Below are 117,340 nucleotides of genomic sequence, written 5' to 3' on the forward strand. Positions count from 1 at the left end.
TTTTTGATTTTGGGTTCTTTTTTCCCTCTCTTTAATAGCGGGAAAGTTGTTTCATTAAATCGATAATCTGCAAATCGAGCAGTGAATAAGTCTCCCCAGTTAACGGTTCAAGGTATCGAATTATGGAAGGTGAGTCAAACCCAACATATATGCCCAACCTTTGTTGAGGGCCCATCTTTATACTTTGTGGTGGAGCTACAAGCACGCATACCACACAACCAAAAATTCTTAGATGGGCTATATTTGGCTCATGACCAAATACTAATTATGACGGAGAGTATTTATTATAATGTGTCGGTCTGATACGTACAAGTGTTGCTGCATGTAAGATAGCATGACCCCAAACATTAATTGACAATTTTATTTTCATTAGTAGAGGTCTTGCTATCAATTGTAGGCGCTTTATAAATGACTTTGCTAGGCCATTTTGAGTATGAACATGAGCAACATGATATTCAATTTTTATCCCAATTGATAAGCAATAATTATTAAAAGCTCGGAATGTAAATTCTCAAACATTATCAAGGCGAATGGCCTTAATTGGATAATCTGAAATTTGCGCTCTCAATCTTATTATTTGTGCTAACAACTTCGCAAAATGCCAGGTTCCGGAATGATAAGAGGCACACATGAAACTATATAGATGATGCATCTATTAGGACTATAAAATATCTAAACAATCCACTAGGTGGATGAATAGGTCCACATATATCTCCATGTATACGCTCTAAAAAACAAGGAGATTCGATCCAAACCTTCAGGTTCGATAGTCTGACAATTAATTTGCCTTGATTGATAACAAGCAGCACATGAAAATTCATCATTCGTAAGAATCTTCTGGTTCTTTAACGGATGTCCAGTTGAATTTTCAAGAATTTGTCTCATCATTATTGATTCAGGATGACCTATTCGATCATGTCATATCACAAATGTATTTAGATTAGTAAACTTCTGGTTTACGATCATACGTGCTTCAATTGCACTACTTTTTGTATAATATAGACCAGACGACATAGTTGATAATTTTTCCAAAACATATTTATGGCTTGAGACACTCTTGGTTATATCAAGATATTCAGTATTCATTTCATTTAGTGTCTCAACATGATATCCATTTCTGCGGATATCTTTAAAACTTAATAAGTTTCTTGGGAATTTAGAAGAGAATATTGCATCTTCAATAACAATTTTTGTCCCCTTAGGCAGAATTATAATAGCTCTTCCGGAGCCTTCAATTATTTTTGAATTACCAGAAATTATAATAATATTTGCTTTCCTTCTAAGTAAGTTGGAAAAATATTTAGTCTTTAAAAATAACATGAGTTGTTCCACCATCAATTACACAAATATCCTCGTGATTGATCATTGATTCAAATAAAATTTGAGGCATATTCATATTTTTCTTCAAAAAAAATAAAGTAAATATTATAATTAATACATGATTTATTACACAAATTTTATTTACTTACATGGACTAGGAAAATACAAACATAATATTTAGTACAGATAAAATAAAAATAAAAAGAAAGTGATTTAAATATTATTAGTCTTATCAATATTCATATTTTCTTCTGAAAAATTAAAGAAATCAGCTACATTCAGATGCATAGTTTCAATATTATCCTCAGAGATAAAATTTGTTTCTAGATTATTTTCTGCTCTTTTCAAGGACGTCTGATATAACTGAACCAACCGTTTTGATGACCGACAAGTCCGCGATCAGTGCCCCATACCTCCACATCTATGACATACACTTTATGAATTTTTCTTCGGTAAAGCTTCTGGTCTTTTACTCTGCCTTTTATATTGTTGATCATTTCTCGGTGTCAGCCGAAAATCATGATTATAATTTCTTCTTCGATCATGACCACGACCACGACTGGGGCCATGGCCTCTTTCGCGTTGGTTATAATTTGTCTGATTCACTTCAGAGAGTGGTAAAGAACCAACGGGCCGACTATCATGATTTTTCATTAATAGTTCATTGTGACGTTCAACAATAAAAAAGTGAGATAGTAATTTAGAATATTTTTTAAAATTCTTTTTGCGATATTGTTATTGTAGGAGCATATTCGTGAGTGGAAATATAAAGTATATTTTTTCGAGTTTATCTTGCTCAGTTATTTCGTCTCCGCATAAATTTAACTGAGCTATAAATCTAAACAAGACAGAATTATATTCAGCTATATTTTTGAAATCCATTAATTGCAAGTTTAACCAATCATGACGTGCTTGTGGAAGCATGACCAACTTCAGGTGGTCATATCTTTCTTTTAAATTTTTTCACAATTTAAGTGGGTCTTTTAATGTGAGATATTATAATTTTAGCCCTCGTCAAAATGGTGGCGGAGAAATATCATGACTTTTGCACGGTCTTGACTAGATGTCGTATTTTCATCTTTGATGGTGTCTGCCAGACCCATCGATTCTAAATGAATCTATGCATCAAGTGCCCATGATGAGTAGTTTTTTCCAGAAATATCAAGAGCAACAAATTCAGGTTTTGAAATATTAGACATTTTAAAAAAATAAAATTCTTACCCCTTTTGTTACCTGCTAAAAATATAGCTCAAAGCGATAGAGGCTCGTGCTGATAACGTGTTAAGAAATATATTAGTTTAACAATTAAAAGGAGAAACAATAACAAAATGATTAATAAATAGAGAGAGAGAGAATTTAGAGGAAAACGGAAGAGGAAGCAGTGTATGTATTTTTCTATCTTTCCGTGTTCTTCCATTGCCCATATATATAGGCACAAAAATATGATTACATACCAAATGGGCAAGTTGCCCACTTACAATTCCCATACCTAACAACTTTAGCTTTGTAAAATGAAAAATTATATAATATAATTTTTGTCCAAATGCTAAGTTTGTTTACTTTTATGGGACGCATGAGTCAGTCGAAGATAAAGTGAGATTAAAAGGGAGACAATGGTAGACATGTGAACAATTTTATTAACAAAAGAGGCAATTATATCTCACTTCATCTTTTATCATCAAATGTAAGATTTATTACAAAAAATATTTAAAATTGTTCTAATGACTGAACTAATATTTTTAGTTCCTTAGATTCTTAGGTTAGATTTTTGTCTATTTGGTTTTTCTGTTGTAATTATCTGATGAAATGGAATCCATCATGTGTAATGCATTATCGACCATTAATTAAGTACCAATAAACTATACAAGGAATTGTCATCAGTTTTAAATAGTGTTTTGGTTGCATTCTTGTTTTGCCTTTATCATTTTCATCCAAAAATGAAAACATATCCCTCCGTTTCAATTTGTTTGTCTGATGTTTTTTTGATAAGAAATTTTAGAAAGTAAATAAGATTTTTGAACTTAAACAAAATATATGTAAAATGTACTAAAATATCCTTTAATCTCGTGGATTTATAAAATATGTCATGTGCAAAGTCAAAATTAAAGAATTGTCAAAAAAAAGAGAGAGTTAAATGGACAAAAAAGGAAAGTAAAACAAACAAATTGAAAGAGCGAGTACTAATAACAATATGATTCAAAAATTGGAGCTTTCATTAGTTTATTAAGCGTTTGATGCAGATTTTACACTTCTAAGTATATTTTCATCTATTTCTGAGCCTGTGTGGACGTAAGTCTAACTCAAGATCAAAAGCTAACTCAATAGGAAAGGATTTTCAAAAACCAAATATCTTTGACCCGCCAATATGAAACTCAACACCCCGCACACTTTCAGAACTAGACATTTGAAGTGTGAACAATATGAATTGGGGCCCAACAACCGATAAATAATCAATTGGGATATGCCTGACTCTTCATTATGATAAGAGATATGACATCGAGCAAAAAAACTAACTCAAAAGATAAAGATTTTACCTAAAATCATATAAGAGACCAAATTCCCTTAACCTGGAACTCAACAAGTCCAAAGGAATAACAATTTCCTTCTTTAACATTTAGATGCAAAACAGTTCCGCTTTTGATTTGATTTTGGTTTTGTTTTATCTTGTGAAGAAAAGGTTAGGAATAGGAAACACAACCTTTCTGAAAATAAAAACATATATTGTTTTGTTTTCTTGAAACTGCATTTAATTTTGTCTAGGTTTATGCTTAAGAAGTTAAGAAAAAAGACTAGCTACGAGAAGAAGTATATGGTAAAAGCTGTTACCGCCACCATATGAGAAAAATAGTAGTGGTAGTACTCAGAGCTTAAAATTGATTGACACCCTGTATTAGAGACTCCACAATCTAAAACAGACAATTCCTCATAACAAAATGGTGACTTTTCCAAAAAACAATACTTGAGACATCATTTAAAGTCGGTGTCCCAATATGTACCTACCTAAAGATGCATTCATGTACTACTGGGGTACTCTTCTGGTGCAATCTTGACAATATAGTCACATTTTATGCCATTACGAGAAGACATTTGAGCAATTCGAAATTGAAAACTCACACACATGAACAGAAACCGAGGACAAATTCAGTACCACCGTACAAAGAAGAGTAGACAATTTTCATTGGCTAGCTTTAAATGAGGAGACAATCAACATCAATGCTGCACTTAACAACACTCAGGTATTAGAAGCCACAGAAAAGTTTGATTAAATTAGCAAAGACAAAGCATATGTTAATGGACCCTTTAACCAGTTTGTTAAAGAAATGTTCAAAGTATTGTTATAGCCATCTGACATGCATTAATATAATGGTCCATACATTTTTGTTTATGGCTCAGACTGTTCAAGCTTCAATATACAAACGTTACTAGTCTCTGTCTGAGTGTGCATGTTCCTTAAAAAGTGGAAAAGACGAACAAATTGAACCACAGAATCACTGGTCTAAGCTGTCTACACCTGTTCAATTTACATCTCTTTTCCTCACCTCATTTGTAGCTTACAAGACACCTATCAAGTTTTGCACCACACAATTTGAATCACACCAGCCTACCCAATAACTTTTGTCAACCTGCCTAATCAAACTTCCTCTTATGTTCCCACCGTCTGTTATGTATTTTACTTATACTTATGTTTCCTTTCTTCTTATAATCATCTAATAAAACAGGGAGTTCAGGGAAATCAACCTCAAAACATTCTACCAACTATTTGGCACCTCACTCTGGCAATAGATACCGAATAACTATCACCAAAAGCTTATAGCAGATGAATAGAAATCACTTGGCGTGTTTTGTATCTACTAAAATTTAAGCCACATACTTGACGTATTATGTCTCTATTGTAATTTAAGGCCTGATCTGTCATGAGTTCCATTCTACGTCATTAACTATTAGCTCACACTTTCGAATGCTCTAATATGATTCTTTCATTAGTTTAGTATCGGGAACATGCCTAGATCATATGTGAATAATGACACAGCAAGTATATCATATAATAAATTGAAAATTTTAGAATAACCTCCTTAGAAATGTATTAGACTAGTATTAAAATTCACATATGCTTACAGTTCAAAGTATATTCAAAATTACCAAGACTAGTTATTTAGAAGAAAAAGAACATTTCAACACAGTAGTTCATGGTACTTCTGCAATGTGAATTTTGGGGAATAACTTGTTTGTCTGTTCAATTACAACTTTGTTGCTAATTATTGTTTTAGTACTCTAAACCCCTTTCGAGAAGTACAGGTGCACCTAGGTTATTCACTTATACTCCTAGTTAGCACGCTGCGCTACTAGCATACATGACCAAATAACAAAGTATAATATGTTGAGCCTCCCTGTAATTTTAAATGAACAGTACAAACTCTTGATCCCAGAACTCGCGATGCAGACATAATGATCGACAATTCAAACAAATATATGTTTTTGATCCTAACAAAGAATCTGATTTGTATGCATCACTCAATACCTCACACCTCAGAAAAGAAACAAGAAAAAAAAGGGCACTTTCAACACTCTTCAGTTCCAAGCACATGTTAGCTTAACGATACAAACGTAGGCTTCTGAAGTGCAACAGATAGTATACGGATCCTACGGCGAGTAACAAAAAAAACCGGAAGAAAACTTGCCTTTCCAAACAAACAGAGTATTTCTTTTGTGAGCTCAAAAGGCCCACATCAAGCATTAAAAAGACAGGTCCAATGATATACTAGAGGCACACAGGTGACAGTGAAGAACTGGACCAATCCATATTTCTTAACACAGGCGAAGTACAAGCACAAGAGGCAATTTGGAAAGCATTCATATTCCAGGCTTCTCAAGTTGTATGTGAAAAGGTAAGTTACAAAGTAGACGAATGTGACTCAGACTATTGGACCAAGGACCAACCATAGGAACCTACTCCAACATTCTTACACTAATTTTTACGATTGCTAAACCAGATGAAATAAAATCCCGCATCAAGCAATCATCTTCTTACAGGTGGCACAGTACCTCGACCAGGTGGTGCTCCACGACCAGCAGCCTGAGCCTGCAAGCAAGCAAGGTGTTTATAATCAGGTGTGTTTCTCCAATAGAAAAGTTGTAAGACTTGGCTAACATATTTACGATTAATTCCTTATATATCACCTCAGCCTCCCCCAAATAACCCCCAAACCCTTCCTCCCAAAACACAAAAAGAGCCAAATAAAAGCGCTGGGAAGAAATCTAGGCAATATAGTTATGTTGAATGAGGGAAGTCTAGGAAGTGTAAAAGTCACAGGGTTAACACTTCTTAAAATTGGATGCAGGAAGGAGACATAAATTTAACATCCCCTATAACTAGCAAAAAAGATTTTTCAAAGAAAAAAGAGAAGGAAAGGTAAGGCAATCAGATAGCGTAAAGCTCCCTCTCCTTTCCTCTTCTCTAAACCAAAAATAGAGTTGGCATCACAATCTCGAATTATAATTGCAACGAGCCTGAGGTCTACGAGTACCAGATGAGGTAAGCTTAGAAGTTGACTTCAAATATAAAAGTGCAACTAAAAGCAGTAAAAATTGAAGAAGCACTCACTTTAGCTCGCATAGCAATAGCACGCCCCCGACCAACACCAAGTGATGTGCCTTTTCCCTTCAAAAATGAAAATAAACATAAGCAAAGCACTTGACAGAATAGTGACAATTAAGAAAATGTGAGGAAAGAACCTTGATTCTTGCTTCTAGCCGCTTGAACATGGGAGCATTCTTAAGCATATCAGGAATTATCATGAACCTGGTGGAAATTAACGTTCAGGTATGATCTTACCAGCAATAGCACGGTATACAAAAAAGTCAACCATGTACCTGACTTTGCTGCCTCGAATGAAAACATGCTCTAGTTGTGACACTCTCCCATCCTGCAGTGATCAAAATTAGCAATGTAAAAGAGACTTTGAATTCTAGTTAGTCCAGCTTACTTCTTTCATCGACTCATCAAAATATGCCTAGAAGTGTCATTTTCAGTATTACCTAAAAATTCAGCATTTGCTAAAAATTAAGATAGTTTTATGTGCTTTATTTCATTTTTATATACAAATTTGTATCGTGACGCATTTTCTTTTCAGACATCATTTGTTTCTTTTCTCTTTTACTAAAGAAAAACATTGATATAAAAATCAAGGATAGGCACAGCAGTTGGTCCAACTCACTTTTTCCTACTTTTTATAATTTAAAGGCAATACTGCATACACCTACCCAAGCAAAGGAAAAAACAGTGAGCAACCAAAAGAAGGCATACAGTTAAAAAAATATAAATGTGGAGCTCATTATCATATATATATATATATATATATATATATATGGAGCAAATTAAAAATATAAGGAAGGCAAAATGCCACAAACTCTAAATCTCTACTGTTTCTTCAGCTCCCAGCATCTTTGATATGACATCAGTAAGCCCAAAATTAGGAAGAACAAAAACTTGGAAGATAAAGGTTCCCTAAATTGGAAAGATTTCCTTTCTCCATTCTTTAGAAAGTTGAGGTCCTCCTTAAAATCTCTAGTTTTTTATCTTCTCGTTGCTTCCTTTTTTTTTTTTTTGATAAGGTAATGAATTACATAGAAGGCATCAAGGAGATGCAAAATTTACAGAGCAATACCAAAAGAAAAAGTAATGTTAGCTCTATTACAAAAGGTCTAATCTAAAGTTAAGGAGCTAACAAAATCTAAAAACATATCAGGGGAAGTTACAGGGGAAAGGTTGCTCCAGCTACATAGACATGTTAAGACTCTGGCTTTAAGTTTGAAGCTTGGAGTGAGTGCCTTCAAAGCATCTTCTCGTTACTTCCTTTTTTGGAAGAATTTAGCTCAACACTAGAAATTACAAGACATTGCTACAATGACTGGAACTAGCTCCTCCATTAATATGAAGCAGATTTATCAAGAACATGATAGAATCAAAATAACCCACGAAAGTGATTGGGAGCGACCTTCCTTATAAAAAATGCAAATGAAAAGCACCTAATTTGCTTGGATTTTTCTTAAGCAATGACGAATTGTTGAAGGCCCGGTAAAGATGGTGAGACTTGCTCCAATCTCATCTTTTTTTTATGATAAGGTAAATGTTAGTGGTGTTCGGCCATGTATTTTTTCACTTTTTTACAGAGTTGAACTCCAGAAATCACGTTTGCCCATAAAATTTCGGAATTCAACTTCAAGTTGAATTCTAGAATTTTTAAGAGTTTGGAAAACACCAAAAAAATATTTTCACTTTTTTCAACACCAAAAAGATATTTTCACTTTTTTCACTCCAAATTACTCATAAAGACAAGAAAAAATCCAAATTGTATTCAATGCCATACACAATTTCAATTTTCAAATATTATTTCACTTTGAAAACAAAAACTACTTTCAAATTTCACAATATAACATGGATAAATGCCCACTAACTCTCATCTTATCAGTCGAGAAAAACAAAAGATCATTCATTTTCAGTTGAAAGAAATTTCATGAACTCTTCACTTTCCATTGAAAGGTAAAAGACACAGGGAAACTCAGATTCTTCCATTATCAATGTTTGATATGCCTAGTTGTACCAATTTCTCTAGTTGACAATATATATTTTATGCCTGTAAGCAACTTGGATGTAGTTATGGATGTCCTCGGGACCTTCTCATATTGATGGGAGATAGAGGGAGGTAGAGAAACAAGCAAGATAGAAGATGTGTTATTCTGGCTGTCTCATTAATGAACAGTATAGCCTCTGTTCTCATAATTAGGAGAATCAAGGAAAACCACCCTTGACTTTTATGGTCTTTGTCCTGAGGAATCACAATTTATTTCCCTCCCTTCAAGAATTTTCAGCAAACTGGCAAAGTGCACCCGTTTTGTATGGTTGAATGAGGCTTTCTACAGTTCCCCCTTATTCCTGCTGCAGGAAAGGAAAGAGAGCAAACTCTTGGTAACTTGAACTTCAAAAAGTTTCTTTTTTCTCTAGGTTCTCAAATGCTTTATGCTATCTTAACAACATTGGAAAAGACATACTCTAAATCTTTGTTTTCGGGCAACACATCTATGACAGTCAACACCACATTTGCTTTTCAAGGTTGAGATGTCATAAAAGTAACTCAAAATCAGCCAAAAACACAAAAAAGAAAATGGCAAGGTCCACACTCCTTGAAGCGAAAAGGCACGATAAAGTGAAGCACACAATTTAAGAAAGATTAAGAAATACCATGTAAGCAAATTTTCAACTAAACTAACTAATATCAGCATCGAATTAACAATAATGTTAATATTAAGCCAAATCCTCAAAGTTGAGATTAAGAGAGTAAACCAATTCTCATTGGAATCACTTTGTGCATCCTTGTGTAGAACACACACTTCTCTTAAATGTATGGCTTTACCAATGAAGCAATAATCCCTTGTTTTGCATCGCCTCATCGCTTCTAAGCGACGAAGCAACAGACTTTAAATAATGCTGCTCAAAAGGTAAAATTCTCAAGTTAACATAAGTGTTTTTATGTGATAAAAAAAAATAGGCTTTGTTACTATACGGGAAAAAACAGGATATTTACAGGTTTAGGAAACGATTTGATATAATAAAGACCATAATTTGAAATTAAAAGTCAATATATGATATATTTCAGAGCAATCCCAGTCTAGAACTGCCTAACCAAGATAGTAAGAATCCAGAAGCAAACTCAAAGAAATCAAGTTGAGAGGTGATCAAGAACTTCCTACTTCGAGCAATGTGAATAAGCATATCTTCACAGGGGCAGGTGACACTCTACTGGTAAATGGATAAAACTTAGGAAAAATGAACATGTCCATTCTGTGTACTACTACTCCACTTTGGAAGTTAAACAAGAGTAAGATACAATATCATAAGCAGACAAGAGAATGGAAGAAAATAACTAGGGTTTAGGGTTTTAAAAACAGCAAAAGAAAGCAGAGATAATAACGCCTGAAACAAAATCATCGGGAAAATCACATAAGAAACCATAAAGATTAGTAAGCGTACTTTAGCTGTGTAAGTGATGCTCTCGAGTTGGCAATTCCAGTTATCCTCGCACTCCACCATACTTCCTCTGTAAAGTTCTCCACTCTTCATCTCTACCGTCACTATATGCCCTGTCGCTTCATGTAGAAGCTTCACCGGTATGCCTAAGCTACGACTCATGGCTGATTTCTCCCGCTTTTCTTACTTCTCCAAAAACCTAACGTTGCTGGCTAGTGTGCAGCTTCTTCCACCGTGAAGAAAATGTAAACAAAGGTTTAACCAATATGATCAAACGGTTCTTAGGGCAAATTCTTGCCGGTTGTTGACCAGTGGATCAATTCTGATCCAACGGTTCTTGTTTACCCATGTTACATGATGTAGGTAGGCTTTTCTTTTCCTTTTTAAATTTGGGAGGTTCCATCTGAAATTTGACTTTACTACCAAAATTTGACAAGACTTAGCAATTGAGTCACTCAAATTTATCATGTTTTCCTATAACATCCTCAGGAGTCAGGGATATTAGAATTTATTTTATTATAATATAGTAAAAAATTGTGAAATTAAACTGAGTTGGTTATTATTATAGAATATAGCATAATGTGAAGATTTGACTCCAAAGTGGGCATAAAAAGTTCAACGGAATGCTTCACAATTTTAAGAAGGTAGTATTATGTTTGGTAAATTTTAATCTTAATTTATTGTACTTGTGGAGAATTATTTTTGTCAAATCTCATTAATCACAATATCAAAAATTATACACATCAAATAAATTGAATTTCAAAAGGTTACATCAAACTTCGGAGATAGATTAAATAACAAAAATTGTAAAAGCTAAAAATTTCATCTTCAAATGTAAGTTCAAGTTAAATTGTTTTTCTTTTCACAATATTTATTAAACTAATAACTAGTGTTTGTGTGAAATATTTTAAGAAAAATAAAAGGTCACACTGACAAATTTAAAGAATTAAAATTATATACTCCCTCTGTTTTTTTTACTTATCAAAAATTTTCTAATTTGATCAAAAAAGTATAATCTTTTTTTAATCTATTATACTATCAATTTATTGAAATAGTTAATATCTTAAAATCTTAAATGATCAATCCATCTATAGACTTAGAGTATCAAAATGTTTTGAAATTTGAATTACGACTTTAGTGATTAATAAGGATAAAATGATAAATTTACTATATTATTTTTTAATAAATATGTTAAGTTAAAATTCTTTTGAAAAAAAAAAAACGGAAAGATTGTATATTTAAGAGATTATTTTGAACGTACCTAAATATATGGGACCATTTTCACACATCACGTCTCATAAAAACAAGTTGGAATTGAGAAATCACCGAAAAGCAGACCGGAAAAGCGAGCTGGCAGTTCCAGCCAGAACGAGTGAAACAACTCCGCCTCGAAAAGTTTCGCCGGAAAGTGGGCGTAACCGTCCGGCTTTCCCTGCATGTGTACAGATGAAAGTCGCTAAGAGCAACTATTTTTTTTCTCCATATTTTTGTCATTTTACGATCATTCTGCTGGCATTGAATCCAGTTCTGAGCATCCGATTCCCAGATCGGATCCCGGAGGTTCCACATGATGCATCTAATCAGCCATTACAAACGGCAGTTTTCTCTCTCGGAAGCTTCTGGAGGTCGGAAGCGTCATTTGGCTGCCTAAACGGCATCGTAAGAACCACCGTCGGTTATGCTGGTGGTTCAAAAGCCAATCCTGAGTACAGAAATTTGGGCGACCACGCTGAATCTGTACAGGTATTTGTTTAATTTGTTTCCTTAGGTAGACTAAGAACTGAAATTGCTTGCCACATCATATTTATGCCTTAATCGCCTATAATTGAAATTACTCCAATGTAATGTGTTCGCCAGCTTTTCTTTTAAAAGCCTTTGATGCGATCTGTTGGAACATTTTCAGGTATGTTGACTACATTGTAAAAAGAAAAATGGACAGTTACAATTAGGTTCCGGGTAGACCAAACCAGCGCCTTGTATGTTCGTTATGTACATAAATATTAATATTCGTAGTTAATTTTCGTTAGAAAAAAGTTTGTGGAAGCATTTCTGGTTGTAAAGTGGAGTATTGAAGTGATTGTGTATGATTACCAATGACTATCTGTGAAGAAACGACTAGGTTGTAGGGAGTATACACTTTTTGTGGTTATCCAATAAACTATGCCGTAGCCAGGAGCAAGTTTGATCAAAATTCAGTCGCAAAGGCGTATATGAAGGACAAAAATTGCTAACTTTTTGAATTACACTTTCTACGGGACGATAGGAGTGACATTATCTGAGGTGGGAGATGAGAAACAGTATTCCATTCAGGGGTTATCCAATGCAAACAATATGATAGGAAGAGTCAGCTAATACATATCTTACATATTTTATTGTCTGGCTGAGTTAACACCACCACCACCCAACAACAACATACCCAGTGGGCTGAGTTAACACCAGCTTTACTTAATTAATATCTGGATGACTGGTTAGTCCCATTCTAATTTGTGGTTGCAGACCTTTTGTCACTGTCTTAAATAAATGCAACGTGAATGGAAGGGTTACAGTAACATGATAGAGACGCATGCCACTTACTGAACAGAATGAATACGAAGGCATAGCCTGAAATGTTTTTCAAGTGCTTTATTTGAAACTCCCCTGTTTCATTCCATGTTACTGCATGTAGTAGATATGATACCTTTTTGTGGTTTTTTGGATTTGATATATATGTTGTCTGATTTTTCTAAAGCTTTTATTTGCTGCTATGCATACCTTTTGTAATCTGATTCTTTGGATATTGTGGATAGTGTTTGATGTGATCTTGTTTCGGTTTCCATTTTGTTGACATGGTAGTCTTGCCTGAAAAAATGTTTTAGGTTCTGAATGAGCTTTGTCTAGCCTAACTGAACATGTTCCATTGTTTGTTCCCAATTTGCTTCAAATAATTGGCTGTAGGTTGAGTGGCATTTAAAATTTTCTTATCTGGACATTTATGTGTAAATTTTTTGAATGTTTCATTTGTCTCCTATTCAACATATTCAATGTACTAAATTTAGTTTCTTGTAGGTCGAATATGATCCCCGAGTAATTGGTTTCAGACAATTATTGGAGGTCTTCTGGGCTAGCCATGATTCTAGGCAAGTCTTTGGGCAAGGTCCTGACGTGGGTGACCAGTACAGGTAGGATCCTTGACTTTAACATGTGTTCCGTTTTTTACTTGAGACTGAAGACAAACATATGAAGAGCAATCTTATAAACTTTCCTAGTGCAGGTCTATTATTTTCACAAGCGGCACTGAGGAGTCCAGATTGGCTGCTGTTAGCAAAGAAAGAGAACAATCAAAGTCAAAGAGCAGCATTGTAACCACTCAAATTCAACAGCTTGAAGCCTTTTATCCTGCAGAGCCTGAACATCAGGTCTAGTATCCACAACTACATTATGCTGATACTATTTATCATAATTTCTGAGGGGTTTAGTACTGAGGATTTGTTGCACTTGCTTTCTTTATAATAAAAAAGGGGGGTTTAGTTGTGAAGTTTCCTGCCATAGTTGATTCTTACCCCTAAAAATTCATAGAGTTGTTAATGATGGGGATTCAGGAGATGCTATTGACGCAATGCCTCACTTAGCAGTCAGATGCAAGGGGGAAGAAATAGAATGGGTTTTATCTGGAGGGATGTGTACACACAGATTTGTTTAACCGAGAAATCCTCAGAGTTAGCTGGCACATGGTTCGGAACTCGGTGGAAAATGGGCCCATCTCTCTATCTCTTTCCACTTAAATATAAAACCTTTGTGCGCAACAGGGTTCGAACTCGTGACAGCCCCCTAATCCACACATAACGAGTTGACTCTTACCACTAGACCAAAACCCTGGGAGCGTCATATTTGGAGTATATAAGGATTGCAAAAAAGAATGTATAGTGTCTTTAGGAAGAATTATACACGATAAGCAGGAAATAGAAACGTCTGCACGGGACCTTAATGCTACCAGATTTGCAGAAAAGAGTTGAGTCCAAAACATTGAAAAATGTATTGAATGACTTTACAGAATTCATGTCCAGCAAAATGTTATTGGTTTGCCCTGATCACGGGTGAGATTTATGTGGAGGAATAGAAGGATACATCTCAAATATATAAGATATTATATCCACTGATTAAAGGGCTATTCTCAACTTAAAGAACCTTAGCAAGTGCTTTTTTGGGGCCTTTTACCCCCTGAAAGTGGGATTGGAAGGGATTACCTTTGATAAAGAAAACTTTCTTGTATTCCTAAATATTGTATATCTGGTCAGCTAGCAGAGTGTCACAATGCCAATCTGAAATAGGGATTGGGGCATCTGGAGACTAGCTATTTTCAATCGGATGAATTATTGAGCTCTCTGGGATAAATCTTCATAGTAATTTGCATGCTAGGACTAAGGAGAATGCTTTGTTGAATCAATACTGGTAGTTTCCAGATGACGTCAAAACACCATCAGTAGAGTGTGTAAAAGAGATTATGTAGATAAACTGTATCATGATTCATAGGGTTCTTAATCAAAAATTAAAGTAAAGAATCATGTATTGTTCTGACTGGAGTCTCATTTGACGACTCTTCCTTTAAACGTGGAATTTCCCACCTTTTATCCATTTCCAATGTGAACAAAGGTCATGATTGCTATCCCTTTGGAACATCCAATAAAAAAGGTGATGTTTTTCTTCTGAAGTAAAGAAGGTTTCATTAGGCTTCAAGAAGATGCAATACGTACAAAAGAGTTAGCTCTATAACTGGGTGAACTATGCTACGACCATGGAGTCGAAAGAAATTATCAATAATATTTACAGGGAGGGTGCTCTGGCCTCTGGCTAGAAAGGCTAACTGAAACATCTACCTTTCAGGGAGTGTGTAGGATTCCAAAGATCTGTTATTCCTGTGTCTAAATACACCAAATAATAGTTGATGAGATCATTTTCAGATCCTTTTGATGGCCTTCTCAACTCTCGAAAAAACCAGCATTCATTAGCTTCTTTTATTGACTGTGGCATGACCCAACTTAGTCCAAAAATAAAATTGAAAAGCTCCCGAGATTTGCTGCAGCTGTGCCATGCAGAAAGAGGTGATAAAAAGGTGATAGGTTGCAGAGGTTGTTAAAGGGGAAGGAGAACAATTCTGAACTTGTCTTTTAGAAGACACGTGCAGGATTAGGAAATTGACAAAGTGGATAGCATCCTATAGAAGTTTACAACTATAGGCAACTTGGGAAGGATGTTAAGGTACAAGTTCATCTTGAAAGAGCTTTTTGTTTTGTCAAACTTCAAAAATCTAGTTGATAGTCGCCATTCAAGTTACTTTCAGAATTCATCATGGACAATGAAGGCACTAAAGAAAGCAGTCTTCACTTTACATGGTGCACTATATATATGAGGGCAATCTTAACTGCCAATAATATAAGAAAGAGAAGATGCATCATTGTCAGTTTTGCTGTATGTGCTAAAGGCATGCAGGGGATGTGGATCACATGCAGTTTTGCTTCTCAAGTATTGACCATGATTTTCTCCATTGCTTCCTGAAACAGTTGTTGAGACATTAGAAAGCTGATGAATGAAAAAGATAAATGCTGAAAATAACTTCTCAAAAAAAGAAAAAGATTGGGAGACTGTACACCCTTATATATATTTTATGGTTAATATGGCTAGAAAGAAAGCAAGAATCTGGTAAGACAGAGAAATCAATTAAGATGTTAAAAGTTCTCTCCAATTTCAATTTATTTAAAAATTAGAAAGTTTTTCTTAGCGCACTATTTTTTCTGTATACCTGTTAGCATAGATAATTGACTAGACTATAGGGGAATGAAGGAATATTTATAATAGAATACTTTTGTGTTTGACACTATCTTGGCGTATCTTAATAAAGTATTTGATTTATAACAAATATTTGGTTCAAGGAAAATTTAGAGGGACGTACACCATATTGGCTTCTTTCACGGTTCTCGTGTTTTATCCTAAATTGATTCACAAATAATGTGGACTCTTTTTTTTTCTTTTTTTCTTATGTTTATAATAGTGTTCTTCTTGTTTATGTGATTGCCATTGCTTCAATGATCATTTGAAGCACATGATTGACTAATCACTACTGTCTATTTTTCAGAAATTTGAGCTTAAGCGGAACCCCTTCCTACTTCAATTGATGGGAAACTTGCCTGAGGAGGAGCTTGAGAGGTCAACACTGGCTACAAAACTAAATGGCTATGCAGCAGAACTTTGTCCATCAAGAATCCAAAAGCGGATTGATGCAAAGATCAATGATATTATCAAGAAAGGTTGGCCCATTCTCAAAGAATTTTAGGTATACATCTCAAGGGTATATGAGAACCTGCAGATCTTTGTTAAGGTGTAGAAACTGAAAGTTTCCTTTGCTGAAGTAATATCTTGCAGATGACAGAATACCTTCATGCAAATTCATCCTACATTATAGAATCTGAATAGCGAGCAGAGACCTTTTTACAGAGATTAATCAAATTTGTTTGTACAATCGGAATGTTCACAATAGGTTTGATTGGACTAGACTGAGCTGATACCTTTTTTGCAGAGATTAGTCAAATATATTTGTACAATCTGAATGTTCTGTATAGGTAATAGGTTTGATTGCACCAACACTCAGCATCGTTGTGAAAGGGCTGTGGAACCTTAAAATCATGTTGTTGTAGCACTTTTTTTTTATTCTAATTCTATGTATGCTTCGCAACTACGTTATCATGATGTAGTAGTTGCAATTTGCAAATACATAAACTATTTATCTACAATCAGGCAACACATTTAGCTGATTGGATTATTTTTTTTATAAATTTGACCAGTTTTTGGAGGGTTAAAGAATTTAACAGATGTTAAATGTTCTTTTTACCTGTCTTAAACTGCTGGCAAGCGAAATGTTGTTGTAGTTTGGATTTGATTGTCCATAGATGAACAGAACCAGCAGCGGAGAGACGATAAGATATGCTTGAGGATGTAATAATTTTTGGATCTCAAGTGGAATTGATTATTCTAGTAGAAAAGTTGAATCCAATTCTGTCAAACTGATTTACCAATTCGTTTGCTTATTGACCTTTCTGTTTACTTCTACACTTTGATGTGACAACTGGAAAGGAATACGAGGGAATTTACAAGTGATCCTATTTATCGTGTAAAAAAGATGTATGTGCCTTTCACTATTAATTTTATTATTCTCACCTTTAGTGTAGAATTCCTTTCAGATTTATTTCGTCCAGTTATTGGTCAATCGTTCAGATTTGAAAACTCGGTCATCTTTGACATGATTTTCAGGTTTTATAAAGTAGCAATTATTTAATACCTGTCCCAAACCCATAAGTTTAGAATCTGTCAAATCTCATCGTCCCAATGTGTGGATGTTAGTCGTACGTTTTCTTGAAACTTTGTTTTTTGTTGATTCAAAATTTTTGATTCAAAATTTAAAATTTATGAGTAAAAAAATAATAATTTATGTGTCCCAGGAAAATCAAACCTCTATATAAAAATGCAAGCTAAGTTTATGTGAGTTCGTTCACTACCACTGGGTCGATTGGCTGGTTTGTTAGTAAATTCTTAATAAATATTTTTTATATATATTTAATAAATTTTTCAATATAAATATAAAGTTCACACAAATATTATTCCTGAAAACCCTAACCCGACACGCCAGATCCGCAGCTGCCATGAAGTATTCATGGCCAAGCTACTTTGTAGATCTGAATCAACTGCAGTTCTTGCATATTGCGGTAAGCTAATTACTGGTTTAGTCGGTGACCTTATCGGTGATCTGACTTCTTTATTTCTCCAGAAAAGGGACATCAAATAGCCATATAGAAGCATATCATCAGCATGCCCTAAACCGATGGCATTCTCATGTGCAAGCTGCTCCTTCATATCTTTCAAGATGTCAAAATCTGAAGGGATCTGAGCAAACCCAAGTTTCTCTTATACCACCTGTTAGTTACAAGTTACAATTCTGTTCGACATTATCATGGGCCTAAGTATCGAACAATATGTGAGAACCAGAATATTCCCAGTCAAGTCTCAAGTTTCTGGAATACAGAATTTGTAGGAAATTGTGGCAAGCCATTATTAGTTTATTAGTAATTTCTTCTTTCCTGTTGAAGTAGTGGTGGGGCCACGCAACAATTCTCTCTCCAACCAACAAACTTATACAGGTACTCTATCTATTCATCCTCATATAAAAAAAAGTTCTTCAATGTCAATCATTAGCCCATGATTATTGTTATTCGATTTAGTACAATTTTCACCAACTTTAAAGAGTTTAACAAACTTTGGTCTATCAAATGCTGCATTACATTAATAACTCCCACTAAATTATAGTAATATAAATCAAATTAACATCTTAAATTCATTATTGATATCAAAAGTACGTCACTTTTATGTTTTTCATTTTTAAAGAGGGGGGAGAGGCACTACACTGGATTGCGATTGCAACAAGGAGAGCAAAAAACGATTTCAGCAAAACCTGTCTGAAGAGAAATATTGTCGAGGCAAAAAACGCTTCATCCAAGTTCAGAGTTTCAAAGGAAAACTCCTTCAAGTTTTTCAGTTAAAAGCCAAGACTGATTCTAAACTTTTAATCCGAGTTTTAAAGGTCTGCTCTACAAAATTTCCCTCATGGAAGAGGCAAAACGGAGAGCATTTATTTAAACAGCTGTGCAACTGCCTTTGTCACTAGTTTCCTGTATAAAAGAAAATGATACCTCTTGAGTCATGTCCTATTAGTAAGTTCCCCACTTTACTTCTTTCTCTTTGAATCCCGAGCTTCCGACATCCCCCCAGACCTCTTTTGTCCGGATATATCATGCAGGAAGGGACAAGAGGAACCATTACGGCATCCCCTAGGTTTATTAAAGAAAATACAACGCGTCAGGCTGCGCTGAATTGATTTTTGGTTCTTTAACAAACCTGCCCCCCGTTTATTATCACGAGGATTGGTATTTTGTAAGGATTCATCAACTACAGACTCACAATTGTCTCCATGTTCCTTGATCAGGGACTTGCAGTAATTGATATCCTTGCGAAGAGGGGTAGGACTAGTCATCGAGGATAAAGGAGATGTATGACCAACATTTGGTGAAAGTGACAGCTTAGGCTGCAAGGTGGTGCGATGGTCTGCACTTGACAAAACCACATCATATTTGGAACAAGATGAAGGAACCAACTCAGAATTAACCAAGGGCTTTCCTCCTGCATTGTCAAGTACTCCATATTTGTTACTCAGTTTCTTAATCTTTTCCAGATTTAGGTCTGAAGCGGGGTGAACTATTGACTTACTCTCTCTAATGTTTGCAGTTCCTAGATGAGGAGGGGCCCCTTGTTCATTTACCAAACTACTTTTCACGGATGTTTCAGGCTTAGTCATCGTCAAGGGCGCAAATTTTGCCATTGGCTTTGGGCCAAAACTTGGTCCAGATCCTGCATAGGGAGCTTGGCGTTCATTAATGGGTTTGTTAATTACCTTATCGGTTTTTGTCCTAGGCAAGGGAATCAATTGATCCACCGGCCTAGACATGATACCTATAAAAGAATCAGCTGTTGCAGCACCAGTTGCAGCATTGTTAGCGCTTCCATGTTCATTCATTAGCTTTGGTATTTCTTCTGGATTGAGGAGAAGTCTAACCAATAAGTTGGCATCGATCAGACTACCCTGCTCTTGATTTTTTGCAAGAGCAGTTATAGCTGTTGCTACAGCAACTGTCAAATCACATGTGGATGGAGATTTGGTGACAGGGTTGTGCTTAGCAGGTGGCATTTCAGAAACTTGAGACTCGAGCTGGCGAATAGTCTGGTTTTCACATATTGTTCGATACTTGGGCCCATGGTTTTGATTAGCTATTTGGTCTGGAAAAATTTCAGTCTGGTCTGGAGTGCTGATATATTGGGGGACAGAGTTGTAACTAATAGGTGGTTTAGGAGAAACTTTGGTTTGCTCAGATCCCTTCAGATGAGAAGTAGATTCCACATTAGAAGGCCATCTTACAGAAAAAGGAGATTTGGTCAGAGGTTTCCTGGGATTTTGGAAGGTTGACAAAGACTGGGGAAGCGATTTTCCATTAGCAGGTAGCTTTTGAGAAGTAACTATACTGACAGATGATGATGGACTATAAGTTAGACAAGCATCTGGCAATTTGCTGCTGATGGTTTGGGATGGCGTTAAATGGAATGAAACTCCTACATCTGTTTCTTCTTCGATGGGAATGATTCGAATTACTGGAGTTTGATTATCATCATAAGTTTGGTCCAGATCCGACGAGGTGTAAGGACTGTATGGCAATAGGAAAAACAAAAGATTACAACCAAGTAATTTGAGACAAAGAAGCTATAAACCTAAGAGATAGTCCAAAAATTACATACTTAGGAGGAATTGCATGCCGAGAAGGACAAACCACCTCAATCACTCTCTTTTCCCTATGCTCCTGATCCCCTGCTTCTTTACTATCTTCACCAGAAACCACTTGCCACTTATTGTTCAAATTAAACTACCAAGAACAACATGAAATTAGTTATTACGTCAATGTGTGCAGAAACTATGCAAATAAAGGCACCTCCTATCATCTAAAACTTAGATTACCTTGGGAGGGCATTTCCATTTAGCCAAAGATCTGTAAGAAAATCTCTCTTTTGACTTCATCAGGCAATGCATCTGCTTTAAATGAGGATGATGTTGAGATCTCTTACCTACTTTTGATGGGCAATCCTCTTTTCGATAATGTTTTACCTGTTGAATGTTAAAATATACAAACTTGTTAAGGAAAAAACTAAAGCATATCAATGTTCTTGATAAGTAAAACTGAAAGCATGTCAATTTGACATGTCCTTTATACTACACACTTAGAATATCTCCTTTGGAAAAAGAAAATATACAGTGACAGCACAAAAATCACTTCTTCATGTCCGCTCTACCTTCAAAAAGTGGAAAACAATTGTCAATTAACAACTCGAGCATTTAGTTGCCTCTGTGATGTACTGTTATGGTCCTCAAAAGCTCAATTAGCAAATCAGATGCAATCCACGACCACTAACCCTTGAACTTTGAAGAAGGGATGAAGTCTTACTAAGCAGGGTCTCTTTCAAAAAATAGTAACACGACATTGACCGATTAGAATAGGGATAAAAAAAAAAAAGAAGAAGACTATTTAATGAACTATGATATGCATCACATCACAATCAAGCATTTTTGGTTCAGCAACATCCGATCTTGAATAAGTGAATACGTGATTTGAAAAGATAAGCATCACTCAAACTTTTTTGCTGCTTTGAATCAGCGATTGAACCGCTAGTAGAATCTCGACAGTTTTTTTTGTACAGTTGATTCTCCTAAGTGTTATTTGCTTTAAATAATTTACATTCACGAGCATTTATGCCTCTAAGAGCGAAATGATTTGAAATAGCACTTGTTGAACATTTTGAGTCTTTAAATCTTTATTTGACAAATGCTTTGGTAACTTGAGGAAAAGATTTTACATTTGATTCTATTTAAATGAGTTGGATTGGTTATGAACGTCATGATTTAATATAAGTAGATCTTTTAAGGCTACTAGGCCAGAAATTTATTTTTGATTGTTGCCATAAAACTACACGTGTCAGACTATGAGTAGACTATACCTAATGGTAAAGGGCTATGGCAGAATGCCCTTGTGAGAGAGTACTAGTATTGTGCTATAACAACATGGTTGAGTCGATTTGTGCAGCACTACGATGATATAAAATGAAAAAGTAGGTTCTATGATACTCGTCGCAATGTAGATCACCCAATTTGACCTTGGATTGTGTCGGTGTAAGTTTAGTACTCCCCAGTGAAGGGTATAAAAGATTTGGATACCTTTAGGCCTAAGGATCCGAAAGTGATTCTTATGATTCAATTCAATTGAAATGGAATTTAATGATTATATATAAATTATTTGTGAATGGAATTGAAAGTTTATTAGGTTGAGCTGAAATAACTTTATACTTGATCCTTCATCTCAAATGTAAAACGAATTGTAATTTGATATTAATGCATTTTGTATTATGTCAACTAATACTTGCATTGATTTTCTAATATAAAGTCTTTGACTCTTTTTTGAGGTTTCCATTCTCGTTCAGCTCTTGAAATCACATCCCTCGCTCTCCTGGTGAGTCGAGCCTTCTTTTCAATCGGTCTTGGTTAGTTCCACCTCTTTGCAGGTTGATGACATCAGTAATTGTCCCAAGTTTTAATTTAAGAGAGTCAATTATACTTGTTGAGTATTGTGACGGTGTACTCAACCCTCTTTAGGAAATAGGACCCCTCTATTTTCCATATTTGAGGATGAGGTGCAGCAAGTGATGAGTTGACATGGCTAAAGTTACTCTCTTCCTGAGGTATATGTTGAGGCACCATTTTTATTTTGTGTTAACTAGTATGTTTTTCTTCTTTTTCTTTAGTTAGAAATTATCTCAGGAGTTTAATTAGATTTTGTTGTATAGAGGCTTCATAGATAGTTGTGTTGGATCGTAATAATGGGAGTATACATGACATACATGGAAACTAGTTAGCATCTTCTTTTCCCCAATCCTTAATTTCCCCTTCCAGATTTTTCTAGATTCGAGCCTCATTCATAACAGAGCATCAAAACTAGTTAGCATCTTCTTTTCCCCAATCCAAACTAACAAAAAAAATAATCATAGAATTCATAACTGAACCAGTAAATCATTAAGAAAATAAAAGGCAATGCAGTAGAATTTTGCAAGCAAATTCATATGTGTGCTTCTCTGCAACAGACACACATCTATATCTATGTGTACAAGAAACAGAGACCAACCTGAAATTGATCCATAGTCATATATAAGAAATGAAAATAAACATCAAAATTTGTGCACCAACCAGAGTAAACAGAGACTCGATGGAGAAATGTTGTTTATACCTGACAAAGATTAGGTCCAGAAGCCCATGAAACCTTCTTAGATTTCTTCAAACCCATGATGAATTCGCTTAATCAGATTCTCAAATTAATTTAACGGCACTCAAAATTCGCCTTCAGATGATAGGTTTGTCAATGCAAGTCTGAATCAGTATGTTGTTTCCCTAAAACAAAAGTAGAGAGATTTGAGTTATCAACAGAACAGAACAGAGAAACCCTAGAATCTTCGTTTTTGTGAGTGGAAAAAATGAAAGTTGAATAGGCTGCGGCGCTGCGGGAGTGAGTGATATAGTCTATATATTTGTATTTTGGCTGCCGCTTGAAAGATCGTTACACGCCTTTTCGTATTTAACCGCCTAACACCTCATTACGCCATCGTCTTTTTATTTTTCATTTAGGGTTGATTAGACTAAAATACCCCTATACTATTACTAAGTTACAGATAGATCCTTGCAAAGTTTTTTCTTAGCTCACTATTTTTTCTGTATACCTGGTGGCTGGTAGCATAGATAATTGATTAGACTGAGGACATATTTATAGTAGAATACTTTTATATTTGACGCTATCTTGGTGTATCTTAATAAATTATTTGATTTATAACAAATAATTGATTCAAGGAAAATTTAGAGCGACTTACACCCTATTGGCTCTTGAACAAAGATTCATTACTGACAGAAAAAGTGTTTCTGAACTTCTACTTTACTGGACCATTTGGTTTTGCAGTTTGTTACAATATTCAGATTTTGAGTAACTTGAAAAAGAAAGACTTTTTTGTTGCCAGATTATTTTTTCTTTAATTATTGTTTAGGAATGACATCAAGAAACGAAGAAATAGAGTGCACCTTGATTTCTGATGTATCATTTATTAATTCACAAATAATGTGGACACTTTTTTTTCTTCATGTTTATAATAGTGAGCTTCTTGTTTATCTGATTGTCATTGCTCCAATGATCATTTGAAGCACATGATTGACAATTCACTACTGTCCATTTTTCCGAAATTTGAGCTTAAGCGGAACCACTTCCTATTTCAATTTATGAATTTCCAAAATAATTTCAAATTGAAAAGGAAAACTTCTTTATATGTGTCCAAGGCGAATCGAACCCCCATACAAAAAGGCAAGCGAAGTTTAAGTGTGTTCCTTCACTATCATTGAACCAAGTGAATGCTTTGTTAGTAAGTTTTCAATAGATATTTCTTATATATTTAATAGATTTCTGCGTATAAATATAAGATTTGCATAAAAGTTATTCCCAAAAACCCTAATTTGATACCCTAGATTGCCGCTGCTATTATAAGTATGCAAGGCCAAGCTATTTTGCAGCTCTGAATCAAATGTAGTTCATTGCATATTCCGGTTTAACCTGTTTTTATATTTGTCAGGTAAGCTAATTACTAGTTTCATTGGTGACCTCATTGATGATCTGATTTCTTTATTTGTCAAGAACAAATATGCATGTTTTTACTTCATTCCAAATGAATCTATGCAAGCTATGTTTGAAAGCGATGCTAGATCTATCTCTTTCTCATTTGAATTGTCAATCCAAGTTCTAATCAGTAATGAATCCCTATTTTTTCCGATCCAGTTCCTCCACTAAGGCTGATCTATCTCTTTCTCGTTTGATTTGTCGACCCAAAGCCTAATGAATCCCTCTTTTGTCCGATCCAGTTCCTCCACCAATGCGAACCCTAGTTAGACTCAGGCATATCCTGTCCTGACTCAGGTTCAACCAATTGGATTTTCAGATTAAATTCAATTCAGATATGTCCTGACTCAGGTTCAGCCAATTGGAAAATATTTTGCACTTGACAACAGAAGATAATGAGGAAAACTTTGTCCAGGCATGTGTGATCTTTGCTGAACTTCTTTTTTCTAATTGATGTAAGTTGCAGTGTATTTTTAACTGCTAGATGTGTTGTATGGAAAGTACATTTGATTAACTGAGGAGTTCTTCTGCTTATGCGCAAATTCATTCTCTGATACTTGCCAATTCAAGTGTGCAGTTGTGGACAGGAGCAAACTGGTTCTTTTCTAGATGTTGCAGCACCAAACGGTTTGTCTTGCGGACCTATCCATTACAAAGCTTTAGTTTTTTTTCTTATTTCTCCTTAACAAGTTTGCATATTTTACCATTCAATAGGTTAAACATAATCGAGAAGAGGATTGCCCATCAAAAGTCCGTAGAGGATCTCAACATCATCTTCAGTTAAAGCGGACGCATCCAAGTATTATTAGATCATCATCTCGAAGGAAGACTTTGTCTGAAGCAGTCAAAAGAGACGCTTTCCTACAAATCTTTGGCTAAATGGAAATGCCTTCCCTAGGTAATCTAAGTTTTAGATGATAGGAGGTGCCTTTATATGCATAGTTTCTGCACACATTGTTATAATATCCCATTTAATGTTGTTATTGATAGTTTAATTTGAACGAGATTTGGCGTGTGGTTGATGGTGAAGAAAGTAAAGAAGCAGGGAATCAGGAGCATAGAGAAAAAGAGAGTGCTTGAGGCGATATATCCTCCTAAGTATGGTATTTTTGGACTATCTTAGGTTTATAGCTCCTTTATCTCAATTTACTTGGTTGTAATTTCTTGTTTCTCCTAGTGTCATAAAGTCCTTACACCTCGTCGAATCTATACAAAAATTATGATGATAACCATACTCCACTGATTCGAATCATTCTCATTAATTAACACCATCCCAAACCATCAGCAGCAAATCTGCTTCTTCAGCATATATTGTTTGTAACATCTGCTTCTTCTTCAATGGGAATAATTCGGATCACTGGAGTTTGTTATCATCATAATTTTGGTCCAGATACAACGAGGTGTAAGGACTGTACGGCAATAGGAAAAACAATAGATTTCAACAAGTAAATTGTGACAGAAGTTATAAGACCGACAAGGATAAACCACCTCAAGCACTCTCTTTTCCCTATGCTCTAGATCCCCTGCTTCCTTACTTTCTTCATCAGCAACCACACACCATTTCTCGTTCAAATTAAACTACCAATAGCAACATTAAATGGGCTATTACAATAATACGTGCAGAAAAAGATACCTCCTATCATTTAAATTTTAAATTACTTTGGAGGGCATTTTCATTTAGCCACAGATATGTAAGAAAGCCTCTCGTTTGACTGCTCCAGACAATGTCTTCCTTCGATGATGATCTAATAATATTTGGATGCCTCCACTTTAACTGAAGATGATGTTGAGATCTCATACCGACTTTTGATGGGCACTCCTCTTCTCGATAATGTTTTACCTGTTGAATGGTAAAATGTGCAAACTTGTTAAGAATTGGGACAAGTAAAAGTCATCATCAGATGAAGGTGAAAGAAAAGAAAGATTCTATATACCAGAAACAAGGCAAAGGAAAACCGTTGGTAACCTTCCTGATGAAATGGGTATAACTACCTTACAGTGCATGCTTGTACGAAAATCGTAGGTTCTTCTGCATTGAGAATGTTGTAAGTATTATCTGGTGGTCAAAGTACGGTCATATATTGGACTTGGGAACGTGTGACATTTGAGTTGAATTCAAGTGTTGGCCGACAATGACAAACTACGGTCATCTATTGGACTTAGTGGATCAAACTTATTGTCCCAAAGAGTTTAATTCTATTCCGTTGTATAGAGGCCTCATAGATAGCTATGTTTGGATCGTAATAATGAGAATATATACATGATAACACTTTTATTATTTTTATTATTATTATGAAATGATTCATATATGGTTTAAAGTTGAAAACGCTTCATGAATGATTTGACAGTAATTTGAAATTTCTCTTCGAATTGTTATTTGCTTTAAAAATTTACATTCATTAGTATTTATGTTTTTAAGAGACAAATGATTTGACATAGCATTTGTTGAATATTTTGATTCTGAAATCTTTCTTTGACAAAAGCTTTGATAGAGAAATTATTTTTACATTTGATTATATTTAAATGAGTTGAATTGGTCATGAACACCATGATTTGATATAAGTAGACTTTTTAAGGCTACTAGGCCATTAATTTATTTGTGACATAATATGTAATATTTTAGGAGTTACGTGTGTTTATAGAGATTGGCTTCAAATACATTTCGATTGTTGCCATGAAACTACACGTGTCGATATATGGATAGACTCTACCTAATGGTACATGGCTATGGCGGAATGCCCTCACGAGAGAGTACTAATATTGTGTTATAATAACATGATCGAGTCTATTAATTGGTTGGCACTACCATGAGATGACTTGGCCAGGTAGATTATATGATACTTGTCACTGTTGATCACCTACTTGACTTTGAATCTTGTGTCAATGTTGGTATAATAATCTCAGTGAAAGTATAATAATTGAAATGGGATTTAATGATTTTATTTAGATTAATTTGTGAATGGAATTGAAAGTTTATAAGGTTGAGTTGAAATAAATTAACACTTAATTCTTCATCTCAAATGTAAAATTAATCGTGATTTGATATTAATGCATTTTTTTTATGTCAAATAATACTTGCATTGATTTCCTAATAAAATCTTCGACTCTTATATTTGGTATTTATTTTCGCTTTTGGAATCACATCCACTGCTCTCCCTGTGGATTGAGCCTCATTTTGAGTTGATCTTGATTGGTTCCACCACTTTGCAAGGGTGATGACACCAGTAGCTAAGTCTTACGAGGACGCTTTGTTGAATCAATATTGGCGGTTTCCAGATGACGTCAAAACACCTTCAGTAATGTAGATAAGCAGTATCGTGATTCAAGGGTTCTTAATCAAAAGTTGGAGAAAAGAATAATGTATTGTTCTTTACAACATGAAAATTTCCCACCGTTTATCCATTTCCAATATGAACAAAGGTCATGATTGCTGTCCCTTTGGAAAATCTCTCGTAGACAAGCAATTTACCAAATGTAGAGAATCATCTACATCAAAGTATGATTCTTTACAGATGATACCCATCTTTTTCTCATTAAAGGCTCTCCTATCTCTTCACTCCCTGGCTCTTCAGCGGAGATTCATTACTGGCAGCAAAAGTGTCTCTGAACTTGTAGTTTACTGGACCATTTGGTTTCACAGTTTATTATAACATTTAGATTTTGAAAAAGAACAGTGTAGATGTATTTCACATCCCACAGCTTCGACACAACAAACTCATAGATTAGAATCTGTCAAATCTTTAACGTCCCAATATGTGGCTGTTAGGTCATACGTTTTGTTGAAAGTTTGCTTTAAGTCTAATAATAAGGTGGATTCAAAATTTGAAATTTATGAACTTCCAATAATGTCAAATGAAAAAGAAAAATTTTCTTTATAGGTGTCCAAGCGGAATCGAATCCCATACAAAAAGGTAAACTAAGTGTGCAGTTGGACTAAGTGACTGCTTTGTTGGTAAGTTTTCAATAAATTTTTCCAATATATTAAATAAATTTTTCGATATAAATTTAAGCTTTGCGCAAAAATTGTTCCCAAAAACCCTAGATCCACCCCTGCCATTTCATTGCATATAGCGGGATCTGACTTCTTAATTCCAAATGAATCTGTCGTTCGAAAGCTATGCTGGATCTATCTCTTTCTCGTTTGAATTGTCAAGCCAAGTCCTAATCAGTGATGAATCCCTTTGTTTTCCCGATCAAGTTCCTCCACCAAGGCTGATCTATCTCTTTCTCGTTTGATTTGTCAACTCAAAGCCTAATGAATCCCTCTTTTTCCCGATCCAATTCCTCCACCAACACAAAACCCCATTGAATTCAGGCATGTTCTGTCCTGACTCAAGTTCAGCCAATTGGATTAGCAGATCAAATACCGGACTGAGCTTGTCTTCTCTACAACTGACTCGGTGAAATGTATTCTACTATATTCCTTACTGCACACTTTGAAGTTCCTGGTGGAATGTTTTCGCTAGCAATGGAAGCGAAGAAAAGGGGGGAATCATTGTAGCCATAGAAGCATATCCTCAGCTTGTCCTAAACCGGCAAGGATTGAATTGTCATGAAGAAATTGCCTTTAGACCAAGTCTCCAGTTAATTCAGAATTTATAGGAAATTGTACCCAACCATTGTTAGTTTATTTATTTCTTCTCTCCTGTTGAAGTAGTTGTGGGGCCAAGCAACATGTCTCTCCAACCAAACTCGTACAGGTACTCTTAACTATTCATCATCTAATAAAAAGTTCTTTAATGTCAATCATTATCCCATTATTATTGTTATTCGATTTAGTACTGCCTTTAAAGAATTTAATAAACTTTGGTCTATCAAATGCTTCATTACCTTAATAACTCCCACTAAATTATAGTATAAATCAAATTTACATCTTAAATTCATTATTGATATCAACAGTACGTCACTTTTATGTTTTTTCATTTTTAAAGTGGGGGCAGGGCCACTGTAGTGGATTGCGATTGCAATTGGCAGAGCAAAAAAAAAACTCAAGCATAACCTGCCGGAATAGAAATATTGATCCAAGTTCAAAGTTTCAAAGGGAAACTCCTTCCAATTTTTTCAGATAAAAGCCAAGTCTAATTCGTAAGTTTTAATCCAAGTTTTAAAAGTCTGCGTTTCAAAATTTCCCTCAGGAAAAAGGCAAAACAGAGTGCTTTTTGTTTAAACATTCGTGCAACTGCCTTTGTCACTAGTTTCCTGTACAAAAGAAAAGGGTACCTCTTGAGTCCTATTAGTAAGTTCCCAACATTACTTCATTCTCTTTAAATCCAGAGCTTCCAACATCCCCCCTGACCTCTTTTGTCCGGATATATCATGCAGGAATGGACAAGAGGAACCATTACGGCACCCCATAGGTTTATTAAAGAATACACAATGCGCCAGGCTGCGCTGAATTGGTTTTTGGTTCTTTAACAAACCTGGGCCCCATGTATTACCACGAGGATTGGTATTTTGTAAGCGTTCATCAACCACAGATTCACAATTTTCTCCATGTTGCTTGATCAGGGACTTGCAGTAATCGATATCCTTGTGAAGAGGAGCAGGACTAGTCAACGAGGAGAAAGGGGATGTATGGCCAACATTTGGTGAAAGAGATAACTTAGGCTGCAAAGTGGTAGGATGGTCTGCACTTGACAAAACCACATCATATTTGGAACAAGATGAAGGAACCAACTCAGAATTAACCAAGGGCTTTCCTCCTACATTGTCGGATACTCCATATTTGTTAATCAGTTTCTTAATCTTTTCTAGATTTAGGTCAGACGTTGGGTGGGCTAGTGACTTACTCTCTCTAATGTTTGCAGTTCTTATATGAGGAGGGGGCCCTTGTTCATTAAGCAAATTACTTTTCACGGATGTTTCAGGCCTAGTCATCGTCAAGGGCACAGATTTTGTCATTGGCTTTGGCCCAAAAATTGGTCCAGATCCTGCATGGGGAGCTTGGTATTCATTAACAGGCTTGACAATTACCTTATCGAGTTTTGCCCTAGGCAATGGAACCAGTAGATCCACTGGCCTAGACATGGCAGCAATGAGAGAATCAGCTGTTGTAGCACCAGTTTTGGCATTGGTAGCCATTCCACGTTCATTCATCAGCTTCAGTATTTCGTCTGGGTTGTGCAGAAGCCTAACCAATAAGTTGGTATCGATCAGACTACCCTGCTCTTGACTTTTTGCAAGAGCAGCTACAGCTGTGGCTATAGCAACTGTCAAATCACCCTCAAAACCAGGAATGTTCTGGGTGACAGGGTTGTGCATAGCAGGTGGCATTCCAGAAACTTGAGACTTGAGCTGGGGAATATTCTGGTTTTCACATATTGTTCGATACTTGGGCCCATGGTTTTGAATAGCTGGTTGGTCTGGAAAAAATTCAGTCTGGTCTGGACTGCTGATATTTTCAAATGTCGGTCCATACTGGGGAACAGAGTTGTAACTACCAGGTGGTTTAGGAGATACTTGGGTTTGCTCCGATCCCTTCAAATTTTGACATCTTGAAAAATTTGGAGTAGATTGCACATTAGGAGGACATCTTACAGAAAAAGGAGAGTTGCTCTGGGGTTTCCTGGGATTTTGGAAGGTTGACAAAGACTGGGGAAGCGACTTTCCATTAGCAGGTAGCTTTTGAGAAGTAACTATCCTGACAGGTGATGATGGACTGTTAGGTAGACATGCATCTGGCGATTTGCTGCAGATGGTTTGGGATGGTGTTAAATGGAATGAAACTTCCACATCTGCTTCTTCTTCAATGGGAATGATTCGGATCACCGGAGTTTGGTTATCATCATAACTTTGGTCCAGATCCGAAGAGGTGTAAGGACTGTATGGAAATAGGAAAAACAAGGGATTAAAACCAAGTAAATTGAAACAAAGAAAGCTACAAACCTAAGAGATGGTCCAAAAATACCATACTTAGGAGGAATTGCAGACCAACAAGGATAAACCGCCTCAAGCACTCTCTTTTCTCTATGCTCCTGATTCCCTGCTTCTTTACTTTCTTCACCAGCAACCACTAACCATTTCTCGTTCAAATTAAACTACCAATAACAACATTAAATGGGTTATTACGACAATGTGTGCAGAAACTATGCATGTAAAGGCACATCCTATCATCTAAAACTTAGATTACCTTGGGAGGGCATTTCCATATAACCAAAGATTTGTAAGAAAGCATCCCTTGTAACTGAAGATGATGTTGCGATCCCCTACCAACTTTTGATGGGCAATCCTCTTCTCGAAAATGTTTAACCTGCTGAATGGTAAAATATGCAAACTTGCTAAGGAGAAATTGGAAAAAACTAGAGCATATCAATGTTCTTGATAAGTAAAACTGAAAGCAAGGTCAATCGGAGATATCCTTTATACTACACACTTAGAATATCTCCTTGGAAAAAAAATATACAGTAACAAGACAAAATCACTTCTTCATATCCACTCTACCTTCAAAAAGTGGGGAACAATTGTCAATTAACAACTCAAACATTTGGGTGCCTCTTGCGAAGAAGCACCAGATCAGGGGGCTCATCTTCTCTCCAAAGGGAGAAAGTTAATTAAATCTTCATCCCGATTTGTTTTCTTTTTTGACTTGGGAGTAAGAAGAGTTTAAAAGTGCAATTAAAAGTTAGAAGCATGAATGGACATTTGGTCAACAAATAGAAACATTTCTCAGCAATCCTTTAGGTGTGATGAATAGGCAGATAAAAAGTTTAAGCACAAAACAATGGAAAACCAGCAAGGAGGTTGGGCAATCTACTTGAAATTGCCAAATTTTTGGAGCTTAAATGGAGAAGACAGTATCCAAGTTGAGGGATAGGCTTTGGAAATCGTAGTAAGTATAAACTCAGCATTTTCCTTCATGTTCACTATGTTTACAGATCTTGCAATTGTAATTTATATGTCAAGCATGTTAAGAACAAGCACCTTTGAAAGAAGATACACATTTAAGCAGGGAACTTGTTAGCGACAATAACATTTATCAAGTCATTTACTCACCTAGCTTTACCATTTATTAGGTATGCTATTGATATCTCTAAAAAATATAAGACCAAGAACAAAATTGATGAAAGTTCTTGTCAAAAGACTACATGGTGGGTTGGGAATTGATATGAATCTAAGTGGGGCCTTTTTAATGAATATTGTATATGATCTGCATCAAGCTGCATCTTTCTTTTAATCTATTACATCCCACTCTGAAGAATCTCTTGGACGAAACATCACAAACACATCACTTAAATAAACCTGCTCCTCTCCCAGTGTTGATCTCATTTCTTATTGTACACCCACACATGTACCTTGTTATCAGAATAAAAAGCCATGCAAGTGTGATGACAAAGATAGAAAATCAAGGATGGGTGAAGGAAAATGGTAATTGTAAAGTGATATTTCTTAGTTCGGAAATAAAATAACTTGTTATAACAGGTTGCGGAAATGCGAATGCTGCGGTGGATGTGTGGGCACACTAGGATGGATAGAATTAGGAATGAAGATATCCGAGACAAGGTGGGAGTGGCATCGGTGGAGGACAAGATGCGGGAAGCGAGACTGAGATGGTTTGGGCATGTGAAGAGGAGAGACACAGATGCTCCAGTGCGGAGGTACGAGAGGTTGGCTATGAACGGTTTCAGGAGGGGCAAAGGGAGTCCGGAGAAGTATTGGAAAGAGGTGATTAGACATGATATGGCACAGTTGCAGCTCACCGAGGACATGACCTTAGATAGGAGGCTGTGGAGGACTCAGACTAAGATAGTGGGCTAGGTGGCTTATCTTTTCTCCATAGTAGTCATAGTTTTGCTCATTTGTTTATTAACATTTGATTTCTGCATTTGATTACTGCTTATATTTGTTGGTCCGGTTTACTTTGGGTATCCTATTTATCTATAGTAGTTAATGCTCCTTTCTTTCAGGTCTTTCCTACCCTGACTTTCTCGCTCTCATTTCTCATATTTTTATATTGTTTTCGATATGCTTGGCTCTACTGACCTATGTCTTGTTTTCCTTGTTTCTCCTCTCTTGTTCTTCTCTCTTAAGCCGAGGGTCTTTCGGAAACAGCCGCCCTACCTTTCAAGGTGGGGGTTAGGTCTGCATACACTCTACCCTCCCTAGACCCCACATGGTGGGACTATACTGGGCTTGTTGTTGTTGTTGTTGTTGTTGTTATAACAGGTTGAACATGTGAATGGTCAAGAAGTACCTTAGAGATAATGACTTAGCGGAGTCTCTAGTTACACAGTACGAGTTTGAATTGGACTTACTACTAAGTGGGGGAGAATTGGGACATGTAAAAGTCACCTTAAGATGGTGGTGAAAAAAAGACAGATTCTAGAAACCAAAAACAAGACAAAGGAAGATCGTTGGTAACCTTCATAATGAAATGGGTATAATTACCATAAAGTGCTTGTAGGAAAAAACGCAGGCTCATTATGAGTTATAGCTATGATATTCTGCATCGAGGATGTTGAAATTATTCTACAGTAGTCAAAGATTTAATAGTCAACTCAGATAGACCTTGACAACTTGGGAACATATGTGCTTTGAGCTAAATTCAAGTGTTGGCAGAAAATGAGAAAGTACGGAGTCTACGGACATACATTAGACTTAGTAGATCAAACTAAAGTAGACATGAGTATGTAATACGTGTGTTCCTTCCTTTCTTGATACGGAAATTATCCCAAGAGTTTAATTCTATTCCATTGTTTAAAAACTCCATAAATAGTGGGTCATAATAGTGGGAGTGCATACTTCCACACATTTATTTTATTTTTGATATTATTATTCTTATTAAATGACTCATGTATGGTTTTAAAGTTGAAAATGCTTCATGATTGATTTGAGAGTGATTTGAAAATTTTCATCCAAGTGTTATTTGCTTTAAATAGTTTACATTCATTAGTATTTATGCTTCAAAGAGTCAAATGATTTGAAATAGCACTTGTTGAATATTTTGAGTCTTAAATCTTTATTTGACAAATGCTTTGATAGCGTGAGCAAAAGATTTTACATTTGATTCTATTTAAATGAGTTGGATTGGTTATGAACGTCGTTATAGTAAAGGGCTATGGCAGAGTGCCTCATGAGAGAGTACTAGCATGGTTGAATCGATTCATGAGGCACAACGATGAGATGACATGAGCAAGTAGTTTATATGATACTTGCCTCTATGTTGATCACTTATTTGACCTTGGATCTTGAGTCGGTGTTAGTATAGTACTCCAAGTTATAAAGATTTGAATATGTTTAGGCCTAAGGAGCCGAAAGTGATTCTTATGATTCAATTCAATTGAAATGGACTTTAATGATTTTATTTAAATTATTTTGTGAATGTTCAGGTTTTACTCTTGATCCTTCATCTCAAATGTAAAATAAATTGTGATTTGATATTTAATGCATTTTGTTCCATGTCAAATAATACTTGGATTGATTTCCTAATAAAGCCTTTGACTCTTCCTTGTGGTATCCATTCTCGTTCAGCTCTTGGAATCACATCCATCGCTCTTCCTGTGGGTCGAGCCTCATTTTGAGTCGGTCTTGGTTGGTTTCACCTCTTTGCAAGGTGATGATACCAGTAGTTGTCCCAACTATTAGTGAAAAAAAGTCTGATAATTATTGAGTATTGTGGCGTGTACTCGAACCTCTTTTGGGCCCCTCTATTTTATATATTGAAGGATGAGGCATGGCACGTGATGAGTGTAGGGCTAAGGTTACTCTCTTCCTGAGGTATATTTTGAGGCACCACTTTTATTTTGTGTTAGCTAGTATGTTCTTCTTTTTCTTTAGTCAGAAATTGTCCCAAGAGTTTAACTACATTCCGTTGTATAGATGCACCATAGATAGTTGTGTTGGGTCATAATAATGGGAGTGTACATGATATACATGGAAAAATACATTTATTTTTGTTATGAAATGATTCATGTATTTAAATTTGAGAACATTTCATGATTGATTTGAGAATGTATAAAATTTTCAAATGGCTTCTGCGGTTGGTTCAAATGCGGGCCAGGGTGAATCATACGGGTTTGGTTCGCTCGTGTAAGTTAAGAGTTTTGGGTGCCAGTCATGTGGATTTAGAGTGTGATCGGTACCTTTCAACCAAAAGGTAAGCCTTACAAACCCTAACAATATTCAAATCACTTCTTGGTCACCCAAAGTTTCTTTTGTCCACATCCAATTCAAGGAACAGATGAGGACTCAAACAGTATCTCTCAAGGCCATTAACTCTTTCCCGCTAGGTTTCGGAATTTTATCTAATCCTTTTCTTTACTTTTTTTTTGCTAATCTTTTGGTAGTATCAAAATCCATAATTTCCCTTTCCAGATTTTCCTACATTCCAGCCACTCATTCATAACAGAACATCAAGCAGACAAAAATAAGAAAATACTACAGGTAAGGCAAAGCAACAAAACTAGTTAGCATCTTCTTTTCCCCAATCTAATCTAATGAAAAATCATAGAATTCATAACTGAACCAGTAAACCATTTAAAAAAAGAAGGCAATGCAGTAGGATTCTGCAAGAAAATTCATCTGTGTGCTTTTCTGCAACAGACACACATCTATATCTATGTATACAGGAAACAGAAACCAACCTTAAATTGATTCATAGTCGTATATAAGAAATTAAAAATAAACATCAAAATTCGTGCATTAAACTGAGTAAACTGACTCGATTGAGTAATGTTGTGTATACCTGATAAAGATTAGGTCCAGAAGCCCACCAAATCTTTTTTGATTTCTTCAAACCCATGAAGAAATCGATATACTCAATTTATTTATCAACACTCAAATTCGCCTTCAGATTATCGGTTTGTTAATGCAAGTCAGAATCAGAATGTTGTTTCCCTAAAAAAAAAGTTGAGAATGGAAGTCGAGAGGAGCAGAGATTGGAGTGAAACCCTAGAATCCTCGTTTTGTGAGTGAAAAAAAAAATCAGAAAGTTGAAGAGGTTGCGCCGTTGCGGGAGGGAGTGACGTACTCTATATATTTGTATTTTGGCTGCTGCTGGAAAGATCGTTACACGCCTTGTCGTATTTGCCCCGCCTAACACCTCATTACGTCCTCCTTTTTATTTTTTATTTAGGGTTAATTACACTAAAATACCCCTATACTATTACTTCGTTACGGATAGACCCCTTATATTTTAAATTTAAATACTACACTTCCTAGAAAAAGAAGAATTATATCCCGAAATTGCAAACTAAAAAAATAAATAAAAAAAACATAGAATTCATAACAGAACCAGTAAACCGTTAAAAAAAAGAAGGCTATGCAGTAGGATTCTGCAAGAAAATCCATCTGTGTGCTTTTCTGCAACAGACACACATCTATATCTATGTATACAAGAAACAGAGACCAACTTGAAATTGATTCATAGTCGTATACAAGAAATTAAAAATAAATATCAAAATTCGTGAACTAAACAGAGTAAACAGACTCGATGGAGTAATATTGTGTATACCTGACAAATATTAGGTCCAGAAGCCCACGAAATCTCTTTTGATTTCTTCAAACCCATGAAGAAATCGCTATACTCAATTTATTTAACAACACTCAAATTCGCCGGTTTGTTAATGCAAGTCAGAATCAGAATGTTGTTTTCCTAAAAAAAAATTGAGAATAGAAGTTGGGAGGAGCAGAGATTGGAGTGAAAACCCTAGAACCTTCGTTTTGTGAGTGAAAAAAAAAAGAAAGTTGAAGAGGTTGCGCCGCTGCGGGAGAGAGTGATGTACACTATATATTTGTATTTTGGCTGCTGCTGGAAATATCGTTACACGCCTTTTCGTATTTGCCGCCTCACACCTCAATACGTCCTCGTCCTTTTAATTTTCATTTAGGGTTAATTACACTAAAATACCCTTATACTATTACTTAGTTACGGATAGACCCCTTATATTTTAAAAATTAAATACTACACTTCCAATACTTCGTAAAAGACTCCATATGAATTATATCCTGGAATTCTAGTGTTATTTTTATGAGAAAATTTCGAAAATAATTAAGATTAAAAATATAATTCTTATTTATAGTTTGTTTAATTATGATTTGTAGTTACATGTTAGAAGGAGGAGAGATGCGAGGGAGAGAAGCGAATTGTATCTATATATTTGTTGGATAATTATATATATGTAACTAGTATATATATATATCAATAAATACAGTTGTATTAATGAATATAATTTGTATCAATGAATACAAGCATATCAATAAATATAATTGCATAAATATTGTATCAAGTTCAAGTGTATTAATAAAATACTATTTATATCAATGAATGCAATTGTATCAATGTTGTATTTAGTAACAAATTATATTTGTATTCATGTGTATTTGTATGCATATATTGCTACGTGTGTTTGTATTTTGCATCACTAATAAGAAGCATTCATCTGTTGTATTTGTTGCCTTGTGTGTATTTATATTTATCAGTTGCCATGTGTATTTATATTTTGTATCGCTAAAAAGAATTTGTATAGTTGATAGTTATTATTTGTATTTGTATCGACTGTTAACATTTGAATTTGTATTATTTGATTGTTACTATTTGTAATTATTATTTTGTATTGAGAGAGAAAGGAGAAGGCGAGAGAGGGGGGCACAGAAAGGCGAGCGGGAGAGAGGTGAGCGAGAGTGCACAGATAGATAGGAGAGAGGAAGAGAGGAGAACAAAAATTGTTATATATTCCAAACTTTCAAAATATAGTGGTTTATAGTAAATACATATCATATGTTTGTCTTACTATGTAAATTTTTCTATTTTTTTCCCACACTAAGGGTGGAATAACTTATTCCCCAACAAAATGAGTCATAAGTGATAAAATATCTTTTGGTTGAATATTTATTTCTAGTATAAAGGGCAAATAAAAATAGACAGAACTGTTATAATATTTTTGCTTCTATTAAAATTTAAATTGAGGCCTCGTAATTCTCAACTCAACTCGATAATCACTGGACCAAGCAATTGGATGTAATTTTATTTTTTCCTTGCACTGAAGATTGATGGGGAAAAGAAGAAAAAGAAACGGAAGCTAGAACAAAGAATGTGAGGAAGAAGGTCATTTTTTATTCATAAAAGGAAAAGAAATAACTTCTCATTTTCTTTTACAACATTGATTCCATCTCTAATTTTTTCTAGTCTTCATTCAACCACCTGTCTAAAAGAAAAGTAAATTCTCAAAATATATTTAAAACTTTCCTCATTTTTCTTTCTCCCGCAACGTGTATTTGGTCACAACATCGAAGCCGCAGAACTGTTATATATAGTGCGATATTTTGGAATTCTATTTGCCTCTCATTACAATCAAACAAATCCCCCCATACACTCAATTCACCTGGTCGCAATTGGCAACAAAAATGGCAGCTGAAAATGGCAGCACCGGCTACTCTAGATCCAAAATTGCACTGATCACTGGCATCACAGGCCAAGATGGTTCCTATCTCACTGAATTCCTTATTAGCAAAAACTATGAAGTCCATGGCCTTATTCGTAGATCCTCTAGTTTCAATACCCAACGCATCAATCACATATATATCGATCCTCATAACACCTACAGAGCCCGAATGAAGCTCCATTACGCTGATCTCTCTGACGCTAGTTCTCTCCGCCGATGGCTCGACATTATCCTCCCCGACGAGATTTACAACCTGGCTGCTCAATCTCATGTTGCCGTCTCTTTTGAGATCCCTGATTACACCGCTGACGTGGTGGCTACCGGCGCCCTTCGCCTCCTAGAGGCGATTCGTTCTCACATCTCCGCTACCGGAAGGTCTCACGTCAAGTATTACCAAGCCGGATCATCGGAGATGTTCGGATCTACGCCGCCGCCGCAATCGGAATCTACTCCGTTTCACCCGAGATCTCCTTACGCCGTTTCCAAATGCTCGGCGCATTGGTACACAGTGAATTACCGCGAAGCGTACGGGATATTCGCTTGCAACGGGATTCTCTTCAACCACGAGTCTCCTCGTCGGGGTGAGAATTTCGTGACGAGGAAGATAACGCGGGCAGTAGGGAGGATAAAAATCGGGTTACAGAGCAAGGTGTTTTTGGGGAATTTACAGGCGTCGAGAGACTGGGGCTTTGCCGGAGACTATGTAGAAGCAATGTGGATGATGCTGCAGCAAGAGAAACCAGACGACTACGTTGTGGCAACGGAGGATTCACATACTGTGGAGGAATTTTTAGAAGTAGCATTTGGATACGTTGGATTGAACTGGAAGGAACATGTGGAGATTGACAAGAGGTATTTCAGGCCAACGGAAGTTGATAATCTGAAGGGAGATGCAAGCAAAGCGAAGAAAGTGTTGGGATGGAAACCAAAAGTGGGATTTGAGAAACTGGTGAAGATGATGGTGGATGAAGATGTAGAGTTGGCTAAAAGAGAGAAAGTTCTTGTTGATGCTGGATATATTGATGCCCAACAGCAGCCTTGATCACATGTTATGCTTTTTATCAAAATCTTCCACAGAAGAGGACATTTTGGTTTTGTGTGTTGTAGTGCTAACTATATTTATTTTGATTCTTTAATTTTATCTTATTGTATTTTTAAAAAAATCTATTGTCAGGCAATATGAAAAGTCTAATTTATGTGTCGCCAAAAAAAATATTGTGATAGAATTGTTTTTTTTTTGTTTTTTTTTTGCATTTTTTCTTATAAAAATTCAAAGAATCAGAGACGAATTCAGAAATGTTTCGTCGCTTTAAATGTAAATGTGTTACTACTATATTTAGTTGATTCAATCAACTTAGACCTTCAATATGAGTTATATGTCTTTTCGATTTATACAAAACAAATCAGTCAAACAAAAAAGGAAGAAAAAAAGTATTTGAACTTGTATCCTTTGATAAAAAAATATGACCCTTCACCATCGCCACCATGCATTCACTAATTACTTTGAGTGGCGTGACACCCCATTCTTTTCCATAAATTTGTCCTTTTCAGAAAAGGATCTATGATGTAAATTTGGATTTATAGAATTGAATTTTTATTTTTTTTTATCGAGGATCAATAGTGTTTTCATTTACTCTTCATGTAACTCATACTTTTTAAATTATTCGTTAATAATGAAGTTGCTTAATAAATTGTTTCTTCTAAAATTCAAAACTTACCAATTACTTATTCAGATATATATTTCATGACGTTAATTTTTTAAGCACCAATATTTTATATATCATCTTTTTCTTGTTCCATTATTCTAACCTCCAAAAACACGTGAATTAATTCTACTAGAAGTATATCCCTATAATATATTTTTCACCCGTGAGTTTTGGACCATCTTCATTCATCCATCACTTAGTCCTTTGTAATTAATTATTTGAATCTTATTAGCACAACAATATTATATTCTAAACGGAACGTATCAATGAGTTTACATATATATATATATATATATATTATCAATTTTTTTGTGTTACTTTGTTATGTGATTAACGGGTGCAACTCACGCACTAGATAGGTTGAAAACAAGGTGTTTATGGGGTCAATTTAAATCAAATTAACGTGTCTAAATGATCAAAGTGAAAGTTAGGATATTCAACTTCAAATTGATGCCAAAGTAGATATATTCTACCTATAGTTTACAACTAAGTTCTACTCGTTAAAGTCAATCTCAATTGTTTAATGCTATCGAACTTAATTATTGAGGGATAGTTGAGGTTTTATGCACCTCTATAAAAAAAGATAAATCTTTCTATAGACAAAAGTTTCACGTTATTATTTACTGTAATTAGGATAACGCTTTATAAATTTATTTTAAATTTTTTATATATACAAGAGATATGAAAATAACATATAAGAATGCTAGGCAGAGTTAATTTCTTCCATTCAAATTATAAAGGATTATGTTTTCACAGATTTCCTCCTTTTAACCTCGTCTTTTTTAGATTGAAGGGATATAACATTTTTAAGTGTAGTAACTTGTGTAGCAGACCAGCAGTTCAGTCACCTTCGATAGTGATGTTTCAATCACGGAGGAAATGTTTTTCAATTTTTTAATGTTCGATTGATCAAATAATTTGATAAATATTTTTTTCTGAAAAAGTAAACTTCTTGAAAATGAAAAAGGTGAGCTCCCGAATGAGAGTAGGGAAAACAAGCTTTACTAACAACATTCCACAATCCATGTTGATTGTATCATCCCCATCCTCTAATACAACTCATCTTCACCCCACTCTCCATAGCCCTCAGCCCTACGTCCCCACCCCCACCTCATATAGTATTTATCTAATTATATACAAATGTTTTTAGGATAATATTTTTTTCTTATTACCTACCGAACACAAGAAAACAAGTAGGAAACCACTTATTTTCTATGAAAAACTTGAAACTTAATTATCTTCCTATTAGATTCCAAATACCCACAATTTCTTCACGAATATACATATACATCAGCGATTTCTCATAATCAAGTTGAAAACAACAGCTCAAAACTAGATTCAGCATACTACTCTATTTAAACTTCTTTCGCCGTCCAATTAAATTCTCAAATCCACAAACAACTCCTGAATATCCATAGGAAGAACATCTCTCATAATTTAGAGGGGGGAAAACATAGCATCACCACAGTGAATCTTAACATTTCAAGTTTAAATAAATGAACAGCCAATACTAGCTGAGAAGTCGATCCACGTGCTTCCTATGCAACTAATTTCCCGACTATGTTTCCTGTGCAATCAATTTCCAAGTGTGCTTGAAGCCTTGAACTACCAATCAGTTGGACATAGATACAAGTATGGGTCATGATGCTCAAAAAAGTAATGTACACCAGGGGTAGAGAGATACTTCATAAGCTCCAATCCAGCCTCGGCACTATTGCTTCTCATCTGCTTTAGCTTGCAGTGTATGCATGTTGCTGCAACTGCTTCCTGTGTCAGAGGAAGCTGCTGTAAATGGTTTGATAGATGATCGCAGAGATTCCGGTCCCTCTGCAGCAATCCTCTTGCACAATGCATCACAATTACTGATTACCTCTGTCAACCTACCTTTTAAAACCCCAAGTTCAACCTGCAAACCATTTACTGCGTGCAATTCAAACATTGAGTAAAAAAAAGGCATTCGCTTGTTAGATTTTTTTATAATGGGAATCAGATATCACATGGACAAATATTTAACTTTTATTTTAAAGCTCCACACTACAGTAGCCCTAGAGATTCCGTCGGACATTTCTTTTCTCTTCAGCTTTCCGGGATTGGATATTATACCTTCTGATAGATGCTGTGAGGTTGTTTTCATTGCGGAAACAGAGTAATTGAAGCGTTGAAGAAGCTTAACAGCCAATGCATCTGCAACTTCTATTTTGTTTTCTATTTCTTCCTGCAGCAATTATCCAAGGAATCTACTTAAAAAAGATATCTGAGCTCTTCTTTTCATATGAAGAAGAACCACAACAATCAACAAAAGCTTGTAAACATGATGAAGAGCTTCAACATGCTAGCATAGGTATGCTAACAACTTGAACATAAGATTTAATGTAATGAAGAGAGCCTCAAAATCCAGTGTCCAAAAAACCACCACCAAATTGACTATTAACTTTAACTTCTCGTCACAAGGAAGCACTTTATAAATGGTATACAACTATCTGTATAATACAAGCCATACTACGGGAGGTGGCAAGACAATTCTCGACCAAGGTACGATGGGAGAAATAATGATGTAGCTACAATCAAACACAAAAATAAACCTTGCAATATCTTTTCCCACCTTGTCAAAGCTCAGTGTGATGATGATTGATGTACAATTGTTGATTCAAAAGGATATTGTCTACCACTGACCTAGAGAGGGCATTTAATTTTAGCAACCAACTTTGGGAAATATATATGCCTGAAAAGTTGGGGAATATCTAGTAATCAGATAGAATTTTTTTTGAGGCAGCTGCTCCTTTACACATATTAAAGTTGGAATCAAGTTTTAGAGAACCCAAATCAATATAGTCAGCCACTTCTACATAGTAAACATAATAAGGATCAAATAACTTAACAACTTTGAGCATGCACACAGCTTCCTTGGTGAACACGATGACTATGTTTTACTTCCTTTGGGAGGGACTGGGGTGATAATCCATCTCATTGCTGGCCTCACAATGGCTAACAGTAGTTATCTGAACTATTTGACCTTAATTTACAAGAATTCCATACAAATTCAGACCACAGCTTTGACTCAAAAGGATACTCATAATTTCCTCCTCCCGCCCTCTGTGTGTGAGTGTGTGTGTGTGTTAATAAGAAATGACTCACAAGCGACCGTATTTTGAGACTGGTAAATGCATTAAGAATAGAATGTGTTGTGTAATTACATACAGTCTAACTCAAACTTATTCAAACGTACATTTCAACCTGTTCTAGATCCACACTTTTTATGGATGGAACCACTGCCACACTGGAAAATAGCTACTGAAGCATTAAGTGACCAAAAGAACATGACAATAATTGAGCAAACCTGTCTTTTACAGATCTTCTGAGCCTTCTCCTCTTGCCACTGGCGATATACAGAGAAGAGCTCAAGTAGAACTTTTGGATCTACGCAGCCTACAACAACAAAAGAAAGGAGTATCAATATCTCCAGGATAAGAGAAAAAATCATACTTATTCCTGATGACAATTGTATCAAATGCTACATATATCCCAATAGCGATCGGAGAAAGTGCTGGTTAAATGCTACCACTGCTGCGATGAATTTTTTTGAACTATTTAATTTTATTTTATCAAAAACCTTTTTGGTATCTTTTTTTCTTGTGATAAGTTAAACGTATTCACCCTTGTGGGTGTGATTACAATGATTAGTTGTGTGGCTTTACATACTACAAACAAGTTGAGTCATTCAGAATTGTATAAAGGTGGAGTAGACTCATTGAAAAGGAGCTAGTTCAATCAGAACATACGAATATCTAATTGCATTCACGATCTCCAAAAATTTACTGTGTTTTATTCTTGGAGCTAATTCGATCAAAACATACGCATATCTAATCTCATTCACAATCTCCAAAGTTTCGCCCTAGACCAGATCTAAACAACACTCCATTTTTGGCAATTACGATTCAAGGAAGCTTCCGTTGTAAGAGATTGGTTATATTTGACACTAAGGAAGAAGCATAGATTCTCCACTTACCATCATTGAAGCTCCTATCCATGTGCCCTTCAAGTACTTCCACTACCAGATTCAGGTGCACCATCTGATGTTGGTGGGCTACAGGTTGTATGATTAGGTTACTTAGCCAGCCAGTGCCGGCTCAAGGCCAAAGCCACTAATGCAAAGGCTTTAGGCCCCCCAAATTTTTGGGCCCCCTTTTTTTTTCTTTATTGATAGTTCCATGGCTATTTTTTAAAATTAAAAAAAAAAACTATTTACTTCCCGTGATTTTATTTATGTGGCTTTATTCGGAGTACGAGGATCAAACTAATTAGTGTTCGGTATAAATTTGGATATAGAATCTTCAATTTTTCAAATAAAATTTACATATCTAGAAAATAAATAAAATTATTGTAAGTGAGATTTCCAGCATCTCGTAGAAAAAAAGTGTAATGTAGGATTTGAAGAAGAGTATTTCACTTTCATTTATTTTGATTTTTTTTTGTTTAAATTAGAGTAGTGCGACTATGCTACTATTGACAGATTTCACTGCCATAAGACGTATCAAAAGTTTTCTATTCTAAATAGGAAGAAACTCAAGTTGGATAACTCTCAAACAGTTCAAAGGAAAATCCTTCGGCAATTTCATTTAGAGTGGTTTTTCCTCCTTTTTTGTTTGTTTCGTTGAAAATCGGATTCTTCAATTCAGTTATTAAGACAATTTTCCTTGTTCTAGGATCCTTTATCTCTGTTTTATTTTAAATCATTGGGTATTCTAGGGCAGGAGAGAGGGCAAAGGAAGGAAAGGTGCTTGCCCGAAGAGGAAGGAAGAGGGGATTGCGTTGCTTGAAAGGAATCGACACTCTGAGATGTAAATAGAGAGATCCCCACTACTACCTCCCGTAGGAGTTAGGGCCGTATCTCAGTCCCAGTGTGGCTGATCATCCTCTCGGAACAGCTATTGATCATCGTCTTGGTAAGCTATTGCCTAACTAACTAGCTAATCAGACGCGAGCCCCACCTGGGCAAATTCCTCCTTTTGCTTCTCAGCCTACGGGGTATTAGCAGTTGTTTCCGACTGTTGTTCCCTTTCTTATGCGTTACTCATTTGTCCGCCACCGGAAAAACTTTAGTCATGTGATTGATTAGCGATATCATCAGTTGAACTTTTTTTAGAATAAATTGTTTTGGAAAAAATGTTAACAACTTTGCATCAATATTTTTTAGAAAAATAGATTTAGAAAATAAATATATGAACGACATTGAAAAAACCGTAAGGCCTTCTAATAAAATCTTGCTTTAGTCCATCAACTTTGTTAAGCCACCCCTGTAGCCAGCCAATTTGAGAAGTAATACAGGTTTCTCATAAGAAAAGATTTGGAAGCAGCAGCCAAGTTAGCTCTAAGCTGCTTAGCATTTTCATCACTTAAATCAGATCATTGATGTCTTCAGTTCCTTTTCAATTCCTAGTTAAACCACAACCCATTTTCTGGTTTGGTTTTCTTCCGTTCAATTAAGACAACCAACTATCGTGGGAAATGGAGGCTAGTTCAATATTCAGGCACTTAAGTTCAATTAAGACAAATCACAGTTCATTTGTGTAGGTTTGAAACCCAAGAGAAATGGTTATCATTAGGATTCATCACAACTCTACCTATGCTCACAGAGCATAATCGATCCAATATTGTAGAAAGGAGAACATTGCAAATAGTTGATGGCCATTGAAAACATAGTTAAATTTATAATGAATCCTCATATTAATTTGATTGGTCATGGTCTTCTAGGAACATGCTACATCGACGCAGGGGTGTAACTTTAATTTGACCAAGAAGTTCCACCACGTTATCTCCAGGGGATGAGAGAGCATAACCAAGGGTTCTCACATCATGGATGATGTGACTAAGGCATTCACCCCATGCATTGGCACCCAGATGTGGTGGTAGATAGGAAAGAGCTGCAACATCTTCCTAGACGGATGAGAGTAAAGAAGATAGTACACCAATCTTGAAGAGAATTGGCGACATGATTATTATCTCATTAGGATAGTGTGGGAAAAGAGAAAATTAACATTATTTAGTGCCTATGCTCCGAAAATAGAAACAAACAAGGACAATGACACTAAATTCTAGGAAGATACTGAACATACACTGTGGACCTGGATATGAAAGGAAACTATAGAAGCATAAGACTTAGAAGCTGAAGCACATAAATTAGGTATTCTGAAGTAAAGGATGCCATGAAGAATATAAGGAATAGAGAAGCATGTGGTCCAAATAGTATCCCAACACAAGTTTGTAAAGCCTTGAAGAAGTTGGAGTGATATGGCTAACCAAGTTACTTAATGTTACATTAAATAAAGAGTAATTTAATTTGATATATGCCAATAGAGGATATATTCAAGGATGTGGATTATTGTGATATTGAACTTAGTAGTCATACCGTGAAACTTTGGAGAGAGCGATAAGGCATAAACTTAAAGACGTTACAAGTCTAACAGAATCATCAGTTTAGATCTATGCTGTAATTAGTAGGATGAAATGTTACTGACTCTCTCTCTACTTCCTTTTTCCTTTTTTTAAATAGCTTGATATATTCTCTTGATTCACTGTCCATTAGAGGAACTCTAAAGTACTTTCTATGTCCTAGTAACAACACCACAGTCCGTTTGCATCACAATGTTTCTATTTACAGGCACACATATTCTCAAAACTTGCAAGTGACACCATCTCTTTAAGCTTTTCTCACATCCCTTACAAACCTGTCCAGAAGGCAGGGGCAGACGCACCTTAAAACAAGGGTGTCATCCTACACCCCTTCGTCAAATTTTTTAGTTATAATATATATGTATAGAATCTGAAAAATCAAAATACTTATAGACATTTTATAAGTGACACTACTTAGCGCAAATAGCTCCACGGCTTGTTGGTTCAGCCCCTCTCTGATGCAGCATTTTCCCCAAGTTCGAATCCTTGCCACAAATCTATTCTAATTTTTATAATTGTTTTATATGAGCCTATTGCTATGGAAATAGCAAGGTCTGAACTAGACTCGAAGCCCGCAACACCTTTCCTACTAAGGGGCAAAACAAACCAGTCAACCTAAATTGATATTTACGTAAGCTCTAGACATTGACACCCCTTATGAAAAATTCAGCATACACCACTGCCAGGAGGTATTGAAAACTGTTTATAGTATATAAATTACCTTTATCCGAAGTGGAGGATGTTTTCCTCACCAGAATGTCCGTCAAGCTACTCTCAGCTGGCGGCGATTTCAGTATTGGAGCAGCCTATTCATATAAATTGCATACAATAAGTGATGATCGCTTAATAGCTATTCAAAACCAATATTCTGAAGTTAGCGAAAAGTAAACTTACAATTTTGAGAGATTTTAGCCTCTCCAAAATAGGATCAACTCCTTCTACACGCTCAGAAACTGTGGTGATCTCATCGATTGGCCCCTTCATTCATGTGAAAATTCAAAATTATAGAAGAAAATAAGGCGAACAATTTAAACTGAGATTCATAGAAAATGTTGAAGAAGAAGCAATACTTGTGAGCTGGAGAGAACTGATTCGGATGCACCCATTGAAAGGGTACAGAAGCGATTTGCGTGCCAAAGCCCGGTGAATAGACAGGGAGTGGACTTCTAGTAGTTGGAGTGAAATCTTTTCGCCGGACGAAAAACAGAAAATCAGAATTTTGTAACGGTTAAAGCTTCTCCGGTATCCTGTATTTTTCTCGGAAGCAGCTGTATGCTGAGAGGCCGTTCGTAAATGGGCCTGAGATGGGTCAAAATGCTCGATGCCACATAGCCCAAAGGTGAAAACTCCACTGTTATCTCTTTCTTCTTTTTCCTAAAAAATTGCAATTTTTATTTATTTTTCGTATATATATAAATTGTTTAGACCAATTTTTTGCTCATTTAAATTTGAAGAAATTACTTACTCTCAATATTAATAAACTATTAATAAGAGGCATGCCAAATGGATATTTTTTAAATTTTCCGAGTCAAACTCAAACAGTAATAAGTTATTACATCTTTTTTATTGATTGCTCCTCCTTTCCTACCACGTTGATTTTTTTTTCTGTAGATAAAGCAATAACTGAAGTTTGTTATGGTAATGTGAGGAAACAAATGATATACACAAATTGCTATATTCGCTGTCTAGGCGAAGCTATTTGACACCCAAATCATCATATTCATTAAACATATATTGACGAAAGCAAAAGTACAATACATGATATGTGGCCATTCTGATAAGATGAATTGGAACTCGACAGAGCTCAAAAAATGCGAATGAATAGCAATTAGCGGTATTATATCTCCTGCACAGTATTAAAGTACACTTTCTTTCATCCACAACACACTTTTTCTTACAATGCCTTCTCCATATTGTGAGGTACCAATCCAACGTGCACACAGAAGCTATTTCAATGTGCTGTAGCGGTTTGTGCCATGTTTAGCCCAGTGATCCTTCAGGTCAAGTGGAATAGACAGGTCATAACCTTGAGCAGCAAGACGATTAAGCAATTTACTGAAGGCACCACCACTCATCTTACGCCCACCCACCCGGGAATAGCGTTTGTTTGATATTTGAGGTAATGGATACATAGATATGGTAGTTGTGCAGCAGGCTGACTGCCACCCACCATGACCCCATTTATAGCATGGCTGTGGAGTCCCAGTACAGGAGCAAACTGGCACTGGCATGGCAGATTCATCAAAATTGATTTGGTTCAACCCCAAATTATCTTTCCATGACGTGAGCTGTGTATCTCCTTCCTTATCACTATCCATCTCTTGCAGATTTGCCCAATCATCTGATGTTGTAGCTATGACCTGCATATTTGAACTTTCTGTGCCAATTTTACCTACTCTTGGAATCTTGGCTTGCTTGTTGTGTCTGCTCTCTTTAGGTCGCCTGACCTTTTTAGGATTCTTTGCTTCAGAAGTATCTGTGTCTTTCAAGTAGCCAACTGTGGGATCTTCCATTGAACTATGAGCAGCTTCAGCTGTGGTTCTATGCATTTGCTGTTGGTTATAAATGTGCTTTGCACCACTTTCAGTTCCATTTCCTGGTGAATCTGGAACCATGTTGTTGTCATTTGTAGAGCTGTCCTGCAATCGAAGAGCAGTAATGGCATCGTCCCTTTCTTGAATCAAAGCATTACGCTCTGCAAGTGCTGCATCTCTCTGAAGCATTGCCATGTCTCGCTCAGCAAAAGCCCTCTTTCTCTCCTCTAGTGCCATATTCCGTTCACGGATGGCAGCATCCCTCTCGGCCATGATGGCCATGTAAGTCTTTATAGTAAAGTTATTGTGGTCCTTTATTAAAAGAGAGAATCATTAAGCATATACAAAATCAAATCAATTAAATATTAGTGCCGTAGCTTGTACAGAAAATTATTTTAGTTGCCAGTTAAGTGACACAACGATGATCCATGAGTAGATTCTACTAGTTATCTTATTGTGGTCCTTTATTAAAAGAGAGAATCATTAAGCATATACAAAATCAAATCAATTAAATATTAGTGCCATAGCTTGTTCAGAAAATTATTTTAGTTGCCAGTTGAGTGACACAACGATGATCCATGAGTAGATTCTACTAGTTATCTTTTTGGTGGTTATCCAAAATAGGTTCAGTCAAGTCTCATTAATTTGCAGTAAATGAAACCCAGTCTAAAAGATTTCAAATAAATAACTGATAATCACTGCTAAGATATACTATATTTAAAGTTTCTTAAACAAAAGTACTTGCAAGTTTTTCTGTTTCTTAAGAAAAACAAGCCACCTTTACTGAACAAGATTCTTCTGATACAGAAAAATGCAAAACCAAAGATATAAGTACATCGTCATACCATCATTAAGGGGGGAAAAGCATATGCTAAAGACCCATCTTGAATATGGACGTTTCTGCAGAAATACAAAAGAAAATACTTTATGTAGTGATCTCAAAGCAATCAAAATGCTAGATGAATGAATGCAGCACATCAGTCACAAACCCTAAATATTTATTGTTTTCAAGCTTCCCCAGAGACAGGAACTTTATCTTATCTCCATCTATTCTATCTAGTATTTCTCATGATTAAGTCTGTCCGTATGCCAAGAAAAAGGAAGCAAACACAAGTTTCCACCCAAAAAAGCAGTTCCTTTCTTTTACCATCTTTGACTTCTTAAAGAAGTACTAACAAACTCAGATCAATTCTTTTAATAAATACAAGAAAAAGGAAGCAAACACAAGTTTCCACCCAAAAAAGCAGTTCCTTTCTTTTACCATCTTTGACTTCTTAAAGAAGTACTAACAAACTCAGATCAATTCTTTTAATAAATACATGAACTTGTAATGTTAAGTTTCTAGTCCACTCTATCTATTTAATGTTGCTATTAACTCCAATTCCCAACTCTATAGGCAACTTAGCTAGGGATAGAACGAAATGAAAACAAAAGATCCAGTCAGATTGAAATTAAGTTAGTTATTAGTGTACTAAGTGTTGAAATTTCGAGAACTGATAATTTGTCTTAAAAAGGCAAATCACTATTTCTATAACCGAGAAGTCAATGAGGGCGGTGAAGGACCAATGACGCACAAATTGAAACTCGGTATATAATGGGTCTGCCCCTCTACCCTTCTCCACATAAATACCAAGCTTTTACCCGTGGCAGGGTTCAACAAACCTGCCAATGGTAAATCAAATATTATCAGAATGAAATAGACTTGAGTGGAGAACAATGGATATAGAGTATTTATATATTTGACCCCTACTAATTAAGGGATTGACACTAGTTGATTGAATTTTATGCAAATAAACTAAGGAAGCAAACACAAGTTTCCCCAACCCAAAGATAGTTTTCTCTCTTTTTACATCATCTCTAATTAGGTAGGTACGAAGAACAAATGGAGCTAGCATGGTTTTCTAGCATGACCACATCACTCACAGAGAATTACTAAAATAAAGTCACCTGTTGTAGATATAATACTAAGCAATTATGCCTCATTCAACAAAGTTGAATTAGACTACATTATCCTCTATAACCAACAACAGTAATAACAAACATGCCTCAATCATAAACCAATTGCAGTAAGTTGCCAGAAATTCCTATATTATATCCAGTAACAGACTTTTCTTGACACTTTATTATATAGTATTTCTAGATCAACAAACATCAGGTGAAAGATCATTCTTCCTCTCCTTATAAATTTTCATCAATCTTCTTAGAAAAAGCATATGTTGTAGACTTGTAGCTGTACAAAGCATAAATCCAAATTGGCTTTTTAACACCCTTGTGAAGTCCCCAAGTCTATGTTCTATCACTCACTCCCAAAGTTCCATCATATGACACATGTTGGATATTCTATGACCACTCCAGTTTATTAGGCACTAAATCTGAGTAAAAATCATTCTAATGTAACTTTGCTAGCAAACAATTTTCATTTCACAAGTGTGAGATATCAAAGAATTCAAGGTAAAAATTTTAAGGTAAGAATGACACCAATAAGTAAACCTTAATCCCAACTGATCAGGATTACCTATATGAATCCCTTTCTTTCAAATGTGTTCTGTCCTCAACTTAATTCTCATTGATTCTGAGACATTATAGGTCTCCCTAGACAATTTTTCTCTATTTAATTTTAGGTCAACCTCGTCATTGTTTATCAACGCTAATTCTTATAATATCACACCTTTTGATGTGTCCATAAAGGTTTAAGTAGAACATGGTCAAATCATCTTAGACGACCTTCTCTTATTACATCCTCCACATCTACTACATGCACCCTCACATATGGAACTTGTCCAATATCTCATGATTACACATCCATCTTACAGGTCTGTGTTCTATAGAACTTGCCCAATATTCACTTTCATACAACATTATTGTTCTCAGTGTTCTATAGAATTTGCCTCTTACTTACTTAAGCATCTTTTTATTCCATAGTATCCCTCATGTCATTCCTCCATTTTATCAACTTAACTATATGTGTTTCATCTACATTTTATTACATCATTCTCCTAAAGCAAAGTCTAGGCTCTATTATATGAAAGCAACATCTAGCAAACACTAAGGTTCAACAAGCAGTGAAGGCAATCAGATCATTTTTTAACCGAGAAAGGTCATCACATCAGTATATGTACAAAGTGTAAATCTAATCAAATTCGACCTCTTAAATCTACATTTCGGAAAAAGAACTCTTTCTAGAAGTGATTTTTTTATCGATGCACTGATGTTAAACAAGCTAAAACAACATAGATCAAAAGGTGTACACATAATAAGATCGGAAGCTGGGGTTTATACAAGTCATAAGCAAATAAGTTGAAGAAACCACAAAAATGCAGTTTGAATTAGCGAAATGACGTAGGAAAACAGAAGAGATCAAACAACAGAAACATGAAATTGGGAACGCCATTGGAACGAAGCTTTACCAGAGGGAGAGGGGAGAAGAAGAACTGAGCGAGAAAATTGATTAGAACCGATGCAGAGCTGAAGAGATTCGATGCCAAAAGCCTCTTTCTGTTGTCTTTTTTGTCTGTTCCTCTTTGTTTTCTATTTCTTTTTTCTTTTTTTTTTCTTTTTTTTTTCCGATTTGTCCCAGCTGATAGATTCAGAGAAGATGCTTATGCACGTCTAATCTCAGAATTGGTATCGAAAACGCTGTCGTTTATTATATTGGGCGACTAAACGACGGCGTTTCAGAATTTGACTCCTTTCAGGCATCATCGATCATGTTCGAATCCGAGCTTGCGTCGATCTCAATATTTATACGGGAATTACGGAATGGTCCCCTAAAGTAAGTTGTTTGTGATCATTTACCCACACAACTATATTTTATTATGCACTCTACCCTAGCTATTTTCTTTTCCTTATTTTTTTGTAGGGGTTGGGGTTGGGTTTTGAGGGGGAAAGGGTCATCTACATTGGAGTCTGGTTAATTGAATTTATTTTGGGTAGGACCTATTTAGAGATAACGTTATCTATAAAAAAAAATCAAACTCAAAACTCGAAATTAAAATTTATGATTAAAAATAAGCAATTTCATCTATTACCTCATATTCTTTGATGTTTATTTGCGATCAATTGACTTGCACTTGATTAGGGGCAAAATTATTATATGGGTGTCATAAAGCATTTTCTCATGACTCTGTACAATCAGGAAAAATATGAGGTTCTACTTAGCATGGGTGAATAATATGTAAAATCTGATGCAATAATTTGCCACTAGTGTCCATTTTCCCCCCTTGGTGATTTTACTTCTAATGAATTGAAGGTACTTATTTAAATGGCGTTGTTGGCTTATCACGTCATGGAGATCAAAAGTTGGCTAATTGACTAAAAGTCACTAATGAAATAGTAATAATAAAATCAAGATGACAAGACACAAAACCGAAAAAGATAGGAGCGATAAATTTTTATTTTTCTTCAAACTATTGTATAGATTAATTGAATTATTTTTTTATTTATAGAAAAAATAAGTTATTGTAAAGCTTTTCATAAAGATATCTACATGAACTATTTATCTTGTTTGATCGCAAGCTTATTCATAAATCAGTGTATTTATACAAACATTCATAATATGGTGTATTTATAGATAATGTGTCTCATTAAAATCTTATTAAAATGGGAGAAAGGAGAAATAATTTATTTCTATTCAAACTTTTGTACAACAAATTGAACTGATTTCATGTTTAGAAGGTATAACAAAAATCTCTTTTTAAGACATATAAATTCAAAAATGATATATTTTCCTTCAAAAACAAGTTCATTCAAGTTTAAAACAAATACTCGCTCCCTTGTAGACAAATAAACTGAAATAGTGACAAAAACCTTTTAAATGATTCAAAACTATTACTTCTCTCGCTTCCAACTATGGCATGTTGGTTACCGCAACCATGCACATGAATACACACCAAAGCACTATCAACCAATTCCAAAGAAATCAAGTCACACCGCATAACAATCAGGTAATGATTACAGAGTAATAGTACTAACCTAAATATTAAAAAAGAAGTTGTAGCAAAACCTTTTTGGTCGTTGTTTGATTACAAATTTATCCAATTGCAAATTTATTTTGCTGCAAATTTATTCAATTATAAATTTATTCAGAAAATTGTATATTTAAAATGACATGCATAATACAATATATTTATAAACATTATTTATATTCAAGAAAATTTAGATCATACGAGACATTTAGATTAAAAATTTTCTTTTTGAAAATATATAGACATACTTGCATTTACGATATTATATTACGTTTATATAGCCATTACTTTAATTTCTTTTGTTATAATTATCTTAAACCATTCATCATTAATATAAATCAATTATAATTTGACCAATTTGTCTTTATCAGAATTATACTATTCAATTATTTGTATAAAAAGAATGTTTGCTTGTGTAATCTTTTCGGAAATGTTTAAAATAATATTTTTTTAAAAAATTTATGAGCAAATTTATACATCAGCTAATATGCGTGGTAAAATGTTTATATTAACTATTACCCTCTCCGTTTTTATTTATATGTCATCATTTTAGATTTCACGTGCATTAAAAAACTAAGTAAGTTTATTATTTTATTTTTTTAAAATATTTTTTTGAAGTCAAGTTTTCAATCAATGAACATAAATTAATTAATTTGACCAATAGACATGAATTATTTACTTAGTTTTTCTACGTTGGTCAAATGTATATTTTTAAGTCTAATAACTCACAAAAATAAAATAATAATAATGTCATTTATGCATTGATTTTGTGAAATGACAAATATTAAGAGCGATCTATTTTTAGTAAAGATAACATATAAATAAAAATGAATGGAGTATTTTTAAGCCTACAAAATTTAAAAGGGAACAAATAAAAGTGAATGGAAAGAGTATTATAATTCTTTAATGACCTCAAAATAGATGCAAATGACCATCATTTTGCTTATTTCCAGCCAAATTAGATTCAGCATTTTCTTAACTTCAATCTCCTAAAAAGCTCCACATCAAGATTCAAACTGTGTGCATCAAATTTTAATCCCAAGTTTAAATAGAAAACACACCCCCTAATACACTCACAATGAATGAAAAACGAAAGACAGCACCCAGTATTTCTTCTCTTTCTAGAGTAGACTAGACAAGAATAACAGCTCTTAATCCAACACACAATTGAATCAACGTCTAGATGACATCCACGTGTGCTCTCCTGATTAATTCTTCAGAAAAGTCCGATCCGTGTCACCCTAAATTAGCCAATCAAAATGCAGAGATCTGTGAAACCAGGATCGTCACTCTAATATAAATAGCGTAAGTTGCATTACAGAATGATCATAACAAATCGCAATACGGCAATTTGAGATATTTTGAGGATTGTGAGAATTGAGAAGATGTCGGCAACAGGTGAAGTTGAGAACCCCGCCGTCGTGCAGCCACCGACAGAGGCTCCCAAGGTTAAGGAGCAGGCTCCGGCCACTCAGAATTCTGTTAAGGAGAAGAAACCTAGGTCTCCCAGAGAGAAGAAGCCTAAATCTGCTAAGACTGTAACTCATCCTCCTTATTTTCAGGTATTTATTAATTCGTCAATCGCTAAAGCTGTGCTCTTCATTTTTATTTTGCCGATTTTCATCGAGTATAGATTATTTAACTTGCAAATTTCAGCTTTATTAAGTTTTTTGGTATGGAATTCCTGCAGATGATTAAGGAGGCTCTGTTGGCTCTGAACGAGAAAGGTGGATCGAGTCCGTATGCAGTTGCAAAATACATGGAAGACAAACATAAGGATGAATTACCGGCGAATTTCAGGAAAATTCTAGGTCTTCAATTGAAGAATTCTGCAGCAAAGGGGAAGCTTCTCAAAATCAAGGCTTCATACAAGCTATCTGAGGCTGGAAAGAAGGAGACTACAACAAAAACATCTACCAAAAAGCTTCCCAAGGCCGATCCTAAGAAGAAACCTAGAAGCACCAGGTCCACAGCCACTGCAGCGAAGAGAACAGAGACGCCGAAGAAAGCAAAAGCGACACAGAAACCGAAGAAAGTTGGAGGCAAAAGGACAAGGAAATCTACTCCTGCTAAAGCCAAGCAGCCAAAGTCTATCAAGTCTCCTGCTGCTAAAAGGGCCAAGAAGGTTGCAGTCTAAGTATGACGGTGGGCTGATACAGAGTATATATAGGAGGAGTAATGGTTTGCTTCTTGTTGTTCTGTGAATAGGAAAAAAGAAGCTGTTACTTTTTGTCGTTGTAGTTTGTAGTGTAGGTAGTAGAATCACAACCCCTTCTTTGGTTTGCTGAAGTTTGGTTAATGAACGTTTTGTATCTGTGCAAATTAAGGTGTAGTGTTCTGTTAAAAATCTACTTTTTTCTGCAACATGCTTTGTTCCCAATTGCCGTGTTAGTAATAGTCATTAATGGCGCGGTATAGTCAATTGGTTGATCGTTGGTGATCAATTTGCTCATTTGATATCTCATGCTTCCAATTACATACAGTTGATCAATTGCCTCTATCACAAATTTCAAGATTTTGTATGAACAAACACACGAACAATTTTACAGCATAGGGATTTGTCCCTTCTTTTTTCTCGTCCTCTCTTCTCTAGTCATTTAGATGGGGAAAAAAATATGCACTTATACATCCTGTAGAACACACTCTTTACTACTACAAGAACCAAATCTATTCAGTTTAATATATTAATGAACCATCAATTAAGTAATAGAGAAATGAATGTATGTAATGTATCTATTCGTTCGTATTACATTTAAGTTTTTACCCTTACCCAATAAGGAGAGGATAAGTATCAAACATCTCTTCCATATATTTGGAGCAATATTTTGGTTGGATAAGGGTCAAAATTACCATCGAATTATTTGAAATAGTTTGAATATATTCTTTAATTATTTTTGAAATCAAATATATCTTCAACGTTATTAAAAAATACCACAAATATTTTTTTATTTAACGTTTAGCCATTAAAACTGACATGACAGTGCTTCATGAAAAAAAAATACCTACATCCACCTCAGTCTCTCTCCCTCTTCTTCTTTCATTTAGGAGTATTTTTGACTCCCTTTTTATAATTTTAATTTTTTTTTCTAATTTTCCTATACCACCAGTCCACCACTAGGGCTATACAGGACAAACTGATAAATCGCACCAAACCAATAAATCAAACCAAACAGGAAAAAAAAATCAACTAGTGGTTTGGTTTAACTTAATTTGGTATTTGGAAAAAAATCCGACTATTATAGGGTTGGTTTGATTTTAACTAAAAAAAAGTCAAACCGAACCTAAATCGATCCGATTATAGATATACTACTTTTAAATTATGTTATACATAAAAATATTTATTAAAATGTAATTTATAAATATTTTTTAAAATTTTTTCATAATTTTTGTTTTCTTTCTTACATTTAGATTTGGACTTGAGAAGTCCATCTAAATAATATACAAAAAAAATCCATCTTATAAAGTTATATTATAAAATTAAAACTTCAAACAGTGTTCTGCCTCCATCTTATATGTTGATATTTTGTACTGGAACTTTTTTTAAGAAGCACTGCTCTGTGTTTTTTCTTAGATACTATGAAAAATCTGAGAAACTCGAAAAACACCGAAAAACTCGAAAAAATCCGAAAAACCCGAGAAAAATTGATATCGAACAACCCGACTTTTATTGGTTTGGTTTGGTTTATAGATTTAATAACCCGACACAAATGGTTTGGTTTGATTTTAAAAAATCCGAACCAACCCGGTCCATGTACACCCCTAACCACCACCTAGAAAATTTTAAAAATAATAATAATTAATAATTAAAAAAATGGGTGGGATTGTGGAGGGAGGGTATATGTGATGCCACAGATGGTGTCAGAAATTTAGAAAAAAAAATAAAAAGGGGTAAAAATTATCCTGAACTAAAGAGGAAGAGAGAAAGGCCGACATGACCGTTTGTGTGGATATTTTTTCATGTGGAACTGTCACATCAACTTTAACGGCCAACCATTAAGTGAAAAAGTATCTATGATCTCTTTTGATAACGTCAAGGGTATAGTTAAACTCAAAAATAATTAAAGGATATATTTGAACTATTTCAAATAGTTCAAAAGTAATTATGACCCTTTTCCATATTTTGGTACATACTTCAAACATTTGTTATATTATATATCCATAAATAGACAGAGTGTAGGATAAAAAAACATATATAATCTAATTTGTGTTCGTTTTGAAGGCGCAAACTCAAAAATAATTCGCCATAATTTACATAAATGTACTACATTAAGAAAATATTTACCATTTATAGTAATAATATATTTTTCACTGAATACTTATAATACAATTTTAATACATATTAGCGAGAATAATGTATAAAACTCATATAATACAAATTTTATCAATGGATAATATATTTATCACATACTTTAATACACTTATAATACATTGTGTCAATTTCTTACCAAACAAGTATAATATATTTTAAAACACTTATAATATATTTATATTGCATACATGACACATATATTATAATATTGCTATACATTACTTTAAATGATAATAAATAAAAAAATATAGCCAAAATCATAAATTATTTATTAAAAAAAAATTCCTAGTATTTTTTCCATACTTCATTCCATATAAAATAAATAAAGCCCATATAATAACTCTAAGTGGGCATTGACTTTAAAATTTGAGATATTAATTTTAAAAATTTGATTTGAAATCAATGATAATCGATCGAATCAATCGAATCTAACCGTATCGAACTAATTTATATCCTTTTTTTAATAAAATCGTGGACTTTTATTTAAGTGTATAACCGCCCCAAACAATTGGGATGGTCTTTTTAATTTAGAGAAAAGACATAAATTACCTTTTGAAGTGGTACTGAAAAATCAGTTACACACTTAAAATATCATGGCGACCTATTACACACCTAAACTATCTAAAAGTGAATTTATTACCCCTCTAAAACTGACGTGGCAAAAAAATAAAAATAAAATAAAAAAATAGCCCGTCAGACTAAAATTAAAGTAGAAAAAAATAAAAAATAATAATTACCCCACCCCCCGCGTCTTTTCTTCTCCACACCCACGCACCCTCTTCTTCTTCACACCCACCTATTATCCTTTTCTTCTTCATTCTTTATTTTATAACACAATTCTTTATTTTTCATCACACTCACCCACCCTCTTCTTCTTCACACCCCACTCATTATCCTCTTCTTCACACCTTCCTCTATTTACTTTTCATTTTGAATCTTATTTTTTCTTTCAAAATCTATTAAGAAGAAGAATTCTAACTAAAAACTTATAAGTCAAACTTCTTTTTTGTTCCACTTTAAATATGGAAGGAGTGTGAATTTGATTTAAGTGGTTGAATCACTCTCAATCACCACATTTGTTCAGTTTATCGGCTAATCAATAAATGATTTTTATCTTCAAAACTCATTGAAAAGGGCAGTGCAAGAGAAATCATACAAAAATGATCGGATCTTGGTACGCCCTGAAAAAGATATGAGGTGTTCTTGGCGATAAACTGAACCGTACGGCAAAATCTATGCAAACAGTCCTATTAAATGTTTAAGATCAAACAATGCGACACCAAAGTTTTACATTCTTAACTTCTTGGCGAAGAATTGTAGTACTTTGAACATACTTGCGAAAGAAATATTTTAATAATAGTATATTTTGAGATGATACTTTTAAATTTTTAAAAAATAAAAATTAACTGAACCGTACAGATACCGAAGAAAAACCGACATGATTGGGATGGAATTAAAAAAATCTAATTTTGGTTATATATTATAAAATATCAAAAAAATGAAATGGTATACTCTTTAAGAAATAATTGACCGAACCGTCCCATTGACACCTTCAGTCAGTATCATGTGAAATGATGAGATTAAAGCTTGTAATATCATGTAATATTATGTAATCATCAATATTTATCTATAAATAAAATATTAAAATATGTGATTTATTAACAAGATGTTTTAGATATTATGATACCTTATCTATAAACTATGATTTGATCATTTGTTAAAAATATATGATCATTGGAAAAATTCTCATATTTATGAATAAAAATATAACTTAAGCAATCTAAATTACATGATGCAAATACAATTTTAATTTCAAATCAACTTTTAAATCACTAATTCTAAAGTATGTTCTAAAGTAAATTTAATCTTTCATTTTTGCTCTCTTTGTCTTATATTATTTGTCCTTTTTTTTAAACGCTTTCTTAAAAAATTATAAGTAAAAAATTAGTTTTAGTTTACTTTTACAGAATTTTTTTTGAACTTTACAAACTTATTTATACTTATTTTTTTTAATTATAAGTGTAAAATAAAAATATATAATTAATTCTTTTTAATTTTATAAATTGAATAGTAAGTTAGGATAATTATTTTACGGAGGGAGTATTAATAAATAGAACAGGAAAAGGAAATATCAAGAAAATATCAGACGGGTTGATTCGGTAGACTATTATACTATCCGGCGGCGTCAATTCTCCACCGGCGACGTACGAATCTCTTTCTCGTCCATAATCGGTCTGTAAGTTTCTTTATCTCTCTCCCTCTTTCCATCTCCTATTCTAGATATCCTCCAAAACCCTAATTCAAATAGTTTCCTTTATGTTAATTGGTAAAGTTATCAACGTTTGATTTGTTTAGAATGATTTTTTTCTTTGTCTACTCTTACTGTAGATAGAAATCCTTTAATCCGTGTTCTACTGTGCTTTATTGGTTTTTTTTTTCAAGTTAATTTTGCGTTCTTATTTGTTTCGATGTTGTAATTACTTCAAGGATCTATGACTACTAATCTGCCTTTTGAAGTATTACAATAAACTTAATGCGGATTTTTAATATAGAAAAAGTGAAATCAGAGGCTAAAAGGTGGAGTTTCTTCATTTAGGTTGTGGAGTTTCAGCACTTTGGGAAAGTCACAGATCTAAGTATTTGCCAAATCCTTCTAGTTATTCATGTCAACAATTTGATTTCTGATATACTGCAACAAACAACTGAGAATTTGAAAAGAATCTCTTACCTATCAATCTCGGGAATCCATACCATCATCGAGATTCCAGACTGCCTCTTGAGTTGATGTTGGACAACTTGGTAGCTATATTTGTTTGTATGGCTACCAGTATTGAGATGGAGTTTGATATAAGATCTTCATTTTGAGCTTTATGTTCAATTAAATACCAAAAACTGTACTCATTTTCATTCTGACTTACTATCCCATTTGGTTGCTTTTTATGTGTAGGTATTACGGGTAAGCAAGAGAGAAATTCTCTATCCTTGATAGGGTGTCTGCTTTAGGAGTTGGAATAAGTGTAAGTTTGGTAGATTTTTGATGGCTCTGAAGTTTCTGAATAAGAAGGGATGGCACACGGGTAGTCTTCGGAACATTGAAAATGTATGGAAAGCAGAGCAGAAGCATGATGCCGAACAGAAGAAGTTGGAGGAGCTCCGCAAGCAGATCCAGGAGGAGCGTGAACGCAGTGAGTTTCGCCAACTCCAGGAACAAGCTGGCTTGGTTCCCAGGCAAGAGAGGCTGGAATTTCTTTATGATTCCGGATTAGCTGTTGGAAAGGGAAGTTCTAGTGGGTTTGAATCTTTGTCCAAGCCGACTGATCCTGTAACAACTGCTGTAACAACTGTTGACTCCAGTTCTTCTGCCAAGCCACAAGCATCTGTGCCAGGAGCTCTATTTGAGGACAAGCCACAATCTTCCAACGATGCTTGGAGGAAACTCCATTCTGATCCCTTGCTTATGATTCGTCAGCGAGAGCAAGAAGCCCTTGCACGTGTGAAGAACAACCCTGTCCAGATGGCCATGATTCGCAAATCTGTTGAAACAATGAAAAATAAGGATAAGATGCATGATGAGAAAGAGAAGGATGAACACAGACATAAACATCGAGACAAGAAATCAAAGCATCACCACTCGAAGTCAAAGCATTTGAAGAATTCGTCACCTAGGCATACATCTGATCCAGATGAATGCTCAAGTGAAGATGATTTCAGGAGAAAGAGAGAGTCTCGCAGGGACAAGAAGTTTAATGATCAGAAATTGTCTCGTAAAACATCTGATCCAGATGAAAACTCGAGTGAAGATAATTTCAGGAGAAAGAGAGAGTCTCGCAGGGACAAGAAGTTTAATGATCAGAAATCGTCTCTCTTACGAGATCCTGAAGGAGACAATAATATTGACAGAGAAAAAACTAAGATTAGGCATGATAATCTTGAAGCTGCGAAATATGAGAGGCAGACAAGAACTGATCCACCAAGGCACGAATCCCATCGTAACTCTCGTGGGGAGACTAGATCTGATCTGCCAAGGCATGAGTTGCGTCATAACTCTCGCAAGCCTGTTAGACTTTCTGAAGAGGAGAGAGCTGCTCGTCTACTGGAGATGCAGAAAGATGCTGAGGTGCATGAGGAGCAAAGATGGAAAAGACTTAAGAAGGCAGAGGAAAAAGACGCTAAGGAAGTTGTACAAGCTGGCTCGTCTGGTGGTAGGAATTTTCTGGATGCTGCTCAAAGAAGTGTTTATGGTGCTGGGAAGGGAGGAAGCTCCACAATTGAGGAAAGTGTTCGTCGCCGAACACATTATTCGCAGAGAGCAGAAGCTTCAGAAGGCAATGCTTTTCGGCGATAAAATGGTTGGCAAAATTAATGTAGTTCCTGCAGAGTTTTTCCATAACGAATCACTTCATGTAATCCAAATGTATTTCATTTTGATCACGCTGTTTATCTGTTATCATACTGAACGATAATTGTGGGATCAAGGTCAGTTTAAATATGCTGGTTTTCTCTGTGCAAAAAAATGTTTTTAAGGTGGCTGGCTAGTTACTTGAGCTGTGAGATTGTGCTGTTAGCTTTTGATCAGATTAATATTTTATCTTGATATCACTGTTGGTTCATTCGGCTGAAAGGAAGTCTGCACCAACCACTGGCAGAATCAGGATATCTTAGTTATGGATTCCTCATTCACCTATCAGGAGTAAATAAAACCCAATAATTCCAAATGATGCACTAACCTTCTGATCGTCAAGCTAACTTTAAGTGCCTGGTCTGTGAAACCCTTCAAGGTAACTTATTTGTTCGTTCCTGTTGGCCTTCTTTAACTTATTTGCTTAATCCCCTTCACCATTGTCATCCAGCTTCCTATGATCTATTTTTATCGTTTGATGACAATAGGGAGTTCTTCAATTCCATTTTGTGTTTTGGTAGATTTGAGGTTTCTCATTAATTGGTTTGTGCAGTTCAAGGGTCACAAAGAGGCCTTTACATGTTCTGTTTGAGAGCGCAATGTTGGCGATATCCCGGTTATCCTTGATGTGTAAGCACCCCTCACTTTCAACCCTAAGGTTGTGAGTTCGAGCCACCAAGGGAGCAAAAAAGCTGGGAGCTCCTAGGGAGTGGTAAAAAAAACAAAAAAAGAACTGTCATTGTTGATACATCTGAAAAAAAATCAAATTGTTAACTTCATTTTTCTCACGTTTATATATCAATTAATGTTTGATTCATTACTGAGGAGCTGAATCAAGCATGTGGTGTATATGTGTGGTACAATTTATAGCTTTTGTATGTACATATGCTTTTTTTGGGTCCTCTTTTTGATATGAATGTTAGATTTCTTTTAGTGCCCTTGATCTTTTTGAAAAAGCTATTTTTTAGTGTCTTTGACTGGGTTGTTTTCATAGTTTCTTTGATGTTCGTCCTTTTTCTTTATAAGCAACTACTACACCTCAATCCCAAAGTGGTTGGTATTGGTTATATGAATTCACTTTCTACTTCACTTCAGTAGGTCTTTTTAATCTTGTTACAAATTTCTATTAGTAGAAAATGTAGAGGACTTCTAATGTCTTCAAACCTTTTTTTTTCTATTTCAAAAAAAAAAAGGTTCTAACATTAGAAGTCCTCTACGTTTTCTACTAATAGAAACTTGTAACAAGATTAAAGACCCATACTGAATGTTGGACCTAGTGTAAGTTTACAAATATTAACAAGCATTGACCCCAACTAATTTATGTTGTCTATATGGATCTTTTTATTTTATCATGATCTATTTTTCGCTAAGTCTGTTAGGATTCAATGAGATTGTAGGTCTTTTGAGATAAGTTTCTTCCATTTGATTATAGGTGCGTCTTGTCTCATTTTTTTCGTATGGCAGGATAAATGCATTTTTCTGCTAAATTTAGTGAGAAAAAATCAATAAGGTCATGAATCACACATTTCTGAGCTAGCATGATCCTCACTTGTGGTGGTGATAATTTGTTCTTATATATGAGTTTTGGGCCATAAATATTTGATTGTTCATGGTCATGGCACTTCAACCTTTTCGCCTGAGTTTTATATTTCTGTTGAAAGCTTTAGTTTTGCTAGTTTCTGGTTTACAGTGGTTCAAGTTGGTGTTTAAGTAGGCTAATCTTTCTTCTGGATTCTCGTCATTTGTGAATTGTGATTAGAGAATCTCGGGGTTCTGCACTTGTAAGTGCATTGTGTAATGGGGCATGCATTTGTCTGTGCGCATGCCGCATAGATAAAATTGAACTTTTGAAGAATGAAAGAAATGCAAAGTTGGATGTTTCGGGCAATGGTATAATAGATATGGGATGGTTGAAATAAAGAGTGGCTCTGGACAGAAATTAAAACCCACCCTCTCCCTCCAAAAGAAAAAAAAAGAATGTATTTCTTAGATATAAACCACATCAAATTAAGTTACCTCTGTATTCTTTTTTCTATTTCATGCTAATGAGGTGGTTTGAGGGTTTCTACAGCAACTACTGTGCTTCAATGTCAAATAAGTAGGGATCGGCTATAAGAATCTTTGTTGTCCATGTCACTCCATTTAAGCACATTTCAGACTGATATTTTACAAAATAAAATGGTTGGAGAGTTTTTAAGTGGAAGAAATTGTGATGATGCGTTACACCAACTGCTTGGCTCTGTTTTAACTAAGTACTGTGGAGAAAGATGTCAAGAGATGTAGAAGAGATGCACCACTCTTCTTCATACTGATTATCAGACAGTAGGAAATGTATTGACTCAAGTGAGAGGAATGGAGTACATAAAAGATTTAAGAGGAAGAATTTAAGTCTCATGTCTAGATAAGGTACCTTAATTATTATCGCGTCTGAATAAAGAACTCATGTCTGAACAAGGTACTTTAATTTCTATTAAGTTTATGTGTGCATGTTAATAGGTTAATTGAAAATACACGTTGAGGCATCATAAAGTAATTCATTGTCGGTGGTAATATGTAATGCTTCTTGTACCCAAGATTGTGCAGGCTATGTCTCTCCTTGAAACTTCTTTTTGAATTACTTCTGTAGTACTGTTGGATGAGCTTATGTGAGGAATTATTGATTATATGCTTCTGAAGCTCTTGCCTCTCTGCTTTGCTGCTACTTGAAATATCTTCATGTTAGTTGAAATATCTGAGATGATTGGATGAAAACGATGAAGATATTAGCTGTAGTTGCTCACTGTCACTAAATTAAGGTTCTTGGAATTGAAACACTTGAGTATGGAAATAGCTGTAGTTGCTCACTGTCACTAAATTTAAGGTTCTTGGAATTGAAACACTTGAGTATGGAACTTTGCAGCATGATCACAAGAAAGGACCTAGCTGTAAGAGGATAAAGAAATGTAAAAAAAAAAAAAAAAAAAGATCACTGGAATAACATGTGAATTTGTTTATTGGGAATCTGATAATATTGATTTGGATCATCCGTGTCTTTTTTAGGATAAAAACTAGATGAATTTTAGCATCCATTGATCCTTGTGTGATGGTAATTTACTTCTCAGCATGTCTGTTAACGATGTCACATCATCTATTTGGGCTTAAAAGTTGAATTTATGTTGTTGCTGTCAGTTTGTATTTAGTTTTTCTCTGTATTTCGTATATTCTTTTTCTTTATCTTCAACTTGTTTGTTGTTTCCGTCGATGTACTTGTTTCAGCTGTAGAGAAAAATCTATATGTACTTTGCAGGTATTCTTATGTGACATAAATTGAGAATAACAGTTCGGTGCCTCAATAAAGAGAATTACTCTGTTTTCTATTGATGCACTATGATGGACTAGTGGAAGTCACATGCTACTGGTGATTTGGCCAAACATCTTAAGTGCAAGGGATCTCTTCTACACTAGTGGTCCAATTGCATATGTGGATGGAGACCTAACCCCATCTATTTGTTGCTCATCTGAAGCTTGATGGTTAAAGTTAGTGAATTAGGGACAGATCAGAACTGGGATAGACTTGTAACAACACTGAACAATAACTTTGGGTGGTTTTAAAGCATGTAAGAAACCCCCACACTCCAACCCACTCACTAGACTATTTTATTCAAATTTGGTGTGGAGTTTCTAAGTTTTTTGGTATGAAGTGTTTTTTCTTCTTACAAATAAGCTGTTGGTGGCAGACTACTACCCCGCCCAATTTATGTGATGTACTGGGTCTAAGAAATATGCGAAGACTTTGCAATGTTTCAAAACTATTCTTAAAATAAATGAATTTTAAAATAGAAGAGTACACCTTTATGTACTTTTTGCCAAATAAGTGGGATCCAACATGGGTAAAATGTTGATAGTGTCATTAAATAATTGTCAAACAAGGAAATGTGTCATTTCTTTTTGAGACAGACTAAAAGGGAAAGTGTGTTGAGTAACATTTTATGCATTGACGATTTAAGCAATTTGGAATTTTTTGCAGGCATTGTTTTTTCGAATATTTGTGTTGTGGCTTGGATTGCCATGTTTCCCTTGATGGAGTTTTGTTTTGTTTGAAGCAGTAATGTTTACCTCTCTCCAGTAATTGTATACTTGAAGGGGGCTTACATTGATTAGTTTCATTATGCAGGCATCTTTGTATGGTTGGTACCTAGTCACTTCGCCAAGTGCCAACATTCCTTTTAACCATCACCACATGTCCCCACTTCCTTCATGTTTCATGTGCAATTCATAGGTTGATTGCAGCATGTTTCTTTGATGATTGGTAGTAGTGTGACATGTTTTTCTACTGACAATTGTGAAAACATTACGGCCCTCCAGCGATGAACTTTGAGTTGTACAAATACATAAATAGTTGATTGTATTTGGATGGCTATGGATTGTAGAGTGAGTTTGGATGGCCTTTCTAGGACTGTTTTTGCTGCATCTTTTCCTGGTTCTTGATCTATTCTTTAACTTAAGCTCCTGATCACTCATTCCTGGATACCACTTGGTTATTTATGCTGAGGACCCACTCAAAATGCTACATGAGCTACAGTTTTATTTGAATGACCACTATACCTGTTTTTATGCGTGTTTCTCCCGTTAGAACCTTCAAATTCAATCACTCTTGCATTGTGCCCTATTTGTCATGCTATTCAACTCTTCTCCCCTTCATGTTCTTGATTTTACTACTATTCCTTTGCTGCTACTTAAAATTTTATCTACATGTATGGATATAGTTAAGAGAATGCCATCAGGGTCGAAGCTATAGGGGGGGCGCAAGGGGGTTATCCAAATTCCCTGTCGGAAAATTACACTATGTACAAGGTCAAAATTATTTTATTGTGTGTGTTGTGTTACTTTAGTTTCTTTTAGTGGTTATTATTTTTAATCCTCTTAGTGAAAATCGTGGCTCAATTATTGGTTGCCATTGTAGCTTACCTTGCAATGCATTAGTACCTAAATCCTAATAACTCTGCCACTGAAGCAATGCCCATTTTAGGAGTAATCATAGACGAGAATGTGTTCAACCAAAACAATATTGCTTGCTTTATTGCCTAACTATGTCAGCATGAGTGATCGTCATTTTTTGCAGTAGTGAAGGTGATATTTGGACCACACAACATGTGGCAAACTGAATACGTGTTAAACAAATTCTCAATTGTTTATTAACCATTTCTGTGACAGTTTTGGAGATGCAAAATGGCTATGTAGAAGAGAGGACGGCGTGGAAGATGGGGAAATTATTATGCACATATAGTATGAGAGATTACTAAATAATTAATGATAAAAAGTAGTGGTACCTGTCTGAATAATTTAGGTAACAACATATGTACAGATATAAATTAGGGAAAAGGGCATGCTTTCCCCCTTATTGTTCAACATATGTAAGAGCAATTTAAGATATAGTAATTAAATTATTAAGACAGTCATATACTATTAGGGTAACTCATGATTGCAATTGGTTTTTCTAGGTAAAAAAAGAAAAGGTGTAACGTGTCCCTTTGATTAATTAATTAAGGCAGCATCAGTACAATATGACCTGTGGCGTGACAACTTTTTGTACCCCGTTGAAGGAGGCATTATCATATGTTACTGTTTCTGGTCTCCACCCCACCCCCACGCAAAGAGAGAATTTTTATTGTAAAAAGAAAAGTATACCTAGCTGAAACGTAACTCTTAAAAGTAGTCTTGAAAGAAACAAAAAGATAAAACGAAAGGTGAATATTTTGTCCTCTGCCATCCTTTTAGTACTACTTGAATAGAAAGGCATAATTGTAAGGATTTATACAGCTAATCCAATTTGTTTGGATTGTGACTAGTAGTTACTCTATTATTTATTTATTTTGTAGTATTTGATATTCAGAGGAAGTTAACTCGAACAACAAAATGGTTGGAAATTGATAAGATTTGCTATAAGGCATTTTCTATTACAATTAACATTTTTAGATGGATGTTTTTTATTTGAGTTTGATAGGCAAACAACTTAACTATCTGTCGGATGTTTCTGTGAGTAACCATGTAGATCTTTCTTATTTGGGATATTTCAAAGTAACAATTCGAGAAACTTGAAAAAAAGAAATGAAACAAAAAGTAGAAGAAAGAAATTCAGGGTATGAACTAATTGGTTAGATTTCTACAAATACAAAAATCTGTTCTAAACTTTATTGTCGGACACCAATTTCCATGATAAGAATACTGATTGGTACCAAACTAGTAAATGCCAAAAATTTTAATATTGGACTTGGCATGTGTACGGCACAAGCAAGACAACATAAGAAATAACCCACGAGTCAAGTTGTGTGACAATATTTCTTTTTAAGTCAGTTAAAAATAAGTATATTTTGAAATCTAATAATATAATATAATTTAAAAATAATTATTTTATAATCCTATAAATACTCATAACTTATTTTATGTCATAAATTTCAAAAAATTTTGTATAATATTTTTTAAACTTCGCGAACAATCAACTATAAGTTGAACTAGTAGGAGTACTTTGTCATTTCTTTCAACTTGGCTACATTTTATACTATTTGTATTTCCATCAACTATTGTCCAAATGGCTACTTTTGAGAAGAGACAAAGCATGCCAAAATAGAAGCCATAGCGATGGTGCACACAGCGCATGCTAGGCAACACACTGGCCCACTATAGCATATTTCTTCTTCTTCTTAATCTTTGCCTTTGCTAATATTTTGTACTACATGCCATGTTTATTATGCTTTCTCTTTTTTATGATCAATCTAATATCCCATTTAAACCATTACAAAACATTTCCCCATTGGTCAATTTTCAATAGTCCTACCATTGTCATACACTTGTCAAATATTCTTTTCTTTTTCAATAGTCCTTCCTACCATTGTCCTACACTTGTCAAATATTCTTTTCTCTTTTATTCTCTTGCATGAAACAGTTTCCTCAAATAAGAAGGATAAAGGAACAAGGAAAGTACTTTATGTGCTCAAATTCCAGTTTTCATTCATATGGTATATAGATATTGGATCAGACGCTGAGCTATGATTTTAATTTCATGAGTTATGAACTTTAGAATGACGACTTCAAGTGTTAATAATAAATAAATTCTACACTTAATATTTATATCATACAAAAATTTGAGTAAAAATTACTGTGTTCGGCCAAACAAATATTCCAGCTTCTAGATGTAACCAAATCGATCGATCCACGATCGCTAACTTGAGTAGCAAAACTAGAAAGGTGTGATAGACATACTAAATGCATGTCTCTTTGTGGTTTGTCAAAAGTGAAACTCAGTAAAAGAAAAACAGGTCAATGAGAATGTCTCAAATGAGGGTTAACCGAAAGTTGAAGTTGGAGTTTTTGCTATTTACCACTTTTGGATTTGTCCCAATCAAGTGTACATTATAGATGTAATTATCTTTTATGTGACACGATAACGTATTAGCTAACAAGAAGTAGAGTACCATATAGAATATTGTAAATTAAAGTAAAATATATATTACCGGTTAAAGTCAAAATATGGTTAAATACTATCGAAATTCATTAATATCACATGCACGTATAAAGTTTTTATTAGTTGTACTAGTTCTTCTTAGAAGCTAGCTGTAATTTCTTCATAAAATCAATTTTCTTCAACATCCTCGCAATTCTATATATAATAAACCCCACAACAATGGATAATTCTCTTCACTCATTAATAATTTCACAAATAATAACTTTTACTTACATGATATATATATATTATTTATATATATATGTATAATAGTTTCAATTTGATCATTTTCTTAGTTTTCTTCTTCATTTGTCAAATAAACAAACTCCAATATCACAATCCTCAGAGCTCGAACTCAAAATCTCATTCAGCTTAGGTCCTTCTCCCCTATCACTGAGCAATAGCAGCATTCCCAAATCAGAACAATTGTGATGATCATCTTCGTATAATGTTGTCTCTTCATGACTCAATTGAGACGCTACAAATTTGTCAAGTGCCCTCCAATCAGCCGTTACATTTTTGCTTGCATCGTCTTCGTGATTATTATTGTTATTGTTATTGTTATTATCGGAGATGAGTGACATGGAGCTAATTGGCCTTTTTAGGAGTGGAAGAGAGGGGCTTTCTAGGTATGGAAGCTGTATGAATTGATCTGAATTTGTATAAGAAAAGTTGAGATTGTTTTCGGCTGCTTCCATCGATATCTCTTGTTTGCATAGTAGATTATTTTGTAACATATTGAAATTTGAAGGAGTAGGAGGAGGCTGCCTTGTGATGTATTCAAGAGGATCCACTATTGAGCTTACTGTAGTAGTTGCTTCATCATAGAAATAATTTGATTCCCATCCTTCAACCATATTATTGGTCTTTGTTTGCCCTGTAATTTTTTTCTTAAATGCTCTACAAACCACCCATCCTTCTTCCTGCAAAAGTTCAACAAAGTAAATCATTTATTAGGATTTAACTTACATACTATTTACATTTTTAATTTGTCATACTCGCTCCGTCCATCTTTACTTGTCCATATTTGACTTGGCACAACTCTTAACAAAACCAATAAATAAAAGGGTAATTTTACTAAATCATCTTAATTATAAGTTATCTAGATTTTGGAAAATGAATAGTATTAATAGCAATGGTAAAATAGAAACAAAATAGTATATTATCTCTTGATTTTCCAAACTAAATAAGTAAAGTTGGACAAATATTTTTAATATACTGGACAGGTAAAGATGGAAGAAGGTAGTAACAAGTTATAACTTTTCTCCTTTTCAAAGTTACTACTTCCATTTTTATGGATGGGTTACCTATTGTAGAAGTGTGTGGCCAATATCACCTAAAAAAATATTAATTAGCTGTAAGAGAGCACAATAATAAATTAATTACTTAATTATATTCTCAACATCTATAATTACATTTAATTGACATGAATTTGCGTTTATAAAAGTTAAACTTAGTTAATTATAGGAGTAATTAGTTATGATATTTCATCTAACTGTCTTTCTATGTGATAGGAACATTTTCTTTATTTTTCCTTTTTCTTTGTTTTAGTGGAGTACATATCTGAATTGTGTGGTAAAGATATAAGAAGTTAGTCAAAGGGGTTGTAGGTAAGAAGATATTTGGGAAAAATCTCTTTTGAAAGAGTGAAAGCTCAACGATCACACAAAAAGGGACTAATAAAGAAAGCACTCTTGTAATTGTTTCAAAAAGTGATGTCTTTTGACTTTGAAGGTGTTGGAAATCATCTTTATGTACTCTAGTTAGATTGCTAAATAAAAGAGTGTGCATGTAAAAAACAAGGGATTAATTCTTTTTTCTGTTTTGGACTGAGAAATGTTTTTGTTAAATGAATATATATATTTTATAAAAAATGATTTAAATCTAGAGAGGCTGTTCAATGTAAGTTATCTATATTATCAGTGTAAAAGTCTTTTTGAGCTATCAGATCCTTCAAAAGATCTATTTACAAGAGTACAGGTAAGTGACCATCCTTAATATATGAAATTTGTAATCTTATTGGAAATAAGACAGATTAAAGTGACCAAATTGTGTAAAATATTCGTATAGGCACTAACCATGGATATAACTTAAACTCTTTCAGAAAAGGTAGAGTTAGAGATCAAGAAGGTGTATATATAAGAAAAAAAACGGGAAATAGAATTGAAATACTTGCCTGTGGAGGACCATTCTCTTCAGATTCAAGACGATATTCATGCATGATCCAATCAGATTTCTGTCCATTAGGTGCCCTACCCTTATAGAAGACAAGTGTTTTTCTCATGCCTATAAGTTTTGATTTGTTGTATACAGCTTTGTCTCTTCCTGTTGCCTTCCAAAACCCAGCCATTGTTGCCCTATTAGTTCTGGTCCCTGTTGGATACTTCTTATCCTTGTGGCTGAAGAAATACCACTCGTTCTGCTCTTCATATCCGATCCGGCATTTATCTGCTCATAATAAAATAAAAAAATATAATTTTGAATATCATGTACGTAGTATTGTTGAATTGTGTCACTGTTTTATCTAAAAGTTTAAACTGTTAAGAAAAATATGTATGATGCAGGAACTCTTGCTTTCATCTTGTGATATTTACTCGAATCTCCTTTTGTTTGAAGTCTATTGGCTATAAATGAACCCACAAGTTCCATCATTCAACTAATAAGCTCGAGGGAATTGATCGATCAACTCTAGACTAAGCTTCTATGAAAAGCCAACTTTCTTTCTTCATTCAGTTTTGTCGTGTAAGAAACCCTAACATGAAAAAAGACCATACCTTGAAGATCCCATGGCTCGATTCTGTAGAGATCAATGTCTCTAATAACATCAAGATCAATCTTTTGTGATGCTATTTTCTTTCTAAGATAGTACCCAACGAGTTCTTCATCTGTTGGATGAAATCGAAATCCAGGTGGAACGCATGATTCGTTTGTATCCATGATCACTCTTTAATTTATAACTTCTGCATAAAATTCAGCACAAAAGACAAGATCATTCAACGCATTAATATATCTATATAATTGCAACTCTTTTACTCCAAAGTCATAGCCAATAATAACCCATGGGACATGAAACAAATAGTAGTAGCCATATAGTGTAAGATCTATGAAAAGCTAAAAAAATAAAAAAAGTGAAGTTAATTAGTGCAGCATATCATGAACCCTACTAATGGAAAGGTGGCAATAGTTTTCACATGTAATCATCAAACCATTTGGTGGTCAAATGAGCGCGTGTTAGTCTAATAAAACCTACTAATTGTAACTACTTCCCCCGTTTAAAAAAGAATGACTTAATTTAATTTAGACATAAAATTTACGAAAATAAATGACTCTTTTCAATCTTGAGGTCCTAAATTAAAGTTAGGTTAAATACACCAAAATGTCCTTTATTATTGTAGTCTTAAACATGAATATCACGTCGACAGCTAAAATTAAAGTATTTCCAAAAAAGAAAAAATGATCATTTTTTTTTGAGATAAACTAAATAAGTATGTAAATCTTTTTTTTTGAAACACTTGGAGAATTTAAATTTTTTGTGAGGGTGATATGATTTTAATTTAATGGTGGGGTTAAAGAAGAAGAGATGAAAAGGAAGTAAAAGAAAACGAAATGATGAGGCTTTGCTGTCGAGGGGGATGAAGAGTCACCCTTCTCTCTTGGTATATTTCACGTTTCATTAGAATTGAAGGAAACGGGACAAGTGAAAGTTTGAGGTAATGATGGTGTCTTGTCTAGTTGAATTATACGGAATGATGGATTAACAACGACCTCTTCATCTCTATAGTTGTATATAAAAAAAATCCACAGTTACCCTACAAAAATGGTCCTCATTAAATATATGATAAACAACAATTAAATTGTTGTCATGGAAAGCCAAAATTAAATTGTTTGTTATAGAAAAAACATGTAACAGTACTTCCTTTGTTTCATTATATATGAATGTACTTGACTCGGAATAAAGTTTAAAAATTGGAAGAGTGGTTAAACAAGGGAAAAAGGTGTGTGGTCTAGCTTGGCATAAAGAAGCGTTGGAGGATGAGACACTGAAATGAGGTGTGTTAGAAGGATTACGTTAAACAATACTAATATTAGGCACGCTTTGGTTTAAAAGGAGAAAAAAAGTAGGAGGCAAAAAGGAACACCGGGTATTATGGGATATATTCAAGCTTGTCACAGAGGGCATTAAAAGAAACGGAAAAAGAGACGAAAAGCCACTAGCTATAGGCAGTGTGTGCGTGAATTTTGAATGTTTGAAGGAAGAAAATGATGTATCATCCTAAAGAAGGAATAATCTGAACCACTTGTCAGTTTGTCTAGAATGAACTTGACACCATTCTGACTCATTTCTTTGATAGGAGCACTGTACGCAGGACCATTTTCCAATTCCATATTTTCAACAACTTACTAATGTAAGGGATTTCGAAGAGATAACATTCTTATTTATCGCATTTAGAGACTGAGGTAAAAAAATCTCACTATTTCGTGACAGCAAAACAACATAAGAACATGCGAGCAAAAACTCCCTCACAATAAAATGTCTACAAATAATGCAATCCTAAATATAATAGTCCAGATTATCGTCGCATCTGCTCGATTGGCCCAACGTAAATATACACAAAACGGGAAACCAAAGGGATTCAATTATACGTAAATTGCTTCGGATACCACTGTAATGTTTGCATGAAATGCATATATATATACCAGTGATCATGTAAAAAGCTTATATATATACCTGCAGTTTTTTTTTCTTAGCTTGATCAGTGGAAATGTAGTGGCTAATGATTGGATTAAGGAAATGAAGAAGAAGACAAATATGTAGAAGACGAAAAACTGAAAGAATATTGGAAGAGAGAGTTAGACAGAGAGAGGTGAAGTTTCGACTGATTGAAATAAAAGCAAGTATTAAAAGAGAAGAAGAAGAGGTACTCACTGGGCGTGGGGGGTGGGGGTGCGGGGATCGGAGGGGTGGACCGCTTAATTGCGCATGGGTTGAAAGTTGTCCCATTGTTGACGTCATTGCCTATCATCCCACAGAGAAAAAACCCGGATTAATTTCATGTTTGGTACACGAATTAAATTATTCTAAGATTAGTGTTCCTGAACTAATTTATTTCATCAGATAGATAATAAAAAAAAAAATTAAAAACTGGATGAAATAAATCAAATACAGTATAAATTTTATGTCAAATATAATTTTGAAATATTCCCTCTTTTCTTTTTCTTGCATACCAAACGACTGTTCGTCTTTAATAGTATAAAATATAGTCATAAGAATGCTATAACTTGTTTATTAATTTTATCCTAAGATATTAATTTGGTACTCACTGACCCATTGCCATTGGTGGGCGGCGCTAATCCAAATTCGCGTCCCATAATTTTATTATAAAAGAAGGGGGTCATTTTCAGGAGATTGAGAATTTGATATGCAATTAATTAACCGCCCAACCAATTATTCTTCTAGTCTAGTACGTAGAAACGGTATAGTCAGTGCAATGAGTTTGCTTAATTTTGTAATACTATGTGTTTTGAGTTGATGAATAATTTTGCAGCGGCGTTGAGTTCATTGAAGTGCTCCATAAATATTGTGAAAATGGTGATCAAAGGGTGGTGTCACTATCAACGGGCATTTTCTTTTCCTTACTGAGAGTGTAACCAAATGATTAAAATGGACAAGTATTTTGAGGAAGGAACTATAGGAAAAAGGGAAAGCAGAAATAGGCTTTTGGAGAAAATCAAAGTGGCTATCACCCATTAGTCAGAATGCGTATAGGTTGTTCTACTTTCCGTAGAAGATAAACAAAGGAATACGAAATCATAATGTATAATATTCCAAAAAAACCTATATATCATGAAGAACTAACATGAAAGGTTGGCCTCCACTTTCCCCTTCCTCTTACATACATACTCCAAAAATAGATAAATAATATTAATTGATTTAAATTGTATATACTGACACATTGCAAAAATATATTTATATTATACACCAACAGTAAATGCGTCCAGAAAGATATGGAAGTCAAGAATTAAGATATTAGTAGGTAGTCGAGCGATGTCTAGTTTTCCTTATTCAAATTGTTATCGGGTTAGTAGGTAGTCAAACGATGTCTAATTCTCCTTATCGAGATTGTTATTATTACTCACATACTATATTATATTGTACTCTATAATTTTGTTGTTACATATTTTTTTTTGTTGCTTTTGTTATCGTAGTATGTGTTGTTGTTACTGTTCTCTACTACACGACTACATTTGATTTTATTATGTTTTACTTGACCCAAAAAGTAGGAGTAAAACTTCTTACATATCAATCTCCCCAAATTTCACTTGTGAAAATACACTAAATATGATGTACCGACAACAGGTATACGTTAACCTCAATAAATTTTGACAATGCATTCAATCAATCCATTCGATCCCAAATTGTTCATTTTTTGGATAAACTTGTCAAAATACAAGTGAATATGGTAACATGGTAGTAATAGATATCAAAACTTGAACTTAGTCTCTACTTATGACTTTGAAGGGCCAGACATCTGAGAAGAGGCTACAAGCAGGCATGACTTTGCCAGCCTGCTTGTATTCCAAGGGTAATTTTTTATGTTTTCTTTCTTTAAAATTTTATATTTTATTGCTTTATATTGATAAAAAAATTATGTAAAAAGTATTATAAATCATAATAATTAATAACTTAAAATATTTAAAAACATATAATTTTTTTAGTTAACTCTCAAAATTCCATCTATACCACATAAATTGAGATGAAGGGAGAAATATATATTATGTAAAATATGTAAAATGTATTATGAATCAAAATAATTAACAACTTAATTATAAAAAAAATTATCAAAAAATTGTTTCACTTTCGAAATTTCATTTGAATCACATAAATCGGGACAAAGAGAGACAAAGGAAGTAATATATATCACGTAAAAAGTACTATAAATCACAATAATTAGCAACTGAAAATATCTAAAGATATATAAAAAAATTGGTTGACTCTCAAATTCACCCTTGTGACATAAATTAGGACAGAAGGAGTAACATATATAATGTGAAAATTACGCATTATAAATTATAATAATTAACAACTTAAAATATTTTAAAATATATAAAAATTGATTGACTTCAAATATCATATATGTCACATAAATTAAAATAAAAAAAGTAATATATATTGGGCTCGTATTGGTACAACTCTAGTTTGTATAGACAGTACTAGTCAATTAATCATATGTGATTTTCTTGCCATAAATAGCCTAAACAAATCGTACATAGTAATGCTAATAGCTAAATTTTTCCAAATTATTCAAGGTCTATTTGTTCTCAATTAGAAAGGAAAAGCAGATTTGAGATTGACAACCCAAAACTACTAGCAACTCAACATTTTCTTTTAATAAATTGGTGGACCACTTTTTATCCATTTACTCGGCTTATTAACTTTTTGACTTTATTAAACAGGATAGCTAATATAGGCTAACTGTTTGGTAATTCCCAGGAAACCACAAGGAAAATAACCTAGCTCCCTACGCTAGCTACTTCAGTCTCTATAGAAAAAGAAAAAGAATATTTAAAAATAATCCGTGAATATATTTTTGAGATGTTTGAATATATTTAGTAAATAGTTTGATAGAAACTAGAGTGATAAAGACCAACTGATTTTTTTTAAAATTTCTATATGTCCAACTAATTTGGATTCGCACCAAATTGAGACGCAAGAAAAAGTGTTAAAGTAAATATATAGTATATCAAACGTAGGTATATTCATACCCATTGTTCTTGATTTGAAATAATAAAAGCTGTTACTACTAAGTTTCATTTCATTTATTATCCCATCAATAGCCATCGAACCCTGCAGAGTTAATCTCATACAAATGGAATCCCTAAGGTATTAGTAGAGGAAGAATTATTTTTTATAGACTTGATCCAGTTGAGATGTTTTAGCTATTTTTATCATTGAACTTGTATATTTGTGCAAAGCTTATATAAATTTTTGTCTTGGCCTTATTATTCTCAAAGCAGTTATTAGCAACGATCTAGAACAGTGAATCGAGCTTAAGCTTCTCTAGACTTTACAATTTTATTCATTTTTATAAAGGTCATATTATCCTACGGCGATAAAAAAAAATTTAAAAGAAGAAAATTTCATTTATTAAATCATAAGAATAATAATTTTACATAGTGCCCTATTTGAAATTCTAAATCTTTAAATGGTAGAGCATGACCTTCGATCAAGAAAGGTAAAATAGATCGCTACTGTTAGGATAAGGGACGATAAGCAATATCCATCAATCTATATATATGGTCGGCCAAAGTTTCCATTAGAAAGTAACAAGTCAACAAGTAAAGTATTATAGTAAACTAAAGATAAAATACTTTTTTCCCGGTTGTTAATAGAACTATTATATATTGTTGTTGTTTTGTGGTACTTGTACAGAAGCAATTAGGAGGTAAAAACCATATGAATGGGCTTCCAATAACGTAGAGTTTGTGGCTAAACATCAATAATCGCACTTCTAAAATTGCCAAATTTCCCTAATTAGGACGGCGCTAGGTGTTACTCTATAGGTCCGAGGTTAAGAATGATTATGTCACCTCTACTTTTATTGACAAACATATATATTTAGAATTCGGTCTGAGTTAAATCTCTGAAATTTTTAATATTGAATTTATTATATTTTTAAAATTATAAATTCATATCTATTATTTATTATAAATTTTATATATAAATTTATACTTTGATAAAAAATATTGAATTTAGATAAATCTTATCGATATCATCAATCTAAATCCGTCTCAGTTAAGCTAGTTATTTTCTTTTTCGTAGATTTTCAGAAGGCTCTGTAGTAGATTTTGTAATCCTTCTGATTTTTTGTGAGTGAGTGCATCACTCCAGACTCGTATTGTATTGAGGTCAAATTTAACCCCCCCTCTGCTCATTTTCGTTAATACAACACGGCCCTATCCGGATTATTGATTTAAAAAAAAATCCGCCTCAGTATTTATTAGATTAGGTCCTCACAATTCACAAGCAAGAGGTAATAGCTATGGCAAAGTCGTTGAGTATCAAATAAACAGATTAAATTAAATTTAGACATATCAAAATAAATGAGTTTATAAATTTTTTTAAAAGAAAAGAATAGGAGAGAGCAAAGAGGCGGCAAGTGAAGTGAAGCTTGTTAATCGGGCGGCTAGCATGTGATGTGGACTAATTGGTTGTTCACGTCAAAGGGGTGCGGTCGGCTGTGACTTCCCATCATTCGGCGGACCTCATCATTCACCCCATTCGACTCCCATGGTCCACCCCACCCCTCAAAACCCAATTTTCTTTGTCCCTAGCTCTTCTACATTAATCAGTATAAATAAGATATTAGTGTCAAAAATATTCTTAATTTTTTTTTATTTCATACTTAAACTATTAAGAGTGTGAATTTCATATCTAAATTATCATTTATTAGTTTGAAAAAATATATCTTAGTGGTGTGAGTAATACATTCGCTTTTATTTGAAAAAAACCTCGCCACATAGCACTACACACGAATAAAATATTCCACTTAACAAAATAAAATAAAACTTTTAATATTGGTTAAAAGTTAAAGGTTAAAAGTATTACTATCCAAAAAAAAAAATTATTTTAGGTATATGAAAATTTTTCAAATTGGAAAAACATATGCAATTTTAAAATTTACGCGAATAAAATCTAATGTCTTTTTAGTTTTATTAAATTAATATTTCAAATCTTCATATGTTTTTCACTCACTCATCAACTTTTATGTCACATTATTCCTTTTCCATCTTAACTCTTATTGTTATTTGTCCACATGTATTGAATCGTAAAATTTCTCTTTCTTATTGAGAACATGATTAATTAAGTAAATACATGTATGATTTTGCTAACTTTTTAAACTTTTAAACGAGATAGTTATATATTTTAATTGATATTAAAGTAGACAAAGGTTTGGATCGATTCTATTCTTATTGTCACCTATTATTTTCTTCAAAATACGTGTTTAGCCCATAAATAAAAAATCAAATCAACACGAGGCGTCTTGGAAATATAATTAATTAATTAAAAATATTATATTATTTGTAATAATTTAAATTTTTTAAATCAGATAATAACATACTTAAATATTTTAAGGAAAAATCACCCACACATCTATTTAAGGGCTAATATTAGAAATCTAAAATAAATACATAATATGTATATCATGTGTACGTAACTGGACTTCAATGATTTATAAATCGCTTTTAATACTTTGAATATATGTGTGTTAGAAATGGTTAGTATTCTAATGTTATAATTTGAAAACTTAAGAATCCAGTTAGGACAACTAAAATTAAGTCTTAAATATTTTATTTATTCAATTTTCTCATATTTTAATATTTCTCTTTCTAACATGTGTTGAATAGCAATACAAAGTGTATAAAAAAGTTAAGTAGCCATAATGCATAAATACCCGTTAGCGTAAAGAGCAAAAGGAATATCCTTGAGGGGGTCCTTTCAAGATTTTTGACATTTGACATTGACTTTCCTCCAAACAGCCCCCTACCCCGTGTCGGAAAATCCCCTTTGGATAATATAATGAGGTATAATAAATTAATGAAGTAGTACTAATTAAGAACATAACAGCATACCCTTTAGTTAAGTGAAATTATTGACTTATGGTTACATGGTGGTTGGTGAAGAAGAAAAATCACACTCCTAAAAACTCTATTTGTCTTTAAATCAATGGTCCTAACAAACTTCACCATTATTTCTACGACCATTCCCTCTTCACTATACTTATAAAATTATTATTTTTTAGATGTGTGAAAAACAAGATTCTTTTCATTGTTGGGGTGGGGTGGGTTAAAGGGGTGGGGGGAGCATATGCATTATGATTACACAACTCTTCTAGGTAGCAAATACTACATGTCATTTTACAAAAAATTGTAACATATCACTTTTCACGATTATAACATCTTACCATAAAATCCATGATTAAAAATTTAATCACTTTTTACCACCTTATAATTAGTAGTAATTGTTAGAGAGTACACTTTTTAGCATCACTAGCTGGAATTAATTTCGATATAAAATATATTGAATTATTTTTGGAGTTACTTGCCTTCTCTAAAAATGAGATGTTGATGATTGAACATCATGTTAAAATTAAAGTGGACAAATCCTGTGTCTAATTAATGGACCATAATATTATTTAAAAGTTACCAAGTTACTGTTAGTGTGATTGATTGATTGATAACCATATAGATGTTGTCATGTGTATATCATCACTGTATATAGGAACATAAGCCAAACTTGCTTAGAAGTCTTTTGATTTTACTTTCTTTTATACCCTTTTAATTATCAGAAAAATGCAAATGAAAGTCTCAACAAGAGAGCACGCATTTGGTAAATAGCAAATTAGTTAAAAAATATTTAATCTCCCCAACCCTCAGATATGCTATTCGTTGAAGTGGTATACTATTAACTTTCATACTGAATGTAACTCCTATATATGCCATCTAACGGCGATAGAGCTCCTTTTATTTTTTTCTAGCCGTAGACCTCTGAAAAAAGAAATGAAAAATCTTCAAATTTTAATTCTTTCTTTTCCTTAATTTTTTTATTCTAATTGGGAACTAATGAAATTATTATATAACTAGGTACAGGCTAGTTGCAGAATGTGGGAGAGGGAGTAATAAGGGAAATTTTGAGAAAACCTTAAAAAATTGGATTTGTCACTTGTCACTTTCAAGAAGGAATGTTCCATATACCTATTTTGATGGGAACATATTGTCAATTTGGAATCTGTTGGAGTGATATTTTTTATTTATTAATAATAAAAGAAGATTCAAAGAACAAACATGATAATAGGAGCGAATCTAGTGCATTTTCTTTCAATTCAATTAAACACATTATTTTTTACTCAGATTATATATATAACAGAACAAAGACAAAAAAAAGAGTACTATAATATGTAAAAAAAAAAAAAATCTTTAGAGGGAACAATTAAAATATAACAAAAAGTTACATTCATATATAATTTGGCTCTAAATTGAGTTCATATAGGTATATGAATTAAATCCTTTCTGGGGGAAGTGTCCTGACACAAAGTGTTGGGAAATGGGGAATTGGGCCAATTCTGAATGAGAAAGAATTGAAAGAAACCATTGATGATCACAGGAGAGCTATCTTTTTCTTCTTTCTTTTCATAGTGTATATTATTTGGGTGAAATATGATTCGACAACACTTAATAGTTTTAATTTAGACAATATATATTTTTTTTAAAAAAATCTATATAATACTTATATGGAGTATAATTTATATTGAATGCAGTAAATTGTATTTTATATAATTCAAAATTCATAAACTCAAAATCATAAATTTGTTTATTCAATATAATGATGAATGGCGTTGTTGATTACAGTATGGTTATGGTTCCAAAACTGCCCCGTGTTAATGAAAGTTTCTTTCAAGTTTATAAGTGGGGGGTCCAAAAAACCAAAAAAATCATTGTTGCTCAATGATAGCACTTCCCAATTGACTAATTACATCTATTTTCTTCTTTTGCTTGCATTGATCAGACAGAAATGTGTTTCTCTTTTCTTTATTACTAGTACTACTTTATTGTTTTTTGGTTTCTAGATACATTTCTCTTTTGCCCCTTGACAATCTATGTTTTATTCTCTCCTATTTTTTGTCAAAAGTTGTGATTCTTTTTTGGTTACTTACCTTTCTATCTTAATCTTTACTTACACTTGCCAAGTATATATAGGATGGTCGATAAGGTATCTTTAGTATTATTACCCATCATTTTTATGATGGCATTTTCATGGATCATTTTTGAAAACCAAACTTCTATTAATATCAAAGGATTTTATATTTTTTTTGTAGGATATATATAATTGAAATCCTAGTAGGAATAATTCTAGTTACAAAAAGTTGAAACTAAAAAACTTTAATAAAGAAGGAAGGTTGAAACAGCAGTTATATTTACTCTTTACGTAGAAATAAGGCCGTACCGAGTATATATGAAGTAATACTGTAATAGTCATTCCTTATTTTTAGAGGCGAAACCATCTTAAAACACGAATTCAGAAGAACCCAACATATATCTATTTATTTAGAACCCAATAAATAAAAATAAGTGTGATTCATCATAATCCATAAATTAAAAATTATAACTCCGATTTTGAATTTATTGTTATTATGTTCAATTTTGCTTTTCTCGTTATATTATACACGAATTTGTTTTTTGTTTCTTCTCATCACTATATTAATCCATTGTAACTTGCCAATCAGGGGCAGAGACACATTATATTGCTTGTCATCCGACATTGCCTCGCAGAATAATTTAATTAAATGTACATAATTATATAACTTTTTTAAAAAAAAACATGAACTAGTGTAATGTAGTGTAGTGGTGAATGGTGATATAATAAGCCCATAGCGATACTGCTTGCATAATTTTTTTGCCTATGAGACAGTGCAATATATGATTAATTTATTTGTTATCAGGCCCCCCAAAAAATGGCTTGAGAAGCACTTCATGATCTCAGTTGAAGGTGGGGTGTGATGCTTCTTCTCTATATTTCTGCTATAATGTCAAACAGATCACAACAATATATATGGGCCTAGTAGTCCGTAAGCGGCTCAGTCGAATTCTATAGATTTTATTCGAATAGTATATTTGTGTTAATAAATTCATTAAATATAAATAAATATTAAATTCAAAACTAAGTTATATTATCATTTAAAAGTATCATTATAAAATTCAGAACTCATAAAATTGAAATTTTAGTTTCGTCTCGATTAATATATACACACATTCCTTTTCTTGCACTACATTTTAAAACTACTTTTTGTATATTGTCTTATATGAGTTGCATGAGAACATCCATCAATATATAACCTCCAAAGTGCTGGTTGTTACAATTAATCTTCGTGCTAATGGGAAAAAATGTGAGTAATAGAGAAGCTTTTAATATTGGCCGTGCGGGTGGAGTTTTTGTAATAAATACATTGATGATGAAAAAGTGATAAAAATAATTAAGTGGGATATATGCATGCCTTTTTGATCCACCACTTACTAATTACTGCAATGTTTTGCCTGTCAAGCAAAGGTTTCAATTCTCTCGAGTGTGCAATTCACTAACTTCTTCTTCCTATTGAAAACACCAAGCTTGTGAATTTTTTAATGAACTATAGGACGATGCTATTGTAGTACATATGTACGTATACAGTAATTTGTAAAAAGGATAAACTAAACTAAACTAAAGTGGTGTTTATTACTCGATTGTAGTTTTCATGTATATAAAGCAGCGTATTAATTTAATTTATGTTAATGATAATCGATGACTTTCCAATTTATTCTTCAACCATGCAGTCATCGCTACTAATTATTTTACACACCATTGAATACTAATCATATAAACTTACAGTCTCTTAGATTATCTTTATCTGTTATATATATATAACAGATGACTTGTCTTATTTTAAAATTTTCAAACCAACTTTATAATAAATTAAGTTTGCTTGTAAAATATCTTTTGAATGACTAGCTTAATAGTGTAAACAAGTCCTTACACGGATAGTGCATATAACATAGTATGTCATCAATTTTAGGAAAGAGATTAATATTCATTTGTCTTCCTCACGATAGCTTTCTTCTTTCGTGTTATGTTATGTTATGGTATGTTAATTTCATATCCTTTTATTCAATTAAATAATTCTTTTCTCTATCATTTCTAACTCTCTCCACCTACATTTGCAATTGATTAGTTCTTTCTGATTTTAACTTTTCAATCATTATTTTGTACAAAAATAAAATAGGAAACTTACGTAGATATAATGTATTAGAAAAATATTTACTATTTATAATAATAATATTTTTTTCGCCGGACATATATAATACAATTTTAATACATATTGCTGAGAATAATTTATAAAATACATATAATACAAATTTTATTCATGGATAATACAATTATCACACACTTTAATACACTTATAATACATTGTGACAATTTCTTACCAAATAAGCATAATATATTTTAAAACAGTTATAATACATTTATATTGCATGCATAATTCACTTTTGATACATAACAGATTTGTCATAGTATTGCTATAGATGATAATAAATAAAAAAATATATCGTTAAAATTAATAATTATTTATTAAGAGGTACTCGCCCAAGTAATTTTTCTAATAAAATATAGAACTATTTATTTACAAACCCCAACTATTTCACTAGCCTATTCCATAACAGCTGAAGGCCACTATGGACAACAAGTTTAGCCCATTCAACTAACAGAAGAACAAGGTCCAGCTTACAGCGGACGGCCCAATTAAAGTAGTTCTCCAACAAAGGGAGGAGAAAAGGCCCAAGGGGGCTGTCATTGCTCTTTTGAATAATCCAACAAAATTTTCCTTTTGTTTGAAAATAAAACAAAATAACATACAAATGAGAAATGATTTAAAGTTGGTTGTATTATAACCTATTGCTCAATCTAATCCAACTTATATTAGCATAAGCAAACGCAAAATTTGGATGGATTAGGTCATTGACACACTTACTCTTTCAACTTCCTTCAAACTTGTTCATTCAAACACATTTATATACTCTAATATTCATACATTTGTCTGCTATTTTATCGATTATTTATATCAATTTCCTTCTGAAATAAAAAGGATTGGGCCTTGGGGAACCTTTGGAGCCCAATAAAGAATAGTACCCATAGATCTGGCCCATAGTATGGTAGCTGCGAGGAAGTTGCCTGCACGACGTGTCCAGTGAATTGAGAAATTAGAACGTGTGATTGAGAGAACCAAACAAAACGAAACCGGAGCCGAAGACAATAATTATCTCTCGCCGATCAGAAAGTTGATCTTCGAAATTCCGATCGGTCACCGGTGAAATCTGTGTAAATTTTGTGGGAGGAAACAATGACGTCAACTTTCAGCGGCGATGAAACTGCGCCTTTCTTCGGTTTCCTCGGCGCCGCTGCAGCGCTCGTTTTCTCATGTAAGTTTCATAAAAAAAAGTATATATTATCCGATTCAACGATTAGGAACTAGTAGAAAATTATTGATTCGTTGTAGGTATGGGAGCTGCTTATGGAACGGCGAAGAGCGGTGTGGGAGTGGCGTCCATGGGAGTAATGAGGCCAGAGCTTGTGATGAAGTCAATTGTGCCGGTTGTTATGGCTGGTGTGTTAGGTATTTATGGATTGATTATTGCAGTCATTATCAGTACCGGGATTAACCCCAAGACCAAATCATATTACCTTTTTGATGGATATGCACACCTTTCTTCTGGTCTGGCCTGTGGTCTCGCTGGCCTTTCCGCTGGAATGGCTATTGGAATTGTTGGTGATGCTGGTGTTAGGTAAATTTTCAGTCTCCAGGTTCTTTTATAGAGAACTCATTTGAAAAACTTCCTTCGTTTACACCTAAATGGCTTGAGAATTGATAGGCTTTTGTATTATATTTTGTGCAAAATTATACTAGAAACTTTTTCATGGTAAGTTCATCCTAAGTGAAGTGAATCGATTTGGATCTTTCCTTAGATGGAATTGTCACCTCCTATGTCCTGTAAGAATTTTAAAACTTACATGAATGTCGTCTTATTTGACTCTCTAGTAAATTGACTCTGTTTGGGGATGTTTGTCGAGGCGCTCTACCTTTTGCATTAGATTCTCTTTGTTGCTATTGCTTCTTAAAGTGGTTGGTTTTCATAGTAAGGTCTGAACTTTGAATGTTATCTGATTCTTCCTCCGTGTATGCTGAAAGAGTGACTTTGTTGTAAGAGAAGAAAAACAATTTCTTTTTACCATTTCAAAAAGAGTGGCTTTGTTATGCGAGAGCTGTATCTGTTTATTACAAAGATTGTATAAATGCTTTATCATCCAAAGAACTAAGGTAATATGAGTCAACTTTCTACTTCAAGATAGTACAACCGGAAAACATCAAATTCTTTTCTTAATTAGTATCCATATGGAAAAGGCATACTACTTCAAGATAGTACAATCAGACCATCACTCAAGGTTGATTCTAATTACTATAGGTTCATGTAAGGTTCCAGCGGTACATAAGTTAGCAATTTTTGTATTTTTATTAAAAGTAAAGCATCTATCTTACTTCTAAGACTTAAATCCTCTAAAGTCTTGTCATTTTTTTTTGAAAGCTTTTAAAAATACTCAATGCAGTCAATAGGAATCGTTCTACTTTGCACGTTATTGCACCAAAGAATTTAGTTGGAACTTCCATTTTAAGCAGAGAGTTTTGTGTTCTCTGAATTTTTCTTTTTCTGATAAGTGGTTTTGACTTCACTGAATACACTGGATCTATCAAATTGCAGCCTAACACTAATGTCTGTGGTAGTGAGATTAGAAGGATTAGCCCTGTAACTTGGATGTTTCAAATTTTTAAGTGTGAAATCCTTAAACTAGCATAAAATTAACCAACTTTTTGAGATGAAACTGACTGTAATTTATCACATTGAAGCATGCCAAAAAAAGAAAGAAGAAGCAAGTCATTAACTGATATGAAGTGGAGAACCCTTTTATTGCTTTTATACGAATATTTAGCATAATAACAAAACCTATTTTTCTGTTGCCGATTGCCCTTTCTTTAGAAAGATATCACTCCGTTTTTTCCACATATGCTGATCTTCATTAACGAATTGCAGATGATTTTGTTTCCACTTTTTGTAGAACTAATAGTTATTATTTTAGTAAGCAAATAAAAGCTGCAGTATTTATCCTTGATGTGAAAAAAAGGTATAAATGACTGTCATCATAAAATTAGCTTTTGCAGCAAACTATTATTGTCATTCACAAATGTTTTTGAAGGTGAGAAATATTGATCTCTCAATAGTTTAGTATCATTGTGAAATAAAATGCTTCTTTGTTTGTAGTTTCCCTTGTTCCTGCTATATTAATGTTCTTAGCAGGGGAGGACCTTTTATTTGATTGTTAGATCTGGTACCTTCATCGTTTGATCTAAAGTGTGATGATTTAAAGTGGCCGCATCTTCTTAAGTTCTCATATGAAATAGTTAATGTCTCCATGTCCTATATACTAACATTATTTTTATTTCCCACAGAGCAAATGCACAACAACCAAAACTCTTTGTTGGTATGATCTTAATTCTTATTTTTGCTGAGGCATTGGCTTTGTATGGACTGATTGTCGGCATCATCCTTTCTTCCCGTGCTGGCCAATCTAGAGCTGAATAGAAGAAAATAATGTATTTTCAGGTTTATGATGGAATCTTTTTGCATCATTGTGCTAGCAGTTTGATAACCGATGCTAGTTGTTAAGTGCATCTTCTCCTTTTCTGTCACACATTGTGTGTTACACTGGTGATTGTAGATTTGGAAATTTTCTTTTCCCTGTATGCGACCAAGAGAACGTTCTCTCAATTTTTCCGTTAGTGTATTTTACAATAATGAGGAGCATCTTGTTGCTTGAATGCTGATACAATTGTATTATTGTTGTTGGAATGTATTGGTACACCTGAATATATGAAATGCACCTTGATTATTGCTATAACTGTGCCTGAGCAGTCATGCAAAATTCTGGGCTTTTAGTATACTTGTTTTTTTTTTTGCTTTTCTTGTGTATGACTGAGACTTTTATCTAACAAAAAATGGCAGAATGAGCTGTGCAAGTAAAGAAACTTTAATTGTTGCATATAGAGTTTTGATGTAGTGGTTGTGGGTCTGTGATGGAAGACTGGAAGAGCAGTGGAATAGATGTTGTACAACCTGAGTTGGGGTTGCTTTTGTGTTATTTTTCTTCCTTAGGAAACATCCTTTTCTTTTCATGTTTTCTCTACCTGCTAACTGGTAAAATTGCTGCCATGTGACCAGGAGGTCACGGGTTCAAGCCTTGAAAACAGCCTCCGGCAGAAATGCAAGGTAAGGCTGCGTACAATAGACCCTTGTGGTCAGGCCCTTCCCCGGACCCTGCGCATAGCGGGAGCCTTAGTGCACCGGGCTGCCTTTTTTTTTTTTTTCTACCTGCTAAGCACAGTGTTAACATTTCTTCGCAATACAGTAAGGATTGAGAACTGTGAAATTTGCTGCAGTACATGAGTTATGTTTTAGATCACTGGTGGAGCTCTGAGTGTGAAGATGCATATTTGCAATGGCGGCACTATAGGCATATTCATTTTGTTAATTTTGCATATAGCTACTTTGATGTAACTTAACCAAGAACACCGAGGGATATGTTCTCAGAAGGCCTCTAATAGACTTGGGTATTTTATTATACCACACTTTTAATTAAATATTATATAAATTGGTATGTTTTAATTAAAACACTTTATTAGCTTTACGTAATCTTTTTTATAATATTAATTTTAGATTAAAATTTTAATTTTTTATATATTATTTTCCTTTACTTGAATTTTTTTGAAATTAAATTTCTGTTAATTCTACTATAAATTTGAATTGGATATAAGTACAATTAACCTTGACAGAAATTAAATATGTAAAAATATACATTGGTGAATATATTAACTTCATGTATTATAATGCACAACATGATAATTGAGGATGAACTTGATCTTAATACACCAACTCAAGATACTTTAGATGGTTCAACTCCGACTGTAGAAATGACAATAGATGAAAATTATTGATTTCAACAATTTCTAGCTCGACATAAAAAAATTAAGGACAAAGAAGCTCATTTTGAACTACGTAATGCATTAATAGAGCATTTAAGGGAGCACCGTAGTAATCTTGAAAGTTGAATATTTATGTAGAACTTGAAATAAAATTTTCAATTGTGTAATGTTTATTTAATTATATTTAGTTAATGATTTCACTTTTATTTGTGTTATCCATTATTATGTATAATATGTAATATTTGCTAGCAATTTATATTGTTTTAAAAATTATGATATAAAATAATTTTATATTAAACGACTATAATTTGAAACAATATGAAAATTATATATATTGAATATTTTTAGAAAGAATTTTGTTTTACGAAATAAGAAAATATGAATAAAATAAGAAATAATATAATAATAATAAAGAGATAAAAAAAAATTCTTTTTTGATATAAAATTTGGTACAGTAGATTGGAGTTATTTTGCACCTTGGTGCTAGGGTCGGAGATACCCTTAAAATACCTATCAAAGCTTAAGCAGATTAATTGTTATTTTTACCTAACATCTTTTTTGTCTCTGTTGAGTTTTTTACCCCATGGTTTTCACCCATTGTTGAATTTCACAGTTGTCGACAAGTTTGGATCTATCAGCTAAAACATCTAATAATTGCAATGTGTAGCACTCCCAGCATTGAAAAAGATAGTGCTGTAACTCTCTGCTGTATAAGAAATACAATACAATAAAAAGACAAATGGATGATGCAGCTGATTTACTGATAACAATATGATTAACACAGATCTCAACCTCGTGCGAACATAAGCATGCTACTTTATTATATTATTATTAGGAAAAAAGCTCAAATATACTAAAAAAAAAAGACTCATTTATATCATTCGTTAAAAGTTTAGCTCATCTATGTTATTACCGTTTGAGAAAAGACTCATCTATGCCATTACTTTTTAACTCTGATTTTGCAAAACCACTCAAGCAATTTTTAACACTTTCCTATTGGAGTTTTGAATCAAATCTACTCTTTTTGTTTCTTCTTCTTTAAGAACACATGAAGAACACCAATAACCCCAAATTTTCAACTTCTCCATTTTTTTACGAAATCACCTCAAATTTCAATAGTAGCATCCCTCTGAGCTAGATATCAAAAACTCACTATCTTTTAAGCTCAAATTACACCTAATCCAACAAGACACACTTAAAATTTCTTCAAAGTTTCAAAATTTTAACCTCTTTTAATGATAGAATTTTTTCTACAACTCCAAATCACTTGAAAATTCTATCATTAAAAGGGGTTAAAATTTTGAAACTTTGAAGAAATTTTAAGTGTGTCTTGTTGGATTAGGTGTAATTTGAACTTAAAAGATAGTGAGTTTTGATATCTAGCTCGGAGGGATGCTACTATTGAAATTTGAGGTGATTTCGTGAAGAATTGAATAAGTTGAAAATTTGGAGTTTTTGGTGTTCTTCATGTGTTCTTGGAAAAGAAGAAGCAAAAAGAATACATTTGATTCAAAACTCCAATAGAAAAGTGTTAAAAGTTGTTTGGGTGATTTTGCAAAACCGAAGTTAAAAAATAATGACATAAATGAGTCTTTTCTCAAACGATAATTGCATAGATAAGTCAAACTTTTAACGAATAACATAAATGAGTCTTTTCCCATATTATTATATGTGGAATCATTTTTATGTCCACCTCTAGTATAGTCTTGTGGGGGGGGGGGGGGGGAATGACATCAACATTTACCTACTATTTATTCACCCAAAGGACATCAACATTTACCGCTTGATCGAAAATTCACATTATATATATATATATATATATATATATATATATATATAGATGATGAAAGCTCGGCGAAAAAATTGTATGTGTTATTGGGGAAGACATAAAAACAAAACACCCCACAAAATGTTGGAAATGAATTGATTAGTGGGTCACCATGTCAATCATTTTCTTCCTTTAGTCTCTTTCATCCTGGTCATATTCAAAAGGATCCATCACCCCACCCCCACAAATCCCAGATCCCTTGACCTTTTGATACCTCATCATCCTTGGCCATTAAACTGTACGTGTAGGGTAGAGGAATTTATTTGTCAGCTTCCTTCCTATCTTATTACTCCACACAAAACAAGTAGTGTATTAACAATTACCCAAGTCGTAGTAGTATTCAAACTTCATTAATGCAACTGAAGAGAAAAACATGAGTCAAATAAAATGCCCACAACTTAAGGTATTCTTGGAAGTAGTGTCTGTTCTTGTTTTTGCCGGTCTACATATACTAGTAATCCAAGTTGCTCGCCACTCGGGTGTTCAATACGGGTACGATTCCTATGGATATGAGAATTCGACTACAAATAATTTAAATATTTAAAAATAGAGTAATACCACTTAAATTATGAGATATTATTTTGAAAAGAAAAAGAGTTACAGAAATTTCTATATACAAGAAATTCTCTTTTCTTCAGTTTCATCTTAATTTTTGTTTTGATTACATAAATCATTGAATTTTTTCGTTGATTTTGATCAAAATATCTAAAATCAATTGATCAAATCAGACACGGATCTCACACCCACATCGACACCCCTATCGTGTCGACGGATGCGGCACGCACAACTTTTAGCTAGTAATATCTTAATACATTCAACGGCTAAATTTTCAGTAACCCAAGAGATACCTTTTAAAAATTTGGTAGTCACGTGATAGAAGCAGACTGGTATTTCCGGGCATTTTTTTTGTTGGTTTTGGGCGGGAGAGCTCATCTTGTGGGCCGGGCCCCAACCCAAGTACTATTCTATTTGCACAACTGTCCAAATCACTTAACTCAACAAACACACTTCTTTTTAATAGCACTTCATTTTGGTCCCCACGCCAAAAGAGAGAATCCCGGCGGGGTGAGGTGTTTTAATAGGATAAAACAAGAATCAATAGAAGAGAAATATTGTTTCTTTTTTACCATAAAGAACTAGAAAAAACAGCATGAAAATTGAAGGCTAAGTTGCTAGCTACTGTTGCATTGCAAATTTACTCTCACAACTTATAAAGAGCTAATAATAAAAAAGGAAAAGAATTAGAATGAACCTCAGGCTGGTGAAGGTTGGCATGTGGGATCGGCTGAAGATGCGATCTCAGGGCCAACACGACAACCTTCGAGCATGAACACAATGTCGGCCATCGTGGGTCGATCAAGTGGGTCAGGTGCTGTGCATAGCAATCCTACTTTAATTCCTAGTAAGAACTCTTCCCATTCTGATGATTCAGGGTCTAGTTCAAGCAATCCTGGCTCTAATAGTTCTGAAATTTGCCCTCTCTGCAATTGCCTCTTCACCCATTTCACTATGTCCTCATCTTGTGTGAACATTAATGGCCTTTTTCCTGTTAGTAATTCCAGCAACACAATGCCAAAGCTATAAGCATCTGATTCTCTTGTGGTTTCTCCGGTCAATGCTGCTTCTGGAGATATATAGCCTAGCGTACCAACTGAAGTTGATGTGGAGGGCTCGGTAGGTGTGGCTACTACAAGCTTGCCTAGGCCAAATTCTGAAAGATGGGCTTCAAAGTCTGCATCGAATAGGACATTCTGCGGCTTAACATCTCCGTGAACCATTGAGGATGAGTGAAGGAAAGCCAGGCCCCGAGCAATGCCAAGTGCAATAAGGTGGCGCATTGGCCAGTTGAGGACATGACCATCCTGGTGGGACGCTTCTTGGAGCAGTGTTGCAAGGTTTCCGTTAGGCATGTAATCACAGACAAGTAGTCTGAGATTAGGCGGGCCAGCATAGTACCCACGCAGAACTGTTAGGTTCCTATGCTTCACCCTGCCAAGTGATTCTGCCTCTTTTCTGAACATGTTCTCACCTAGTGATCCATCTGAAAGTCTACGAATTGAGAGCACCATTCCATCATTGTAACAGGCTTTGTAGACCACTCCATAATGTGTTCTGCTTAGCACATGTTCCTCGTCAAATTCTCGAGTTGCTTCAATTGTTTCAGCGAGTGTGATTTTGTTATTGAACATAACAAGTTTAGGTCCACCATTCTCGCCACTGCCACGACCACCACTGGTCCTTGAACTAGCCCTTGCAGGACTATGCTTCTTTTCTCCAGCTGCTTTCTCTTTGAGCTTCCTGCGCCACCTCAAGAAGTTGTAAGTATATAAGCAGCAGCATGATAAAAGGAGAAGAGCTCCACTGGCAGCCACAGCAATGAACATAATCAATTTATTCCCACCATTACCAGATTTCTCACATCTTCTTTCCAATGGCTCTCCACACAAACCTTGGTTGCCAGCATAATCCAATGAGTTGTTAAAACGTGAGCCCAACATCATTGGAATCTGGCCGAACAAATTATTGTTTGACACATTGAAACTCACCAGGCTAGAGAGCGTGGTAAGATTAGCTGGGATTTCTCCAGTGAAGTTGTTAGTAGAGAGGTCAAGGACAGTTAGGTTTGATAACCTGGCTAGTGACTCTGGTATGTTACCTGAAAGATGGTTCAAGTCTAGCAAGAGGGATGTCAGGGATGAACAATTGGAAACATCTATCGGGACTTCACCCGTTAAGTTGTTTCTACCTAAATCCAGCACACTCAAGTGGGAGAGACGTCCGAGATCAGGAGGTATTTGGCCACTCAATGAATTTGAGTGCAGATTTAAATCCTCCAGAGCAGAGCAGTTGCCCAAGTCGGGAGGAATTGAACCATTTAAGTGATTGTTATACAAAGAAAGTACAACTAATGAGGTCAAGAACCCAAATGTAGATGGTATATGGCCAGAAAAGGAATTGGAAGAAAGATTCAAATATTGCATACCCAATAAGCTACTGAAACCTTCAGGAACATTACCAGACAACTTGTTTTCTTGCAAAGCTATAACCTGTAGATTAGGCAAACCAGCAAGATCAAACGGTATTTCCCCTGAGAAATTCTGCCCACTTAGATCAACAACCGTTAGCTTATACAAAGTCCCAATGCTAGAAGGAATAGTGCCCGAAAAGCCATTTTTACTCAGATTCAGAACAGAGAGCTGCTGAAGATTCCCAATACCAACTGGCATACTTCCAGAAAACTTGTTTCCACTGAGATTCAATATGCTTAAATTGCTCAAACTCATTACTTCCTCAGACAAGCTTCCGTTAAGACCATTTCCTCCCAAGTTCAGATTTTCAAGATTACTTAAATTTCTAAAACTAGAAGGAATGGAACCTGAAAACTGATTTCTTCCCAGTGATAATGTCTTCAAGCTTCTAAGATCACCTAAAAACTTTGGAATTTCCCCCGTCATTCGATTCCCTTCAAGATCAAGAACTTTCAAGTCACTGCAGTTCGTAATATCAAACGGAAGAGCACCTTCAAATGAATTATTTGCCATTCTCAGTTCCTCCAATCTCCACAAGTTCCCAATGGCACTTGGGATTTTTCCAGAGAACAAATTCCATGACACATCCAGGGATGTCAATGCAGAATTGTTTGTCAAAATCAAAGGAAATTCACCATGTATTTGGTTGTGTTGGAGATCCAAAATTTGCAAAGAACTAAAACATTTAGACGACTCTTGCTTGACAATATTCGTGAACGCATTGAAACCCAACTGAACAATCCTAAGGGAGGGAGGATAAATGGAAACATTGCAGAACAATGAAGCTGGCAAGGAGCCAGAGAGATTATTGTGTGATAAAGATATCACCTGAAGCTTCGGTAAAGTAGCGATTGCCGCCGGAATAAGACCCCCTATAGCATTTCCTTCAGCACTTAAGTGAACCAACGATGAACAATTAGCAATTGCAGAGGGCAAAGTTCCTACCAAGTTGTTGTACGCAAGCCAAAGGTACTGAAGCTGCTGAAGCCGGCCGAGACTCGCCGGAATTTCGCCGGAAAAGCGATTGTAAGAAAGATTAATCAGAAGTAACTGAGACAGGTCAGACAAATTCCTCGGAATGTCTCCTGAAAACAAGTTAGACGAAAGATCAAAGTATCGTAGACTCCGAGGAAGCTCTCCGGGGATTTCACCAGCCAGTTGATTTCCAGCAACATTAAAGATTTGTAAATCAGTAAGGTTGAATATTTCCGACGGAAGTTTACCGGAAAATGTGTTTCCCTGTAGAAAAACAGAATGCAAAAGGGTACATTTGGATAACGAAGCTGGAACAGAGCCATTAAAGGAGTTTGAACGGAGGCTTAACTTGCGCAACATGCGCAGGTTACCAATTTGGGTAGTGAGTGGCCCACTGAGTTGCAAATGAGGGAGGCGAACTTCACCAACCCTACCATTGACGCAGAAAACACCGCGCCAATCACAGGGAGCAAAAGGGGAAGAAGAATCCCAGTCAGTGAGTGCCCCAAGTGGATCATGAATACTGAGTTTAAAAGAAGTAAGCGCTTGAACTTCCAAAAGGGTTTGTGGGTTTCGCTGAGCAGAGCATAATGTGGAGAGAAAAACAAGGAATAGAAGTAGAAAAGCAGCCATGGAAGAAGAAGAAGAAAGCAAGAACATGATAAATCAGGAAAAAGTAGTGGACTAGTGGGCTTGGCTTATAATGAAGGTTAAAGGGAGTGCATGATAAAGTGGAGAAGGAGAAGATGAGTGTAAATGGCCATGGCCATAGCAGAGGCCCCCTCACTTGCACACAGTGACACAGAGGAGAAGAGTGAGAGAGAATGTGCAAATGCTTGTGAAGGAACACTTTTCAAAAGAAGGGGCCAATGGGTCGGCACTTTTTAACCTCTTATGGCTAGAATCATTAGGCCCTCTTGCTATCTTATGCTTCCTAAATTGAAGTAAAATACAACTTAGAGTAGTTAGTAGTAGAGTACCTAAATATACTAATAGGAAGAAAGTCAGTGGTTCTACAAATCAATCTACTACTAGACACTAGTATACTCCTCCAGTCATAATTTATATGTTACTTTCCGCTTTTCAAAAGTTAATTTAACTAATCTCTAAGAATAGGTGAAAATACTATTGATTTTCGATTGGATGGGTAAGAAATGATTTTAGAGGTTAAATCGAATTAGATCAATTAACTCAATTTTTTAAAATTAAAATTTAGATATTTAAAAATTATATGAAAAGTATTATAGATTAAATTCTTTTCTCATGTTAATATAACGCAAAAATTATATTATACTGTAAAATATTAATTAAAATTTATATTATTTGAATTTTAATGAGCGAAAAGCACTAATAATTAAATTGAAACAGAGATGGAACTTTTTATGTGTAATGCTTATGTTGGTCACATATTTATAACTTTTTAAAAATATATGTGTAGTTACCTAGATCCACATGCTCTACATTTTTAAATTTCTTTTAGTTTCATATGGTATACGTTAGACTATAGCTTACTGAATTGCTTCGTCAACTTTAATTTTGGATCTTGAAGAGGCAATAACCTCTAATGCTAGAAGATCTGTGGCAAAATATTTAAACTTGATCCCAAATCCATATACTTAAAAGTTGGCCAAAGTATATGAGCTGGCAGCATTATTATATTGAAAAGTAAAGTTAGTTTTCATGGAAAATTGAAAACAATAAAAGAAAATGCACAGTGACTCCTTTAATTTGTAGTTGTAATTGTTAATGAATATAATGAGACATAAATTACAATAAAGGCTAATATATAGTAATAATAATTGGGTGGGGCCAAGTGTATTAAGTTGCTACTATTAAAATTAACTCAAATTAATTTTTCTTGCATCACTGGTCAATGGTCAATGGTCAATGGTCAGTTGTAAGTTTTATATTTTGGGGTAGTTTGGTACGCAGGGTGGATATATCAATGAAAATTGATATTATTTTATCTGATTTTTTATATGTAATAATAATTTTATTATTTTAGTACAAATAATGAAATAAAGTAATTTTAAAATTAGCTAATATATCAACTCAAACATGAAATAAAATTAGTTTCAAATTTTAGCTCCCACATACCAAACACCTCTAAGAAATGATGTGTTAAGCCCCGTATTACTGCTCCCCCACTTTCTGGTTCAGTTAAAAAACTGATAGTTTTCACTTTACTAGTCTCTTATCTTTTACTAACTTTTATCCCCAAATTAGCATTTTGTACTTTGACTTACTTTTGAAATGTGAGCTAATCAAATGGAGGTGGGAAAAAAAAAACAGACAAAAAAATCTCTACTGCAGAGATTTTGTTTTGAATCAAACATGGTTCTGTAGAAGATTCATGAAGGCAAATTTCTACTTTGTTGACTCTGGTTTGGGAACTTTATCTGCCTTGTGAGCTGATAGGACCACAAAAACCTATGTACAACATATTGGCTGATGGTTTTCCCCAACTTTTTAAAGTAGTTTTAAAAGTACTTGTTAGTTGTGAACAGGGGAAAAAAAGGGGTGTGGGGAGTGGCTGGGTGGGAGAGGAATGACAAAATTATAATTATTTGGTAGAGCTAAGTTTGAATTTTATAATAATGCTTTAAGTAATTTTAGTTAGACCTCCAAATTTAACAAATACTCTCTTCATTTTTATTTATTTGTCAAATATTTTTTAATTTAATTTTTCTTTTTAAAATTCTATCAATTAATAGGGGTAAAATGATAAACTCACTATATCAATAATTATTTTCTTAATAAATGTGTCAACTCAAAATTTGACAAGTAAAAAAGAACGAAGGTAGTAATTCTTACCCAATGTGTGGAGTGAAGTTTTGGGCTAATTACATGTTTTGGGCCACCCGGTGTACAACATTGTTGGGCCACTTTAAAATGTAGGAAAAATTACGTGGTATGATAAACTTTACTATTGTATTACGCGTTTAGAGTATAGTTTAAAATAACTATGGCTCGCAACAAACATATTTACGCGGTATGACAAATCTCCCTGCCAGATATACAATATATATGTATATCAGTTACCATTATATAATTTTTTCTGACAAATATACATATATAATCGACAAATATGCTTATACAATCTGCCTCTCTCCTCCCTCTCTCGATCTCGCTCGCCTCTCTCCTCCTCTCTCTCAATCTCACTTGTCAGATATATAAATACATATGTATATCAGTGTTTGTATATTTTGGTATACAAATAATTTATGGGTATAACATTTGTATAATTCACTGCAGTTTTTGTATAATTAGCTACAACATTTGTATAATGGCAAAATATATGTTTGCATTATAAGTAATTAGGGAGACTATACCCATATGGAGTAATTATGCTTAAAAGATTTGTCATATTTGAAAATTCTCCTAAATTGTATTCTCCATAGTACCAGTAAGATTGGCTCAAGTTAAAAAATGGCCTAAAATAGATTGATCTTGATATTTTATCCCGCATAAGAAATATCCGACAAAAATTGCTATCATAAGGGGTGGTATTTTTTGACCTCGCTTAAATATTTTTAAAAAATATTGTTCTTTTTTAAAATTATAACTTTTGTCCAAAAACAAACGTTTAAAATATTTTAAGATTGTCTTGAAATATACTGATTGTCTACCTTATATGCATTAGAATTTAGGTATGTTATTCATCAAACATATGTTTTAACTTTTGCCAATAAAGTAGATACTTGGAATATTTCAAGATAGTGAACTTCTTTAATGATCACAAATTTTATTTTATAAGCAAATGTTAAATTTATGGTCGATGGACAATATAAATTCTTTTATTTATTTTTTAAAGATTTTATCAAGTAAGGACAAAAAGTCAAAATTTCTGAGAGACACTAGGCATTGTTGATGCCCAATTTTATCCTCCTTTCTTTCAATTTATTTCCTCGAGCATCCAAGTTATCGGTAAATTAAATAATCTATGAGAAAATTAACTAATTACACAAACATTTTTATCATAAATATTATTTCACTCTATACTAATTACACAAACATTCTTACCATAAATATTAATTTACTTTATAGTTTGAAATAATTAGATATTATTTCACTTGTGCTCTGACTTTTGTTATTATTTTTTTTATTACTTTCTGCACTTTGATTACTCTATCTTATCTGTATCGCTTTCATTATTTGCGTTATTTGTTATTTGCTTTCTCATATCGCTTTGAACTTCTTAGTCTTATCTTACCTCTTTTTATGCTTCTTTTGAGCCTAAGGTCTCTCAGAAACAACCGTCCAACATTGATAGGAGTAAGGTCTGCGTATAATTTAACTTACCCAGACCCCACGTTGTGGGATTTCACTGGATTGTTGTTGTTGTTGTATTAATAGTTTCTTATAAATTTCAAGTCAGATAGATTTCAAAAGATACTAGATACATATATATTTGATATTAAATACATTTTGAAATGCAAATACATAAGGATCGAGAGAGGTGAGAGTGAGAAGAAAGAGGTGAGCCAGAGAGTCAACATGTATCTAACCGTTACATGTAAGATGAAGGATTTCCCTTATCTTAGGATTTATAAGAGAATGTTTGGCATTGCTGTTAAAAATTATTTTTTTAGAAGTATTTTTTTAAAAAAAAATATTTTTGAAAAATAACAATTTGTATTTGACTAATCCTTTTTGAAAATTTCTTTTGATAGTCAAATTATAAAAAGGACAAGTATCAATGCAATTTTAATATTAAGATTATTTTATAGGAAAAAAGTTATTTTAAGTATAATATTATAAAATTTTAAATTAAAAATATTTTTATTAAAAGTAGTTTTATAGAGTAAAAAAATTAGAGAGAGAAAAATTGTATTTGATCAACTTGTCGAGCAAAAAGAGCAAAAATTATTTTCTTAGCTTCCAAAAAACAGCTTTTACTCACACTTATTTCTCCCAACTTATTTCTCCCAAGAGTTTGGCCATTTCGATAAAAAAAAATAAGATTAACCAAACAAATTATTACTACAAGAGTCTATTTGGCATTGCTGTTGGAGGTCTAAAGCACTTTTTTTGAAAAAACTTTTTTTTGGGAAAGAAACTGCTTCTTAAAATATATCTACAAAATATACATATTCCAATATATACCTTATATTTATTTATTTTTATGGTTTTTAAATTTAGTTTGCTTGATACGTTCAATTATATTTGAACCAGCATGTTAATATTATATTAATATCTAATTTTTTTATTTATCTATGTATAATATTGATTGAAAATTTCAATAAGTCATTTTTAATTTAATAAAACTATTTTTTTTAAAAAAAGAAATATAAATTGATTTAAAAGTTGTAGACGGGCTATAATTTAATTTAGGGGAGTATTTGCAAATAGAGTCCTAGTCCAAGAGAGAGTCCAATTTTTTCTGAACATTTAAATTCCTATTTACTAGCAAGCTAACTAACTTATTATATATTCCCTCTGAAATCGGCTAGTTATCCTTAAGGCTTCAATTTCGCGGTAACAAAACTAATCCCTAAAATATAATCCACCTAATTTCTTTATTATTAGTTTAATTTATTCTGATTCGTCAAATTTTGTCTATATAAAATTAGGCTCAATGTGGCTAAATATATAGTTCAAATTGACCTATGAAAATCATTGTATAAATATTTGTATACTTTGTTATATATAATAATAATAAGAAGAAATATTTTTTTTTAATTTAATTTGCAGTTTTGGTAATTAAATATTTCTCTTCTAGTTCAATGCCTTCAAAATCTCGTCCATAAGGGAGTACAATAAATTTTTATAAACTTTTACACATATTTATCCTATTGCATTTTCATTTAAATTCATTTTATACAAACTTTTACAATAATAAATTGGTTAAGTTAAGCTTCTCTGCATTTTTATTTGAATTCATTTTGAATCCAACAATTGAATATTTTAGTGCTTATAATCATCAAAATTATATATAATCACTAAAGGTGAAATTATTTTTAAAAGCTCTTGAGTGAATGCTGGTGCACTTGGGCATATTATTATTCCAATTATTAACCGTAGGACGGTGGATTGATTTAGTCTTAGCCCACTATGATGGTTAAATGTTGGATTAATATCTCTCGGATATGACATTTAGCATTTATATATTTGTAAATTAGCGGATTCGAATCTCAATGCACTATATTGACATGCACTATATTGACGATTAAGGCAAAATAGTATGATTGTAATGAAAAGTCATAAATCCAACTTTATATAAACAGAATCCAATAAATTAAAATAAATTGAGTTAATAAAAGTCGTTTAATTCTGTGAAAACTTCTAAAGAATTATGGGATGCACTTGAGAAGAAGTACAAGACTGAAGACACATGCTTGAAAAAATTTGTGGTTGCTAAGTTCCTAGACTATAAAATGATAGATAGCAGAACTGTTGGAACCCAAGTTCAAGAACTACAACTTATTTTTCATGACCTTATTGCTGAAGGCATGGTAGTTAATGAAGCATTTCAAGTGGTTGCGATGATAGAAAAATTGCCTCCTTCGTGGAGAGATTTCAAAAATTATCTAAAGCACAAGCGTAAGAAAATGAAGTTGGAAGATCTTGTGATTCGTCTCAAGATTGAGGAAGATAACAAAACAGCAGAAAAGAAGCTGCGTGGAAATTCAGCAATTATGGGAGCGAACATCGTTGAAGATGCTGCTCCAAAGAATAAGAAAAGGAAGCAACCTTTTGGAAAGAATCAGGAGCAGAACAAGAAAAAGTTCAAGGGCAATTGTTATAATTGTGGGAAAGTTGGACACAAAGCTCCAGATTGTCGTCTTCCGAAAAAGGACAAGAGAAAGGGACAAGCCAATATGGTGGAAAATAAAGAAGGTATTGATGATCTGTGTGCAATGCTATCAGAATGCAACCTAGTTGGTAATCCCAAAGAATGGTGGCTTGATTCGGGAGCTACTTCGCATGTGTGTGCAGTCCGAGAAGCCTTCTCTACTTATTCCCCTGCAGCACCTGATGCGACGATCTATATGGGAAATTCTGCAACTGCAAAGATTGAAGGATATGGGAGAGTATTTCTGAAAATGACATCCGGCAAGGTGGTGACGCTGAACAAAGTGTATCATGTTCCAGAAATGCGAAAGAATTTGGTGTCTGCCGGCCTTCTTATCAAGAATGGATTCAAGTGTGTTCTAGTTTCAGACAAAGTAGTTGTCAGTAAGAATGAAATGTATCTAGGAAAAGGCTACCTCACTGAGGGTCTTTTCAAACTAAATGTAATGGTTGTTGATGATAATAAAGTTCAAGCTTCTTCTTACTTACTTGAGTCAAATAATTTATGGCATTCACGTTTAGGACATGTCAATCATAAAACCTTGCGAAAACTGATTAATTTAAATATATTGCCTAACTTTGATTGCAATAAATCAAAATGTCAAGTATGTGTTGAATCTAAGTATGCTAAGCATCCTTATAAATCTATTGAACGGAATTCTAGTCCCTTAGAATTGATTCACACAGACATTTGTGATATGAAGTCTACACCAACTCATGGTGGAAAGAAGTATTTTATAACTTTTATTGACGATTGCACTCGATATTGTTATGTATATTTGCTTAATAGTAAGGATGAAGCAATTGATGCATTTAAGCAATACAAGAACGAAGTAGAAAATCAATTGAATAAAAAGATAAAAATGATTAGAAGTGATAGGGGTGGAGAATACGAATCTCCTTTTGAAAAGATATGTTTAGAATATGGAATTATTCATCAAACTACTGCCCCCTACACACCTCAATCAAATGGAGTTGCTGAAAGGAAAAACCGAACATTAAAAGAAATGATGAATGCTTTATTAATAAGTTCCGGTTTACCGCAGAACTTGTGGGGGAAAGCTATCCTTACAGCTAATCGAATACTCAACAGAGTACCCCACAGCAAAACACAAACTATTCCATATGAACTGTGGAAAGAAAGAAAACCCAACTTGAAATACTTCAAAGTATGGGGATGTTTAGCAAAGGTCCAAGTTCCTTTGCCCAAAAGGGTAAAAATCGGACCAAAGACTGTGGATTGTGTTTTTATTGGCTATGCTACAAACAGCAAAGCTTGTCGATTTTTGGTTCACAAATCGGACAATTCTGAAATTAATGTTAATACGGTAATTGAATCAGATAATGCTGAATTTTTTGAAAATATTTATCCGTATAAAACTAAAAGTGAATCCTCAAGTGAAAGATCTAAACGACCAAGAGAAGTTCAAAAGGAAAGTAAACCATCCGAAGAGGATCCAAGGCGTAACAAACGTCAAAAGATATCTACTTCCTTTGGACCAGATTTTGTGACATTCTTGCTTGAAAATGAGCCTCAAACATTTAAAGCTGCAATGTCTTCTTCTGATTCAACATTTTGGAAAGAGGCAATCAATAGTGAGATTCAATCAATTTTGAATAACCATACATGGGAATTGGTTGATCTTCCTCCTAGAAATAAACCTTTAGGATCAAAATGGATATTTAAAAGGAAAATGAAAGCTGATGGCACTATTGATAAATATAAGGCAAGACTTGTGGTCAAAGGTTATAGACAAAAAGAAGGTCTTGATTACTTTGACACATACTCGCCGGTAACAAGAATAACATCTATTCGGGTGTTAGTGGCACTTGCAGCTGTATATGGTCTTGAAATTCATCAAATGGATGTTAAGACGACTTTCTTAAATGGAGAATTGGAGGAAGAAATTTACATAGAACAACCTGAGGGTTTCATAGTTCCAGGTAAAGAAAGGAAAGTGTGCAAACTTGTTAAGTCACTTTATGGACTTAAACAAGCACCTAAACAATGGCATGCAAAATTTGACCAAACAATGTTGGCAAATGGATTTAAGATTAATGAGTGTGACAAATGTGTTTACATTAAAAATACTCCAAATCATGAAGTCATTGTTTGTTTATATGTTGATGACATGTTGATAATGAGTAAAGACATTGCCAATATAAATGCTACGAAGCGTATGCTTGCTAGCAAATTTGACATGAAAGACTTAGGGGTTGCTGACTTAATCTTAGGAATTAGGATCCATAAAACTCCACAAGGTCTAGCATTATCACAATCACATTATATTGAAAATATACTTGATAAGTTTAAATATTTAAATTTCAATGTTGCAAAAACTCCAATTGATGTAAGTTTTGCACTTCAAAAGAATGAAGGTAAAAGTGACTCACAATTGGACTATGCACGAGTTTTGGGAAGTTTGATGTATATTATGAATTGTACACGACCAGATATAGCATGTGCTATTAGCAAGTTGAGTCGATTCACGAATAATCCTAATCAAACTCATTGGATGGCAATGAAACGAGTCTTGGGGTATTTGAAATACACCCAAAACTATGCTTTGCATTATAATAAATATCCTGCAGTAATTGAGGGATATAGTGATGCAAACTGGATCACCGGATCATCTGAAGTTAAATCCACAAGTGGATATGTTTTCACCGTTGGTGGAGGAGCAGTGTCTTGGAAATCATCAAAACAGACATGCATCGCCCGCTCTACAATGGAGTCTGAATTTATAGCTTTAGACAAGGCTGGTGAAGAAGCTGTGTTACACCCCACCCTTTTTAAACTCAGAATGTCTCATAAGTTCCTTGGACATTACCATATGAACCGGATATGCTACGACACTATCCAATGACTCCAATGAAGGGAGGATGTGATACCCCGTGGTAGAGAAGGTTGGAAGGGGAATCATAAGAATCCGGAAGGAATAGGAGGCCAAGTAACAAGTCGTATGACTCGACTTATCTACGTAAGCTACTAATTTAGAAATCTTACATACATGAGTTACTTGATTACATACCAAGCTTACGTAGCAAGGGTTTCATAGGCTCGTAAATTGAGACGATATTACGAACAAGATTACGAACCCACGAGGAAGAGAAAAAAAAATTCGCGGGGCAGCCAATGGGAGGGTGACACGTGGCTGCACCTAAGCAGGCAGGTGACCCACCTGCTTGGGGTCAAGTAGGTGACCCACCTGCTTGGGGGGAGGTGGACCCCACTGCCACATGGCAGCACCCCATTGGCCGCATGTTGAGGTGGCCCAATAAGGGGCTGACACGTGTCACCCTTAGGGGCTGACATGTGTCACCTCATATATATATGTATATATGATTCTTAAGCTGTTCATTATCCAAAAACAGCAGCCAACATAGAAAACAAACACGTGAAGAACCAAAAGGAACAAGGCAGCAACATTTTGGAAGAATTAAAGGTGAGTTTTCCAATTTTCTTCCGTGAATTAATTATATACGGTGTACCTTAAGTATGTGGATACGTATATATGTATTTTAAGACCTTCATGGAAGTAAAACTCCAGCTTTTCAATTGGAATTTGGAAGAGAAAATAAGAGAAAGTCGAAGGAGAAAATGTTAAGAATTAATTAACCAACCCGTTTTTGGAAGGGACAGTGATTAGTAATATTGGTATAACTTCTTGTGTACAGATTTGTTTCGAGTGATTTAATATGTTTTGGAAAGGTATTTCGTGGCTCTATATCTTTCATTTAGACTCCAAAATCCAGTTGTACTTGTATCAGTTCGAAAAATGGTAATGAAGTGTAGAGGAGGTTCTGCTCAGATTTGGTTTTGGGAAATTCTACACGGACAGCTGTAAGTATTTTGGTCATATCTTTTTGTACAAAATTGATGTAGGGTTGATTCGAAATTGTTTGCGACCCTAAGACATATGTCTATAACTTTCATGAAGGGCGTAAATCCTGTTTCCCTCCATTACCCCTTCGAAACGAAGCGACAAGGTGAAATAGTAAACTGTCCAGATTTCACATTTTGGATAGTTTTGGCGAGTTTGACGAGTTTAACGTAAGGTAAGGTTTCTTCTTTAAATTTGAGCTTTATGTGTTCTGATGGAGCATGTTACACTCTCTATTGGTGGCTGGAAATATGAAAATGGCTTAGAAATACTTGGCGTTCGGAATAAACTAATTTGTAGTCGTTATAGTTGAATTGTTGTCGAAATAAAGTATTGCTTTGTGAGTTGCTCTGCAGGGGTGTGGCTTGTTGTTGCAGGGCCTGAATATGTACTAATGTGGGTTAGGGTGCTTCTAGTCGAAGCCACATGACCCCTCGTTACGTATAATTAAAGGCGTCACAAAATAAAGGCTAGACGCCCTATTGAGATATCGTATTTTTTTATAAGTTGTTTGGAGTGTATGTTGTATATTGTTGGTATGAATTGCTGCAGGTTGTTGTTGTTGGTTGGCTGTAGGTCTTAGGGACCTAATTGGAAATTTTGATGGGGCATATTATAGGGGAGGTGCTGCCCAATTTTCGTTAACGCCTTAACAAACTAAAGGACTAGTCGAGGAAACGACTAAGGAAATAGATTCCATTAACATTAAGGCATAATCCAAGATGCTGGAAAGTTTAGAGTAGTTGATATTCGTATTACTTTCATATTGAATAGGTTCGTAAGACGACGAGACGAGCAGGATAAAGGGTAACTCCCAAAAGGTATGTAAAGCTTTCTCTTGGCATGTTTTGGTATAAATTCGTACAACTATCTTTCTTTCCTTTTGGCAAGTTTTAGCCTTAAGTGAAGTGTGTGTGGAATGTGGGGATAATTCCATTCCCAAAACTCCAAGTATGCCTCATAACCCATATCCACTGCTTAGTATTGGAATTTCTGAAAGAATTGAGTATTGCCTAGTAAGGCTTTTATGTGTTAAACACTAGTATGTGGAAAGCTATTTCTCATTTCCTATGATACGTATTTGATACGAAAGTGAGATTATGATGCCATAATGATTCACCGAGCCCCATGATGGGCCGGGTATGAAATATGTGTATGCAGATCCCATAAAGGAAAGTACAGACCATATATAGTTTATTCTCTTTCTTCTTCTGGCATGTCTTAGTTTTAGGTTAAACATGATATTAGTTCCGAGGTAACTCCATTCTTAGCATCTCTTATTTACGTCTGAATATCGAACTTTTATAATAATCGAACTATTTCCCTGGAAACTTTTATATGTTAAAAAGGTAACAAATGTACAGGGTCCAAGTCTTACAGACTATATGTTAACAAATGTTTCCGGTTCCATAAGTGATTTGTCTTTACTTTAGTATATGTCTAGAAGCCCCGAGATTATAATTGAGACAGCCCATAATGGCATTTAGAGGACACTCGAGATGACTACACCGTTACTCGGGTTCTCAAATAAAAGCTTAAGTTTCTTATTCTGTCGAGTCTCTGATAATGATTTAAATTGCATATAGTTACTCACTACTCTACTCGTGTATACTGTAACCCATCTTTCCCTGAGTCCCGGGCCAGGATATGTTCTCGTGCACAGTTCACTGCATTATTCACTGAGTCCCTCAATAGAGGGCCAGGATACGTGTATAAATATATGATGATGTGTTGTAATAAGGTGGTGATGGCACTGGGGCCATGATGGTTTTACAGAGATGATTTTACAGAGATGATTCACCGGACCCCCGAAAGGGCCGGCTATATGATATGACTCGAACATGCATGTTTTTGTAATTCATAAAGTACAGGTACAGGTTTCTGAATTGATATCTTATCCCCTGATTCTCTATCTCGGATATGTTTCCAGTTGTATTATATTATGTTTTACATACTCAGTACACATATCGTACTGACCCCCTTTCTCGGGGGGCTGCGTTCATGCCCGCAGGTACAGATACAGATTTTGGGAGTCCGTCAGCTTAGGATTCCATGCAGCTCAGCTGGAAGAGGCTTCATTGTATCGGAGCCTAGTTTTTGATACTGTCCACGGATGTACAGAAATTGTTTTATCCATTCAGGGGTACGGCGGGGGCCCTGTCCCGCCATATGTTGTCATTTATATGTTTAGAGGTCTGCAGACATGTATATGTGGGTTGTGTATGTCAGTTTGATTCAGCTGGGTCTATATGATATATGATATATGTTATTATGTTATGGCAGCCTTGTCGGCTTGCGTGCCCTATCGGGTTGTGGTACAAATGAAAAGGGCTACAGGTTTATGAAAATGTTATCGCCCAGTGGGGCTTTATTACATGATATTGTTTTATTTATGATTCAATGTGACCTCAGCTAATAGATATATGTATGGGGGGTCCAGGTAGGACCCCAGTCGTGGCCTACGGGGTTGGGTCGTGACAGAAGTGGTATCAGAGCAGTTCGTCCTTGGAGTATCTGCAGACCGTGTCTAATAGAGTCTTGGTTATCGATGTGTTGCGCGCCACATCTATAAACAGGAAGCTATAGGACATTTAGGATGTTACCTTTCTTCTACATCTGAGATCGTGCTTTAGATCTGAGTCATAGGAAAAAAAAATCTTTATACTAACCTTGGATCTTAACAGAAGGACGACACCAACAGAAAGAAGTAATTGACGACATGGAAAGTTACAAATCATGAAGGTAAGTAAAGTTAAGCCAAAAAAAGATATTCGTCGGGTAAGGTATTGAAGTAGAAGTATTATTGAAATGTAAAGTTGAAATTTGAAAGGAAAGCAGACAAAAAGTGCAACAGATGCAGTTTGAAGTTGGACATATGAGGTAAGTTCAATATTTTTATATTATTGTTGACTTTGAAAGCCCTGTGTTGCTGCGAAAAAAATGACATTGAAAGCCCTGTGCGGCTGTGATATGATATGTAAATATATATGCTGGCCCTGTGAGGCATTGTTGGTATTTTCTGTGTGCAGGTTTTGCGATAAGTAAGAAATATAGAGGAAACTCTGCCGAAATTTTTCCAGAACAAAGAACAGGGAATGGAACATAGATTTTTGAGATGTCTAAGGAATTAATACCAAGTACCCCTACTGTGTTCAACTAAAGCTGTAAGAGGTACCCTTTAGGTGGTCGATAAGGGGAACCCTTTTCACTCGAAGAATTTTATTTCGAAGGAACAAAGGCTTATTTAAGTAGTAAAGTTCAGATTACGGTATCTCCAGCCATATTTGTATTGTAGGAATATACACAGAGGGCTCAGAATAAAGGATAAGATGTCCCGCGAATGAGTTTCACTTTTTTTTAAAAAATAAATAAAATACCAAGCCCTCAACTCCTAATTCTAAACTAGATGAGTTGTTCATAACTCGAGGATAAACTCAGAAGGAGACCAGGTAGGTCAAGTATTAGAAGAAGTACTGTGATGTTTAAGAGGTTCTAATTTCTTCCAACAATGGTTGGAAAATGATGTACGACAATAATTTATAATTTGTCACCGACTAATTAGGAAAAGAACTTCTAATAGAAGTACCACAAAGAGATGTCAGGAACTGAATACGGATACGAATTAAAAAGGGGATATATAAGTATGAATTAAATAGTGTGATACCAGTATGCAAGGATAAAGTGAGACCGCTAATAAGGCGCCATTGGTAGCGGCTAACTAAGTTAAAAGGCCTGCATTGAGAACGCAGTAAGAGCATGGGGCTTAATATACAAAGAAATGACGCGTGTACACAACGTCGCCTCAAAAATAGTGGAACCCTCAAGGGACGAGGATGGCAAACTTAAGGAATAATTGGCACAACTTGTATTCGTCCCAAGAAACAAAGGATATAGGTTGGGACAAAGCCACTGCTTTAAGAAAACCTGGAATAGTTATTTCCAGAATACTAGTACCGCCTAATTGAAATTGGAATGACTACAAGTACATACAGAGGAAAGCACGAGTACCCTCTAAAGGGGGGAAGTTAATGAGAAAATGGCAAAAGTAAGGTGAAGGCAATCGATATGGTAATATATTTGAGATGGACGTCTAAACTTCAATAAGATATCCTGCCGAACCAAGTTAGAAAGGTCTGGAAGCCACCAGTAATTGAACGGAAGCCAGAATGCTACATAAGGCAGCGTTAAGAAGTTTGTGACGAGACCCTGAACAACATAACACTAGAAGGTGGCTGCGTATAAAAACAGAAGAATGTATCAATGAAAGGATATCAAATAATTCAAGAGACACTACGAAGGATAATGATAACATGCTAGACCAAAAGCCAAAATGTTGGTTATAGAGTTGGTCGCAAATGATGTTGCGATAAATGTATAACCAAGGAAAAAGGAATAGAAAGCCTCCTGTGGTAGAAAATGAGAAGAACACAAAGTGAATAAAGGATAGGGGAGCTTATATGTCAAATTCCTTTAAAGCTATGCCAGCTAATAATAGCCAAAACTCAAAATTGCTCCAAAGGTCACTATATGAAAGAACTTTAGCGCTACTCAGTAGCCCACCCTAATGAATGGGTGCGTACAGAAAGGGGGGGAATACAATAGGGGAAGTTAAACCAAAATGATCAAAAAGGGACATGGTCATAGCGGAACTAAAGGTCTACGCCGATACTGGTCGCAAGATAACAAAGGAAGGACAGGGCAAAACATAAAGACTCGCGAGACAACACTAAGGTAAATCTTGGGCTAAATTGAGTGCCCGCACATCGTAGAAAGGATTACAGTGAAACGATACACGAAGACTTCCCAGGAAGGTCACCCATCCCGATCTTACTCTCACCCCAGCACGCTTAACTTCAATATTTTGATGGAACTTAATACGTTAGTACTGGTGTGATCGCACGAGATGGAAGAATCTGAACTAGTAACGGAGAAACGATATGAGATTATGTACCCAGAGTATTATAAGATACGTTAAGGAAATTGTAACAAGGGCTTAAGAAAAACAAGAAGGATTAGCTAATTGCTAATTGACGACGCACTCGAATGCCACAACTCGTCAACATAGAACCAGTTAACGAGTGGAAAACCACAGAATAACAATATAGGCCAATTAAAGTTCTGAAAAGAGTCGAGAAAGACTATACGAGGCTAACGGTTACCAAATTATCCACGTCATTACGCACCCATTTTATACTTGGTAAGAGTAGGGTGCTATATGAGTTGTTGTGATTAGGCTAATGAATCAGCCCATTTGCATCCAATCAAGAGCACCTATGCTGCTGAAATTAGAGGGAGTTATAGAACATGGAGAATGGTAAGGTTCCGTGAGGTTTCCTTATCCAATATACCAGATAAAGGGACTTCAATTATAATTAACGTCTTGAGATCAGTCCAAGAAGAGGTCAGGAGCACAGACAGGTCTTAGTACCGCATTTCTCCCTCGAGATACTAAACAGACTGAGCGCACTATTAGACGCTAGAAGATATGTCACAAGCCGGGAGACTAACTTTGAAGGTAGTCGGAATAATTATCCCTCACTTATCAAGTTGACTACAATAATAATTACTACTCCAGTATTCCAATGGCCCCGACATGATTAAGCAAACTATTGACTAAAAGCCAGAATCGGGAGGAATGATATACAGATAATCGACGTCGACATGCAGAGTTCAAGTTGATGATTGGATGTTCATAATGGGGTCACCTAGAAAAGGAACTTGACCCAGAATATGTTAGACTGTATCAGGTTGCGCGTAAGGTGGGCAACGCGGCTGGTAAGTTGAGCTTACCACTTGATTTGGAGACCATACGCCCAGCCTATCAGATATAGATATTTCGCGAATGTACTAGCGATCCACCCATAGTATGTCTTATAAATGAAGTCCATGAGATGGGAGAGTTATCCTATGAGGAGAAACTTATTGCCATCTTCGATTGGCAAATTAGAAGGTTGCGAACTGAAGACGTGCCTTCCGTCAAGGTATTGTGGCAAAATCAAAACTAGAAAAGGGGATGACCTAAGAAATTAAAAAGAGGACATAAAACACCAGGTCAACAGGTAACCCCAACTCCTGAAAGTCGTATACTAAGTACTTCGATGGAAATATGTGAAAGGAAATAGAAACGAATCCCCCGATGGTCTCTATAATTTCTAAGGGAGGTTTTGTTTAACATTCGGGGACGAATGTTCTAAAGGGGGGAAGGATGTTACACCCCACCCTTTTTAAACTCAGAATGTCTCATAAGTTCCTTGGACATTACCATATGAACCGGATATGCTACGACACTATCCAATGACTCCAATGAAGGGAGGATGTGATACCCCGTGGTAGAGAAGGTTGGAAGGGGAATCATAAGAATCCGGAAGGAATAGGAGGCCAAGTAACGAGTCGTATGACTCGACTTATCTACGTAAGCTACTAATTTAGAAATCTTACATACATGAGTTACTTGATTACATACCAAGCTTACGTAGCAAGGGTTTCATAGGCTCGTAAATTGAGACGATATTACGAACAAGATTACGAACCCACGAGGAAGAGAAAAAAAAATTCGCGGGGCAGCTAATGGGAGGGTGACACGTGGCTGCACCTAAGCAGGCAGGTGACCCACCTGCTTGGGGTCAAGTAGGTGACCCACCTGCTTGGGGGGAGGTGGACCCCACTGCCACATGGCAGCACCCCATTGGCCGCATGTTGAGGTGGCCCAATAAGGGGCTGACACGTGTCACCCTTAGGGGCTGACATGTGTCACCTCATATATATATGTATATATGATTCTTAAGCTGTTCATTATCCAAAAACAGCAGCCAACATAGAAAACAAACACGTGAAGAACCAAAAGGAACAAGGCAGCAACATTTTGGAAGAATTAAAGGTGAGTTTTCCAATTTTCTTCCGTGAATTAATTATATACGGTGTACCTTAAGTATGTGGATACGTATATATGTATTTTAAGACCTTCATGGAAGTAAAACTCCAGCTTTTCAATTGGAATTTGGAAGAGAAAATAAGAGAAAGTCGAAGGAGAAAATGTTAAGAATTAATTAACCAACCCGTTTTTGGAAGGGACAGTGATTAGTAATATTGGTATAACTTCTTGTGTACAGATTTGTTTCGAGTGATTTAATATGTTTTGGAAAGGTATTTCGTGGCTCTATATCTTTCATTTAGACTCCAAAATCCAGTTGTACTTGTATCAGTTCGAAAAATGGTAATGAAGTGTAGAGGAGGTTCTGCTCAGATTTGGTTTTGGGAAATTCTACACGGACAGCTGTAAGTATTTTGGTCATATCTTTTTGTACAAAATTGATGTAGGGTTGATTCGAAATTGTTTGCGACCCTAAGACATATGTCTATAACTTTCATGAAGGGCGTAAATCCTGTTTCCCTCCATTACCCCTTCGAAACGAAGCGACAAGGTGAAATAGTAAACTGTCCAGATTTCACATTTTGGATAGTTTTGGCGAGTTTGACGAGTTTAACGTAAGGTAAGGTTTCTTCTTTAAATTTGAGCTTTATGTGTTCTGATGGAGCATGTTACACTCTCTATTGGTGGCTGGAAATATGAAAATGGCTTAGAAATACTTGGCGTTCGGAATAAACTAATTTGTAGTCGTTATAGTTGAATTGTTGTCGAAATAAAGTATTGCTTTGTGAGTTGCTCTGCAGGGGTGTGGCTTGTTGTTGCAGGGCCTGAATATGTACTAATGTGGGTTAGGGTGCTTCTAGTCGAAGCCACATGACCCCTCGTTACGTATAATTAAAGGCGTCACAAAATAAAGGCTAGACGCCCTATTGAGATATCGTATTTTTTTATAAGTTGTTTGGAGTGTATGTTGTATATTGTTGGTATGAATTGCTGCAGGTTGTTGTTGTTGGTTGGCTGTAGGTCTTAGGGACCTAATTGGAAATTTTGATGGGGCATATTATAGGGGAGGTGCTGCCCAATTTTCGTTAACGCCTTAACAAACTAAAGGACTAGTCGAGGAAACGACTAAGGAAATAGATTCCATTAACATTAAGGCATAATCCAAGATGCTGGAAAGTTTAGAGTAGTTGATATTCGTATTACTTTCATATTGAATAGGTTCGTAAGACGACGAGACGAGCAGGATAAAGGGTAACTCCCAAAAGGTATGTAAAGCTTTCTCTTGGCATGTTTTGGTATAAATTCGTACAACTATCTTTCTTTCCTTTTGGCAAGTTTTAGCCTTAAGTGAAGTGTGTGTGGAATGTGGGGATAATTCCATTCCCAAAACTCCAAGTATGCCTCATAACCCATATCCACTGCTTAGTATTGGAATTTCTGAAAGAATTGAGTATTGCCTAGTAAGGCTTTTATGTGTTAAACACTAGTATGTGGAAAGCTATTTCTCATTTCCTATGATACGTATTTGATACGAAAGTGAGATTATGATGCCATAATGATTCACCGAGCCCCATGATGGGCCGGGTATGAAATATGTGTATGCAGATCCCATAAAGGAAAGTACAGACCATATATAGTTTATTCTCTTTCTTCTTCTGGCATGTCTTAGTTTTAGGTTAAACATGATATTAGTTCCGAGGTAACTCCATTCTTAGCATCTCTTATTTACGTCTGAATATCGAACTTTTATAATAATCGAACTATTTCCCTGGAAACTTTTATATGTTAAAAAGGTAACAAATGTACAGGGTCCAAGTCTTACAGACTATATGTTAACAAATGTTTCCGGTTCCATAAGTGATTTGTCTTTACTTTAGTATATGTCTAGAAGCCCCGAGATTATAATTGAGACAGCCCATAATGGCATTTAGAGGACACTCGAGATGACTACACCGTTACTCGGGTTCTCAAATAAAAGCTTAAGTTTCTTATTCTGTCGAGTCTCTGATAATGATTTAAATTGCATATAGTTACTCACTACTCTACTCGTGTATACTGTAACCCATCTTTCCCTGAGTCCCGGGCCAGGATATGTTCTCGTGCACAGTTCACTGCATTATTCACTGAGTCCCTCAATAGAGGGCCAGGATACGTGTATAAATATATGATGATGTGTTGTAATAAGGTGGTGATGGCACTGGGGCCATGATGGTTTTACAGAGATGATTTTACAGAGATGATTCACCGGACCCCCGAAAGGGCCGGCTATATGATATGACTCGAACATGCATGTTTTTGTAATTCATAAAGTACAGGTACAGGTTTCTGAATTGATATCTTATCCCCTGATTCTCTATCTCGGATATGTTTCCAGTTGTATTATATTATGTTTTACATACTCAGTACACATATCGTACTGACCCCCTTTCTCGGGGGGCTGCGTTCATGCCCGCAGGTACAGATACAGATTTTGGGAGTCCGTCAGCTTAGGATTCCATGCAGCTCAGCTGGAAGAGGCTTCATTGTATCGGAGCCTAGTTTTTGATACTGTCCACGGATGTACAGAAATTGTTTTATCCATTCAGGGGTACGGCGGGGGCCCTGTCCCGCCATATGTTGTCATTTATATGTTTAGAGGTCTGCAGACATGTATATGTGGGTTGTGTATGTCAGTTTGATTCAGCTGGGTCTATATGATATATGATATATGTTATTATGTTATGGCAGCCTTGTCGGCTTGCGTGCCCTATCGGGTTGTGGTACAAATGAAAAGGGCTACAGGTTTATGAAAATGTTATCGCCCAGTGGGGCTTTATTACATGATATTGTTTTATTTATGATTCAATGTGACCTCAGCTAATAGATATATGTATGGGGGGTCCAGGTAGGACCCCAGTCGTGGCCTACGGGGTTGGGTCGTGACAAGCTGAATGACTTCGAAATTTTTTGGAAGATATTCCATTTTGGCCCAAACCTTTGGCACCCATATGTATACATTGTGATAGCCAAGCGGCAATAGGAAGGGCAGGAAATGTTATGTATAATGGAAAATCGCGTCATATTCGACGGCGACACAATACTGTTAGACAACTACTCTCTAGTGGTGTTATCACTATTGACTACGTAAAGTCAAGAGATAATATATCGGATCCACTAACAAAAGGCTTATCTAGAGAGGCTGTTGAAAGATCATCGAGGGGAATGGGGTTAAGGCCTAGGACAAGTCAACATGGCGGTAACTCTACCTAATAGACTGGAGATCCCAAGAACTAGGTTCAAAGAGATCAAACAAAGTTATGATTGACGGTTCAACATTGTCAAATAACTCAACCCATTCTCGTGATGATGACAATGTTCAGAAACAAAGGATAAAACCTTAAGGCTTTTAATGAGTTAATAAAGCTTTAAAGGTTTTTTAATGATTATCTAAATCTGACGGAAAATAACTAG

General features: G+C 34.5%; 12 protein-coding genes and 2 long non-coding RNA genes across 19 annotated transcripts; 7 read left to right on the plus strand and 7 right to left on the minus strand.

The window, feature by feature from the left end:
• Positions 1-6,094: 6,094 nt before the first annotated feature.
• Positions 6,095-10,669, minus strand: LOC129874643 (small nuclear ribonucleoprotein SmD3b-like). The gene is made up of 5 exons (XM_055949966.1): positions 10,349-10,669; positions 7,192-7,244; positions 7,054-7,120; positions 6,923-6,979; positions 6,095-6,400 (listed from the first exon to the last, which is right to left on the minus strand). The coding sequence occupies exons 1-5, from the start codon at positions 10,505-10,507 to the stop codon at positions 6,338-6,340; spliced, it is 399 nt and encodes a 132-aa protein (XP_055805941.1). The 5' UTR covers positions 10,508-10,669; the 3' UTR covers positions 6,095-6,337.
• Positions 10,670-11,628: 959 nt separating this feature from the next.
• LOC129874430 (peptide methionine sulfoxide reductase A5) lies at positions 11,629-17,168 on the plus strand. The gene is made up of 4 exons (XM_055949718.1): positions 11,629-12,088; positions 13,391-13,503; positions 13,596-13,740; positions 16,455-17,168. Exons 1-4 carry the CDS (start codon positions 11,792-11,794, stop codon positions 16,650-16,652), a joined length of 753 nt encoding a protein of 250 aa, XP_055805693.1. The 5' UTR covers positions 11,629-11,791; the 3' UTR covers positions 16,653-17,168.
• A 707-nt stretch (positions 17,169-17,875) lies between these two features.
• Positions 17,876-21,040, plus strand: LOC129874048 (uncharacterized). Its single transcript, XR_008762825.1, has 3 exons — positions 17,876-18,510; positions 19,353-19,558; positions 19,652-21,040. It is a non-coding gene; the product is annotated as an uncharacterized LOC129874048 (long non-coding RNA).
• LOC129874047 (zinc finger CCCH domain-containing protein 6-like) lies at positions 18,756-23,798 on the minus strand. The gene is made up of 4 exons (XM_055949271.1): positions 23,245-23,798; positions 20,931-21,077; positions 20,714-20,838; positions 18,756-20,622 (listed from the first exon to the last, which is right to left on the minus strand). Exons 1-4 carry the CDS (start codon positions 23,299-23,301, stop codon positions 19,095-19,097), a joined length of 1,857 nt encoding a protein of 618 aa, XP_055805246.1. The 5' UTR covers positions 23,302-23,798; the 3' UTR covers positions 18,756-19,094.
• Positions 23,799-24,631: 833 nt separating this feature from the next.
• Positions 24,632-26,949, plus strand: LOC129874049 (uncharacterized). The gene is made up of 2 exons (XR_008762826.1): positions 24,632-25,124; positions 25,240-26,949. It is a non-coding gene; the product is annotated as an uncharacterized LOC129874049 (long non-coding RNA).
• Positions 26,950-29,809: 2,860 nt separating this feature from the next.
• Positions 29,810-37,450, minus strand: LOC129874046 (zinc finger CCCH domain-containing protein 45-like). The gene is made up of 4 exons (XM_055949270.1): positions 37,118-37,450; positions 31,799-31,918; positions 31,582-31,706; positions 29,810-31,489 (listed from the first exon to the last, which is right to left on the minus strand). Exons 1-4 carry the CDS (start codon positions 37,172-37,174, stop codon positions 29,920-29,922), a joined length of 1,872 nt encoding a protein of 623 aa, XP_055805245.1. The 5' UTR covers positions 37,175-37,450; the 3' UTR covers positions 29,810-29,919.
• Positions 37,451-38,709: 1,259 nt separating this feature from the next.
• LOC129873673 (GDP-mannose 4,6 dehydratase 1) lies at positions 38,710-40,246 on the plus strand. The gene has a single exon (XM_055948809.1). It carries the CDS (start codon positions 39,010-39,012, stop codon positions 40,087-40,089), a length of 1,080 nt encoding a protein of 359 aa, XP_055804784.1. The 5' UTR covers positions 38,710-39,009; the 3' UTR covers positions 40,090-40,246.
• Positions 40,247-42,086: 1,840 nt separating this feature from the next.
• On the minus strand, positions 42,087-48,510 carry LOC129874979 (uncharacterized). 2 transcript variants are annotated; one of them, XM_055950392.1, is made up of 6 exons: positions 48,274-48,507; positions 48,098-48,181; positions 47,925-48,009; positions 44,091-44,179; positions 42,857-42,968; positions 42,087-42,673 (listed from the first exon to the last, which is right to left on the minus strand). In XM_055950392.1, the coding sequence occupies exons 1-6, from the start codon at positions 48,307-48,309 to the stop codon at positions 42,465-42,467; spliced, it is 615 nt and encodes a 204-aa protein (XP_055806367.1). In that variant the 5' UTR covers positions 48,310-48,507; the 3' UTR covers positions 42,087-42,464. The 2 variants fall into 2 exon arrangements, with proteins under 2 accessions (XP_055806367.1, XP_055806368.1); XM_055950393.1 differs by having other exon boundaries at positions 42,572-42,659; positions 48,274-48,510.
• A 407-nt stretch (positions 48,511-48,917) lies between these two features.
• Positions 48,918-53,421, minus strand: LOC129873791 (barley B recombinant-like protein D). 2 transcript variants are annotated; one of them, XM_055948970.1, is made up of 4 exons: positions 53,145-53,421; positions 51,312-51,399; positions 50,583-50,637; positions 48,918-50,049 (listed from the first exon to the last, which is right to left on the minus strand). In XM_055948970.1, the coding sequence occupies exons 2-4, from the start codon at positions 51,359-51,361 to the stop codon at positions 49,150-49,152; spliced, it is 1,005 nt and encodes a 334-aa protein (XP_055804945.1). In that variant the 5' UTR covers positions 51,362-51,399; positions 53,145-53,421; the 3' UTR covers positions 48,918-49,149. The 2 variants fall into 2 exon arrangements, with proteins under 2 accessions (XP_055804945.1, XP_055804946.1); XM_055948971.1 differs by lacking the exon at positions 51,312-51,399.
• A 2,599-nt stretch (positions 53,422-56,020) lies between these two features.
• On the plus strand, positions 56,021-57,065 carry LOC129874181 (histone H1). The gene is made up of 2 exons (XM_055949426.1): positions 56,021-56,263; positions 56,392-57,065. Exons 1-2 carry the CDS (start codon positions 56,087-56,089, stop codon positions 56,836-56,838), a joined length of 624 nt encoding a protein of 207 aa, XP_055805401.1. The 5' UTR covers positions 56,021-56,086; the 3' UTR covers positions 56,839-57,065.
• Positions 57,066-61,127: 4,062 nt separating this feature from the next.
• On the plus strand, positions 61,128-63,598 carry LOC129873113 (uncharacterized). 4 transcript variants are annotated; one of them, XM_055948126.1, is made up of 3 exons: positions 61,143-61,246; positions 61,607-61,646; positions 61,958-63,598. In XM_055948126.1, the coding sequence occupies exon 3, from the start codon at positions 62,048-62,050 to the stop codon at positions 63,353-63,355; it is 1,308 nt and encodes a 435-aa protein (XP_055804101.1). In that variant the 5' UTR covers positions 61,143-61,246; positions 61,607-61,646; positions 61,958-62,047; the 3' UTR covers positions 63,356-63,598. The 4 variants fall into 4 exon arrangements, with proteins under 4 accessions (XP_055804100.1, XP_055804103.1, XP_055804101.1 ...); XM_055948127.1 differs by having other exon boundaries at positions 61,143-61,242; XM_055948125.1 differs by lacking the exon at positions 61,607-61,646 and having other exon boundaries at positions 61,128-61,246.
• A 7,499-nt stretch (positions 63,599-71,097) lies between these two features.
• Positions 71,098-75,749, minus strand: LOC129875249 (NAC domain-containing protein 37-like). Its single transcript, XM_055950701.1, has 4 exons — positions 75,619-75,749; positions 73,664-73,849; positions 73,066-73,337; positions 71,098-71,812 (listed from the first exon to the last, which is right to left on the minus strand). The coding sequence occupies exons 2-4, from the start codon at positions 73,824-73,826 to the stop codon at positions 71,195-71,197; spliced, it is 1,053 nt and encodes a 350-aa protein (XP_055806676.1). The 5' UTR covers positions 73,827-73,849; positions 75,619-75,749; the 3' UTR covers positions 71,098-71,194.
• Positions 75,750-86,649: 10,900 nt separating this feature from the next.
• Positions 86,650-89,427, plus strand: LOC129873365 (V-type proton ATPase 16 kDa proteolipid subunit-like). The gene is made up of 3 exons (XM_055948449.1): positions 86,650-86,897; positions 86,975-87,260; positions 88,979-89,427. Exons 1-3 carry the CDS (start codon positions 86,819-86,821, stop codon positions 89,109-89,111), a joined length of 498 nt encoding a protein of 165 aa, XP_055804424.1. The 5' UTR covers positions 86,650-86,818; the 3' UTR covers positions 89,112-89,427.
• Positions 89,428-93,438: 4,011 nt separating this feature from the next.
• LOC129874786 (probable LRR receptor-like serine/threonine-protein kinase At4g36180) lies at positions 93,439-97,224 on the minus strand. Its single transcript, XM_055950142.1, has one exon. It carries the CDS (start codon positions 96,998-97,000, stop codon positions 93,590-93,592), a length of 3,411 nt encoding a protein of 1,136 aa, XP_055806117.1. The 5' UTR covers positions 97,001-97,224; the 3' UTR covers positions 93,439-93,589.
• Positions 97,225-117,340: the final 20,116 nt, after the last annotated feature.

The sequence above is a fragment of the Solanum dulcamara genome, chromosome 11 (genome assembly GCF_947179165.1).
Source record: "Solanum dulcamara chromosome 11, daSolDulc1.2, whole genome shotgun sequence".
Classification (NCBI taxonomy): domain Eukaryota; kingdom Viridiplantae; phylum Streptophyta; class Magnoliopsida; order Solanales; family Solanaceae; genus Solanum; species Solanum dulcamara.

What these genes read in the sequence shown, in the direction of transcription:
- LOC129875249 (XM_055950701.1), bottom strand. Translation starts at nt 73,826, where the DNA reads ATGGATACAAACGAATCATGCGTTCCACCTGGATTTCGATTTCATCCA. An exon ending in CGAGCCATGGGATCTTCAAG is followed by an intron (nt 73,338 to 73,663) that starts GTATGGTCTTTT and finishes TATTATGAGCAG; the next exon opens with ATAAATGCCGGATCGGATAT. An exon ending in AAGAGAATGGTCCTCCACAG is followed by an intron (nt 71,813 to 73,065) that starts GCAAGTATTTCA and finishes GAACTTTTGCAG; the next exon opens with GAAGAAGGATGGGTGGTTTG.
- LOC129873791 (XM_055948970.1), bottom strand. Translation starts at nt 51,361, where the DNA reads ATGTGGAGAAGGGTAGAGGGGCAGACCCATTATATACCGAGTTTCAAT. An exon ending in TATATACCGAGTTTCAATTT is followed by an intron (nt 50,638 to 51,311) that starts GTGCGTCATTGG and finishes GTATTTCTGCAG; the next exon opens with AAACGTCCATATTCAAGATG. An exon ending in CTTTTCCCCCCTTAATGATG is followed by an intron (nt 50,050 to 50,582) that starts GTATGACGATGT and finishes CTTTTAATAAAG; the next exon opens with GACCACAATAACTTTACTAT.
- LOC129874430 (XM_055949718.1), top strand. Translation starts at nt 11,792, where the DNA reads ATGAAAGTCGCTAAGAGCAACTATTTTTTTTCTCCATATTTTTGTCAT. An exon ending in GACGTGGGTGACCAGTACAG is followed by an intron (nt 13,504 to 13,595) that starts GTAGGATCCTTG and finishes TTCCTAGTGCAG; the next exon opens with GTCTATTATTTTCACAAGCG. An exon ending in CTGCAGAGCCTGAACATCAG is followed by an intron (nt 13,741 to 16,454) that starts GTCTAGTATCCA and finishes TCTATTTTTCAG; the next exon opens with AAATTTGAGCTTAAGCGGAA.
- LOC129874643 (XM_055949966.1), bottom strand. Translation starts at nt 10,507, where the DNA reads ATGAGTCGTAGCTTAGGCATACCGGTGAAGCTTCTACATGAAGCGACA. An exon ending in GCATCACTTACACAGCTAAA is followed by an intron (nt 7,245 to 10,348) that starts GTACGCTTACTA and finishes TGATCACTGCAG; the next exon opens with GATGGGAGAGTGTCACAACT. An exon ending in CTATTGCTATGCGAGCTAAA is followed by an intron (nt 6,401 to 6,922) that starts GTGAGTGCTTCT and finishes GCTTGCTTGCAG; the next exon opens with GCTCAGGCTGCTGGTCGTGG.
- LOC129873365 (XM_055948449.1), top strand. Translation starts at nt 86,819, where the DNA reads ATGACGTCAACTTTCAGCGGCGATGAAACTGCGCCTTTCTTCGGTTTC. An exon ending in TGCAGCGCTCGTTTTCTCAT is followed by an intron (nt 86,898 to 86,974) that starts GTAAGTTTCATA and finishes GATTCGTTGTAG; the next exon opens with GTATGGGAGCTGCTTATGGA. An exon ending in GTTGGTGATGCTGGTGTTAG is followed by an intron (nt 87,261 to 88,978) that starts GTAAATTTTCAG and finishes TATTTCCCACAG; the next exon opens with AGCAAATGCACAACAACCAA.
- LOC129874046 (XM_055949270.1), bottom strand. Translation starts at nt 37,174, where the DNA reads ATGGGTTTGAAGAAATCAAAAGAGATTTCGTGGGCTTCTGGACCTAAT. An exon ending in CTGGACCTAATATTTGTCAG is followed by an intron (nt 31,919 to 37,117) that starts GTATACACAATA and finishes ACCATTCAGCAG; the next exon opens with GTTAAACATTTTCGAGAAGA. An exon ending in TATGGAAATGCCCTCCCAAG is followed by an intron (nt 31,707 to 31,798) that starts GTAATCTAAGTT and finishes TGTTATTGGTAG; the next exon opens with TTTAATTTGAACGAGAAATG.
- LOC129873673 (XM_055948809.1), top strand. Translation starts at nt 39,010, where the DNA reads ATGGCAGCTGAAAATGGCAGCACCGGCTACTCTAGATCCAAAATTGCA.
- LOC129874181 (XM_055949426.1), top strand. Translation starts at nt 56,087, where the DNA reads ATGTCGGCAACAGGTGAAGTTGAGAACCCCGCCGTCGTGCAGCCACCG. An exon ending in CTCATCCTCCTTATTTTCAG is followed by an intron (nt 56,264 to 56,391) that starts GTATTTATTAAT and finishes GAATTCCTGCAG; the next exon opens with ATGATTAAGGAGGCTCTGTT.
- LOC129874979 (XM_055950392.1), bottom strand. Translation starts at nt 48,309, where the DNA reads ATGGGTGCATCCGAATCAGTTCTCTCCAGCTCACAA. An exon ending in ATCCTCCACTTCGGATAAAG is followed by an intron (nt 44,180 to 47,924) that starts GTAATTTATATA and finishes TTGTTGTTGTAG; the next exon opens with GCTGCGTAGATCCAAAAGTT. An exon ending in CTCACAGCATCTATCAGAAG is followed by an intron (nt 42,674 to 42,856) that starts GTATAATATCCA and finishes AATTGCACGCAG; the next exon opens with TAAATGGTTTGCAGGTTGAA.
- LOC129874786 (XM_055950142.1), bottom strand. Translation starts at nt 97,000, where the DNA reads ATGTTCTTGCTTTCTTCTTCTTCTTCCATGGCTGCTTTTCTACTTCTA.
- LOC129874047 (XM_055949271.1), bottom strand. Translation starts at nt 23,301, where the DNA reads ATGGGTTTGAAGAAATCTAAGAAGGTTTCATGGGCTTCTGGACCTAAT. An exon ending in AATGGAAATGCCCTCCCAAG is followed by an intron (nt 20,839 to 20,930) that starts GTAATCTAAGTT and finishes TGTTCTTGGTAG; the next exon opens with TTTAATTTGAACAATAAGTG. An exon ending in CGGCATGCAATTCCTCCTAA is followed by an intron (nt 20,623 to 20,713) that starts GTATGTAATTTT and finishes ATTGCCATACAG; the next exon opens with TCCTTACACCTCGTCGGATC.
- LOC129873113 (XM_055948125.1), top strand. Translation starts at nt 62,048, where the DNA reads ATGGCTCTGAAGTTTCTGAATAAGAAGGGATGGCACACGGGTAGTCTT.